Source organism: Lynx rufus, unplaced genomic scaffold (genome assembly GCF_022079265.1).
Source record: "Lynx rufus isolate CCGP_SWC_20201006 ecotype Redwood Valley unplaced genomic scaffold, mLynRuf1.p SCAF_5, whole genome shotgun sequence".
Lineage (NCBI taxonomy): Eukaryota > Metazoa > Chordata > Mammalia > Carnivora > Felidae > Lynx > Lynx rufus.
Genome location: NW_025814867.1, coordinates 119,098,482 through 119,242,660, shown reverse-complemented (window position 1 = coordinate 119,242,660; position 144,179 = coordinate 119,098,482). Strand labels below are relative to the sequence as shown.

Sequence of the window (144,179 nt, the reverse complement as noted above, 5' to 3'; positions counted from 1 at the left end):
ATGGACATGTGGCTTATCACTTGACTCATTAGCACACTTATGTGAACACAGCGAGCTTGTAATTTCCCAGAATTCCTTTCACTTCTCACTTGCTCTGGCAGAAAGTCACTGTGGTGACATCTGTTTCTTGTAGAGCCATCAAGAACGATAAGCAGCTTCTTGTGTTGCATAACTCATGGATTTTTCCCCCTATTCTCCAACAGCTAATATGCTCCTTTTCTGCCATATGGAAAAGATAAATACCAGAACCTAAAATATCAGAGTAGAAGAGAAATAAGAATGAAACTCTTTGAACACTGACCATGGAGGAAATACTTATGAAGTATGTTCAAAGGTGTTTGACTTTTTTGTTATTGTTATTAAATTAGTGATCACATCAAAAGTACGTTAGCTAGCAAAAAATTTCCTTTATGTTACTCTATTCAAAAATTCAAATGGGCACAAAGTGTTAAAACCATACCTTGTTTCCAGTTATTTATTGCTATGTAACAAAACACCCCAAAATTTGTTGGCTTGAAATTACGTTTTATTATTAAGCTAAGGACTCTAGCTCAACTGAGCCCAGCGGAGCGTTCTCAGCTGCAGTCCCTCACACAGTCGCACAATAGCTAGCGATAGAATCATCTGTAGACTGGACTTGACTAGATAATCATGATGGCTCACTCATGGCTAGCAGTTGATGAAAGTTGTTGGCTGGGAGCTCAGCTGGAACTGTAAACATTAGCACTTAGACCCAACCCACCTCTCCATGTGATTTGGGTTTCTCATGCCTGGTAGATTGGTTTTAAGATGGAATATCCAAAGAGCAGGGTCCCATGATACTCAGACAATAAGAGACAAAATTTCTTATGACCCAAAATCAGAAGTCATGTGGTATCACTTCTGTCATATTCTTCGGTTCAAAAAGTAAGCCACAATGTGAGCTTAAATTTGAGAGGAAGAAACCACACAATGGCCCAAATTGTAGGAGGCATGTCTCATTGGGGGGCCTTTGAAAATAAGTTACCAGACCTCAAATTAAAACTTTCTATGGAAATCCAGAGGGAAACTACATGTGAAAAATACTTAAATTTAAAGAATTTAGAGATTCGGGACCCAATTTGATAGTCAATGTCTAATTTCATTCAGTGTCTCTAAGATTATTATACACAATAATCAACTACATTGAGTTTCATCTTCATGATCATATGTTAATAAAAATATGTTTGTAAATCAGTTTTCACATTATTCCCATTACTGCAATATTTGAATTTTAGGTAAAAATTTTTCTCTTTTTTATTAATGATCACTTCAAATAATGATGGCTAGCATTTATTAAGCATTCACAATGTTCCAGAAATTGTCAATCCTAAACAAGTCTGTAAGATAAATAAAATTATTATTCCAACTTTGTAAACTTATCACTAGAGAAAGGATTCAGAGATTAAGAATTTGCTAAGAATCACATAGCTGGTGACTTGACCCTAGGGAATATGAATCCAAAGTTCATACTCTTAAATATAAAAGTTGCTCACAAAGTCCTGTACTTAGACACAGTATCTCAGTTACTAGTAATAAGGTCATGTTACCCTGCAAAGGAATTTAGGGCAGAATTTTAAGCAGTGTCAATTTCCTCCAGCCAAAAACCACCAGGAATATACCTATACTTGAAGAAGCTGAGTATGTTACACATTGCACTGTTAAAGAACACGTAACATGGAAACATGAGGTGTCTCTGTAAGAGAGTTTTAGAAATAGCCTTAGTGTTTGGGCTTTGGTGGGGTGACTTTGAGGATGGCTTAAGGAAGTGGGGATTTGTTCTAGATTAGATGCTGTCAGAAAGCAGGAGCAAATCGATGATTGGGTAAGTCAAAAAAGCCTATACATAAGAAGTGCAGATTAGAGTTATGATAAAGCTGTAATTGGCAAAGAAGTATCAGTCACTCAAGTTAGTCAGGAGAGAGAGACGCTTGGTATTTTGTGGTTTGCACAATGACCTCGTTTTTGTTGGCATTTAGACAAAATTATGAAATGGTCTTGTTTTTGTCTCAGTTTATCATGGTTTCAGAGTGAACTTGTCTCATGTTGGTGTACTGTGAGATTTGTTTATGTCCAAAAGGGGAACAACATGGCCCAGCTGTGCAGGCCAGATCAGCTTCTAAGAACACAGAGGACTTGCTATGAGTGTCAGACTGGTTCCTAGATGTCAGGGACTGCTTTTATTATTTCTTAGTAGGGTGACTTTTTTGCGCGAATATAGTGTGTCCTATTTATTTGACATTATTATTTTACTTTAACACTTAGGGTGCTGAATCAACTATCTAAACAAAAATACTGTATATGTATATGTATTTGTCTTGAATAACAGTCTGAGTATATCTGACTATATGTATCACTTATAATATTTAAGTGATATTACTAATACAAATATTTTATTAAAGATAATTTTACTTTTAACAATCAATATACAATATGCATCAGATTTTTAAATGTGGTATCATTATATTTTGGAGGAAAGCTTTCCTGCAAAAGAACAAATATCTGAATTTTTAATGAGATTAAGGAGATAACGTTTACTTTATTGACACACTGATTTTATATTAATTAGGCATATGTTTTAATATTTATATTAAGGTGTTACTTTCACATTAATTGCTTTTGGCATTATTTGCTATAACATTTACACTAAAAGAAAAGATCAGGGGTTTTGTACTCATATACTGAGAAGTCAACATGATACATAAGATTCATAGGAATTCTGTTTTAGGTTAATTGTTGGTAATATACTGGAACCAAATGAAGGCTTTTTATCCCACTTGGCCATCTTGGCTGACTGGGTTAAAAGCCATTAAACCTTAAGGCAGGGTTTAGAAAATCAGATGGGACACCATACAGCAGTTGCTAGAATTCAGTATTTGGGCTAAGGAGCATTACAAGGTACTTTGGTAGGAAAAAAAAAAGAAAGAAAGAAAAGAAAGGAAAGGAAAGGAAAGAAAAGAAAAGAAAAGAAAAGAAAAGAAAAGAAAAGAAAAGAAAAGAAAAGAAAAGAAAAGAAACCCATTTCTAGTTCCTAAAATATACTAAGTTTCATTTCTTGGACTATATCTTCCTTTTTATACTTCAAGATTCTGGCTCAGTTCTTAACTCCTTTGTTTGAAATAAATGCCCATTCTTAGAGAACCCTATGATCCTGTTCACAGCTCTATCTGTATTTTTATCTGTCTCCTTCGCTAGACTATGGACACTTCAAGTATGAGGTCATTCATCTCCTTACCTCGGTGCCTAACACAACGTTTGCCATTTAATGGGTGCTCAAAAAAAAAAGCCTATTGAATGAATAAAGGAATGAACAAATGGATATTTTTATTCTCAGTTCATTAATAAATTGGCTTAAAAATTTTTCTTTCTCATGATTAACAAAGTTGTTAAACTCTGATAAATGAAATTGAAACAATTCCATGAAACACTACAATAAACAGTTTACTTTAAAAATAAAGTGATATTCTAACTTATGTATGATCTCACTTACTAATCCTTGATGTGAAATTGCATCTTTTTTTTTTCTGCACACAGAAAACAAGATAGATGTTTTCTAAAGACAGTTTTATTGTTTTGTTTTTGGAATTTGTTTTAGAGAATGCAAAACAGGTGTGGATCATCTGTTGTCATTTAAAGAAACTTATAAATACATTTTTGAGTGTATATTTTAGAAAACACATGCAAAATGAACTTAATTTCCAATGTAAATAAAACAAATATTGGTATTTATAAATACTACATTAAAGTCTTTTAAATTAATATCATAACTTCAAAATAATAAACTCCAGTGGCTAGTGTATTAAGAGAAGAACAAATAAAGTAAACTTGTTAATTCAAAAATATTTATAGTCAGATATACTCAGACTGTTATTCAAGACAAATACATAATATTTCTTTTGAAATCAGATTTTGCAAAAAAACTTTTGTTCTATAAATTAGTAGATGACAATTATGGAATTTACTTTGTTTTGTTGATTCTTCCCATTGCTAAATTTAAAATTGTCAAACTAAAAAAAGACCACCACCACCAACAACAAATACTTCCAGGAATTCAAGTGCACCAATAAATAATAATTCCATAAAGTATAATACTAACTGGATTAATTTTTGCATCTCTTACAATCCCATGTGTAAAGAAGATCTTGTTGGTCCATAAATATTTTTAAAGAAATGTAAGAAGATATTCAAGAAGGAGTCATTTTTCTTTGTTAAAGAAGAAACTTAGAAATATTTTACTCCTGGGGCACCTGGGTAGCTCAGTCAGTTAAGCATCCGACTTCAGCTCAGGTCATGATCTCACAGTTGATGAGTTTGAGCCCCACGTAGGGCTCTGTGCTGACAGCTTGGGGCTTGGAGACTGCTTCAGAATCTGTGTCTCCCTCTCTCTCTGCCCCTCTCCCACTCACACTCTCTCTCGCTCAAGAATAAATAGGCATTAAAAAAAATTTTTTTTAAATAAATACTTTACTCATGCTTTCTGATAAGTGCATTGGAATTGTTTCCATCATTAATTAATTAGTTAATTAGTTAATTAAAAAAAACAAATGTAGCCAACTCCATAAAATATAGTTTAACCTATAATTTAATTTAGAAGCAGAGGAAATAGTTCAACAATTTTCTAAGTCATTTAAAATGAATGTATATAGGGGCGCCTGGGTGGCGCAGTCGGTTAAGCGTCCGACTTCAGCCAGGTCACGATCTCGCGGTCCGTGAGTTCGAGCCCCGTGTCGGGCTCTGGGCTGATGGCTCAGAGCCTGGAGCCTGTTTCCGATTCTGTGTCTCCCTCTCTCTCTGCCCCTCCCCAGTTCATGCTCTGTCTCTCTCTATCCCAAAAATAAATAAACGTTAAAAAAAATTAAAAAAAAAAATTAAAAAATATAAAATGAATGTATATAATTAATAACTTAAAGACTTTAATAATTTAATAATTAGCAAAGTTAACAGCCAATTACATAAGTAGTACTAAAATGAAATTCAAAAGTTATATAATGAACCATACAAATTTTTAAAACATAATTTAGATATTTTTATGGACCATATTTCTAAGGGGGAACAAAGTCCTAAAATAAAGATTATAAACATATATTCTTGACTTCATTCATGTTTTTCAGCTCTTTAGCATCTCAGAAAAACAGGTACTGTAATAAATTCCTTTTTTATTACAATATATGTGAGAAACATGGCAAGTCATTTGCAAATATTTTATGCCATTATAAAAGGGAAATACTTCACTGCTAATAGAGATCTCACAGAATAGCCACAGCACACTCAAACCTTGACAGTTGGAAATAATTTTTCTTAGATTAAAGGCCATCATTTGATCAGAAATTCCCATTGCTAAGCGCATGAATATTTGAAAATTTTTATCCTATTTGTAAGAAATACTCTATAGTAGAACACAGTTCATAACCAAATTTTAAGGGTAATTTACCAAATACTTGTAGTTGAGCATTTTTCGTCTAAGTTATGTTGCTGGTGATTATTTGAAGGATTAGAATGATTGTAACTGGACTCTAAGCCTGCAACATTAACAACTCACCTTTATTAAAGTACTTTCCTTATGGAAAATAGATATGTTAGCAACTTACATTTAGAGAGGTTAAGTAATTTGCACAAGGTCACAGGACTAGTAAGTTGTAGAATCAAGATTTAAATCCAGGCAGACTGTCTTTTGTACACACACGCTGAATCTCTACACTGTACTGTCCCCCTATAGAGCATTGGGTAGTTCTCCTTTTGTAGATAAGAGAGCCAAGGACCACTGGGTTAAAATAACTTGTACAAAGCCATAGAGTAAATCTTTGTCAAGGCAGAACAAAGCCCACATAGTTTACTCCAAGTCCCCAAATTTTCCACTATGACAAACAGTTCCCCACCTCTCCAGAAGCTCTAGTTTCTCTCAGCATCATAGATTTCCACTTCTCTTGTCCTATTCACCTCATTCTAAGTCCTGTGCCTTTTTCCAAGGGCCAACGTCCTTGTTTAATCCATGGCCAGCCTCATACAACATTCTAGATCCACCTGTACTTTGTTTAAGGCCATTTGACCAAAGTGAAAAGGCCCTGGACTAGGCCAGCTAGGCAAGAAAGTTGCATTTTTAGACTGGCAAAGGGATCTGATGAGAGACAGTAAGGAGAATGAGAAATCTCAGAAACATACAGTATAGGAGTGGGAGGAATAAATCTGCAAAACAGAGAATCCTTGGAAAAAGAGGAATTTTCTGGTTCTGAATATTTGAAGAGTGATGCACTAACTACCTTCTCATTGCCCTTCTGGTTCCATTCTCCACTTATATTCACCCTGTGTCCTGGATGCTTACCTGTATACATTGCACCAACAGGTTCTCTTTCCTCTGGCAATAAAAGTCACCAGAAGGAAGAAGGAGTGTGAGGTCAGATATTTGTTCCCTAGTTCCCTTCTTGCAGGGTCATTTGGCGTGGCTATGAAATTCTTCCAAAGATTCCCTCCAATCAAGCTATTTGCTCTTAGGCTATCCTCCCTGAGTTCCAGGAACTAACTTTTCTCCCTCTCCCTTCAAAACTAGCAGTGATGATGGTTCTGTTGCACTGTTACTCCCCTTGTATTATATGCTCTAAGCAGTTTCTCCAGTCCCTGGACTGATACAGGAGGTCTGAAAGATGGGTGAGAATTAATAAAATCTCAATGGCAGCAAGTAGAGAATACAGAGATGTATTTCAATGAAATATTAAGAAGGATTTTCTGAAGAATATCAATGTGTTGTGCAGTCTGAGAAAACACTCATCTTCATCATTTGAAGATAAAAATCAGGCAATGAGACCATTCAATACAGTTAAAAATTCTGAGGGAAGGCCCCGAACTCCCAAGAAATCAAATCAGAAGTCGATTTGTGCTTGTCAAAAGTATACTAAGTGCCGTAGAAAGCATTGCCATTTAAAAGCTACTCATTTAAAAAAACAGTTTTACTCTGGTTAGACCCAGTCTTTGTATATTATTTTTTAAAAGAAGGGTCAAATATAAAAGAAAACTAATTAATGTATATTTATATTTGTACTTATTATATACTAAGAATTTTGCTAAATATTCTCTTTTAACCTCAGTTTTAATTTGTATAGAGCATTAGTCAACCTGTTTGGGTATAAAGTTCTAAGTTTTGAGAAATATATATAGTCATGTTACCACCACTAAAATTAAGGTATGGAATATTTCCATCACACCAGAAAATTTCTTTGTGCCCATTTGTAATCAATTCCCTCCCCCAAACCATAGACCTAGACCCTGGCAAGCAGTGATCTGACTTTTGTACTTATTGGTTTTTATTTTTCTAGAATTTCATGCATATGTAACTTTTCTGCAATATATGTAGCCTTTCTGTCAGAATTCTTTGCTTTAATGCAACAGTTTTGATTGTCTTCCGTATCAGTGCATTTATCAATAGCTTGTTCCTTTCACTGACAAGAACTACTATAGTATGATTTCTCTATTTACCTGTCGATTCACTTTTGGGTTATTTCCAGTTTTAAATGATTACAAATAAGGCACTTATTGGGGTAAGGTTTTTGTGTTAAGCTATATTTTCATTTCTCTTGGGTAAATACATAAAATGAGATCATCGGGTCATATGGTAAGCGTATATTAGGAACTTTTCAAACTGTTTTTCCTGTGCTAAGTGGTTGTAAGTATTATTTAATCCTTAGAATCCTAAATCTTTATTATCTCTTTCAAATCTTAGAGAAGACTTGTGATTTCCTTCCATTTTATGGATAAGAAAACCGAAGTTAAAGAGATTAAGTGATTTGTGCAGGGCTGTGTGTATAATAAGCTGTAAGCTCAGGATTAGAACCCAGACACTGTAGCTCATGCATAGAAAACATGACTACTGTGAGTAGCTTTTTATAAGACAAATATTGTAGTATGCATTGATTATGCACCAGTCCTTGAAAATTTAAGAGTTAAAATAAAAGCAACAAAAATATATGCCCTCAGGGATATTACACAAAATCTTCATACTCAGTTCAGAGTTAGATGCCAAACTGCTTGACTAAAAGTATAACATCTTAGAAGTACAGAGAAAAATATAGATTTAAAATCTAGCCATAGATGATGACCTAGCCTGGAAGTAGGAATAGTACTTAGAACTCAGACTCTCTAGTTCTAAAATGTTTTTATTTTTTATTTAATTTTGAGAGATACAGAGAACAGGGGAAGCAGAGAGAGAGGGGGAGAGAATCCCAAGCAGGCTCTGCGCTGGCAGCAAAAGGGATGTAGAATGTGGGGGGCAAACTCGCAAACTGTGAGATCATGACAAATCAAGAGTCAGACATTTAACTGACTGAGCCACCCAGGTGCCCCAGACTCCCTAGTTCTAAACCCAAGCTCTGCTATTTTCTAGGAAGGCAAACTTAGGTTACATAATCTCTCAAGTCCATACTTTCTTCATTTATAAAATAGGGATAGGCATTTTTATTTGGATTAAATGAATTAACGTGATGCGGCATTTAGAACAGTGTCTGGCACATAGTAAGAGCTCAATAAATGTTAGTTATTAACATTATCAGGGACATATTGTCAATTCCAGTCCAATTCCCAAGTTGGCCTCTTGCCTGAAATTCATTTAAGTTCAGTAAGATCTCTATCTGTGAATGTGTTTATTTATTTTCTTCCTTGTTCCAGCAGAGTTTAAGATTGCATCTGTCAATATTAGTGAGCTGAAGCTTACCTAAAGATAACAAATGATGACATTTGGATTTTCTTCAACTTGGGAGTTTTAAGATTCAGCCTCATACCAGTAGAATAATCAATAGGCACTTCATACATAATAATATAGTGAGTAAAATATCCCATCTATATTTATCAACTTTTATGCCTATGTAAAATTACTAAGTCCCCTACAATAGCACTCCATTTCTTTAGTTCTGGTTTACAAAATAAGAACATAAGGCATTGACAGTTAAGGTATGTCAATAGCAAGCTTAGTGTTAAAGACAGAAATGGAATTAAATACTGATAAGACGTCTGTCTCCTTTTCACATGCCAAACCAAACTGACCTCACACACACACACACACACACACACACACACACACACATATAAATATATATACATTATATATATATATATGAGTATATGTTTATCTCTGTATATAATACATATACATAAAATAACATACTTTCATTAGTAAAAAGAGTTCTGCATTTGAATTAATTTTCCAACCTTAGAGTTTTGGAATCCTTATAATTTTCAATACATTATAAAACAACTATAGTGAACTTTCTTACCTTTCTGTTGTTATTAATATAGTATGAGAGATAGAAAGAAAAAATATGAAACCTCTAAATTTACTCTAGAAAGATAAAATTAAAGAGAAAAATTCACAAGTTGAAAATTTTATATTCTCTCAATACTTAACAATATATCTTTTAGAAATCATTTTTGTCAATTTGAGACAATTTTTGGTAGTTATCCAGAGTATTTATGTAGTGTAAGATAAATCCATTTTGTCAAGGCATGCACACACAAAAACCCTAAAATATTTAAAAGAAGAATTCAGTAAGCCACTTGAATGAAACCATCACAAATGTGAATTATGCATGTGAAATAGGCTCAGATTATTTTCAGTGAATTTCCCATCATTTGGATTCACCTGAAGTTTGAGCCTATAAGGTCTTGAAGGAAACTTAGCTTGGAGTGAAATTTAGTAAGGCAGAACTAAGCAGGCGAAGCCAAGTGATGAGAGCTGTCACTAGATCTGCCGTGGGATAAAATTGGCAGGTTTTGCTTGGCTATGGCCACAGGTGGAACGTAATTTTGATGGCTTCATCTACAATTCTCTTGAGCATTTTTTTTTCCACATCATGGAAATCTGCTTCAACTCAGTTTGACAGATGGATATCCGATTTGTTGAAATGTGGAAGCCCCACTTTCAGGAATGAAAGAGACATGGCCATCAGTCTTCCTGGAAACAGAAAAACAAAGTCAGTAAGTTATGACACAAGGATATCTGTTGCTTGGTTTCCTCTTCCTATCCCCAGGCATGCACTGTGCAAACCGTAATATATGCATTGCCCCTGCAGATAATCCCATTCAACTAGTTAGGTTTAAGAAGAATGGAAGAATCAGGTGAGTTGTAGAAATAAATTCTAGATTTACCGAATTGCATTTTACGTTGTTCTATACAACATGTACAGTGTGACTTTGCTCTGCATGTTCATTGTCACTGAAAGAAAATAGGGCCTTTGTTCTATTCCCCAGGATCAACTGAAAGAGTTGATGTTCATGAAGATAGTTGAAGATTACTTTTGAGATTATGTGATGTTGCTATTCGGAATTTCAATTTTATTCAGAATTTTAATTTTATTCAGAATTTGAAAATGGGAATGTTCAATCATGAATATCGCATGTACTAGTTCTCCTTTCCTACTGCTCCTATCTTTGTAAATTGTGTTATCACTTCATACATTTGGAAATGCAGGACCTAAAAAGGCTGATTGGAGAGATAAAATGGCATCTTAGATAAGATTGTCTTTCAAGAAATTTCATTTTTAAAACAAATTGGCTGGGGCACCTGGTTGGCTCAGTTGGTTAAGCATCCAACTCTTGATCTTGGTAGGTCATGATCTCACAGTTTGTGAGATCGAGCCCTGCACCAGGCTCTGTGCTGACAGTATGGAGCCTGCATAGGTTTCACTCTCTCCCTCTCTCTCTGCCCCTCCCCTGCTCATGAACACACACACACACACACACACACACACATACACACACACACACTCAAAATAAACAAATACACTTAAAAAAGATACAAAACAAATTGACTGTATTTTTTGATTGACAATCTATACAAATATGTATATGTGCAAGATTTCTCAGATTTTTGTTTTGCTTTGTTTTGTTTTGTCACCTGTATGACCATATATGATCCCACAGGAAAGAACAAACAAACAAAACCTCTGTGCTCAGTTTTTACTGAAGGATTGATAGTGCCCTGATAGTAACGTGCTCCCCACTTGAAACATTCTTGCTACCACATATCCCCAAGGTGTGATCCTTCTTTTGATTTCTTCTCAGAAGTTACTTGATTAGAGATTTTCTTGCCACACCCACTTTAACTGCCTCATTTTCTATCCACCTCTCTGCTTTGTTTTTCTTCATAACATTTATTTGTGTATTGTTTGTCTCCCCTTCTGGCATATAAGCAGCATCAGAGGAGATACTTAGTCTGTTTTTCTTTTTGTATACAAGTACCTACAACTGTGCCTGACATATAGTATTGGTTCAATAAATATTTGTTGAATTAATAAAGATGGATTGGCCCCAGGGAAAACAAATGAATAAATCTGGTACCATCCCAAACTTCCTTGTATATACACCTTCCCTTGTAATTTCTCTGTTCTTATTTTCTCTTATCCCAGTTTCAATCAAATCAAGAAGGGTTCTAACATCTGTCCTGGTTTTAGATTTGTCCTGTGACATCTCTGTCTGTATCCAGGCCAGGCCTGAATCCATCTGCTGTATATCTATTGCAGGACATAGCTTTTGGGAAGAGATGGCGGTTTTAATCCATGCTTTTTTCTTGGCCTCAAAATTAAACCTGAAAAAATCTCCAGAGGAGATTCCATCAGATTCCTGATAGTTTTTGAATTTGAAAAAAAAATAGCTTTGTCCAAGTTTTGAATAGTTTTGTACTTTCATTTCTTCATTATTCTTGGACACTCGTCGAAGGTGACATGGCTCAGATAAAGTTCCTTTTCCTCCTTTCCACAAAGATTGCCTCTCTTTCCGTGGATGTAAAAAAAAACCCAGATTTTCCAGTACTTTTGAATTTTGTTTTATTTGGTATTTAAAGATATTTTCAAATATGAAACTTAAATTCATGTCGAGCTTGCTGAATTCCTAAGTCAATCCCTGTTACTCCGGCATTTTTCTATCAGTGATTATGATTCCATATTAAAAATGGCCCTGCCTACACTTATCAGAGTATAAGTGTCAAGTTGCTTCCTTAGGCTTTCAACAAAAACTTACTTATCTAGCCCCCAACTACCTGGCTGTTAATGGCTAGATCAGAAAAGCCTCTCTGTTTCAGATGGCGCTGAAAGAAAACATGGGGGAGTAACTTGATTGAGAGACACAATAGACATCTGTTGATAAAGCCACTGGAAGTACTGTCCCAAATGTGAGTGTGTTTGCAGTTCAATCTTTTCTATCCTCCATGGTAGACAACAAAAGTATCCTCAAGGAACTGGAGAGGATTTTTCTTGTCAAGAGAAAACTACATGGACTTGAATCCATCAGGCACATTTTAATATTGAGGAAGTTGTATCTTGTCTTAGAAATAAAAGGGTAGAGTTTCAGTGGTAGGCCAGAACTGGAAACACATATGCACATGTTTTCTTAGTATCCTAAAAGTGTTCTGTAGGGTAAAATTGAACACATTGAAATTCTGTTTTTCTTTAAAAATACATACTTTAGCAACCTAGTTTTGTTTGGTTCTCAGAATAATTCTACCATTAAATCTATTACTGTTAAGTAAAACTTTCTTTTGCTGAACTATGTGTACCTAAACTCCATATTATTAATTTAATTTGCTGTGGACAACTTCACCCAGTAGATTTTATTGCTATATATAGATATATTTTTCCAGTTACCTATTCTATAAGCCCAGGAATCTTTGCTTTTTCCTCACTTAAGACATAAGTCAAATCCACATCTATTTAGGTAAATTTAAATGCTCAGGTTTGATCAATAAAAGAAAGCTTACTTCACATTGGTAGTATTTAAATATATTGTGAGGATGGGGGTAGAGAAGCATTCATTTTTTTTCATAACTCTTCCACAAACAAATGCCTATGAAATCAAGGGCCTCTCTAATCAAAACACACTTATATTTCACTTTAGAAAGAAGCACAATCTCCTAGTAACCAGAGAGCAGCAAAATTTGCTCTAAAAACAACTAGAATTCGTGTGGATCTGACCCTTTTGAGCTCCTAACCCTTACCTTCTGCTATACCAGGAAACCTTCAGGTAGGATGGTAGGCCCCATGTAGACTTTAATAAGCATTGGAAATACTGTTTTATTTCATTTCATTTCATTTCATTTCATTTCATTTCATTTCATTTCGTTTTGTTTTATTTTATCTTATTTTTTTTAGAGAGGGAGAGAGAAAGCTGTAGGGAAGAGGGGCACAGGGAGAGAGACAGAGACAGAGAGACAGAGAGAGAGAGAATCTTAAGTAGGCTCCACGCTGAGCATGAGCCTAAAGTGGAGCTTGATCACAAGACCATGAGTTCATGACCTCTACTGAAATCAAGAGTCCAATGCTCAACCTGACTGAGCCACCCAGGCATCCTGCATATTAAATACTTTTAAAAAAACATCTACCAATTCCTTTTATTGCCTACCTTACTTTCAAAGAAGAATTAGAGGTCCCCAACAATTTTATTTTTATTTTTATTATTTTTTTATTTTTTTTAACGTTTATTTATTTTTGAGACAGAGAGAGACAGAGCATGAACGGGGGCGGGGCAGAGAGAGAGGGAGACACAGAATGGGAAGCAGGCTCCAGGCTCTGAGTCATCACCCCAGAGCCCGACACGGGGCTCAAACTCACGGACCGCGAGATCGTGACCTGAGCTGAAGTCGGACGCTTAACCGACTGAGCCACCCAGGCGCCCCAAATTTTTTTTTTAATTAGAGGAAATTAGAAGAAAGAAAAAAATGAGGGCAGAAAAAAGTGAAACCAGAGATGAGGTTAGTATGTGAAATATGCACAGTAGGATTTGGGGAATTTGATCTAGATGAACCACAATTTTGCCTCTTAAATCTCTCTAGAAGCCGAGAAAAGGGAGGAACATAATAAATGATGAGATTTCATCGTCCACACGATAGAATTGAACAAGTTGCTCAGTACTTTTCCAGGTACTGAGAAAAATGTTTCCAATAAATAGAATGTGTATAATGTCATAAATAATATTCTCTCAAAAAACGGACTCTATAGTGAATATAATACATTTTGTAGGGACTTTTTTTGCAATATGCAAATGATGTGATGAATCATTAAAAGGAAACCTACAAATAATCCAAAGGTCTTCTGTAGCCAATTTAATACTGTGTGCTCAGTGTACTAGATGATTTTTTCCCCCACAGTTGTGGTAATATTGAGCAGCTCTACCTCAAAATACTTCCCCTCAGAAGTTTAAAAAATGCAGATATTTCATGCTGATTGATGCATGCAAACCCTAACACTTTAACATTTAGTCACACCATAGGCACATTTGACAACCACCAGGTCAAGCATACTAACGAAGAGACGAGGTGTATTAGACACACATTTTGTATAAAGTAGTTTATTTGACCTTTAAAACAAACGGGATTTGTTAAAAAGTGACAATTATATACTAAAGATAAACCATTGACTTACTTTACATAAGATTTAAATATAATTATAAGCCTATCCGGCAAGTATGAATTTAGCTTTGAACACTAAGGCTTTACAGAGAGAGCTTGTAAATATTTGTCTAGCCAGAGATGACGCCAATCAACATGTCATTCCTGCTTTTGAAACACTGTCTTCTACTCTCCTTCCCTATTGAATCTGTGCATGTGCCCCCACCCCGCCCCGCCCCAGAGAATTAAGAATCCACTGTATTTCCTCAAAATCCAGTGAGGATATCACCAGGGTCCTGCAGTTTTGGAGGTGAATCCAGAGAAGCTTCTTCCCTTGTTCTACACTTTCGTGTCTTGCTCTTCCCTTTGTTTTTATAGTTTCTGTTCTCTGCAGCTGCACATCTGGACAGTGTGATACATTTCTACTGCTTCTCTCTTTTGAGCTTCTCTTTCCACATACTTGGTCTCTGTCACACTGTCATCACTTTTTTTTGACCTCCTTGTGCCCTAACTCATGCCTCACTCTCTGTGGCCACGTGCCCCCCAGCAGGCAAACCTCCAGGTATTGTTCCCACTCGGTGACTTATGTGTCCCACACAGTTCAACTTCCTTGCTCAGACTTTCTCATACTGTGCGTTGCAGGAGGTTCTCAACCTTAGGAAACCGTGTTCATGGAAAGAAGTCTCTGAATTCTGAGAGCCACCAAGAATACAACTGCCCTCTCCCTGGGAATCCAAACAATTCTCTATACATGATACCTTCCTTCTGTGTTCATTGGAAATGCTCAGGTCACAGCTACAAGATGAAATCAAAGTGGCTCTCTATCCCTAAGGCTATGCAGACATCAGAAAAACTTTGATATTTAATATCAACTGGATTTGTGCTACACGTGAGTCTTTAAAAAGTTTCAGGAAGTGGATGCTCAAAAAACACAGGGGGAAAATCCTTCACAGGGAAATTTCCCAAGGCAGCATAGATTCTTTGTCCACTAGCATAGAGAATGGATGAACATCAGCAATAGTATACTCAGGAAAAATCACACTCCTGAGGTCACCTGAGGAGATTTTTTTTTCCCCCAAATGGCCATGGCAACAAATGTCATGATCCCATAAGCTTTTCTCCCCATCAATATGTGTATAGCAACTTTCATTGTAAGAAGAAGGCAATCTTTAAATTAAACACTTCTATTAAACAACATGAAAAAAAAAAGCGAGTTCATATGAAATTCTTATACATATGGGAAAATATTGCTCTATTTTTACTATTATCATTAATAGCATATGTTGGTGATCCATTGCACAAAACATTCTGCTATGTGCTGCCATCAAGAGAAAAATACAATTGCATCACTCTCCCATTACTTCAACTTTGAGCAAAGTTCTCATAAGGAATGCTACTTCCTGGAGCACCTGGCTGGTTGAGTTGGTAAAACGTGTGACTGTTGGTCTCACGTTGTGAGTTTGAGGCCCATATTGGGTGTGGAGATCACTTAAACATTAAAAAAAAAAAATCTTTAAAAGAAAGGAATGCTACTTCCTGAGAGCCAGTCAGGCATTTTGGATAGTGCCTTCACAGGTTCAGATCACATGGATACTAATTAGCTTACTGACAGCAAAGTAATTCTATGAATGGAGCTCCCTTAACTCAGATGATTAATTGCAATTCCCAAAAGTAACTGTCACCTAATGAGCAGTGCACATTCTCGTAGGAGCTGGATCCTATAATCAAGGCCTATTAACAACTCTAGAGAGATATGGTATCATCAACCCATCAAAAAGAGAAAACTTGCACAAAAATGCAATTCAATCCATTATTTTCTTTGATAAACAACATCCATAATTGATAGATATGGTAAAAAGAACAGAACAAAGAATGGACTTTTTAAAAAAGGAATTATGATTAACAATAATTAACACATACAGTGCTTTTTCTTGTAGTGCTTTATAAATATTGATTTAATCCTTACAGATTCCTATGCAGTTGGTGCATCACGATTGTGCACATTTTAAAGAAGAAGAGAGCAAGGCAGAGAGAGGTTAAGTGAATTCTAGTAAATCATCCAAGGATATATCGCTAGTGAACTTCAAAGCTAGATTTGAACTTGGTAGGCTGAATCCAGAATCTGTGTTAATTACTACACTGCAGTTTTTTACTTAAAAACAGAAAATCAGAAATGCAGCTTGATGGGCACACACTGCATGTGATCCTGACAAATTGTCATTCTAATGCTTTTGATATTTACAGAGTTAGAGAGTATCAATCATTGATAGTAATAATGGTTCAGTTTACTGACCACCTACTATGGGTTGAGCATTTTACCTACATCACTTCTAACAATATATTTCTAAGTTATTATGTGATCCATGTATGTACACATAAAGAACCTCAGAGAAGATAAGTCATTTGCTTAAGTTTTCATAGCCGGTCAATTGCATCACCTGGATTTAAAACCAGATCTCTCCAAATTTAAAGATTATATATACACTCTACCAGGATTCCTTTCAGTTAAGGCTATTTCATAAAAGAATAATTGGGGTCCACAGTCCATCTAAGTCTTTGCAGGCTGTCACCAATATAGGTTTGCCAGACAAATTTGGAAATAAACATGATGTAACAAGAAAAAGGAAGAGAAAGAAAAACAGGATAAAGATTTTAGTGTAGGTTGCATTAACCTTTAGTCGGCATGGACCAGTGAAATGGGTAAATAGAAATTGACCCGCCAGTCCAATTTTAGCTAGTACCATATTTCTTTAAGAATGACTTCCAGATGCTGGCTTTGGTGTCCATTTTGTTATTTCTGGCAAAGAAAATTCTTTTGCATTTTGTCAGCCTGAGAGAGCAGAATCTATTAATCAGTGCCAGCCATGATTTGTTCCTCCAGCATAAAAGTACAGGCCTTTTCCTTGGAATGCTTTTATTTATAACCATCTTTTTTCTCTGTTTCTGCCTACAAGGATGCACATTCATATTTTCACCATGAACTGTGTCAGAGTGTAATGCTAGTCTGTTAATTTAGTGAATTAATTAGCATGAATAAGTAAATGGCACACTCCTTGGGGAACACAAGTAGTCCTTCTAAGGCAGCGGCTCTCAAACTTTGGTATGTACCAGAAGGATCTAGAGTATTAAAGAGAAACACAAAGGCTAGGCTTATTAAAGTAACACAGGCCTGGGTCTTTGCATTTTTGTGAAGTTACCAAGTGATTGTGATACCAAACAAAGTTCGAGAACCACTGTTCTGTGGTTTATTTCAGCCCCGCTTTTTTCTAGTTCTCAGAGCTGAGCCCATGAAGTTTCCCAGATTCATGTCTCCTTTTTCACTCATCTCCTGAACTAAAGCAATGGAGTTTAACAAAGATTACCTTGCAGGAGCGCCTGGGTGGCTCAGTCGGTTGGGCTTCCGACTTCGGCTCAGGTCACGATCTCACAGTCTGTGAGTTCGAGCCCCGCGTCAGGCTCTGTGCTGACAGCTCAGAGCCTGAAGCCTGCTTCAGATTCTATGTCTCCCTCTCTCTCTGACCCTCGCCCATTCATGCTCTGTCTCTCTCTGTCTCCAAAATAAATAAACATTAAAAAAACAAAAAAACAAAAAACAAAGATTACCTTGCAGATCCAAATGGACTCTAAGCTGGCTTCTGGGTCACAGCTTCTCCTCTCTGTGCCTGGTTCTAGGCCTGGGCTTAGGTTTGTATTTTCTTTAGTGTTCGTCTAGTCATCCAGACACAGGAGCCTTTCTTCCCAATGCCCATTCAGTGACCAGTTACACCTGGTTTGGGCCAGTCCCCCTCCTGGGTCTTAACATATATCCAGTGAAATATACTTCCACATAAATATCTCCTTAGAGACTTACCTGCACTATTTGATTTTTGCACACCACCCAACAGTGCTCTCAAACTTTGGATGGTGTTTTAGCCAGGCCCCAATGATTCTTTTCTCCTAGAATTCACGCATTTGTATAATTCCTTCTTATTGACTGTTGGCTGGACTTGCTGCTTTACTTCTAATGAACAGAAAATGGCAGAAGTGATGGGATGTCACTTCTGAGATGAAGTTATGATAAGACCGTGGCTCCTACCTTGGAACGTTTCTCCCCACTTTCTCTTTGGGATTGCTTTACCTCAGAAGCACACATCTGCCATGATGTGAAGCAGCCTATGGAAAGGCCCGTGTGGCAAAGAACCAACTGCCATAAGACAAATGGTTGGGAGAAATGTGATAAGCCTCTTGTAAGCATAAAAATCTCACTGGACAGTTTAAGCCAGGAATCAGTGTTAACAAGCTCGGTGAGAACGGCTCGCCTCTAGTTCTTATTTTATGAAAGGAGATGTACAAATGAAAAAAAAAAACAACACATTAAATGTACAGCAAGTGCCCACAAAAAAATTGTTGGAAAAAATAAGATAAACCTTTGTGAGTGTGAAAATCTATTAGGGATCTGCTGAGATCTTTTCTGGCTTGTCCTGAAATATATATGGCCAGCTTCCTGATTTTATACAAAGGGTTGCGTTAGTTAAGAGCAAAGCACAGAGAATAAGAATGTAACAGTGTCTTCTTAGGAGTTCTGGAAGTTCATTTGGCACTCACATGCCTTGAAATGAGAGAGCAGTGTTAAGACCGTGACCACACAGAAAAGGCTGTAGAATAAAAATAAAGTAGAGAATATTGAGAATTATAATAATTGAGTCACAAATTCAACAGAGCAAGAAAAGAAGTTCCAACATTGTGATGATATTGCACAGTACCCAATTTGTGGTTATTTCTAAGAAAAATATCCTAACAGTTTTCACATGTCACCAACTTTTTACTCAAGTAAACTCCAAACCCTAAACCCTTTGCAATTTTTAAACTCACATATTTTAAATATAATTTTTTTCAACTTTGTTACAGATTCTATTTATTTCTAAAATACCTTTTTCACGCTTTCAAATATTTAGCAACTGAGCAATCTCTTTTTTTTTTTTTAATGCCAGCTGGAATTGTATTATTATATATATTTTTATGTGTAAAAACTAAACTGATAAAAATCCTATTTCTGATTTCCTGACTGAATTCCATGTGTCTTTTAGAGCACAGGAGAAAATAAAGAAAATAAAGTTTCCTTCTAGGTCCTCCACACTTCTGAGTATCAACATATTTCAAGTATTTATTCCAATGCTAAAAATATCTCCAACATTAAAATGGTGACAAGATCCATTTTGAGTCAGTGAACTACTTCAAGAAAGCAAATGATATACTTCTAAAAGTTGTTTTATTTTTTATTTGTATTTATTTTTAATTTTTTTAATGTTTATTATTTTTGAGAGACAGAGAGACAGAGCACATGCAGGGATAGGACAGAGAGAGAGGGAGACACAGAAACAGAAGTAGGCTCCAGGCTCTGAGCTATCAGCACAGATAGGGCTTGAACCCATATACTGTGAGATCATGATCTGAGCTGAAGTCGGTCACTTACCCAAATGGGCCACCCAAGTGCCCAGAAAGTTGTTTTAATTTATTTAATCCACAAGGGCACTGAGTAGGCCCTACAATATCACCACTCTTAATACTTGCTTGATGAGCTTATAGCCCTTTTGACCCTTGTAGGTGGGATTTACAGTTACAGAAATCTATTTGCTTCGTTCTCTCTTCAAATTGTATGCTTCACATCTCCCCATGTCATTGAGTACATAGTATTTTGTTATCTGGATGTCTTACTACTTATTTATCCTATCTCCTGCTGCTAAATATTTAGATCATAATTTTTCAATACAATTAACTCCAGTAGATAGTCTCATGCATAACTTTTTGCGAGTACCCAAGATTATTTCTGTAAAATAAATTCTTAGAAATGGAATTGATAAACTGAAGACAGGAATATTGCTAGAGCATCAACATGTATTGCCAAGTGACCTTCCATGAAGCTTTTTAGCACCTGACATTCTTCTCAGCAGCGTAAAGCCCATTTCCTCATTTACTCACCATGGTGCTTTGTTTTTGACAGTATGTGTTTGTTCGTTTTTTTTCTTTTATTTGGGGCTAATTTCATAGTAGAAAACATAACCTAATTGCTATTTGTTAGTGTTCCCCAACCTCTCTATGATTCTGAACATTTAAAAATGGTAAATATCATTTTTAGTGACTTTATAATATTAAATATTATAATATTTATTAATATTAAATATTAAATTGTGTCCACCCAAAAGATAGGCTGAAGTCCTCATTCGTGGGATCTATGAACATGAGCTTTTTTGGGATTAGGATCGTTTGATAATTCTCGCATGAGATTCTCTAAGAAATTATATCTAAATTATGTTTAAAAAGAACAATCTGTTGGGAGAAACAAGAGAATTAAGGGATTGCATTGGTAGTTTTATTCCTGTGAAGGGCAGGTTAGATTTGAGGATGCTTTCCCTCCCTGTAGACCATCACATTTATAGCAAGAATATTTATTACTTTCAAATAAGGTTAGATGGGGGCAAACTTCCATTAAACTTCCAGTAGAACAGGAAGCCGTGTGATTATAAACAAGGTCAATAATACTTAAGTTATTTTTAAGAAAGAAATAACAGTGATTTTTATTGCTTACAAGGAAGGAGAGAAGTATGAATGGGAGGGAGGGATGGAAAGAGAGTGAGAAAAAAAAAAAACTCTGGAGAAACAAAAGCAATCAGATTATTTTTTAGTTAATGAAACACTAGTGTCTTGTGATGAAGAGATGAAACTGAAGGTAAGTCATACAAAATCTCCAGGAGTTACGGTCCTGTCAGAATCCCCTCTCCACGGTAAAAGCAAGAGGCCATGATGATAATCACTGTGGGAACCTCTAAGATAAGGATTTATCTCCAAGAATAGCAATAAAGAGCTGACAAGTACAATTTAATTATGATGGAGTAGGTCTTGACTGACTGTAAATCTCCCTCTGGGGTGTGTATGAAAATTAAGATGCAGGAGTATATGTTTTAATTTATAGGATTCTTCTTCGGACTGCTTATAAATCAAAAGAATAGCAGAAATTTCAAGGACAAAACACATGCTCTGATCATTTTTTGAGTCCTTCTCGGGTGGGTTAGATTTTTTTTTTCCCTTTGATTCTATAAAGTCAGTGATCCCGACCTTTCATGCTTACCTTGTCCTATACCTTATCATGTTCACAGTCACAAGGCCTAATGAATAGACACTGTGAAATGATATGGTATAGACTCCTAAGATTCAATTGCAGTGTCTGTGAATAAGAAATCAGGTAGAATATTGCAAATGTACTTAATAAATATGTCCTAACGTGTAAAATAACATATAAACAATACATGAGCATGTTTAGTTACTTATAGATACCCATATGGTTATTTATTCTATGAAACATTCACAATTATTTACTTAGCCTTCACATTTATAAGAAGTAGTAGGCTTTATGAAGCTCCCCTTTTAAACCAATGAAAAATTTATTTTCCTTGATATAAAGAAAATAGAAAAGCAATGAATAATTTGTTCTTCCTCTTATCAAAGGAAAACATTAAAACATAAATCCAGTTATGGCTAATGATTTTTCTTATGTTACATTTGAAATAAATTGCTTGAATTTGCATGGTATTGTGTTTCAATTTGAGTAAATATTATGAAAATTGTTGCCTAGTCCTAGTTGTTAGTGTTCACTCCACCCAAATTTTTTAAAGCCACCCATGGTAATGAGATAACCAAGGGACAGCAAAGACTAGGGAATGTATTAGTACAGGAGCTCAGAGGAAGCTACATGATAAAAGCAGGGCAACGATGCTTGAGGTATACAAGAGACTCAAACTGGAGTGGCGCCTAGTTTACAATAAATCAAGGATTTGATATTCCCTTGCAACCCTACCTCACTGCTTTACTCTGATATAATGTGATCCTATATTTCTGACCACAGTGATTAAAGCAATGGTTCTCAATCTGGGGACACTTATATCTACCAGAGGGCATTTGGTGATATTAGAGACATTTTTGTTTGCACAGCCTATTTGGGGGACAGGGACAGGGGGTGCTATTGATACCTAGTTGGTAGACCTTCATAGAATACACAGGACAACTATCCACAATACACCATTTGCTGGCCCAGAACGTCAGCATGCCTAGGTCAAGGACAAATCAAGCAAATCAAGCAAGGTCAGTCAGAGCTCTTTCTTAAGAGTTTTGAATTTAACAGGGAGTTAAATGAAGCAAAGGAAAATCAACATACAAAAAAAAAAAAAGAGTTTTGAATTTGTCTTTTAGATTTTAAAGATGGGAGAATGATGTTCAGTTTCCCTGTGTGACAAAGCTTGGAAAATGGAATAAAGGAACTGCCTCATGGGAGAGAGTGAGGCTGAAGCCGTCGCACAGAAGCAGCAGAGCTGGAAGCAGAAAGGTCAGAGCCTCAGGGGCTTTCAATTCCATCTCTTGTTGCTCCTAAGTACAATCCAGCCTTTTCTAGTTACGTTAACTAAATGGATATAAATTCTCTAAGTTTGGTATGTAAAGCATCACACTCTTCTTTATAACCTGTTCCCAGTGTACAGAGGCCGGGGCAAAATGTTGGCCCTAAAAACACACCATCTAGGGGAACTTGCATGCTCCCTGTGTCTACTCTCTGTGGGGAGAGCTCTCCCACCCAGAGGCCAGGGTCCTCTAAGCCTTTTTATTCCACTGCTCACACTTGTGTGGTCTGAGCTACCTGAGGGGTAGGGGCAGACCCTTGTCAGGCTGCAGTAGTCATTAAAGAGGCTAACGTGTGTAAGTTATGTTAGGTCAAGCTGGCTCAAGACTCTTGAAGTCATGAATCACCTTTGTGTATGCAACTTTCTGAAAAGGAACACTTTTGGTACCAGCCCCTGCTACTTCTGGGATTCAGGCTGGTATCAGGAGGGTTCAGTCCATGCTTCTGTCTCTTCTGATTTGGTGCTAGGGCCAAGCCTCAAGTCTCATCTCCCTCAGCCTTCTTTGGGTGTTTATGGGGGGAGGGGCATGGAGATGGGGAAGAGGGAAGGAGGGAGGACCCATCTTCATGTTCCTCATATCAGCTGAGTGCCCTCGTCCCCAAGGCTCTGACTACCATAATTTCAGGCTGGTTTGCTAAGGCAAACAAAAGATCCTTTTACGAATTTACTCTAGGGCAAGTTTTCCTGTCTAGATGGGCATAATTAATAAGGGCCATAATAATCAGCTCAAAGGTAAAGTATTTGGGCTCATGCTGAGGGTGCTCTTTCCCTGAGGAAGAGAAAATCAATTGCTTTCCAACAGGACATCCCTTTGATAAGATACTCTCACAATAAAAGCCCCTATCTCAATAAAGTTTCGCACTGCACTCTTGAAGATAAATCATTAAACAACGCTCTCACCTGCTCTTTACTCGAAGTTGGCTTTTACTGATTTTGTGATGCAGAGAGAGTCTTTTCAGTAGTATGTTCAAAATAGTGTAAAATCACACTTCTAGTCCTGGAGATTTATGCCTGAGAGAAAACAATACTCCAGGGAAAGCTGTCACACTCACCTAGTCTCCTACTAGACATACCTCTCCTTCCCTCCTTTCTTCCCTCCCTTCAGTCCTTCCTTTCCAAATAATAACCCCAATGAACTGTTACACAAGTTCTTCTGAAAGAACTGCTCTTCTGAAATCATTTAGTTTTAGAATTCTCCCAACAAATGAAAAACCTTTTAATATTTCCAGATTAATTGGGTTTATGTGCAATTAGAATAAAAGTACCTATTAGCTGTCAGTGAATAAGGAGTTGCAATTTTTCTTTTCTCCTTTCTATCACTTTCCCTACCCCAAAAAGAAAAAAAAAGGTAGAAAATGACAGGGAAAGATTTAATTTCACCTCAGCCTACCCACTTCTCTGTGTGGCCTTTTTCTCCATAATTACCTTCATTTTGTATTTTCTAATTACCACTATAGATGTTAAGTTGACATTAAAGTTAAATTCTCACATCATCAATAAAATGCACTGTTCTTGCAAATTCTTTGTTATAGCTGAAGCCTTGAAGTTCAAGTCTATTTGTAGCAAGAAGCTTCTAGATACTATAAGCGTTTACTTAAAGAGATTTTTTTTTGAATCTTGTTCATTAAGGTAATAAGCCTTATATTTTCACTCAGCAGATATTAAAATGCTTATATGAGAGCATTGTTGACTAGTTTCTAAAGCAAGGTAAATTTTACAACATACAGTTGTTTCTGTCTTTGACAAATGGAAATTTTACAAGAAAAATCCTTGCTTCATATGCTTCCTTTCTCAATCCATGCCCAAGGGATTCACTGTCCGTGGGAGATAAATGTCAAACTATATGTAAAATATACTTGAGAACTGGAGGTCCTTAGTGGCCCTGAGCAACACAGTTCTGGGATTGATGGTGTCAATAACAGTCATGTTGTAGTTTCTGGCTTCAGTTTCCTTATGCACACAGTGATAGAATGTGCTGCATTTTTTAGAACTAGTAATTAAACATTCAATAACATCCATTCTGTTCGTCTCTCTGTATACAAATAAAGCTTTAGAGCTACCTACATATATGTGCACAGAGTTTTTTTTTTTTAATGTTATTGTGTAGTTCAATCCCAAATGTGTTTTACAGCATCCTCTTCATCGAAGTCCATTTTAACTTTCCTGACCTAAACTGTAAATCTCCTTTCTCTAAATCCACAGATAATCTGACACTCTAAAGCACAAGTGCAACATTAAATAAAATCCAAATGTAGATTCTAACAAATTTATGAAATTTTAGAATGAGGGAAACATAGTCACCCCATATCTGATTAGAAGATTACCCATGTTTGCCTTAGGTAATCCTTCCTTCTGCACTGTGTTCACACTTTCCTCTTGGACGTCTTTCATTTCTCTGAGTCTTTATACCTTTGTTCTGCTGCCTGGTTTCCTGGGACCGGAGGGGTCTCAGAAGGATTGGCCACCACTCAACAAAGGAGAGTAAAGGGCCCTGAGATCAGTCTACCCTACATGTTCTCATTTTCCAGGAAAAAATAAAATTAAAAATAAAGAAGTTGCAATAAGTTAATTATTCAATTTACAAGGGAAAAATTGGGGTTTGCAAACATGGTTTCATTTTTTGAAATGACATTCTGTATACATTTTTTAAATAACTCAAGAATTTTATTCTGGCTAGCTATATAGTATATTTTTAGTTAAGGGACTCAAATTCAGAGAGGTAGGGAAAGAAGACATGATGTATATATTTGTCCTAGCAGTAGATATATGAATGTTTTATATTTTAACTATAAGGTATATGTCCTAAATTTTAATTACTGTGCTGCTCTTACCCTCTACTGTTAAGATTAAAATAATCTACAATAGTCTATATCATCACACACACACACACACACACACACACACACACACACACAACTATAAGAAATTAGGAACCCTAGCCAACTAAAGATCAAAATAATTCATGAAACAAAGTATAGTTCTAGAAAACCAATAATTCCAAAGATCTGTGAGTATCTGTAATAGGCATTTTGCAAAATGGTTTGGTAACCCTACCTTCAAGACTAGCAATTATTCTGTTGAGTTGAACAGGTCTCCTTTAATTGTCCCTAAGAGTAACTATGTTGCCCTTAGTAGTGCAAACAAATACAATTCTATAGAGTTTCTCTCTATTGGCCTATCTGAATCAAATAAAAGATTTAAACTTTTTGAGCCGAGGAAAATATTTTAAGAATCAAAGATCTGAAGTCTTCACATTGGTTAATTCCACTTCTGCTTTATGGATGGTTTTTAGTTCCTTCTCTGAATCAAACTTACCTGTCCTATGAATCATTTCTCTAAGATTGTACTCTTTTTCTTATACAGAAGTATTCTTCTGAGAATACTTATTAATTGCTGGTTTATACTGGTTTATACCCTTCCCAGGTGACAGCTACTTAGGGGACAAGTAACATTTCTGAGAACATTATTTTCTTGGGGAGGACACAGTGCTACAGTTAACACTAATAAACTGAATGATAAAATTGTCAGAAGAGGTACAGGATGGTAGAGAGAGATTCTTTGTTGAAGAAACTTTTTCCTTATGTTACTTTATATTGACTATGAGTTACTCTATACTTATTTCTTGGCATGTTCACAACATCAATATGATAATGCGTAATAAATGTCTGATATCCGGGGCACCTGGGTGGCTCAGTTGGTTCAGCATCCGACTTCGGCTCAGGTCATGATCTCAGGGTTCGTGATTTTGAGTTCGAGCCCCACGTCGCACTCTGTGCTGACAGCTTAGAGTCTGGAGCCTGCTTTGGATTCTGTGTCTCTCTCTCTCTCTACCCCTTCTCCGCTCACACTCTGTCTCTCTCTCTCTCTTTCAAAAGTAAACATTAAAAATTTTTTAAAACAATAAATAAATAGTCTGATATCTTTGTAAAAGGAACTTAATATAGATATACTTTTTGGAGGCTGTTTGGAGGCTCTAGTGACAGCTGCTGATAAATGACCTTTCTATCCCCATCAGTGGCAATCCAATCTTCAGATCTGTAGGAACTCCAAACTGTCTATTAGCAGAGTCACCAGCTTTCTGATTGAGAAATGATGAGTAACAACACCCTCCCCTGTCATGATTCTGTCCAGGTCATAACTTCGGGAAGAGTATTTAGGTTTTCCATTCATCCATTTTTAAATATTTACAGGCTACGAATATTATGTTGTTATCTGCATTTCTGAGTTAAGTCTAAAAGCAAATGTGACCGCAAAACAGATGACTGAAATGAACCCATAGAAATGTAAGAAAGAAAATTCTTCTAACTCTGAATTCTGACCAGGAATTACAGCAAGTAACAAGGAGCAAAGGTATCAAGGTGAATTATAAAGATTCATTTGATTACTTATGGGAGAGATAAAAATGCATCTAAGTGTATTAATGATATTCTGAGTTTAAACTTAAGGTTAAACTGTAAATTATGATGACTAGACATGTGGTAGTTAAATGGTAGCTGTTAAATAGAAAATAGTTATGCATACATAAATGTTTATAATTTTAGAATGCTTGGGACACCTGGCTGGCTCAGTCGGAAGAGCAGGCGACTTGGTCTCAGGGTCGTGAGTTCAAGCCCCACGTTGGGTATAGAGACTACTTAAAAATCAAATCTTTAAAAGCAAAAAGAAGAATACTAAGCAAACTATAATTTTTTTCACATTTACCCTCTTACAGAACAATGAGGATCAAGGGATTTTTCTTTCACATCCTTTAACTGAAATTCCATAGAAAGATACTCAAATATAGTTCTGCCAAATAGTACCTAGAAGGTTTGTAAAAAGGAGTATTGAGCAGGCTTCGGCAGATACACATCATGTCAAAATTTACTAACCAAATAAATATTCTCAGCGACACTATAGATAGAAACATGTTGGATATCCTTGACATGTACAACTGCATGGCTTTAAAAATTGGATCTTGATGAAGATGGGTAAGATGATTTACTCTGGCTCATTTGCAAACATAAGTAATTTTCAAAACTCTGAGTTCTTTTTTTTAATTTAAATAAATGCATTTTTAGTGTAGCCAAAATATCCAGATGCGTAAAATAAAAAATTATGCATATTGGAAATGAGACAGTCACGGTCTCCTGGTTTTCCATTTGAATTAGGCAAATATGGATTTGGTAGGTAGCATGTCTCCTGAAAATAGGGTTACATTTTATAAGAGTGATTAAGTGGTCCAGTGCTCAAAAAGTGAGATAACATTTTGAAATCAGCCAAGAACGCAAGGAACCTAGAAAAAGTTGATGAGTGCTCTTAGAAGGATCTTATGAGCAAGTTAGCTTCAATTTTCTGATTACTGCAACAAGGAATAAAAGAGAGAGAGAGAGAGAGAGAGAGAGAGAGAGAGAGAGAGAGAGACCACTACTGCCATCTGTTGGTCAAATAAAACACCAGCAGCAAAATCTTCCCCCCAAACACTAAGGACTCTTGCTAACCCTCACTGGACTAGTTCCAGATAAACCTCGCATTCTGTTAGAATACCAAACAAGAGGCTATTGTTCAAATAAACTTCTCCTTTCTGTTCTGTGCATTGTTCCTTCCCGGTGTGTTCTAAGAAAGGGAGAATGTTTGCACCCTGACACAAATCAAGAGATCTACAAAAACAGTTCATCTTGTAACTAAAGTTAACAGTGGTTCACTGTGTTTTCACATGTATGAATATGTGTGTGTGTTTGTGTGTGTGTGTGTGTGTGTGTGTGTGAGAGAGAGAGAGAGAGAGAGAGAGAGAGAGAGAGAGAGAGCCAGGCAGACAGACAGACAGACAAAGAGAAATGAGTAGTGGAAAATGAGGAAAGTTTCTGGTATGGGGCACAAATAGTTTGGAAATACTTTTCTTAATCATTCTGATTGAAAACATTATCTTCAGAAAATGACCTTTAGCTAGGACGCCAGAATTTTACTTCTTTGTTGTTCAAGTGTGGACCCTAAACCAGTTTCGTCAGCATTACCTGGCCGCTTGTTAAAAGTGTAAAATCCCAGGCTCAATCAAAGAGTGAGAATCTAATTCAGAAATTCATTTCTCTGAATCATAATCTGCATTTTAAAAAGATTCTAAAATGATTCTTATGCATGCCAAAGTTTAAGAAAGGATATTTTACTTTGCTTCCATTAACGCATCAAAACATTGACATGTTTGCCTTAGATTTACTGATTCTAAAATGTACATTTTTAATTTATATTTTAACATCTTTAAAATTAGGTTATGTATTATAATCTATAATGTCTCATATTTCAGATAACGAAAGTGTTTTTCACTTCAGTAGTATATAATGTAATGATATATCTTGAAATTGGTGGAATCTTTGATTATGTGAAATATAGTAGGCATCATTTTGTGAAGCAGAGAACCGAGTAGGATAAAGCATAAAGCAGGTACAATAAAAATAGCTAATATTTTCTGAGCATTTATTATACACTACATATTTTGTTAAGTCATGCATTTTCTACTTAATCATGAAGCACTTTAACCAGCTCCATTTTATGGATAGAAATAAGACTTGAGTTAAATAAATTTCCACATCACCATATGGACTATGTTAGATTCAGATAACAATCAGGTCTCTCTGATTCCAGAGGTCATGCTCTTAACCATGAAGCTATTGCTTCTGACAGATTTTTCTGTTACTATAGAAGTAGCAGGAAAGGGTAGAAATGAGAAAAAGTCTAAAGTAGAACTTTTGTTTTGTTTTGTTTGTTTTTTGTTTTGCGGGGTGTAGGGAAGGGATATTAAGGTCCATGGCCTTAGAGCTGGCAATGTTGGAGGCTGGAAATGTAAGAAAAGCATATATAAAATAGAAGGTGATATTCAAAACTGCCAATGTATAAAAAAATTTCAGAACAGAAGAGAAGGGCAGGCTGAAGTGAGGCTCTAAGCTGAGCACCTGGGAGTGGGGGAAAAGATGTTAGTATTGGTGATGGTGAAGCATTGCCTTGTCTTGCTGTGTTATCAAGGGCCATCTCTCTACAGGTATTGGAAATACATCGATAGTAAGCCTGTGAAGAAAAGCAATGGGAATTTCCCAGTGTTTTATTTGCATCGATAGGGTTTTCTTCTTTTTAATTTCTCTAGTATTTTAATGTTACACAAAAATAAGAACATTTCCTATGGTAACACAATCCACATTTTACCTCCTACCTTTCTGCCAACTGCTATGACTGCAACCTTCATAAACTAGTTTGCTCAATGAGATCACCAACAGCTCCAAATTGAAGATGCTCAAGGTAAATGATGATAATAGTCTCTGTCATCAGTAGTACTTGCAATTTCCCAGGTACCCCAAGCAGACCTTTCTATATGACACCCACTGTGTTACTATGGCCACTTTAAAGATGAGGAAAGAGATGCTTAGAGGACTTGAGAGCTTAATGTTGCACAAACAGTAAGTGATAGAGATGAAAGTTCCTAATTTTTATTCACATGATCAACTGGTAGAGGAGGCAGTTAAGGAAATATAAATGAAGTTGCTTCACACATAACAAAAGTAACAAAAGACCTAGGGGCACCTGGGTGGCTCAGTCGGTTGAACGGACTACTCTTGATTTCAGTTCAGGTCATCATCCCAGGGTGGTGGGATCAAGCTCCAAGCTCAGCGTGGAGCCTGCCTAAGATTCTCTCTCTCTTTCCCTCTACTCCTCCCCACCTCTCATGCACTGTCTTTCTCTCTCAAATTAAAAAAAAAAAAAAAAGGATAAGGCCTAGTTTGCATGAAATAGTCTGACTTTTAGTTCTCCCAGGTTAATTCTGACTGAGGTCCCCAGGCATTCTCAACATTATCCTCAATTGGACAAAGAACCATATGGTTAATTTTCAGAGAGTGGTTAACTATGGTAATTCAGAAACAATCAGAATTAGCCCTCATTCTTATTGAGTTTGGGTAATTCAGAAAGAGTGGATTTCGTTCACTTCAGTCAAGTAATTGGCTACCAAATACTTAAAACCAGAAAGATAAGCAAAGAAGTATTTGCATGACTTGGCCCAAACCACATGCAAATGTGATCTCTAACGAATAACAGCATCCTACCTCTGAATCCTCAGCGCAGGGATTCTCTTTGCTCACATCAGTTTGGAAATAAGCATATTTATTACACTAAGTAATATTGTAAGTATTGCTAATAATGATGCTGGTAATCTCTTCCTGTAAAAGGCTGCACTCACTGTTGTTGTAAGCCCCTTCCTGCTGATAGATTGCCCACAGGTTAAGGCAAGTCTCTTATAAATACTGCAGTGTGCCAGCCCAGAAGAATAAAGTAAGCACAACTTCAAAATAATTATGGCAAAAAGCCATTTCCTATTGTCACTAAGTGTTTTAAAGGTTTTTATAATATAATAAAAACATGCCCTAGCAATTTGTCGTCTCATAATATATACTGTCTTTTACAATCGGAAAATTTATTAAATAAACAGTCCATCATCTTAATTGGTATGAGAGCATGCCTGAGTCCTGAGGAGAATGAATTCCCTCAGGCACCCTTAGAAGATGATCTGTTCAGCTTAAGAGGCGCTTTCGTGCTGGGTGGATACTGTTCCAATCCGTTTATCTCTGTAAGTCTAGGAACACTTTCCATTTTTTCATATATTTCTCCCCATGTTATTTGAACAAATAGAGAAGGAATATTGTTACCAAGTGACTTTTTCTCATGTGTGCCTCAATGGAATTCTATTTTCAAAACATAAAAGTAGAGAAATACTGGCACGATCTGGTGGAGAAAAGTGGGAGGGAAAAAAGGAAAGCAAGTCATCTTTTTCATCTTGAAAGAGAAGCCTGTATTTCTAATGTTTTGCTTGTGGGATTTTGGTTCTGAAACTGCAAATAAGGATCTCTTAGATTTCGTGGTTCTAAATTTATTTTGGTGAAGCATGTTGCAAACCCAAACCTCCCTAATCAACACAGATAGTCTAAACTGCTTCATCTTGGGGCGACTGGGTGGCTCAGTCGGTTGAGCAACCGACTTGGGCTCAGGTCATGATCTCAAGGTTTGTGACGCGGCCCCGCGTCGGGCTCTGCGCTGACAGCTCAGAGCCTGGAGCCTGCTTCAGATTCTGTGTCTCCCTCTCTCTGCCCCTCCCCCACGCATGCTGGGTCTCTCTGTGTCTCAGAAATAAATAAACATTAAAAAAAAATTGTTTTTTAAAATAAACTGCTTCATCTTTTCCTCCCAATGATGTAAAATTTGCTTCTTTTCTGAAAGGAATGTTTTCAAGCATTGCTTATATAATCATGATCCTAATCTCTGCCCCCCCCACCTTTGTTTTTCTTAAGAAATGAGGAGAGAATCTTAGACCAGTAGAAAAGTCAAGGAAGAAAAAAGTGGATCGCTTTTCTGCAATATTTCAATTGCATTATATAAAAACTGGGTTACTCCCTCCCTAGAATGCATTCTTAGCCTTAAACTTCATAATTGATTTCTTACTCTTTCTACTTTTGTCATTTAGCTTCCTTTCCCTTTTTGGATATTATTAATAAGATTATTTGCCAGGGAATTTGAACATAATCCTACTGAATTGCTACAATTAGCTTTGTATTCCAGGTGTTATTAATATCTTTCTGTTCTTGTTGTTGTAAAAACTGAAATTAGGGTTGTTATTTTACTAAGGTTACTTTGGTTAAAAGGCCATTATAAGAGTTAATAGTTATTTAGGACTACCATGTGCCAGGCACTTTACAAATCATCTCAACAAAACTACAAATTATCATCATTCTACAAATGACAAAATTAATGAAGTAATATTGATGCAAGCTGGGGAATCCCACAGGACCTGCCAAGAGGGTCCTTGGCTTCATGTAGGACAGAAATCAAACTCAAGCCAAGAGGAAGTGAGAGCAAGGTTTACTGAATGTACAGAGAGAATGAAGATACAGACAGAGCATCTAGGAGACATGGAAAGGTAAGAAGAATGAGTCTCATCTTTGCTTGGGGTCTGGGGTTTTTATTGAGGATTGTGGTCCTGTGCACACATCTTCTCAGGCATCCAGGAACAAAGATGAATGTTTAGATGTCCTCCATAAGTCACTTATTCCCTGGAGCTAGGGTTCTTGGTGAGTCAGTGGGCTTGGAAAACATTCAAGATGACCCCATCCGGTCACTCCCTAGATGTTATCTATTGTGCCCCTGGAAGACTCCAAAGAAATCATTAACTCCTTGACCTGTATAAGGAGGACATACATTATCTGAATTATAAGCCATGTGTAAGGTGGCGATGCAGGTTCCTAGCAAGAATAGAAGCAGGAAAAGGAGCAAAAAAGTGGTTTTTTTCCATGGGGTCCCTTTAGTTTCCCTGTCTCAATGTAAAGTGTATATTAGAAAGAAAATATAATGCAGCATAATGAAGTATAGCCAACAGGTACAGCATACGGTTTGAATTTGAACTCTTATCTGTTGTGGTGCAAAGCGTGTTCTTTTTTCACTATACCAATTTTGCGGTAAGTGATTAATCTGTTACATGAAAATACCAACATTAGCTGTGCTGTTTCAGGCCCTAGAAAAGATAAGGTGTGAAGACTAGTTACCACAAAAGAAACAGTGGTATCTCTTTAAGGTAGAAAAGATCTAAATACGAGGATTCATTTAGAAAAATAATAACCATGGACATATTATACATGATCCAAGTACTTACACATGTTGTAGGAAAAGGTAACTTTGTTTTAGAGAAATCACATATATAATTTGAATTTCTCCCTGCTGAAAAGGAATTTATTCACTCCCTCTGAGCAAAACAAACTCAAAAATACTGATATCCTTATCTTTAGTCTATTGGAAAACCATACTGAAGTAATACCTATGACTCATCCCTCAATTTATTCCATTTTTTATTCTTAGTTTCTCTTTTGGAAAAAAAAATAGTCGTGGTCATTTAAACAATAATAAGATTTAAAATTTTTGAAATCAGTTCCTACATGGAAACATTTGTTCTGTTAAAAAGAAAGCCACAAGCCCAAGATGGAGTCATTTGCCTCCAGGACAGCAAAACAAGACTTAATTGCAGTTCCAACTTCTCCAGGGTGGAATTTTAAGCCAATCAGTCTGGAATTTTCTGTTTAGCACCAATGAGGTAATCTGTCACTTGGGCCTTCTTCACTCCTCCCAAAGGAAGATGAAGTGCTCCACCCAGTAAGACTTCCTGTTTTTCTCCCTAAGGGAAGGTGACCTTACCTGAAACAATTCTTTTTCTTCTTTTGCTAATAACTTCTTGCCCCACCCTCCTTCCTATAAAAACCTCCCATTTACTGGACAGCTTCTCAGAGGAACTTTACTCTACTTGCTGCCCTATTTATAAATCGCTTCACAAAGACAATTCGATCTTCAAATTTATTTGGTTGAATTTTTGTTTTCTTAAATAGTTGTTTTTCTTGTTTTTCCTCTATTTAACATTTTTTTTTTTTACTTAAAACAATAAGAAAGCCTGGTGATTTGATTTTATAGAATAAAAATAAAGGAAAGTTCAAGTGATTATCCCCAATATACAAACTCCTTCAACATAAAAGTACAGGGCAGAAGAGAGAAGTTTGTTTTCTATAATGAGTTATCTTGATAGGCTTTATGTACCAATTCAAAGCACTGTATAATTGCTTATTTTTCCTGTCTTTGCCTATAGTTATAATGAGAAAGAGAGGAAAAGTTAATTTTCCTACTTAATACTCATGTTTTGCTTCATTCTGAATTGGGAAAAATTTAAAAGCTTTAGCACATGGTAGAAATCATGTTTATTTTAGTCCTAAGACCCTGACATATTTTTCTAGCACATGGTAGACAGAGACCCCTATTTATGCATTTCGCTCATGTTTTTATTTATGCCTTAGTGTTTTTAAAAATACCAGATCAAATTGTAAGCCAATCCATAATGTCTTCTGCATAACTGTGTGGGAGTTAAACCACAAATATTATCTATATTTATATTGGGCTGCCCCACCCCTTGGCTGTCTCCTCAGCCCTGGTTTACTAAGGCTGACACTGCTGGGTATGGTGGCGCCATTTCCATTTGGCATAGCTGTCTACACCGGCCTTTCCCTTCTGTTGTCTGTCTTTGGCACAAACCAGTGAATGAAGTCATGCAAAAATGTGTGGCTAGTCATTGGGGATGCCTGGGACTGTGATAATAGAGACAGCTAATCTGGCAGTGTGTCCTATGGTTTCTGAATTATCTCCTCTCTATACAGGTTTTTGGCTGGCCTGATAAATGTATGCTAAACTTTATATGCACAGAAGCAGTGCATTTAAGAGCAGAGTGCATGAAGTAGTGTACTAAAATGCATAGAAGTCACCCCAAGCTGCCATCTGGCCAGCAAATTCTCATTGAGCTATTCCCATAGTCCTTTAGCTTGGCTTTTTATGCACATATACTTTGTTGGAAGATAGAGACAATACTTTGTGGTTGTATATATACACTCCTGTTAAGTTCCAGGTATACTGATGATCCAGTTGTATAACAGCCTAACACTTCTATATAAGTCTACAGATCTGTGAATTGGAAAAAGCTTCAGGTGTTTTCAGAGGAGTTACTGGTCAATCATAAGTATTTATCATAAGAGCTTACTATGTGCCCAGAATCTTTAAAAGAAGAGGAGAGGGAGTGTGTGGGGAAGAAAGAGAAGATTGTTTATAAGTCTAATTTTGGTGATAGGAAAAGCAGAAACTGGCTAAAAGTATGAAAGAACTCTCAGAGATTGTAAAACTGACTTTGGCTTCATAGTCAGGTGAGGTTTGGTGCAGCAGGCAAATTGGAGCTGGGCACTGACTTGGAGTCCTGGGTAAAGGATCATTAACACCATCGACTAATATTCAGTGGGTGTCTGTAATATGCACAGTGCAATGTGATTGTACAAGATGTGGGGAAACAAAGTAATATAAGATACACACTTTTTACTCAGGGTTTCACAATCTAATAAGAAACACATCAATAGAAAAATAAATAGCAATCCATCCCAACAGATTATAATGCTAAATAAGAGATTCTGACAGCAAGTGTAACATAAAGTCAGAAGAGTGGGATTAGCTGGCCAAGAAGGAATGCATGCATGAGGTGGAATTTAAAATGGTCTTTAATTGGTGAGCTGATCTTGGATATGTACAAAATACACCCCCAAAGATTTGTTATCTCCAACATGCATAATTAAACAGACACAAGGTTTGTGTCAAGAATAGTGGGATTAAGTGAGAATTAAAGACAAAGAGTTGTGAATTATAGGGTCATAAATTTGGAAGAGACTAGACTATCACTTAACTCAAATGTGGCAATTGCTTTCACAACCATGAAGCTTCTATAAAACCACTTTATAGTGGTAGCAGGTGTGCTATTGGGTACATTATGCCTGGATTGGGTAGGACTATTCATGCCAGGCTTAAAGGTTTATGCATCATCCTCCAAGAGACAAAGAATCACTGAAAAAAATTAAGGAGGCAAAACGTGTATAAAATATATATATATATATATATATATATATATATATATATATATGCAGATACCATATATTAAAATCTCACAATCAATATACCAGTTATCAGATCCAATTAGAAGACATGAGCAGGCAGATCAATGAAGAAACTATTGAATTTGTCAAACTATAAGGCGTGTGCTTTAGACAAAGTGTGGTGGCAGCAGAAATATTGAAATGATGGGTCCATTGTTAAAGAGAGGCTGAAGAAAATACTACTTTAGTGGGGGGGGGGACGCCCATTAATTTCAGTTTTTGGCATGCTTTTTTTTTAATGTTTATCCATTTATTTTGAGAAAGAGAGAGAGAGAGAGGAAGCAAATATGCAGGGGAGGGGCAGAGAGAGAGAATTCCAAACAGGCTTCACGCTGTCAGCACAGGGCCCAACATGGGGCTCGATCTCATGAACCGAGAGATCATGCCTTGAGCTGAAATCAAGAATCAGATACCCAACCAAGTAGGCCACCCCGGTGCCCTTAAGCATGCTTATTTTGAGTTAACAGTGGGGCAAGACAGAAATTTAGCATAAAGGTTGGCATATAAGACTGACACATTCCAGTCTCCACCTACAGGTAGAGAGAGAATGGTATCTCCTGGGTGCCTTCAGCTTGATCATTGAGCATGGTGTGAGGTCTTCATCCTGCATCATAATGGAGGTTAAGACTGGGATTATAAAAAGAAGTCACAGTTATCACAAAATTGAAAAAAATTCTAGATCTTTCTGGTTTGTAAAACTGACAAGTTGAGCTTTAAATCTGCTTTTCTTCCCACATGCTCAGAAAGATTTCAGGTGTGTTTTACGTCTATCTGTGTGGCAAAATGCAAACCACAGTGGAACTTACTGGCAAGTCTCAGATCCTCACACCAGTGCTGTTACTTTGTTAAGTGGAGAGCAGCAGCAGAAAATTTACATATAAATATTTCTTTCTTGCAGAATGTAGCAGCCTTAAAATCTTTATTTCCCGTCCCCTCCAGCCTTCCAAAAAAAGGAAAAGAAGGAAGGATGGAAAGGGAAGGAAGGAAGGAAGGAAGGAAGGAAGGAAGGAAGGAAGGAAGGAAGGAAGGAAGGAAGGAGAAAGAAAGAAAGAAAGAAAGAAAGAAAGAAAGAAAGAAAGAAAGAAAGAAAGAAAAAGAAAGAAAGATAGATTTCCTTCTATATCTAATTTCTGCATCCAGATGAATACCGATCATAGATGAATATCACATCCAGATGATGTGATAGCAGGCTGAAGATGAACATAAAGCCAGTAAGTGGAGAGATCAATAAACAATATGGTCAGATCCATTCCACACAACACTTCTAATGCACCATATTGAATTAATACAAATGCCTTTGGTACAATAGCAAAATTATTTATGAAACAATAGAAAATCTGCTCTTAAGTAGAAAAAAAGCACTGCACACGATTTCAGTGAAAAAAAGAACCAGATGTTACACATACTTAAAAAAAACACAATCCCATATGCAGTTACCCATGAAATATTCAACACATACATAAGTTTAGGGCTTACTGGCATGATTTCTTTCCTCCCTCTCACCTTCATGCTAATCTTCCACATGTCAGCATTTCTTTGAAATCAGGGTGTATTACTAAAGTGGAGTATAGAGAGCCAACTGAGGATTGATTCCAGTTGAAATTTTTGTAGAATGCCAGGGATGTCCTCATCTGTGAAAGGAAGAGGGTGCAGTCACTACATGTCAGGAATGTAGGCGTGCAGGCAGTGCTGTGTACCATTTGCTATCTCCAGAACCAGAAATGGATTGATTTCTGCAAATAAAATTAATAACAGCAATGTGGTGCAAGGACAGGGGTTATTTATGTAGTCCGGATTCCTATACTAAGGATGAAAAAGTAGACATGAGATTATCAATTAAATTCCCACCAATGGGAGTGACCTAGAATGTCTCAACTACAAAATCAAACCCTTTAATTCTGTAGTCTGATTAAAATACATTTGTATATTAAAGTTTTTTTAAAGATAATATTGAATAAAAAGCAGCCAACTATACCAACCATATGTTTACCCACTTGTCTTTTCAACGGACACAGAAGCCCCAGGAACTTCTTGCATTTAGGATTTTTGTTAACTGTGCTTTACTAATGTTCTTAGACTTTTGACATGGATTTTATTTTATTTCATTTTTTCTCACAATTAGACCTGGTATATTCTAAAGCCTAGAGCCATTGTTAGGAAATACATGGATACTCTATCACCCACTCAAAAATGGAGACCTTTTGTTTTTATACGCTAGTTTATTTCTTTATAAATTTAACAACACTGGGACTGTCTCATGTGCCCACACTGCTGTCAGATTTCTCTCTGAAAATAAGAGTCAGTCGCTTTTCAAAGAATCGCAGGATCCTTGATCCTAGGGGGTTTAAAAAGCACTGAAGGTGGACAGCAGTGGGTTTTTCCTAGACTTATAGCTAAGCCCCTATAGGCAAACTTGGATCTCCAGGCTAGAGGAGATGTTCTAAACACAATTACTATTTCACTAAGGATACAAATATATCAATCAACATCTCCTTTTTTTTATATATATATATATTAGAACACTGATGGACAAGCTTTCCCAATACTTTACAAAACATATTTTAACAACATTCCTTCCTTCATTCAAAACAGTCCCTTATCTAGGTATTTGGGATTCATTAATCAGCAAAGACAGAAAGACTCCTTGGTCTCCATAAAGCACCTCCATAAAGCATCAAAGATGATATAAATTTAGAATTAGATATGAATATGGATATATAAATATATAAGGATATCTAAATAGAGAAATAGCATTTTTTCAACTTTTTAAATGTAAATTTTAGTTAATTCACAGTGCAATATTGGTTTCAGAAGTAGAATTCAGTGATTCATCACTTATATACAACACCCAGTACTCAACACAAGTGTCCTCCTTGGAGAACTAACATTTATATGACACACACACACACACACACACACACCAATTCAAAATAAACTCATTTACATATATGCATACATGCAGCTATCCTAACAGACATGTATGGCTTCTACATAGAATTTCTTACAAGACAAACAGACTTCAGGGTATTTTGTTTGAGAACAGAGTTTTGGCTTGTCAATTTAATCTGCTTTCCATAATAAGGAAAAAGCATGGTATAGGCATAGCAAATCTTCTCATAACATATGTAGAGGATTTTTCTAAAACTTACCCATAACCCTTATAACACATTTCAATACAAAAAATAATTTGAGCTAGGCCACAGAAATAAATGCCTCACAAAATGATGAAGAAAAATAAAAGTAGATGGAGAAGCGTACAAAAAATGTAAATCAGTACATCATTACCTACCATGAGTGGGGATAATGTATAAATTGTTCCCGTTGTCAGGACTGAGCGGAGCCCCCTGAGCTACTGTCGAAAGTACTGTAGCTGATGATGTGCCATTTAGTTATCAGATATTCACCACTGGACATACTCTAAATTTGCTCAGTTGGAAGAGCTCACCTATTTGGGATTAATTAAGATAAGCAGAGACTTTCTTTCAGCATTGTCTTCCCTTCCAAAAAAAAAAAAAATCTGCAAGATGAGCACTGATGAAAGGAATAATTAAAAACCATGTTGACAATTGAACATAGAGGGGAAAGAAAGAGAAGGAAACCAAGAAACAGACTCTTAACTATAAAGAACAAACTGATCATTACCAGAGGGGAGGTGGGTAAGGACGTGTGTTACATAGGTGATGGAGATTAAAGAGGGCACTTGTGATAAGCTCTGGGTATTGTATGGAAGTGCTGAATCATTGTGTTGTACACCTGAAACTAATACTATGCTGCATGTTGACTAACTGGAGTTTAAATAAAAACTTAAAAAAATTAAAAAACAACTCTTTTAAGTAGAAATTAGCAATTATGATTGTTGATATTAAAAACTGTGCTTTAATAAGTTTCTTCTCTTTTCCTCCTTCCTTCTCCTTCCTCTATCACTTCCAATATATCTTTCTTCCATACCCAGTCTTATATTTTTTCTTAAAAAATAAGCAATGAGAAGAAAATTCTATAACTCCTTAAATCTGTGCGTATTTGAGGAGACAGTGGGTCAAGTATAAAGTTGGGAAGAAGACAAGACTATGAATGACTGACTAATAGCCCGTGTGGAAATAGAAACCCAAGACTGGCACTTAAAATATTCCAGGGGCACCTGGATGGCTCAGTCAGTTAAGCATCTAACTCTTGAATTAGGCTTAGGTCATGAACTCACAATTTATGAGACCGAGCTCTCTGTCAGGCTTTGTGCTGACAAGCAAGGAGCCAGGCCAGCTTGGAATTCTCTCTCTTTCCTTTCTCTGCCTCTCTCTCTCTCTCTCTCTCTCTCTCTCTCTCTCAAAATACGTAAATAAATATTTAAAAAAATAAACAAAAATAAATTATCCCAGACAGCAGAATGGTTGTTATAAGTGGTTTTGGCTGTTACTAGCCATTCTGCAGGGTACATAGTCATAGAGTTACAAAGTGTGATGGTTTTTAGTAAAGACCTGGGTTTTAGGTTTGAAGCTTTAGAGATGAGGTGCACCAGTAAGACAGATAAGCATAAGCATGGACAATGTAGTTAGATGACCCATGGATGTCCACTTCAGCAGGAAGACACTGGCTTTGAGGAACTCAGTCTTTGGATATGGGACTCTAAGTCACCAACTGAATTCTGAGGTAGTCCCGGCTCCCACATAAGGGAGTAAATCAGAGCAAAGCAAGGTTCACTCATCCCAGGCACAACTAAGGGATTAGACAGGCAATGAGAACATGAATTAAAGTGGAAACCAAATCGGAAGCTGAGGCCAGTGAAAAGCACAGTTAGGACTTTGAGCACAGACATTCTGGTATCAAAAACATTTTCAAAGTGAGGACACCAGAGAGGGTTCAAAACTGTGAGGCTCAAGGGTCAACCACCTGTGACCCAAGGTCTCAGGTCAGATTTGCCACAAATATGACTAGTGGCACAGTACAGATCCCACATTGTGATCTGGATTAGTTTAGTGCTAATCAAGAGTCCAGAAAAAGATGCTACCATTTATCAGATTCCTTCTGTATGTCTGGCCCAGTATCAGATGCTTTGCATACCACTCTTTAAGGTAGGCAGCATTAATTCCATTATGGTGATAAAGGAATTAAAGGCAAAAAAGAGTCTGGCTTAAACTCTTAAGTCAAGATTGTTCTAGGAGTTAAGGCAGGGTTGATTACATGGAGAGGAATCTGAAAGAGCTGAGGAAAGCACAGTGAGCTTAATGGACAGAGGGTCATTCAGCTGACTTCCTGGCAGCATTCTCATCTATAAGTCTTGTAGTCACCTACCACATGGAGTAGTCATGGGGGTTTTGGTATCTACTCAAGATTGTAAGGTGAAATTCTATTACGTGCCAGAAAATATCTAGGCACTGGGAATGTCACGAACTAGTTGGTGTCTATTCTCATAGAGTCCATATACTAGTAGTTGATGCCCAAATGGGTTTCTAAACCAATTGTACAAATCTCATGTCCAATATAGACTTGTGAGATATGTCCTCAGCTGAGGACATGTGAAAAAGTTTTTCTTTCCAAAAAAATTATGATCCTTCCCTTTCATAATGCAAGCACAAAGCAACATAGCTCAGTGTGCAGTTGAGACCAAGGATGACAATGGTGTGGGAAGCATGGGTCCCTGATGACATTATTTAGCATCTGGTCAGACTATTCTACAACCTGCTCTGTTAACAGACTGCAGTTATGCGAAATCATTTCTTGACTCTTTAATGTGTAAGCTATTATAAATTTGGTTTGTTCTATAATTTGTAGTTAAAATTTGCCAACTCGTTACACAGACCAAGAGCTGAATCAAAGTATCTGTCGTGTAGGCTAATTTTAGTACATAGGACAGGCCTTTGAAGAGACATAGTCAAAGAGTATTGTCTAGGTTGGGATAGGGCAGGTGAAGAGAGAGATGGAATCCAAATTGTAACAGATAGAAGAGTAGCATTGAAAGGATACAAAGAAAATGGCCGATAAAAAAGCCCAGCATGAGATGTGAAAGTTCTCCTCTAAAAACAAAACAAAACAAAAGTATAAGGGAAAGAACTAGAGTCAGTCAGCAAGTTGCCTTCCCAAAATATTTTTGGGAATAAAATTTACTTTTCCCAGAATTTCCGGAGCAGATTTAGTGCCCACCATTTCTGTTTGTCTATATTGGTTTTAAAGGTAGGGGTCGTAGAGTATCCAGTCAGAGTCAAATAGCATTGATCTTGATAATTTTCATTACAATGAATTCATTATCTCCTGTGAACAGCCCTTGCACTGCTCTTCTGTTTCTACACTGGGCTTGTTTTATGCTCTGGGAGATATTAATACGAAGGTAGAGTTAGTGTAGGGCAGGAAAAAATGAATTTGGTATAGAAAAGTCTTGGATTTAAATCTCAATTTTAAAATAGACATTTTAGGATAGCCAGCTGTTATTATCATGGCTTATTCCTCCTGGATGGCAATATTTTTTCAATATTTAATTGAATTCTCAAACTTAAGGACAGGAGGCTTTTTAAAAAATAATAGAAAACTACTAGTATTATAAGGAATGTGTACATTTAAAATATCAAAATATCCTTTTCAAAAGACTGAACTTGAACAAAGGGACCTCAAGAATGTTGGTAAACACTAGCATCAACTATAGTAGCAATTAAGTATTTCTTATACTTTGAAAACTTTAAATACTGTTATTTTAGAAAGAGCACAGTTCTATATAGAATAATATAAAATTAAAACAATAGCTCATTGTTAAAGTTCCATGCTAAGGATACCAGACATAATTGAGTTACATTAACTCACACGAAATAGGACCCAGTGGTCACATCCTGATTACCATTCTCAATTAACACTGCTACATTTTTTAATGCCTATGTTTAATGTCAAAGCATTAAGAGGATTCCAGGATAAGAAATCTATTAGTGTTTCAAAAATATGTTCCAAACCAGAGAGACTAGAAACAGAATGAAACCATATGTCATTTGCACTAAAGTGATAATTTCAGCAATATGAATTAATCAAGTTTCTCAAGGGAAGGCTATAATTTAAAAAGTAGTAAAGAAATTCAGTGTTAAGCACAAGGCTGAATCAGCTTGTTTAAGACACAAAACAACAGACTGAAAAAACTATAGAAGTATTATACATGAGGGAGAGACCATTTCCACATCCCTAACTGCCAAGTGCACATATTCATATCAAATGATGACCTTTCCACTTGTTCTTGAGGACTAATGGTGACCCTCCCAGGGCCTGGAAAAAGTATGCCTTCAATATATTGTTTTTGAATGAATGAAAACTCAAAAGAAAACAATATCAGAGAAAGAGAAAACTTAAAATTTAGGATTATAATTGAAAGAAGCCTGGGCAGTGCAATCTGGATCTGGGTTCTAGTGCTGACTTTGCCATTAGTTATTTTTATAATAGCAAATTATTTGAAACCCAGTTATTACATCTCTAAGTTTGGATTACTAGGTCTCTAAAACCCTTTACAATTCTTCATTCTACCACAAAAACTATGGCTTAGCTTTAAAAAATTAGGCCATAAAATATCCCAGAAGTTGAGACAAAGGAAAGGAAATATGGAAAATGGCCAAAAATTAGTAACGGTAGATGATTTGAAAGATTGTGTTTGTTTTTAAGATTGGAACCATCTGAATAAAATTAGATGGAGACAATCCCTTAGGGTCTGAATATATTTAAATAGAAATAACCAATCTAAACTACAAAGAAGACATCCTTGAAGAAAATAGAAAGCAAAGCTTCCAAATAGGAGAGATAATATTTAGAAGTTGTTCGTTTATACATTCAGTCAACAAACACGTATTAAATGTGTTCTCCATGCCAGATATCCAGCTAGGCACAGAGGGTTTAAGGATAAGTGAGAGCCCCTGTCCTCCAGGAAGTATATCTGGCAATGAGTTCACAATCTAGTCTGGAATGCAAGTCTGAGGATTTAAAAGAAAAAGCCACAAAAAAGAAATTCAGATAATAATAGTGTAGTCTTCAAATTGAAATTTATGTATTTTTAAAACCAAAAAATGAATATTATTATCATTTTCATCTTCAATTTATTAGAAAAGCTAAATTAATTGACCTGAATATTAACTTGAAATAGTTACAAGTTAAATGAGTAAAACAGGCTGAAATAGAATGTTCTCTTGCCATTTGACCTACGCAAAATGCATAATTGCTCTAAGCATCTTTAATTAGAGTGCTTAATATATGTATATTGAAACTCATTTGTTTTTTCCTTCTCAAGAAATTTGTAAAGATTAAGAATATTGGATAAAAAGAGTAAAATTTCTTTAAAAAATTTAAACACAAAACTAAACTGCTTTGCCAAAAGTTTCTATTAATTTCAAATGCATTACAAAAATTCCAAACTATTCTCGTGAGCAAAGAGCATTTTAATTATTTTATATTTTTGTTGTATTACCAAAAATGTATTATTTTTAAAATTTTGTATTTTTTTTATTACTAGTTAGGGTCCACATATTTCCATATGTTTAGCAATTCATTTTCTCCTATGCAAATTGTCATGGCATTTACCACTTATTAGGACCTTGCTGTTCTATATTCTTCTAAGTTGTATGTACTTTTAAAATCAAATACATTAAATCTTCATCATATTTCCTATAAATATTATTCTGTATGTAGAAGTTGCCTCTTTAGTGTAGACTTCTCTAATTCGATTGTTATACATTTAAAGCTTAATGTATATAAAACAGTTTTAAAACCATATAACATGATATTTTACTTAATGCCATTTATAAAATATAACATTTTTAATGATAAATCCATTATTTTTAAAAATAATATAGTTCAATGATAAAATGTCAAGTTCTGGCATTATAACATAAGCAATACATAAATTATTAATAAAATATGTAGTTCAAACGTTACAGTCAAAAATAATTTGGAAGAAAAACCAAAACATTTTTTAATGTTTATTTTTTATTTTGAGAGAAAGAGAACAAACAGGGGAGGGGGAGAGAGAGAAAGAAAGAGAGAAAATCCAAGCAGGCTCTGCACTGACAGACGTCGGACTCGAACTCACAAAACATGAGAATATGACCTGAGCAGAAATCAAGAGTTGGATGCTTAACTGACTTGGCCACCCAGGTGCCTCTAAAAACAGGATTTATGAACAAAATTATTTTAAGCTGATGGTGCTATCAATAGGTTTATGGTAAGCTATACACAATAACACATGTAATAACAACAGCTAAGTTCTACTAAGTCCTTTCTGTGTGTCGGGGACTGTGCTAAGTACTTTGTAAAAAGTATCTAATCCTTTGAAAGGACAGTTTGACCTTTCTCTACAATAAACTCTATTATTTTGGGGATGAGCTCTTTTCAAAAATATCCTGGAAAAATTTGGAAATCTATAAGGCATTGTCAGTATCTGGAGCCTAAAGGAAATTTCGCTATTCTTCAGAACAGTAGTTCCCTGAAATGTTCATGGGTGCTATTTCCTTCCCTTCCCTTCCCTTCCCTTCCCTTCCCTTCCCTTCCCTTCCACTCCACTCCATTCCATCCCATCCCATCCCATCCCATCCCATCCCATCCCATCCCTTCCCATCCCTTCCCATCCCATCCTATCCTATCCTGCTTCATTTCATTTCTTTCTGAATTAGAAGGGAAATCCATGGTAAGTGATTTTGGGAAATCCTGAGTTAAAACTAAATGTTTCTTTCCTACAGGACTTCTTAACACTTTTTGCAAACTTCTATGCATTGTCATTCTCCAAAGAGACAACAGGATATTCAGTATATTGACTATACACATTGACCACAGAAGGTCTTCTTTTCTTTTCTTTTTTTTTCCCTGTGAACCTAGAGATTCGTGGACTATTTTAAGTAATACTAGGTTAACAATTTGTTTAACAGTCCAATGGAAATGGCAATCAGGAGATTAGGTTACTAAGGCCCTTCCCAAGCAGTACTGATATTTAAAGGAAGCTCCCTTGTTTAACCATAAAACCCCACTCTTGGTGCATTCTGAAAGAGATACCTGTGCAGAGGGAGAAATTCAGAAGAGAAATGAAGTTGAGAGAAGGGATATGTTTATGAAGGCAAAATATTTTATGAGAACCATCAAAGTACCAGATACTTTTCCAACTTCTGGGGATGAACAAGTTTAAATGTGCTGTAAGGGAGATTGCTAAATTAACAGTCACAATCCACAGGGAAAAATTTAGGTGTTCCCCAAGAGCATAGAAAAAGAACACCCAAAGTTCTTGTAGATGTCAGAGAAGGATTAATGGAAAGGAGAGTTTTTACCTAAATATTGGAAATTTAATATAATTGATTGAGTCATAGATGGTGATGTACATTCCAAGAGGGTTAATAATCAGTATAAAGGCATGGAAGTGTGAAAGAATATGGAGGTTGTTTGGAAAAGCAAATGATTTGGTAGGCTGCAGGTAGGATTGGTAAAACATGAAGCTGGAAAAGTAATCAGGGATCAGATTATGAGAGCCTTGTTTTTTATATAACAACATAATCTTTGTAAGATTTTAGGCAGGGAAGTGATCTGACTGGATCTTTTAGTTCCTTTTAGAAGGTTCTTTTAGAAGGGTCACCTGGGAAGTCTGTGGAGGGTGAGAAAGTGGTAAGGTGAGCAGTCAGGGGCAATACAACAGGTAAAGAAGTTTGAGGATTTAGATGTGTGATAAACAGGAGAAGATAGGGTAGGGAGGGAACCAAGTTGGGGCTCTATTTGAAGATATTTGTAGGTTATGACAGGACTTGGTGACATGTTGACTGTGGATGCCTAGGATCAAAGAGGGTCTGAAGACAACAGCTTTGTCATAGAAACTGGGACCCCAATAGTGTTTTTGTTTCAAAAGGATCTGAGATCATTGCATGGTCTTATTTTTAAAATCAGAAAAAGGAATAGTCTTCAGGATAAGTGGTATATTCATAGTATTTTCATTCTTATGCCTATTTATTCAGACTATAAAAATAAAAATACATTATATTTTATACAATTTATTTTCAGATATAATTGATGTGATATTTGAGAGTATTTCCTTTCATGCTCTTTTTCTGAGAATATGGGGAGGAGCAGTGAGTGAATGTGTATGTCTATGGCTGTATGGTGAAGACCCAACTTTCATACCATGCTGCAGCCTGAGTTTCCATTTAATATTATATCATGAACATTTTCCCATCTGTTTTCATCTGTTTGAGCTGCTATAACAAAAATGTCATAGACTGGGTAGCTTAAACAACAAACATTTATTTTTTACAGTTCGGCAGGCTAGAAAGTCCAAAGTCAGCAGTTTTAGCGTTTGGTGAAAGCTTGCTTCCTGGTTCATAGATAGCCATCTTCTCTTTCTGTCTGATAGAGTGAGGGAACTCTCTAGAGTCTCCCAGAGAATTAAAAGGGCACTAATCCCATTTCTGAGGGCTCTACCTTCATAACCTAATTACTTCCTAAAGTGCCTACTTCCTAACACCATCATATGCTGGGGATTAGGATTTCAACATATGAATTTGGGGGGACATGGCATTCAGTCCATAACACCATCATTAGAAATTGTTCCTCAGAGTCATTGAAGTTCATTTTTAATGGCTATATTAGATTCTATTTCCTAACTGTCTGACTTAATTTAACTTTTTCCCTCTCTTTTAATATTTAAGTTCTTTCCTTTTTCTTTCTTTTTCTTTCCTTTTTCTCTTTCTTTTTTTTCTATATAGAAGTCAGTGCCTTGGTAAATACCATTTCACCTAAGTTTTTTTCAGATTTTTCTGATAATTTATTTGTCATAGATTCCTAGAAATGGAATTACTTTATCAGAGGCGATAAACGTTCCTGATATTGTATGAGTATTGAATTTTTTTTCAGAAAGCTTAAAACATCTTGTTACTTATTAATTGACCATTAATTATTTGACCTTCATTTAATATATTTAACCTATCTTTAAATTCTGTTTGTTAGATATTGTACAATTATTTTAATTCCGCTGGTTTAAAAATTAGCTAGAGATTGGGTTATTGCTAATTATAGTTCCTTGGAAAATGTGTTTTCTTTTTTCTAAAATAAATCACATAATTTCTTTGCAAATTTAAATTTTTCTAAATTTAATAAAAGTGGAAAAATCCATCAAGCATAGAAATTGTTTACTTCTTCTGTGTTTAACATATGTTTCTAGTTTTTGCTAAAATTAATATGTTCATGATAGAAAATTTGGAAAAATATGATAATATCTACAGGAAGAAATTACTTACAACCCTACCATCCAAAGAGAACCATCTCTAATGTGTGTTCCACAATGGCATTTTGGGGTTTTTTTGTTTGTGTTTTTACCAATCTGACCCAAGTGCCTAGAACACTGCAGGGTATATGGTTGGTGTTTAGCAAACATTTGTTAAATAAATAAATATTTTAACGTGATTTTCAGTATTCTACATAGTTATTTTTAATAGCTAACATGTATTGATCAATATGCCAAGCTTCATGCTAAATGTTCCATACAACATCTCATTTAATACAACAACTGTGTTTGGAGGAACCACCATAGTGTTCAGTTGGCAAATCTGGAGTCTGAACTTGAAACAGACGATGTGGCCTGTAAAATTTCACATAATAGCCAACAGTTTAAGCTGTGGCAGGCTCCCAGGCACGTTGCCAATAGCGGGCATACTTCTAACCACCACACAATTCTGCCCCCTAAAAGGCAGATAGACCATCATTTTATTAGGATTTATTGTTTTACAAACCACTGTTGTTTGTAATCCATTTCTTAAATCTCTAAGTGTTTGATTTCCTGGATTTAGTAGCACTTACTAAAACATTTCCATTTTTTTGGGTGATTCTAATATGTTGTTAAATTAATTTGATTTTATCATTAGAAACAATATGTGGTCTGCATTCTGATGATTACTTGAGATTTGATTGCTATCAGTTGAAGTACTAGATCAAAGAAATTATTATTTATAAGGTTCCTGATTCAAACTAAGTAGTTTCTACCCTCTGAAAGATTGCTGATGGGCTCATTACAACTGCATAAGCAGCCCTCGATCTTTTTGGTCTTAGGACTCCTTTAATTTTTTTTTAATGTTTATTTATATTTGAGACAGAGCAGAAAGATATGAAGACAGAATTTGAAGCAGACTCCAGGCTCTGAGCTGTCAGCATAGAGCCCGATGCGGGCCTTGAACTCATGAGCCATGAGATCATGACCTGAGCTGAAGTCAGATGCTTAACCGACTTAGCCACCCAGACGCCCCTCTTGGGACCCCTTTAGATTCTGAAAACTTATTGAAGATCCCAAAGAGCTTTTGTTTATGTGATTCAGTGCTATCTGTACTTACCATATTGGATATCAAAATTAGAAAAAAATTGTAAACACATAAACATTTCATTAGCTATCAGAGTGATGACTCATCACACATTAAATAAGCTCTAGAAAACTCTACAGTACTCCTGTGAGGGACTGAGAGTGAAAAAGACAAATGATGTCATGGTGTTATGAAAATACTTTTGAGAATGTTGTTTCTGTGAAGAGTTCATGCTGATTCCCGGGGTGCTTAGATAATAACTCTTTGAGAACCACTGTACTACACCGTGCTTAGTATTTTAATTTATCATTTAAAAATCCTTTCATGTTGATGGACAGACAATAATACATCATTCTTGTTTTAATTCGCATTCATTTGGGGGAACCTGAGTGTCTCATTAAGTGTCTGACTTTTGATTTCAGCTCAGATCATGATCTCACAGTTCGTGAGATCAAGCCCCACATTGGGCTCTGTGCTGACAGCACGGGAGACCTGCTTGGGATTCTCTCTCTCCCTCTCTCTACCTCTCTTTCTCCCTCTCTCTCTCAAAAGTAAATAATACAAACTTTTTTAAAAACTTGCATTTATTTGGATCATTATTTGTATTTTCCCTCTTATGATCTTCTCATTTTAATTTTTTTGTCTTTCACTTTTCCTAATTGTCCAATTCAAAATCTCTTCACATTTTCACTTGAAATGTTGACAATAACACAACTTTGCTTTTCATTTTCTTTCCAGCATGCTGATGCAAATTTATGTTACTCGTTATCAACTGTTCTGGCAGACTTTAAGCTCATAAGCCCTCAGAATAAGTCTACCTGACTTCATATATGCCAGAGTTGATCCATGTGTGCCCTACAGACAGTTCCAGGAAAAGAAACCTGTCTTGAAACACTAATGATCTGTTTAACTTCTCTCTGAGAGTTTGTAATACATAACCTCCCTAATGTTTACCTCAAGGTAAGCTTCTTTTCACATTTTTTTCCTCATTCTTTTCTCAAAGGTGTAAGTCAGGAGAAAAGTCACAGGAAAAGACACAGGATAGACATGGATACCTTCACTCACTGTTATTGTGTCTCCCAAATTTGCTTCTTAGTGCTCTTTTAGCCATTTGGGTCTTCAAACACTTGTCAGGATACCTGCTATTTTATAAGACTCTTTTGCTATTTAATTGCATTCTCTTAGCTCTAAAAATTGTTTCTAAGTGATGCCTACACTTAAATTTCTAGTCATCATCCATTTACATTTTTCACTTTAACACATAAAATTTGGATGCATTCTTAATAGATTATTGCAGGTGTCATATTGTTTCAACTGACATTGTATTATCTAGTATTAGTCATATTTCCTTCTGTAGAACATAACCTCCCATGTTTAAAAAAGTTTATATAATTTTTCCACAATAAGGTTGAGTTTATCTCAAAAAAAAAATCCCTTGCAGCATTTAGGTTTACAGAAATTATGTTCTGTCAAAATATTTTATAATGGTAGCATTAAATATTGCCCTAAGGAATAATATAGCTAAAAGTTGACTGAGAAATAATATCTTGGTGTTATGCCACATTAGAATAATTTTTTATTTCCTGGAGATAATATTTTATGGCTGTACTGTTGAAAGAGCATCTATATTTGCCCACATAGTAGAATATTTAAATGGGAAAGTTAAGGATTCATGATGCATTACTAAATTATGAATTTGACTGCTACCTCCATACATTCCTACTCATAAAAGGCCCCTTTCCACTTTGGACTAAATGAAGTGGTTAATAGTTTGGGCAGAGTACTTAGCTTCTGAAAATAGCCTGCAGATAAAGGATGACATTGGTGATAAATATAACATACAACTGACAATTTACATACAGTTCTGGTGCCTACGGTAGTACATGATAATTAGCAATCACCCCTGGCAACTCTCTGTATCCTCCCCTCCATCTGTTGCTTCACTTTGGGTTTTAGGCAACTAAAATAGTGAGTATTTAGAATGTTTCTCGGTGCTATGAATTTTAGTTTTAAATATATACGTACAGGTAAGTGTAAAAGATTCTATAATACAATTAATAATATTAGTGACTCAAGGACTCAAGAACTTTTCTGTATCTAGCATTGGTTAGACTACATGTCAGATATTTGAAAAACATCTTCAACCTTCATCTAGGTATCTAGCATCACTTTAGATCTTGAAAAAGTGGTAAAATCAACTCTGAGCATTATGAGTGCAATATCATATAAAAGATTACATAGAATAGCGGAACATAGTCCGTACCAGGGAAATTTTCTCATGTTAAGAAAAGAAATATTGTGTTTTTTTGGGAACACAAGACCAACTATTTAATGATATGAATGTGATGAACTCAGGAAACAAACTTTATAGTATAGTCATTAAAACATGGATGCTAAGAATCAGACTCCCTGGGTTGAAATCCATAACCAGCTATTTATTAGCCATGTAACCTTGATCAAGTTTCTTTACCTCTCTTTGCCTCAATTTTTCTCTTTGTCTCAATTTTTCCATTAGTAAAATGAGCAAAATAATAGTATCTCTAGGGTTGTTATGAGGATTATTATGCTAATATTCATAAACACTTATAACAATGTCTGCCACAGAGTAAATTATATGTGGTTGTTTAATGGATAAAGAAAAAATAAACACTCTATGCTTATCTCATCTTTGTTCATTTTAATGTTGAAACTATGAACGAAGCTCAAAAATGTGCTTGTGGCTAATTAATCATAGAATTCTTATTGTTCTCATGTTATTCTTTTAAAGATAATCTTATTAAATATGAGTAATATCATGATAGAATGAATTCAGTTGACTTCTATCCACACTTATTATGAATAAAATATGTTTCCATTTGAAAAGTAGGGTATCTATTTTCATACTGACCATTGCTTGTTGGAAGTGTTCCAAATAAGACTAATGTCAATTAATATAATAGCTGACGGTGCTTACTAGTCAATGTACCAAAAATTCTTTTTAAAAGCTACAGAAAATCTTGTATTGCATGTGAGTATTTTTAGCTGAACAAGAGAACATAACTAAAACCCTGGAGGTATAGATGAGATAATTAGTCACAGTGTGCTCTTTGCAGATCCCAATAGAAATTAACTAAATCTAAACCACTAATGATGGACAGTATGACCTGAGAGTAAATAGTGGCCCTATTACTGTCTATTTGCTGACATCTTCCTTTTTTAAAATGTGTTTTTAAAATACATAAATGTTTTCCTGTATCTTGGTCAGAACATGTTTAATTCTAGGAGAGAAGATTTTATCCTAATGCTGTTAATTAGCAGTAAAATAATGATGGAGTAGGGACATAAAAGTACTTACCTCTCGTCTATTTTTGATATAAATTCTAAATAAAAGGCAAGAAATGAAGGAAACTAACTTGTTTCCTGTTTTAAAAATATTAATACCACTAATATTCCTTAATAGTAGAACAATCTGGAATTTGAAAGTTAGAAAATAACACCTCAATCAATGTTGTAGTTACATAGTGTATAATAAATATAAATAAAACACAAACGAAAAGCTATAGTTATCATCAAAATGTGGATATTTTGTTTATGTGAGTGACAACTGGTACTTTGTTCCTATTTTGGTAACTGGCTTGTCAGGCTGCCACTAAATACCTGCAGTCAGACTTTAGTAAACATCTCAGAAAGTAGGCGATTTGAGCAAATTGAGCTTGTCAATAATTTAAGAGTAGCTTCTCTATCAGTTAGATTTTCCTAGGTCACAAACAAACCCAAAATTCAGGAGCTCAAAACAACAACCATTTATGGGTCAGACTGAGCTGGGTCATACTGGGTTGATCTTAGGTGGGTTCATCCATATATCTGCACTCAGCTGGTGGGATAGGTGGGTACTGGCCATCTGGGACAGCCTGGCACTCATGTTTGGGTATTGGTCAACTGATGTCTGGGGACAACAAGGATAACTGCATCATTCTCTCGTCATGCAGCAGTTAAATCTAGGCTTCCTCACAAAGCAGTCAAGAGTGAGAAAGTGAGGAAATAACATAGTCCTCTTGATGCTTGGGCTCAGAATCAGTACATCACTTCTGCCAAATTCTATTGGCCGAAGCAAGTTATAAGACCAGCCCAGAATCAAGGAATGGAGGAACAGACTCCACTTCTTAACAAAGAGTAACTGAAAGGAATTATGGCCACATCTGTAATTTACCACAGTCACTGCGGCTGATTTAGAAATAAGTCATGTTTTTTAACTGAGCTGAGGCCTAATCTAAGTACAGGGTGCACGTCATGAGCCCTATAATTGACAAACTGACTTTGTTTTTGGGTTTTTAGTTCTTCTCTAAATACTGTTAGCAAGGAGGTGGAAGCATGAAAAGAGCAGCCAGTCCACTTGGCTTCAGAAAGCCCTGAGATATTTTATCCATCACTCAGCTAACTTATTTGATTGTCGATTCACAAGAAAACATTTCCAGGCTAAAGCTCCTTGATTCCATGTGAGCAAGTCAAATCCCTATTCTTTCCTTACTTTAAACTGGGGGAATGGGGGGCGCCTGGGTGGCGCAGTCGGTTAAGCGTCCGACTTCAGCCAGGTCACGATCTCGCGGTCCGTGAGTTCGAGCCCCGCGTCAGGCTCTGGGCTGATGGCTCAGAGCCTGGAGCCTGTTTCCGATTCTGTGTCTCCCTCTCTCTCTGCCCCTCCCCCGTTCATGCTCTGTCTCTCTCTGTCCCAAACATAAATAAACGTTGAAAAAAATTTAAACTGGGGGAATGGGAGTAGCCATTGCAGAAGTAAACAAAGTTTTTATTCATTGAAAAAAAAAAAAAAAAAAAAAACCAAAAACCTTACTGAATTGGCCTCCCAAACTCCAGCATAATAGTGTAGTGTAAAGTTAGTATTTCAGTTATGTGCCTATGATCTCTAGCTGAAAGTATGTATGTATAATCTAAAGGGCTCTAATCATGCCTGTGGAAACATAACAAATGATGCTTATTATTTGTTTTGCTGTCCCAAGCACCAGAATCTTGCCTGAAGCTTACAGTGGAGGTCACCTGAATCTTTCTGAGCCTTCCAACATGAATTTTTAAATAAAGGTGGCAAAAGGATTCATGGAGAAGAATGCACATGATATACATTAATGTTAGCACAGATAACATGCATATACGTGTGAAAACACACAGCTGCTATTACATAACTGACCCATTTCTTTCTGTTTTTTTTCTTTTTTAAGCCAGATACCTTGCTTGATGTCTCCTCTCATTCTCACTCCCTGTCTGTAATGAATAATCAAGTCATACAGATTCTATTTAAGTTTTATTTAGATTACTACAAATCTCCTTAAAATACGTTTCATTTCCTCGCATCTGTTGCCTATCCTGCTGCTGAAACGAACTCCCTACAATATAATTTATTTATTTCATTCCCCTAAAATTATATCATGACTCTGTGTGGCCTTCAGAATAAAATTCAAACTCACATCTACATAAAAAAGGATTTTAACTTATTCAATTAACTAATTAACCACAAGGTCAAGAACAGAACAATAGGTGCTGTATGTTGCCACATTCCCCAAATGAGGTAATGCATTTTGTAGGTAGAGTTACTAAGAGAGTGGCAAAACCTGATTTGCAACTCTTAACCTATTACCCACTTCCAGGCTGACGTTGTAGAGAAAATTCTGTAGTGCTTTAATATCCACCCTCCTCCTGCGCATGCACGTCCAAACATTGGCTGAAGGAAAGGTAATTTTCCCTCTCTTGATCTAAACCAAGTGTAAGGATCATGTAGAGAAACACTTGGCCCTTGAAATTTGTTAGTCATAGAAAGGGATACCAGAACTTTATCTTAAAATGTCCGTGGAGGCTAAGTGTTTGATCACTGTTGGGGTTTCCTCCTTTGCTGCCACTGATGACAACATGTTGAGTTAAGCTACTCTCGAAAACTATTTTTATGTAATTAATGTATGCTTTCTTGTTTATAAATATTTATCTACTCCGCTGTTTACCCGTTAGTCCTTCGGTGCCCTTCCCCCAAATGGATGACATTGTAAAATAAAGGACTTTGAGAATTGAAAAAAAAAAAAAATTACTGGTTAGCAGAGTAAAGAGGCCACAACAGAAGCAAATTTCACTGAAAGCAGAAGAAAGGTATGTGTTATATTCTGACTTGCGGGCAAGATGTGTACCACGTGCAGGCTGAAGCCCTTTTTAAATGTCACATAAATGACTGCCTGGTAGGTAGGTTGCTGTGACTTGGGCAGAAGGATGGACCTCTGGATGCCCCAGAGGGGTCTGAAAGAGGGATCATCAGTAGAATGGACTATTTGAGATCAGTATTGCCCACCTCAGAAGCACTTCAGTCAGAGGTCCCCAGCAAGGCCTGTACCTGAGAAACCCAGGAAACTATCCACCAGGGAGTATCCGTATTGGCAAAACGACCACATTCACAGAGCAAGGTCCCTGGAGTCCTACTGTGCCTATCAAAAAGCTCTTTTCCTATTTCTCACATCTCCCTGGTTCTAGTCAGTAACCCATAAAGGGAACAGAGCAGCCCAGGGATGAATTGGGGATAAAGGGAAAACAGCAAGGTGATCCTTGCCCTGGGTAAACATTCCTTGCCCCTGGCGAAGAAACCGGAATTAGTATTGTGAAAAATTAAAATGGGAAATAAAGGACGCTTGGGGATCACAAAAAGATAACACAACTTTTCTTTATGCAAACTTTCTTTCCCAGAAACTGATTGGAAAGCTTTCTAGAACACATTTTTATCTGCAGTGTTGAGAAATACATAAAAATCTGATAACCTAGCTTTGCAGTATTTGGTTCTTTCTAAAACTAACCTCCTCTTAGCCACAGATGGACTATGTATTTGAAGAGATAACATAAAACTCCTTCATGCTTCTCTCAGAGCAATAAAAATCAAAACCTGGGAAGTTTACTCAATGGTAACACATAAGTGTTTATAAAACACAATGAATTCTCTGGTTAAAGGAGTTTAGAACCTGGGAAATATTCACTGGTAACCCCTCTGGTAACATTTTAATTATAATGCAGTGCCACTCCCCAGGCAATGAGTCCAATCTATTATAATATGAATAACAATCTATTTACTACAACACATTAAGAAATCCAAATATCTGGAACAGGTCATATCTCATTTGCTATTGCTGATTAAAACAAATAATGGAGTAAGATGACTTTCAGTCTCTCTCTGTCTTTCTCTCTCTCTTTTTTTAATCACCACTGCACTTGTGTCCAAGATTGTTTTGGAAATAAAGCTAATACTTTAATCCTTGAATAGATATAATTTTCTAAATTGTATTCATCATTGGAACTTAGTGTGAGAACTGTCTTTGAGCATTTTTTTCTAGTGATGATTTAAGAACTCTCCTGTATTGGTTGTGTATTTTGTTGAATATTCCAAGGAGGTAATTTCTACACAGGTCATCATAATGCGCCAAAATACGACCTCTTGAGTTACGGAAAAATGCAAACCATCTTACATAATTTTCTAATCACTTGTATGAATGACTCCTTGTTCCCCCCTGTTCTTTCTCTGTGAATTACACAAACGGTATTTAAAGGATGGCCTAGAGCATGGAACTAGAGGCTCAGCTCAGGGGTACACAATGGGCAGAGCAGAACCCATCCCAGATGTGTCACCCTTCACCCAGTGTTAGAGGACAAGCTGCCTTTTTGCCACTCTCACATAGCAGTTGTCAGCTTTTGTGTGTGTGCATGTGAGTTTCAAGGAGATTTCTCAGACTCCTGTTGGTATATCATTAGTTCCACTTTTCATAGAGAACAAAATCTTGAAAAGACAGATTATCTATGCATATAGAAAATGATTTTCCCTGAAGGGCATTTTCTTTTCCTTTATCCAGTGTATTTTTAAATGTCTGAAGTGATGAGGCTGGCTGTTCAACCAAGTTCAAGAACACACTTTTTTTCAGCCCATTATCTATCATTGTGAATTCAAACCTGCTGTTTCTCTTTGCTGATAATCTATCATCTAACAAGAGCGAGGATGACTTTAAACCACAGGAGCAAAGAGCAGTCATGGACTTGGCTTACAAGGAGATTTATACCTAGAACACACACAAAAATACATTCAATTCAGTATTTTCTTCTCAAGTTTTACACAATGCTCCACTCCCTATCCCTTCTAGAGACTTTGATAGTTATGATAGAGAATTACCAAATATTAAAAAGAAGAAGAAAAATGAATGGATGAATCTAAACTGTATATCTAGTCTCTTAAAATTAATTTCCAGAATGTTATTTATAATGAGATATAAATCATTAGTTTATGCACATAAATGGAAACCAGAAGGGATGTCCTACTGAAGGACTCTTTCTCCTAAATGTCCTTATTCTTCCTTCATTATGCTATCTATGTTCCCAGGATAGCAACATTAATTTGACATGGCTGAATTATGCTACCTACTGTTTCCTGTATAGCACTTTCAGTGCCTGAGGCTAGGTTTCCTGCTTTGGGGATAGGGGGCAGAAAGACATTTCTAACTCTACTCTAGTATGAGAAGCAATTAAGCTACAAGTTGTTTAGCTGTAAGCAGTTACCCTCAAAAACCTAATAAATTATTTGATTATATGGAATGCTTAGCACTTTGACCCCTTTTGGTAAATATGCATGAAATTGCAAAACTTGTGTTGTTTTCTTGGTTTTTGTCACTTAATTATTTTAACACTGTCCCTCTTATTCCGTGCTTTGGGATGCACAAATGGCAGATAGGAAAGATGCGTATGTTTTCTTATTGCCAAATCAGTTGATTATATTGTCTCTGCTGCTACTACCCTCACGGTTTCAGTTGAAGATTTCATCACTTCTTTTCTGCATACGGGCAAAAGCAGCATTTGTTGTTTTTGTCCCTTTTAATCAATTAAAAACCAACAAACAGGCATAAAACACTTCATGGACACTAATGAACCCAAAATAGTCTGGAATTAATTTCAAATTCACTACTAGTTTCAAAAATTAGCTAACACTGCAAATTGCACTGACCATGATAAGACCCTTAATAACAAGGCCTATTGTGTGAAATGTGCAAGTCAGCAGAAACACAAATGGAAACCTTTCAGCTTCAAACACTTCTAGCAGCATGCAAAACAAAGCAAGATGAAATCTGCATTAAAAAAAAAGAAGAAGAAGAAGAAGAAGCTTTAAGCAACTATACCTCACACCAGACCTAAGAACAAATCCCTTCAAAGTACACTTCCTCTTCTGCACACTCAAACCCATAAGACACATGAGAGCAAAATTCTGTCTTTTTTCCCCTGGAACCTCAATACTGATGTATCAGGAAGTCATAGTAGGTAATCTAAAGTGCCTATAACAGATAAGTATATAAATGACCTTTATTTTTATTATGAAAATTAATTTTAAAATGTGTAAAATTAAAGAACTTTGCATTATTATTTAATCTAACACAAAGAGAGATGAAATGTTGAATTATTACTTTCCTGGTGAACAATTCTCTAATCCTGCTTTTATCTAAAATTCCTGAGATTCCTTTCTTTTAAGGAAGTACTCTGACAACTAAATCACAAATTTATTTTCATTCTCACTCTCCCTACGTACATTTACTATTTACAAATTTAAGGCAATGTAGACTCATAGTAATAATTCCACATTATTTTTATTTGTGTTGCTATTTGTTTGCTTTTAAAGCAATACAACTTTGAGTTATAATTTTTGAAATAGTACAAATGGTACAAATAGCATGCTGCATCACAGTGCATCCTCAAGCATCATACTCTCTGAGTTTAAATGCCAGTGTCGTCATTTGTCAACTTGGGAAGATTGTTAAATCTATTCAACACTTGAATTTACTAGTCATGTAGTAGGGATCACTACCCATTTCACAGAGACACAAATTACAGGGCAATCAATAGGACTGACTCAAAGAATAAAGGAAATATATTTTTCTTCTTCCTCTATAATTATTCTGTTGATGACCAATTTCCACTGAACTCATATCCTCACCCCCTCTAGGCCTCAGAAACAGCACTGTAACTCATGGCCAATCTGTTTCTTCTTCATCAGCTCTCATCATTTTCTGTTTCCAGTCCTCTTATGAGTGAGAGTGTGACTTTCTCTCTTGAAATTCTCTTTCTTGAATACCTTCTCAATGAAGAATTTATGCAGCACTTCCTCCTACCCTTTGAAAAGCACATTCCAAAGTCTTAATGACTTTCCCAACAAAAGAAAACCAGATGTAGCCCCCAAAACTCCAGATGCTGTACAACGTCTGACACCACACATAGCTAATCTTATATAAACTGAAGATTCATTTTTTCTCTCCCTTAATTTTTTTCTATAGCACATTGTTCTGCTTATGAATGTTATATATACAGTCAATTATCCAAGCTAATGGAGGCAAGCTGTGGGAGAGATAATTAAGAACAGTAGATAATCTACCCTGCTATTAGTGCAGGTGTCAGCAAAGAGTCTGGCCTGAGACATCATTGTAGGGGGTGTGTGGAGGGGAGAAGGGAGGCTTGTAGTCCCAAGATAGTTATAGAGTGGTAGGAAAAAGATACCGAGGAGGGGTGGGGGAACCAAACGTGGTGAGGGAGAAACGTTAAGACAGATGATTACTCATTAATGTGAATGTTGTGAATAATCCAGAGTTTACTGTTATATTTAAATGCCTGCTTAGAATATGATACTAATTTAATCTAAAGTCATATGTTTCAATTATACCATGAACAGTTAATTTTCCCTACCCCCATTGGTTATATTTTAAGGTGACAGCTCCTATCATCAGCCCTAGAAGTCAATATTACAAATGTGCCCTTGTGATCATTAGAGGAATTGGCATAACCCAACACCAGCACTGGGGCATCATTTAACAAATGTATTCTACTGACTATGGGTCATCACCATTAATTCTGTGCATATAAGTCAAAAAGTATATCCTAAAATTATGACCAATGGGTTTCTAATCAATTTCTTTTCCAGTACTGTTTCAATCAAGTGGTCTTTTAAATGTGTAAGAATATGTGAGCATAACATTACTAATTCAGTAACTATTATATGAAGGCCTATTATATGGGTTCCCAACCTAATGACGTTTAGGTAGTGGTGAAATTGCATATATTCAAGAAGGCAATGGACTCTTTCCATGTAGTAAAGACATAATAAACATTTCAATACTCCACATACAGAATAGAAGCAAAATCATCAACCAATGAAAGCTAAAGAAATATTAAAATCTATGTGGGGAAATAGCAAGAGAAGTCCAGAAATGCTTTATTTGGTGGCTGAAAAAAAGCTGATAGTAGTGGAAATTCCTTGGCAATCTATGAGATTCTGTCATTTTTACCACTGATGGCTTCAAAGGAGAAAAAGAGTAGTTGATGCAGACCTTTCAATGTGTAACCATCTCCCCCATAGCTCTATGCTGTAGTGTCCTTTGGGCAGAAATACTCAAAGTCTCCACTGGTGTGTTTTTCAATTACTGATACTACCCTGTCCTGATAGCCAGGAAGTGATAAAACAACAAGTAAGAAATCATTTTTCATAATCCTTCGGAGTCCAATTTAGCCTTCAAACCTGCTTCTCTTGCAGTCCTTCATGCTGTGGAGGCTGAGTTTTTAGTGGATTCCACAGGCTCAGAGTGGAATCACTTCACATATTTTTCAGCAGATTAGCCTCTGGAGTATTTCTTTCTTACTCTCAAAGTCTAGTAAAACAGTATAGCCTAGAAGCATTCTCACTGAGGAGACATAAATATCAAACAAAATATTAAAACAACCTTGATTTCCGGTATTTCAAACAATGTGTTTTCTTATATTCCTTATAACAAACAAAAAAATCCTATTTTTTTCCCCAGCTGGTTGGAGAAACTGGAATATTTAGATGAAGCATTCAGTACAGAGAGTTCCACTTGATTTGCCTACCAGGAATGATGAAAACTATGAAACGTCTTGGCTTAAAGTTGAATGTCTAAGGAAATTAAACTGCAAGTTGCCATAAAATAATCTCCTCTTTCAAAGAAGACAATGAATAATATATTGAATTATTAAAAATTAATATAAAGAGTCAATTTTAATTGGCTTCAATTTTGAGGTTAATAGGTATTAACTTTCATTTTTATAAAATATGTCCACGTTAATGACTCCAAGATCTATTGTTTGAGAGATTTTCCCGAGGCACATGAAGCTAAGGTTGAAAGCAGTTAAGGGTGCTTGAATTCCTTTACAAGCCTATTATAAGCCAATATTCAATCAAAATGATTATTGCTAGCCATTAAAAAATCTACCAAGTATCAAGGGTAATAACTCTTGCATGTTATTACTGGGAATTCCTACAAAGCAAAAGGCTTTTGTATTGCTGTTTGCAAAGACTGCTTAATTTATTTGATGTCCTTGGGAAAAAAAAAAAATCTGCTCACCCAGGAAAAAAAAAAAAAAAAAAGAGTAGTTTGTCCCCATTATCTCTGAACAAAAAGTGTCAGGAAGCTTCAGGCTAGAATTAACATGAGATAGGCTATTAGAGTTGTAAGAGCATTTAGCAGCCTTCCCTACTGACTTCCGGGTGATAATATATACAGCCCCCTGTAATCTGTCTCCTCTGCTGCTCTTTGCCTCTCTCCTCCTCTCCTTCTTTACTAATATACATGGCTTATTATAAAGCACGGTAAGTAAACAGCTGCATTTTTCTACTGAAGTGACACCATTAGTTGGAGTTTTACCTTCGGCAAAGTCATATAAAGAATCACTGCTTAAATGTAACCATTTTTAAAAAGCCAAACACAACATTCAAGCATAGAAATTTTCCATGACCCATGCTCTAGAAAGTCAACTGTATCTAGTATTTGCACTAGAAAAGTTTTCACATGTTGCTAATTTTCACAAATAAGGAATGTGAATTTAGTCAAGTTGAAGAAAATAATTGCTTAGAATTAGTATCGAATAATTCATGAAATAAAATGCAGTAGTGTTAACAAGAGTTGAAGAATGTATCTGGATGATTCAGAGTACCAGTAATTATTAATGTAAATAATAATGTCCCCCTGGAACTGAGTATGGTCCAAAGCACATTTAAACCAAGGCAGCCTTTTCTTTTCTTGAAACATGTAAGACAGAATGTACCAGAAGTGATATTCGAACATTTTTAGTACGTGTATTTCTCCTAGCATTTCTAGCTTAATTTCCCTTAAATTGATATTAATAATTTGGAAATTAAAAATGCAGAGCAAAACAAAAATGACACAAGCATGTAACTCAAAATTTATTAAAGCTTAGGCAGCAAATATCTAACGAATAACAAGAATCTATGGACATTTCTTTTAATTCAGTTGTTTTCAACCTTGGCATTATTGACAGAGGGATACAATGCTTCGTTGTAACAAACTGTTCAATGATCACAATCCCTCTTAAGTGGAAGACCTAGTCGAAATCCGGCAATGTTTTATTACAACATTAACATGGGAAAAGAAGCTATCATCAAATTCTCACTCGCAAAATTCAATTTGTTTTAAGAAGGTAATACACATACTAGCTGAAATAAGACACAGCTGGGCTTCACCTATATTTCCTATACACTTCCTGGGAAAATGAAATATTGTTACAAATAGATGAGAAGTTTGGGATCCAAATACCAAATACTAAAATTGATAAATACCACTGTCTTCGTCTGCTTGGGCTGCCGTAGCAAAATACCATAGACATGGTGGCTTAAACAACCGAAATGTATTTCTCATCGTTATAGAGGCTGTAAGTCTGAGCACAGCCTTACAGTTCTGATAAAAGCTCTTTCCCCAGCTTGTGGATGGCTGCTTTCTTGGTGTGTACTTACATGACTTCTTTGTGTGTTCAAGGTGAAAGAGAAAGCGAGTTTGCTGGTGTCTCTTCCTGTCAGGGCACTAATCCCATGTGAGAAATGAATCCTTAAGATCTCATCTAAACCTTACTACCTCCTGAAGGCCCCATCTCTAAATACCGTCACCCTGGAGGGTAGAACTTCAGTATATGAATTTTAGGAGAACATAAACATTCAGTCCATAACAACAATTAAATTCCTAGCTTAGAAATGACATGTTTGTTGAGATAAGAAGTAAAAAGTATCTGTTTCTCTTTTCCTGGAAAGTCAGAGAAATGATTACTGTCAGTTACTTTTTAGTATATTTGTACACACATGCACTATGTTCAAATTAGATGCACATTATCAATACTAGCTGACACTTTTATTGGTATAGTTAAATCTGAATTATTCTGGGTCTTGAACCTGTCATCAGTTTGTGTTTTATTCATGTGTACATAAAATAAAGAGATAAAAAGAAAAGGTACAAATTCATTTACCCAAAAATCACATGGCATCACAAAAACTATGTAAAACAGCTTCTTACTATTTATTATAAAACTAATCTATGACGTGAAATGACTGGATGTGGTTACTTTGGGACAAGGGGAAGGGATAGTGACTCTGAGGGGGTGTAGAAGGGTAGGTCTGAGAAGTCCCCCTGAGTGAGGAGTGACTGAGAGTGATTCTAGGGGGATCACTTATTTATTTATTTATTTATTTATTTATTTATTTATAATTTTCTTAAATGTTTATTTATTTTTGAAAGAGAGAGACAGAGTATGGGGAGGGGCAAAGAGACAGGGAGATGCTAAATCTGAAGCAGGCTGTCAGTACAGAGCCTGATGTGGGGCTCGAACTCATGAACCACAAGATCATGACCTGAGCCAAAGTCTGACGCTTAACCTACTGAGCCACCCAGGTGTCCCTGAGGGGATCATTTTATGACCAAAGTTGAATACACATTATGATTCATCAAGTTGTGCACTTAGGATTTGTATAACTTTCTTCGTATAGTTGATACTACAACAAAAACATTTAAAAATTTGTTTTGAATTACATAGAATTCAAATCACACATTTATTGCTTTTGTGGATTCAAAGATAAATAAGACAGCCCCAACCCTCAAATGGGTCAAAGTCTAAAGAAAGATTTATATGTGTAAGCAGATTGCACAATGCAATGCGATAAGTGATAAATGACATATATGAGCAGAGTTCCTGAGAACACGGATAAGGAAGTAATTAACTGTGCCTGGAGAAATCAGGAAAGATTTTATGACAAATGGCATTTGAACAAGATCAGGTAGCATGTAAGAGCCCATTTTGCCACATACTAATTACTGAAAAGTAAGTTAGCTTTAAAGAAAAGATGTAAATACAGGTTGGCTAATTGTGTATAGATTTCAGTTTCAGATAGCTTCTATATTCTTGAAAAAACAAGGTAATCATGGGTAAAATGCAACTCAGCAAGAAGTCCCTTGCCTAATTTACTATTAAAAATGATCTCTATAGTAAAATAATAAAATAGTAGGCATAGATATTTGTTTATGCTCCATCTTTGGATGCCTTTGTCATTAAAAGAATTTCTTCTTCTTCTTCTTCTTCTTCTTCTTCTTCTTCTTCTTCTTCTTCTTCTTAATCATATAACAGCTAAAGGCAAAGGGTAAAAAAGCAATAGAAAAGATGAAATAATAAAATGTCACATAAATGCTGATGGAGTACATTATGCAAATCGATACTATGCAAGTACTTGAGAACAGTCTTAGTGATAAAGAGATGTGAAAACATGAGTAAATTTCCTCAAAAAGGATTGCCAATCATCAGTGACTGATTACAAACACAAAAACTAACCCTTGAGGAAGAATAATGGTTCTGTTCTCACAGGTCCAAGTTTTAACCTTGAGGGAAATGCTGGCTTCTAGAAATAGAATAGCAGTAGTAGCCACATTTAACCAGGACTGAGGGTCAAAAAGGAACTGCCCTGTGTACTCACAGAGTGTCTGTTTCAGAGTGTGGTGAGGAAAAGGATCAGTTTTCACAAACTTAGCAGTTAGGCCTAGGAATTTCTATATTTTTGTTGGAATTGTATGCTTGAGAATTACTTTTTTCTGTCAAAACTACTGTTGAATAATAACGTTGAATCACTCAACCAGGAGTAAAATTTCAAATTATTTAAAACCCCTACTTACATTTATGTATGTATGTATGTATGTATGTATGTATGTATTTATGAGAAAGAGATAGAGACAGAGCAAGAGCATGAGCATGAGCATGAGCAGAGGAGAGAGACAGAAGGAAAGAGGGAGAGAGAGATTCCCAAGCAGGTTTCATCCTCAGTGTGGAGCCACACAGGGCTCAGTAACACACGCCTGGGACTATGATCTGAGCTGAAATTGAGAGTCAGAAGCTCAACAGACTAAGCCAACCAGGTGCCCCCAAACTCTTATTTACTTTTAAATTACATTTTCTGGACATGATTTTAATTGGGGGAATCTCTCATCCCTCCTTCTTTAGCAAAAGATGGAACATGTGAACTAGTCAACTCTCAGGAGTACTTCTGTAAGCTTAAATTCTGAAATTCTGGTGTTCTCAAACACCCATTGCTCACCTCCTCTCTCTGAGTCTCTTTCTCTGGGCCACATTTCTTCTTTGATCCCAACCAGCTGTTCTATAGTCAACCCCACCCTGCTTAGCAGTCTCATACTGGTATATTTCCCCATTATGATATTTTCACCACTTTCCTGAACACTCTCCCTTTCTCATCTCTCTAGTACATTCTCTGAACCAATCACTGTCCATGGATCAATACAAGCACCAGCTTCTATTCTCTTTTATCATCAATGCCTTACACACTGGGAAAGGTGAACCACATAGCGATGTTTATTGATATTCACACAAAGTTATGGTTTCTACTTTAAACTGAACCATTAACGTGCTTGCTATTATAATTCAACAAAATTATAATATTCAAAGAATTCAAAGAAATTCTTCTTTTCCAATTCTTTGAGACATTTATTATAAATATTTACTACACTCTTTAAATCCCCAACCATACTCCACAGTTAGAAAGCATGAATCTCAGTAAAAAACTCCATAACTTCACTACCATATTCAGTTATCTATATGTAATGCCACCCATTCCTTTTTCCTTCTCTTCTGTGTCTGAGATCAGATTTATCCTATTCTCAGAGAGTAAGCCTTTGACCCATGAACTAAAAAGTTTATTTTCTTTCCTTCTTTGGGCTCTCATTTCACTAATTATTCTCTTTCTCTTTTGCATTATTGAAATTCTGTTTCACTTATCTAATTCAAATAGTTTAAGTCTTCTTCAACCTAAAAACAACTCTGCCTCCTACCACCCCTCCAAAAAAACAAAAACAAAAACAAAAGAACAAAAACTCAACCCTCGCCGCCCCCATAATTTGCCTCAATATTACTCCCTCTTCCAGGAGGTACTGACTTATCTCCCTTCCTCCATTTGTGGTCAAATGTCTCGAAAGAATGCTTTATACTTACTTTTGTAAATATCCAAAGTTTCCATTTATTCCTTGTCGATGGTGTATATACTAGTGTAAACTCAGCATTAGTATTTGTAGAAAGCTATCTGTCTTTGGGCAAGTTATATAATTCTTCTAAGCCTATACAATTTTCATACCTACCATGAAAAAGTTGGTAGAGGAATTGAAAGGCATAATGTTATATAACATTTGTACAATGCCTGGCACTATATAAGTGTTATGTGTAAATGTTCCATAAATATTACCTATTATTATTCATATGCTTTTATATTTTTATTCCTATTATTTCTGTTATTGTTCTTCTGTCCACTTCTGCCCATAACCTCTTCCTGGCCAGAGGCATCAATGACCTCTCAATTGTCAAATCCAATGAACAATTTTAAAAGCTTTATTCTCGGGGCGCCTGGGTGGCGCAGTCGGTTAAGCGTCCGACTTCAGCCAGGTCACGATCTCGCGGTCCGTGAGTTCGAGCCCTGCATCAGGCTCTGGGCTGATGGCTCAGAGCCTGGAGCCTGCTTCCGATTCTGTGTCTCCTTCTCTCTCTGCCCCTCCCCCCTTCATGCTCTGCCTGTCTCTGTCTCAAAAATAAATAAACGTTAAAAAAAATTAAAAAAAAATAAATAAAAGCTTTATTCTCTTGGAATGTTAATATATGATGCTTGCTAGATGCCTTTGCCACTTGAAATACTTTCCTTATTTGAGGTTTACAATGTCTTTCTTAGTTCTTTTCTCTGCTATTCCCACACAGTGTCCCTTATTGACTCCTTATTCTTAGTGAGCTCTTAAAGGCTGAGTTTCATCAAGATTTCATCCTTGATTTTATTTCCTTCACTTTCATGCAGGTTCCTTAAGATAATTCATTTCAACAAGGCTAATGACTCTAGTTCCACATCTTCCCCGAGCTCTGAAACTTTACTTCCAATTGTATACTGAAGGGCTTCCCACAGATGTTTCATAGACATATCAAAATAAAATGTCTGCAATGGAACTCATTGGTATTCCCCTCAAATAATCCTCTTCCTGCAAACTTTGTTTTAATTGTCTCCCTCTTAACAGTAGTCTCCAATTCTAACTTTAATCCGATCATATCTCAATTGAAATGTTGAATTCATCTTTTATTTATTGGCTTTGAATTTCCAGTTCATCCACCACAAAATTATCTGAAACATCAAATGTCAGCACCATCATGTAAACATATGTAACAGTACTGAACTGTACACTTAAGAGTAGTTAAAATGAGGGGCGCCTGGGTGGCACAGTCGGTTAAGCATCCGACTTCAGCCAGGTCATGATCTCACGGTCGTGAGTTTGAGCCCCGCGTCAGGCTCTGGGCTGATGGCTCAGAGCCTGGAGCCTGTTTCCGATTCTGTGTCTCACTCTCTCTCTGCCCCTCCCCCGTTCATGCTCTGTCTCTCTCTGTCCCAAAAATAAATAAACGTTGAAAAAAAAAAAAAGAGTAGTTAAAATGCTATATATTTTGTCATGTATATTTTACCGCAATAAAAAAAAAATAAAAATAAAATGCTGGGAAAAATTCTTTAGTATTTCCCATTACTACAGAGGATATTTCAAAACCTGGTTCCAATTTACCCCTGTAAGTTGCTGCTAATGTTTCCATGAACATTACCTGTTGAACATCCTAGGACCCTTTACTACCACTGGGCCTTTGGCATATATTGTTCTCTCTGCTCAAAATAAGTTCCTTGTTTTTTTATTATTATTTGTGCAATGAACTCTTATTCATGATTTAATCTCTATTTTCTCTTCTGTTAAATTTTCTCAAAATCTCCCAGGCAGAGAGCCAGTGACTTCCTTATAAACACTCCAATAATAGCATTATTACATACACCTTATCACCTTATAGTTATTCATGCTAGACTGAGAACACATGCATCAAAAGACTATGCCTCATTAGCCTTTTTATCCTTAGTTTTTAGTGGAATTCCTAGAACAAAGTTGCTACTTATTATGGGTTGCACAGATCAATGAATGAGAGTACGTAGAAAAATGGCAAATAACAGGGGCGCCTGGGTGGCGCAGTCGGTTAAGCGTCCGACTTCAGCCAGGTCACGATCTCGCGGTCCGTGAGTTCGAGCCCCGCATCAGGCTCTGGGCTGATGGCTCAGAGCCTGGAGCCTGCTTCCGGTTCTGTGTCTCCCTCTCTCTCTGCCCCTCCCCCGTTCATGCTCTGTCTCTCTCTGTCCCAAAAATAAATAAATGTTGAAAAAAAAAAAATTTAAAAAAAAAAAAAGAAAAATGGCAAATAACATCACAAAAATTCCTGTTACACTACTTCATTTAAGATGCCATCAATTCTTAGAAGTGCCGTTGTTTTATTTGCAATTGAGAAGGAAGCAATTCAGCCAATGAAGCTGTGATATAATACCTTCTTGAAACTTTTATTTTCAAAAATTTTATAGTTATCGCATGAGCTATTTTAGGCCTATTTAGATGTGCAAAAGTTTTGAAATGTAATTTATAAGCAAACTGTATCATTTTGGGTAGGTTATATAACTTTTCTAAATCTCAATCCCAATTGCTTTTGGAATTTCTAAAATATATTCGCTTTCAGATTCCACTCTTTTGAATCTCTTTTTGACTTATTCATCAATGAGCATGTTTTCATACCAATTGTCATTCCCTGGGCTGCTAAGTATGTTGTGGATGAAGTTACTTCTTCCATCTTCACTATTTTCTTCAAAATTTTCATCTAGACTCTTGACTTCCTTTTGGCAGTTTTTCTACATTTTTTTAATGTTTATTCATATTTTGAAAGAGAGAGAGAGAGACAGAGTGCGAGCAGGAGAGGGGCAGAGAGAAAGGGAGACACAGAATCTGAAGCAGGCTGCAGGCTCAGAGCTATTAACACAGAGCCTGATGCAGGGCTCAAACTCAGAAAATGTAAGATCATGACCTGAGCCAAAGCTGGACGCTCAACCGACTGAGCCCCTCTGATGTTCCCCATTTGGCAGTTTTTGATATCTGACACTTTATAAGTCTTACTACAATGTGTTAATAGAGAGTTTTCTTTCAAAACAAGGACCTGCTTCAGATGGTGACTACATGGTTAGCTGATTGAAAATCATGAGGTTGCGGTTGTTCACTCACATTGGCAGGAATAATGACAAGTCATTATAGTTTCAGTAAGCTTATTTTTAAACTAGTCCAGTGGATGTACACTAACAAACTAAAATCAAGAAATAAAATATTGGGGCGCCTGGGTGGCTCAGTCGGTTAAACACCTGACTTCGGCTGAGGTCATGATCTCATGGTTTGTGAGTCCCAGCCCCGCGTTGGGCTTTGTTCTAGCAGCTCAGAGCCTGGAGCCTGCTTCGGATTCTGTGTCTCCCTCTCTGTCTGCCCCACCCCTGCTCATGCTCTGTCTCTCTCTCTCTCTCAAAAATAAACAAACATTAAAAAATATATAAATGAAGTAAAATATTAACACTTGTGAAGAAAGCTTCCTAGTTACCTCTTTCAGAAAGCATTTATCTCGTTTATCAGCTTAGCCATTCACCAGCCATCTGCATGTGTGCGTGCGTGTGCACAAGTGTGTACCCATGCATATGTATGCAAATACAGAGTAGCATTTTTGAGGAGATATTTTTCAGAAATAGCTTGAAGTTAAAATTCACCATGAAGGAAACATTTGGTCATTGGCAGTTATGCACAGCGTCATGGTGATACATTGCCTTTCTTTATCAATGCTCACGACCTTCATTTAGTGCTTTGGTATTGACACTATAATTTTACAGCATGTCAAAGAGCTCCAGTATTCATCAGCTTATCCTATTTGACTCAACATATATTTATTCAGTTTTCTTCAGTTGAATCACATGTTGCTGGAAGTGAACTGACTAGCAATTAGCTGGAAGTTTCTGACCAGCGGATGTGAAGGACCTTAAAGATAATCCTGGGCTACAATTGGATTGGTCACACCAATTTCTCATTGATGTAAAAGTGCATTCATCTGTTCTGAGGTGTATGCAATTTTCCTTTCCTTCAGTTGCGTTGCTTGGTGTGCGACAGCCAACCTTTTTATAAACAACTCGGTAATAAATATATGTGTCTTACATTCTTGGATCTCATTAGAGCTTTTGGTTGTTCTTTACAAGAAATTTATAGAGTTGTGTTCATCTTCCCCCCCCCATGAATATTTGCTTCATTAATATCTAATTCATGCTCCACTGCTCTGAGTACATGCCTTTCTGAGTACAAAATAACTTATTGTTTCAATACTGAATCACAAAGTAAGTAATCTTTTTGATGACATTTTCAGCAATGCACATAACTCAATTTAAGTGACAATATGAATAGCCATGATGGAGTTCCCATATGTGCTGGAAACAGCAGTTACATCAAGACTGAGCCAGCAGTGATGCTTAGTTGCCATCAGTTGTTAAAATGTTAGGGAAAAAATTTGTTCCTTATAAACAACAAAATATTGTTGATTCCAAGGGAACTCAGCACAGTGACCCTTCTAGAACTTCTCTGTTTTTTTTCTCCACTCACAATTCCATCCATTTACTTCTTTCTCAATAGATGACATCACTTCCTACCCTACTTTGAGAACTCTCAAAATTTTGAAGTGTATTTTATACCTGCTGACTTTGCTTTCTTTCTCACCATCACTTGCTCTTTACCTCAAAGTACTGTGACCTTCTGCACTACACTAATGAAATGGCAGGTGGGAAGGTCACTGATGGGAATCACAAAACAAAATGGCCCTTTTCTCTGACCCATGCTTTTCATTCACTATTCATGATTTTCACAATTTTGACTACCCATACTTGACATTATCTTTTCTTCCTACTTTCCTAACACTTAAAGCAAGGTTTTTCAACATATTTAATTGTGTTACTTATCTCATTTTTCTTTTAAGAAGCTCAAATTTCAGGGCACCTGGATGGCTCAGTTGGTTGTGTGTCTGACTCTTGATTTCGGCTCAGGTCAGGATCCCAGTGTTGTGGGATCAAGCCCCAGGTTGCTCCACACTGAACGTCAAGCCTGCTTAAGATTCTCTCCTTCTCAGGGACACCTGAGTGGCTTAGTCAGTTAAGTGTCCAGCTCTTCAGCTGAGGTCATAATCTCACAGTTCATGAAATCGAGCCCCACCTCAGGCTCTGTGCTGACAGTGAGGAGCCTGCTTGGGATTCTCTCTCTCTCCCTCTCTCTGTGCCTCCCCCGCTCATGTGCTCTATTTCACTCTCTCTCAAAAGAAATAATAATAAAAATGATAATAAAACAGGGGAGAGATGTGACACCCTCCTTAAAAAAGAAAAACAGATTCTCTCTTTCCCTGTACCTCTCTCTCTCTCTCCCTCTCTCTCACAAATTAAAAAATAAAATAAAGATAAAAAAGACAAGTTCAAATTTCACAAAAGGAAGAAGCCAAGGGAGGTTGGTAAAAGAAAGAGGTATATTGAGGGCAAAATCCTCCCAGAAAGCCATGTAAGGAAAGGGATTTGTAAACACAACTTTCATCTCTGCATGTCTTAACTCTGATTTTCTCCCATGGAGGGTAAAGGGGTTAAGGCAAAAATTGTTGGGCTACAGATGGTAGCAAATGTCCTCTCAAGTATGAAGAAAAGGAAGTGAGAGTGTTGTCTTTCTCCCATATACCAAAGGCTTACCAACATTCAGTAATATGCTTTTTTTTTAAAGGATTTTTAAGTTTATTTATTTATTTTGAGAGAGACAGAGACAGAGCAAGTAGGGGAGGGGCAGAGAGAGAGGGAGAGAGAGAATCCCAAACAGGAACCGTGCTGCTGGTACAGAGCCCGACTCAGGGCTTAAACTCATGAAATCTGAGATCATGACCTGAACCAAAACCAAGGATTGGTCGCTTAACCAACTGAGACACCCAGGCTCCCCTAAAGTTTTTATTTAAATTCTGGTTAGTGGGGCACCTGGGTGGCTCAGTCAGTTGAGTGTTCGACTTCGGCTCAGGTCATGATCTCCCAGTTTGTGGATTCGAGCCCCGTGTGGGGCTCTGTGATGACAGCTCAGAGCCTAGAGCCTGCCTCAGATTCTTTGTCTCCTTCTCTGTCTGCCATTCCCCACTCACACTCTGTCTCTTACTCTCTCTCTCAAAAATAAATACACATTAAAATTAAAAAAAAATAAATTCCAGTTAGTTAATATACAGTGTGATATTCATTTCAGGTGTACAGTACAATGATTCAACACTTCCATACAACACTCGGTGCTCATCACAAGTGCACTCCTTAATTCCCCTCACCTATTTAACTCATCCCCCCACCCACCTCACCTCTGCTTTTAAAATTTTTCTTTTTTTAACATTTATTTATGTTTTGAGAGACATAGAGAGACAGAGCACAAGTTGGGGAGGGGTGGAGAGAGAAGGAGACACAGAATCCGAAGCAGGCTCCAGGCTCCAAGCTGTCAGCACAGAGCCCGCCGCGGGGCTCAAACTCACAACCCATGAGATCATGACCTGAGCCGAAGTCCGACGCTTAACTGACTGAGCCACCCAGGCGCCCCTAACTTCCCCTCTGCTTTTTAAAAGTCACCACCTGGGGTGATTTCCTGGTTCACAATAATTTTTCCTATTTTGGGAATAGGCCATTAATAAGCAAAAGTGGGAGCTTAGAGAACATATGTGTACTCTGAATATCTGGGGTTAGCTGATCAAATTGGGCATGTAGATTTGGTATCCTTGGAATTCAAAATTTAGAAGAGAGAGACACAAAGGCTGTCTGGGCATTTTACCTGTGTGTTGTAATAAATGTCAACACCTGGAACGAAAATGTGTTCCTTCTACTCTTCTTCTTTTTATTTTGTTTTATTTATTTATTTTTTTTGATGTTATTTTTGAGAGACAGAGAGAGACAGAGCATGAGCAGGGGAGGGGCAGAGAGAGAGGGAGACACAGAATCCAAAGCAGGCTCCAGGCTCCGAGCTGTCACCACAGAGCTCAATGTGGGGCTTGAACCTGAACCCACAAACCATGAGATCATGACCTGAGCTGAAGTCAGATGCTTAATAGACTGAGTCACTCAGGCACCCTGTGTTCCTTCTACTCTTAATAGTTGCCCTGGTCCATGCTCTTCTGATAAAGTATACTGTTCAGTTTTTCAGTTAAAGATATAATTTCATATTAAATACTGCATAAACCTATAGTGAGAATCTACCATTAGCTGATCCCTCAACAGAGAGATTAAAAAAAAAAAAAAAAAAAAAAACTCTGTAGGTTCAGGATGTGTTTTCTCCTTTCCTGTCCCTTAAAGACTTTGGAATAAAATTTTATTCACAAAGTATACATGATTTGGATTTGGAATTTCACTTTATTTGGAATTTCATTCCAAAGTCCAAATCATATATATTTTGCAAATAAAGTTAAGTTATATGAGAATTTTGGTAGGTAAACATTGTTAGATAATTTTTTTTATATCAAGTTAAATGTGATTCTCAGAATTTTATTGTAAAGTTCAACCCATTTGTTTTGTATCTCTTAACCATTTGTTTTCCTTATTATGAGGGCTCTGAGAATGGTTGTATGTTCAGAGTTACTTTTTATTGTCTATATTTTACAACACACCTGTGAGTTAGCAAAATATGATTATTCATACTGTACAGATGGTGGGACTAAGGTATAATGCCATCTAAAAGCTGAATAGCAGAGTCGGAACCAGAATTTATGATTCCCTAAACCTTTATGTAGAGCAGTATTTCCAGTGCTATCCCTGCCCTCTCTTTAGTGTTTGTGAACAAAAGGCTGCATATAATTGCAGTCTCTAACAAAATGCCAACTACTTTTTCAGGATGGCTCTGGCTCTTTCACTTTAATGGAAATATATAGTTTATGGAAATGTAGATCATGGCTATCAGTAGTACTCAGGCATCTAATCTTGTATAAATGTTTCAGTTTTCCAAACTTGGTCACAAATATAACATCAATTCATCTTTACATCATCTTAGGTTTGTTTTTTGTTTTTTTTTTTAATTTATTTGTCTTTCTCTAAAGAGTGTGTCAAACATATGTTTGTTTAATTCTTACCTTATTTGATTTCTTCTTTAGGGTATGTTTATTAAAACAAGCAGTGATCTCTGGTAGAAAAAAAAAAAGAAGCTGAAAGAAAATAGCACACGGCTAAGTCTTTAACCCTATGTGCCAGTTTTGGAAGACTACCAGTTTAGTGACCCAGAGAAAATCATGTTTTATGACAAGAAATCTAAAAATTCAGATTAAACTTATTTTACTATAGGTAGAGAAGGAAAGGACAGAGGGAGAAAAATAATTTGGACTTACACTTTTGTTTTACTTCTAAAGAAGCTGTATGTCAATATTAATAAAAAAAGTTGTTTTCCTCTTGAAAAACTAAGTACAAAAAGAAGAGATATTGGGCTAACCTAGTACATGTTTTTCCCAGAGCCAGTTTTGGAGTAACTAGATTAACGAAACATATAGGATAATATTACAATTGATTTTCCATAATGCAGAAATAGAAATAAATCTTTGCTGTATGTATCACCTATATAATATCTAGCTTACGGTTTCTTAAAGGGTTTTCAAAGTTAAGTTTACCATCCATTCCATGTCATTCAGACTCTCTTTCTGTCGGTTAATGAAGCGCAGGGGCTAACCTAATTCATATGATTCCCATCTGTCATCGCCACAGCGGTGACGAAGCCCAAAATGAAATTCCATTCTTCATTTAATTCCTGTAGCTTGATATTAGTCAGGTAATCAAGCACAACTCCTGGGGTCTTGTGTTTTCAGATGAGGAAACTAAGGTCAAGTGACTTGCCCTGGGTCACACAGCAAGACATCATAAGAACGGGGAAAAGATCCAGTAGCCTTGGACTTTTTCAGACGTTACCAAGACCGCTGAACCATACTACCTTCTCAGGTAATTGCCTTCTTTGATATCAAGCGGGTTACATTACCTCTTTTTTTTTTTCTTTTTAAGCAGAATACTGTGTTTTGTTTTGTTTTGTTTTTTCTTTCTTTCTTTCTGTCTTCTTCTTTTAAACGGGCATTTAGAAATGCTGTTCTCCACTTAGCATTTCTGGTAATTATCTTCAAGGAAACCAGAATACAAATTTAAAGTACTCATTAACATGCTGATTAGAAATTTCTCTCAAAGACTCAAAAGGCTAGAAGAGACCCCCAGAGATCATCTGATCCAGCCCCTGACTTCAGGCATGTTTCACCTAAACAGTCTCCAGCAGATGGAAAACTATATTTATGACCCCCAAGGAGAGAGTCTCCAACCTCCTTTGGTAACACAATCCTGTGCTTAGATCTGCTTTACTATGTAATGGATTATGAGCGAAATGTAGAAAAAGAAACTGCCCTCTCTTGCAATGTCAGATATTACTAAATGACTAATATTAACCATAATTTATATTTGTTTTAATATAACTGATCAACATTTCTTATTCTATCTTGGAAAAGTCTAGTTTATCATTAGGCATTCTCTTGACATAAAACCTGTTGTAATTTATTTTTCCAGGGTAAAAACATACTCAGAATATACTGAATCTTTGTAATGTTGAGTTATAATGTCTACCCTTTTTATTTCTGTGCTTTTTGCTTCTGCAATGCAGAATATGTCCCATGGAAATACTAGTACTTTCGCTCAATCCTTACCCCAACTCCTCAACCAGGATAACCTTAGGCTGGGTTTGAGAAAAATGTGAGAATTAAGAACAGTCTCTGATGGCTTAGACATTAATGATGATCTGGGTACAAGTTTATATCCTGACTTGTCCATGGGAATTGTCTTCATCACTTTCTAATCTCCTTAGCAGATTGTGAATGGAGCTTCAAAAAATCCCATCTCCATAATCCCAATCCCATTTCTGCATCATTCCTTTTAGGGAATAATCTAATCTCTGCCCATTTATGCTTCTGACCTAGAATAATTTTGTCTTCATGAAAATTAGAGTGTCTCTATAAAAATATTAATGAGTACTCTACCGAATCTCCATATTGAATAGCAGAGATTATTCTTTGAAAGAAAAAAAAAATTCCTAGCTCAAAATATTTAAGAGAATGAGAAGTTTACCTTAAGGGCTGGCTCCTCATATCTACACAACCAGCTTCAATGAACATGAATTATATCCTGGGCACTGAAGGTGGTGGGAACATCCTGTCATTTCTTTATAAGTTAAGATATTTAAATGTATCAACAACTACTGCAGATTTCTCAGAGACTACCTTCCAGATCTTCTCTCTTCTTGTATATTCTTTGCTTCCTTATTAAGACAAATCTATGAGACAGGTCAAGTATTGGCTTCAGAGTTGGGTTATCTGAGTTTCTCACTGTAGACCTTTCACTGGCCAACAGTGAAGTTCAGCAATTCTTTGCTATGGGTCTTGATATATTTATTTGCAAAGTGAAGAGCTGATAATAGACCTATAAGATCTCTTTTGCCTCTAAAATTTTAGCATAGGGATGCCTGGGTGGCTCAGTCAGTTAGGTATCTGACTTCAGCTGAGGTCATGATCTCTCTTGGTTCATGAGTTTGAGCCCTGCATTGGGCTCTCTGCTGTCAGTGCAGATCCTGCTTCAGATCCTCTGTCTCCCCCTCTCTGTCTTCCCCCGACGCGTGCACGTGTACTCTCTCACTGTCTCAAAAATAAACACTTAATAAAAATAAAATTTGAGCATAAGTGAATGAACAAGTGAAGAAATGAATGACAGAATAAACTTCTTAAACATTTTGATCTAGTTCCACCTAGTTTATCTTTCTTACAATAAAATTGAGTGATTTATTTAAATATGCATTTTTAAAATGTATTTCATTGTAAGCTAACTTTTGATTGGATATTGTTGACTCAATATTGCAATATTTATTGGACCCATATGTGCTAGATATATGAAAGATAAAAGAAAACGCAATCTGTTACTTAAACATTTAAATATGTCAGTGGTTAATACTATGGATGCAGCTTGAGTCCAAAATTAAATATCAATTACATAAAACTTTGATTAAATACTAATGTGCTATATCCCTAGGGCAGAATTTAGAACAAAGTATTAAACCAGGTCTGTTTCAATGAGAAATTTCATGTCAGAATTTGTCCAGATATCTTTTACTGCCTCTCCTAGGAATCTGCCAGGGCTGATATGAGAAAGCATCAAAAATACTCCTGCCAGATGAAGGCTAGATAGATTAACATTTTGTACACATCTAACCATGACATAGTAATAACAAGGAAGAGCATAGCACATTCATGTCAGTAAGGTCAACAGTGCTCTTTATAATGTTAGAGGTGTTAGGGAGGTGCCATTGAAAAAACAGTCTCCAACTAGAATAGCCCAACAACGTTATGTGGAACCAATGATTCATACTTGATTTAAAAATTAGTCTCACCTTTGGTAAGTAAAATGCTGTCCCTTCAAGATGTCCACATCCTACTGCCTAGAACCTGTGACTATGTGTTGTTAAATGGCGAGGGGGAATTAAAGTTGCAGATGGAATTAAGTTTGCTAATTAACTGACTTTAAAATAAGGAGACTGGGGCAACTGGGTGGCTCAGTCGCTTGAACGTCCAACTTCAGCTCAGGTCATGATCTCGTGGTTCGTGAGTTCGAGCCCCGCGTCGGGCTCTGTGCTGACAGCTCAGAGCCTGGAGCCTGCTTCAGATTCTGTGTCTCACTCTCTCTCTCTCTCTCTCTGCCCCTCCCCTGCTCATGCTCGCTCTCTCTCTGTCTCAAAAATAAATAAAATATTAAAAATAAAATAAAATAAAATAAAATAAAATAAAATAAAATAAAATAAAATAAAATAAGGAGACAATTTGGGAATATCTGGGTGGGCCCAATGTAATCACAAGTGACCTTAAATGTGGAAGAAGGGCAGAAGAGTCAGAGTCAGAGACAGATTTAAAGATGCTACCCTGCTGGCTTTGAAGATGGAGGAAGGGGCAAGTAGCCAAAGAATTCAAGCAGCCTCTAAAAATTGGGAAGACAGGGGGCAGATTTGCCCCTTGAGCTTCCAGAAGGAACACAGCCCTGATAAAACTTTGATTTTAGTCCAGTGAGATCATTTCGGACTTCTTGCCTCCATAACTATACAATAATACATTTGAGCTGTTTTAAGCCACTAAATTTGTGATAATTCATGACAGCAACAAAGACAAACTCATAAGCATCCTTCTGATAGTAAAACCAAAGGTAAGCATTCAGTAGAGAGATGAGGAGAAAATAGCTTCTGAACAGGCTCCCTTATAAGACAATAGCTTGTGCCCACTAATCTCTGCATAGTACATGAGACTCTGCATCTCCAGAGGCAACAACTATTATCATAAAAACTGTTGTAACCTATAAAGTCTCTTCTGATGTGACAAACCAATGTGCCTTAACCCTCTTAGTACTAGTGACTTTGCTTGTGGGGTTAGTTGTCATCATCCAAAATAGATTATTCTTAATTAGGCAGAGACCCCATTTTAATACTTCTTTATATCTCTTTATGCTGTATATAGAGTAGGCCATCACTAAATATGATTATTGATTGTGTTATCATAAGAACCTCATAATAGTCTTAGGTAGAGAGTAATCCCCAAACTGGGTGTAGATACATATTAAGAAGATTTCAACAAACGATGTCCAGGTCTTTGTTTATGAATGGTTATTTTAAAATTCTACAATATAAACATAATATTAAAATTTTTATTTTTATTTCATGTTTTGAAAAAGTGGCTTGTAACCTAAATTGTAATTCTCACAATTACAGTAGAAGTAGAGAAGGCGAGGATTAGCAATTCTCCTATTAAACCATGTAAAAACAATATAGTATTCTCTAGGAGTCTGAACATTATGTACATTCGGGTACTGTGTATCATTTCTGTTGTGTCTATCAATAAGTTCAGACTCAGGTAGTTTGGACATTCTTGTATGTCTTTGCATCAGAAATGTCTAAAATTATTTTCAAAATTGTTTTAATATTTCATCTGCTTTTAGGCATCTTTGAACTTCCAAATTACCTCCTTGAACATAAGAGAAACAGATGTATAAGGAGATATGTATTTTAATATATATGTAACATATTTTTAAATGAAGATAAATTTCTTAAAAAAAATTTTTTTTACATTTATTTATTTTTGAGAGACAGAGAGAGACAAAGCACAAGTTGGGGAGGGGCAGAGAGAGAGGGAGACACAGAATCCAAAGCAGGCTCCAGGCTCTGAGCCATCAGCACAGAGCCCAATGTGGGGCTCGACCTCACGAACTGTGAGATCATGACCTGAGCTGAAGTCGGAAGCTCAACCGACTGAGCCACCCAGGTGCCCCAATGAAGATAAATTTCTAAATTCAATATATTAATTATATTCCAGCTTTCCGAAAGATTACCAAGCATAAATTTACAGTCATAAATTCAATTAATTACATAATTTTATTAGTGGCCCAAAGTTTTTCAGCCACACATTGTTCATTGTCATCTAATTCTTGATGTACCTCTAATATCTGTATTGGACTTATAACTTTGTTAGAACAAAATTCATGTCTACTTTATTTTCACATCCCTCAGAGTTACTCACCAGCATTACGTATTTTATATAGTAACTGCTCTAGAAGTGTTTGTTTCAAGACTGAATAAAACAATGAAGAGAAGGCCACTTAAATGTAGCTTGAAATAGGCCTTACAAAAAGGCCACCTTATTTGTATAGAAAACACAATGCCTTTGTTTTAGTAAATTATTTATACTTACTAATTTACCAAATTCTAACATCCAGAACCTCTCTTAATTTCTATCCATTTGAAATAGAAAGTGAAATAGCTATTAAGGTTTATTTTATTGAAGAACCAAACCCATTACCCCTATATTGAAGTTCATTTCTATTTTGCTTGGTAGTAGTTCTGCACTCTAGAGTCCTTATTGGATTGAAGAGCAAATATATACATATGTTCTGTTGTGCCAGGGGGCACAAATTCTGTCTTGATTTACTCATGTGCAACTACTATTAACATTGTGAGGAATTCAGGGCAAAGTTTATTTTATTTTTCAAAAAGGATCATGTTGTTACATATTCCAAATAACACATGAACTCTCTTAGACTATAAAACCAATGATGTGCAGCCACACACATTTAGGGTACTCATTTAGCTTTTTCATTGACTAAATGTCTGACTAGTCTGACTCATTCTTTATGGCATATATTTTTAAAAGCAAGATTTGACAAAGAGAGAAATGAGGTGAATTTCTGGAACTATAAAGCATGGGTTCAGAAATTATAGAAAAAATTCTACATTTTAACGTTAAAACATAGTGAACACTCTGAAACATAGGGAATTGTTGCACGCATTGTTTGGCTATAAATGTACAAAGCTTATCCATATGTTTTGAGATACCCTCATTTGAGTGTTGTTGTTTAGTCAAGTAGAAGAAGCTGCCTAACTGCTGTGAATTTGGAGAAGTTGATAGATGGGGATCCTTGTGGGGATGTTGAACACTGAAAAGAGATGGGAGCCAGGAAGGGAAGTACAACAGGAGATCCTTCTGTAGCTTACCCTTCTCTGATAAAACCTTATATTCCTCTGTGAGTAAATGTTGGAAGGAGCAACCTTAGACAGTCCACGCTCTTGGCTATCCTGCCCCCCGAGCTCATACAACCTGTCTAGTCACCGTCACAAGGGAATTGACAAGCAGACCCTACAGCATTGCCTATAAAGTTTAAGCACGCTAAAAGAGTCTGTCCTTATATATTCTGGCTCAATATCTTACTAACTAAAGGATTTTGAAAATCCATTTCATTTCTCTGTTGGTTATCTACCTTTTATATGAAATAGGAGAATTTTAGAATTTGCCAATGATTATTTCTGTCCTACACTAAGTTGGCATGTTACTTATAATTTTGTTTATAAGTAGTCATACTTTGTACTGTAGCATTATTGAATGTAAAACAAAATAAAGTGTAAGGTAGAGAATGAAATGGCAAAATATCATGCAGTATGCCCCAATTTAAACCAAAGTGTAACAGGAAACAAAAATGGGGATATCCACACAAAATCCTCACTTAGACCTAAGATACAATTATTTATTGGTTTTGAACCAGGCTCTTTAGATGTATGTTGTTTATGGAGATAGATAATGTTGGGTGCCCTTCACATATAGGGGGGCTTGAAATTGAGAATGTCAAGTCAGTACAAATATACTAAATACACATGTCACTTTGGCATTAAAAATATTAAAATATAGAATAATATAAAGATGTTATTGCATTGTCAAGTTTAAAAAATATATGTATCTTTCAATAGGGAAATGATTGAAGAGTATGACAACACATCCTTTCTGAACCCAAGGAGCTTAGGATCTGATGCCGAGGAGAAAAACAACAACACAAAGAAACTAGCAATGTATCTTCTTAGATAATAAAAACCAATGTTAGATACACATTCCTATAACAAGTCTATTATAAAAATAATGGAATCAAGGACAAGAAAAACAGATTTCTTTTTTAAATTAAGGAGAAAGAAATAGACTAAAGGTGGGAAGGTTGATAGAGTGAAGGTATCTAGGAGTGAGTGAATTTCAAAGTAAAGACATTACTCGAGAAAATGGAAAGGTTAGCTGGGAACAATAATATAGGTAAGCAATACCTTGTTACTGCTTATTATGTGCTTAGGCCTATTCTGGGTGTTTTATATGTATTAGCTCATTTAATTCTTTCCACAGCCAAATTAAGGTGATATTATCCTGATTCTATATGCATGAAATGGACATGGAGAGGTTCAGTGATTTGCCCCAGGTCTAATTAGCTGGAAAATGGCACAGTTGGTTACAGACCCAGGCAGTTTGTGTCCAGAGTCAGCACCCTCAACCTTGACATTGTACACCTCAAGAGCCAACAGGGTAGAAGAGGGCATCCATTCAAATTATAACCTAAGATACAAAAAGCCAGTAATGGCAAATATCCGGTTTTCAAAGAAGAGGAAACTATTTTATGAAATACTGTAAAAAAACAATATTAAACAGATTATTAAATTATGTTTTGTTAATATTTGGAAAAGAAATCATTGATTTGAGTATTTTATTCATTGAAGTGAGTATTTTAATCCTCGGGTATGAATTATGCCAAACTCATCTCTTTTACCTTTATGGTTACTGTAACTATAAAGCATGAATATAAATAAGACAGGTATAATGTACCTTGATTTTAGCAGAAATGTCTTTCTGTCTTATTAAAAATCACAAAAATCTTCAAAATCATCTTAAAACTGAAAGTTAAATAAAATCTTGATGGTTTCATATAAATGGATTCAGACATAACTACAATGCCTCAAAAGTGCTTATAAGTGAATAAATACAAAGATGAGTGGATGTCTTTAGTGACGCATGAAAAGTTTCATTTGGGGGTTTTTAGGTTAAAATTATCCATCAATCAAATACAGGATGGGGAGGACTAAGTAGGAATTTATATTTTTAAAAAAGTGCAAAAGCTTTACTTAACTAAAAGTTTGATATGATTCAAAGAATGGTAGTCAAAAATGCTAATGCACTTAAGGGGAGCGCTATCAGAAATATGGTATCAGAACAACAGAGGTAATGAATGGATGGTATAATTCTAAGATCACTTCTAAACAGTTATGTTCCACCTGAGTGACACATAATGAAGGGAAATAGGAGAGCAACCTGGATGGTAAAAATTTGGATGCTTAATGAATAAACAACGGAAGTTTAGTCTGTAGAACAGATGTGTGTGTGCATGTGTGTGCCCACATGCATGTGTGTTCCAGACTAAGTATTGGGAGTATGTTGATCTCTTTTTGAGAAACAGGCCAGCATGATCTGATCCACATTTTAACAGGACCACTCTGTCTGCTATGCTGTGACAAAAATGGAGTGACGTAAGGATAGATGCAAGGAAATAACATAGGCAGTAATGATCCAGATGAGAGATAAAGGTTACCTGAATCGGGATGATTCAAAATGATGAAATACTATGTCTTTTTGGCTTTAGCATAACTTTAAAGGTGAAGCCAATAGGATTTGGTAGTTTGGTAGTATTGTCTGCAGGGTGTGAAACATCATATGCCAAGGTACTTTGGCCCGAGCTATATGTTATTCAAATAAAATTCCAGATTTTAAAGAAACCTTAGAAACTTTCTAATCAAGACTTTGATTCTTTAAAGGAATCCTGTCTACAACATGCTCCTGCTCCTTGAACACTTCCTTGACAAGGAATTTACTAACTCACACAGCACCCATTTTGGAATAGCTCTGGTTTTAAGCACTCTTTTTCTTACAAGGAGCCAAAGCCTACTTCTCCATGATGAACAAATGTGATAGTATGTTTTATAATAAGAAATATATATATTTGATCTTCATCCTGTTTTTGGCATAGAGCTCCTAAAACCCTTGGATTTTTCTAAGGGATAAGAGTGAGATAAGGTATCTTGATATTCATGACAAAGCCTTTTCAAACCAACCTGACTTTATGTTAATGAGGTGACTTTTGGAAAGCACTTAAGGGTGGGGATGGTCACTAGGGAAACCAATATTGTAGTTTGGGTGTTGGAACTTTCAGTCCCATCCCTGCAACCTCTGGGGAGTAGAGAGGGGTTGGAGCTGGAGTTCAGTCACCACTGTCTGGTGATTTAATTAATCATGCAATGTAATGAAGCATCTGTGAAAACCCAAAAGGACAAGGTTGAGGGAGCTTCTGGGCTGGTGTATCAGAATGCCTCTATGTGCCGCTGTGCCCCGGGTTTCAAACTCCAAAGGGAACAGAAACTCCTGCATTCAGAGCCTTGCCCTGGTTATATCTTCTTCTGGCTGTTGATTTGTATCCTTTAATACATTTTGCAATAAACCAACAATCTAGTGAATAAACAGTGTTCCTGAGTTCTATGAGCCTATCTAGCAAATTAATCAAACCCAAGGAGGAGCGTGGGGAGGATGGGAATCTCTGATTTATAGCTGCTCAGTCAGGAGAACAAGTAACAACCTGGACTTATGGTTGCCATCTGAAGTGGGGGCAATCCACAAGACTGAACCTTTAACCTGTGGAATCTCCAAATAGTATCACTATCTCCAAATAGTATCAGAACTGAGTTGAATTATAGAACACCTAGGTGGTGTCTGAGAATTGCTTGGTGTGGGGGAAAAATACACACACATTGGAATTAGTGTCAGAATTGTAACAACTGAATGAAAAAAGATGAAAAACCTGGTAGGAAGGTGGATAAAGAAAAGTGGGGAGGAACTGTATTTGTTTCTTCACTTCAAGCATGGTATGTGGCATTAGGTTTGTAATAAATATTCTTTGCTATCTGGGCAATTTGGAAGAAGAGCATTGGGTCATAATGATATGACCATAGGGTATTAGTTCATCATTTCTTAATGAGATTTCAAAAGAATCAAATTAAAATGTTTCCTCTATCCACTATGCTTATATATGTGTCTTATTGATTCAGTGAGTTTGTTTATGACGATGGTGTGTTTTTTCATGATAGTGGTTTTAAATAAATGGAAAATACCTATGTATTCTAGTTTTTTAGCTCCTTGGTATCTCAGCTTCTCGGCTATATTTAAGTGTACGTTCCCTTTAAATAAGGAGCAAATACAAAACATACTGGTACAGTTTGGTCACCAACTAATCAGAATGGATGCCAGCCAGTCTGGTGTGTATCAGCTAAATATCTGCCTGCTCAAACTATGGGAGAATCAAGCTATTAGAGTGGTGAGTTTAAATACTACATATTTTTATTTTGTCTTTATTGTAATGAACAAGCCGTGTCTTTAGCTCCTGCTGTGCACTTTTGGAGGATCTTCCATATGGTTGCTGCTAAGTATTTTGGCATTTTCCCAACTGTTACAATTGGGTCAGTGGGGGGGATTGTATAGGAGTAATAAAACAAGGGTGACTGCAGCAGGGAGGAGTACGATTACTACACACATAACAGCTTATTGCCTCATGCATTCAAGCACAGCTCAATGCCATTCATTACAACAGGCAGCCAGGGTAAACTGCCTTTTGCCACAGAGTTTACACCAGAAAGGCCAGGCTTTGGGCGCAGGGACTAAGTGTTCTTGTTTACATTTTTTCCCCGTTTCCTTACTTCTCCATTTTCCTATAAAATCTAGAATAATTTGAAGGAGTAAGACAATTACAGTTTGCATATTACCATGCCATTCTGAGAAAGTTTCTTGAACAGTCTCTTAGCTAAATTTTAGCAACAACAGAAGGATTCTCAGTGGCACTGAGGATTTTGATATGAGAGAGAAAAAAATGGGGAGGTGAAGTCTGACTCCCACAAACACTTAAAAATCCTTGAGACGTGATTCATAAATCCAGAGATGACTAATAGTATTGACACTATTCCTGGAGTGTTTTCCCTGACAGAATTGACATGAAACAAAGGCTACTATCATTTTTATCCTATGGAAGGCAGTGTTGCTTAAAGCACTAACAGATTGGAAGGAAAAAAGTTCACAGCAAAATTAATATTCTAAACAGTAAAATAATACATTAAGTTGAAATATGCGCGCGCGCACACACACACACACACACACACGCTTAAGTAAAACAATGAATTTAAGGTCTTGATCCTAAGATTGTATTTTCCATATTTATGCTTATACACATAAGTATTCTTTGAATAATTTATTATGCTTTTCCTTTAGGGGCTCCTCCCCCCCCCCACATTAAGCACTAATATGCAGCTATATAGCATTCTAATAGGTTCACAGTACAGCCATGATTTTTTTTCACGCAATGGCAAGAAATCGAGATTTTAAGAAATAGAATTGGAGACGTTTAAACCGGTAGGCAAACGTGTGGATTTATTTTTTTTTTAATGTTTCCAGCCAAAAATTGTAAATACCAAGTGTTGCATTAAAAAAGTTGCTCCTTATTCCCTTCCTGCCCCGTCATCCTCAAGCTTAGGAACAGTGTACCCAGAGACACGCCGGGTGGTCAGATCCATGGGCCCAGGACTGCAGGTGAACGCCTCGAGACCCATGGGGGGCTGCGCCGGCCAGCGCCACGGAGATCGCCGGCCCCTCAGGGCGGGAAAGAACGTGAACTTCGGGGACAAACACCGCTGGGGCACGGACCACAGCAGTGCAACCAGCCCCTGCACTTAGGAGAGCACTGATACTGACAGCAACGGGATGGTCGTAAACCAACTGGTTCCGGGACGACCCACACTTGTCCTAAAACGCTGGGGAGCCCCACTTCCAGCTTCCCCCGAAGCAGGGAGGAAAGGGCTAATTAAGGCTCATCTCTCTCTGTATTCGGCAGGGAACCCAGGCACAGAAGCTTCCCGGCACCGCTCACGGTCTCCCGCGCTCTGATACCACCGCAACCCCCTCCTGACACGCCACACCGCGACCCCGCCGGCGGGAAAAGCGGGCAGCAGCTGAGGTGAGGGCAGAGGCAGCAGCTTCAGGCGCCCCAGTGCGCAAGCGCGCGCGCCTAATGCGCAGGCGCCGCCTAGAAGTGACTTCTCCAAAAAGTGTCTTAGTTCTCGGTCACCTGAGCTCGGGGGTGACTCGGCTGCGGTAGGCTTCGCAGCTTCCCGCCCTCCGCGGGTCCTGCCTGGTGACCCCTCCCTCTTCTCCTGCCCATCGCTCCACCACCCCAAACCCTCCAAGGGCCTGTCCTTTCCGTTCTGCCTTTTCCCAGTAGCGGGTCGGACCGGGCCGAGCCGGGCAGCCTGGGCGCGGTCTCCGACCATGGCGTCTCTCTTCAAGAAGAAAACCGTGGATGGTGAGTTCAGGCCGGGCCGAAGGGGCCCAGCTCGGCGTTTCCCTGGCGTGTTTTGGGGGCTTCCGGCCACGATTCTTTCTGCTGTCCCTAGGGGCGGGGCTGGATCAAGTGGCCCCACAGGTGACCGCCCTCGTGCGTCACTTCTCTGCTTCCTCATCTCTTCTGACTCGCCACACCTCAACCTCACCTGGGCAGTCTGGCTTCTCTCTGATAACACGACACACACCACCTTCACCACCCCCACCCCCGCCCGGTTTTTCCTTTAGCGAGGTGTTGAGCATTTTAAGGAGACAGGATTCAGCTGGCCTTAACTGTTAGACTTTGATTTGGTCAGTTCCTTGTTGGTTTGATCTGTTGGTTTGTTGCTCCTTCAGTTTGTAGCTGTACTATTTACAGACGTATGAACAGGAAACCTGTACTGAGCTGGAGGATGGTGTAACAGGCTCCAGTTCCAAAATGAACCTGGGTCTGGGTCGTTTGGCCCTAAGAATATCCCATCAAAGAGATGTGAAACAAATGCTTTACTGGCTCCAGTAAAAATATAAAAGGAACCTAAGGAATGTGCCTTAGGTTTAGTTTTCATAATGTGTTTTTCCTTCCCTTTCCTTGTCTTTTACTGTCTAAAGTAAGAGATGTGATATGTATTATCTGCATAGAAGTTTCCATTTTAAGATACTCGCATTGTTTTGGACATTTAGCTCCACGTCATCTTAAGAGGAAAAAAGTGAATGTAATAGAAATATACAAAATGGTGTTTATTAGCAATTACTGTAATGTATATTTATATAACACTGATTAGTTACTCTTGATATTTTCATTGACTGCCATCAGGAATCAAATTCATTCAAGCTATTTAAAAATCGTGTTTCCTATTACATGTTGAGTCTAGGTTGCTGCTGGTTCAACTAAAGAATCACTTCTTTGTAAGGGTCTAACTCTGCCACAAAAGGAGCAGTGGTAGCTAGACAGTGATTGGTACAAACAGGGTGCTGAGTCCAGACCTGGGGTAACTCCTTCTTTCCTTTGTATTGACTGTTCCAGTGCCAACAACATTATTTTGGTGAGGATAACAAAGACATCATTTTTACTTTGCCACTCTACCCATCACTTCAACACATAATGTCATTTTAGCCCTCATTTAGCACACAGCATAATACATTTTTGCTTAACCTGAGTGGGTAAAAAAAATTTTTTTTTTCTTCAATTTATGGACTTTTTAGTAACTAAGAAGTACCATTTACAGTACCTGGAACACATTCCAAGTAGGTATAGGATGTAGTACAATTATGAAGGATGGATTTTATTTGAGAATGCTGTCTAATCTTTAATGGGGTACTTCCCACCGCCCCCCCCCAACACACACTGTTTCAGCACCAATATTGTGGTTTCCAGTTATTATATAGTACTTCAGGGGAGAAAAGGTTTTTTGTTTCAGTTTTATACAGTGAGAATTGACTAAGCAGAGGAAAGGAGTTATACCTTTGTTACTGTGATGTTACCAATTATATTTTTAAAAAACATTTTAATGTTAAAGGCCAAACAGCTTTAATTGCCTAATACCTGTCAAATATTTTCAAAGACAAAAATATCAGTTCTGTATTCTCATTTCTGTGCTTCTTGGTGCTTTTGGCAGCCTAGTGACTATTGTGCTTGAAGTATATAGAGCAGAATAAAAAAAACACAGTGAGGATGTGCAGTGAGGGTATTTAACTGTATACTCATTTGCAGTTGGGTTAATTCATCCAACAAATAATGTTTTTTGCTAAAGAGACTTATTTGTGAAAATAAAGTCTTAAGGACTTTAGCCAGGAGCTATACTACTGATTTAAAGATTTATGTGAAATTCTGAATGTAAATTTGCCCACCATGCACATTTACTATAACTACTGCTACTACTTAATATAACTGCATATTTGTTTTTTTTTTACATTATCACGTCAATTCAAATCACTTAATGACTTTTTAATTATATATTTGTACTTTCATTACTTTAATATAGAGCTTTGTTGATATTTTTATTCCTTGTTTTATTAAAAAGGTGTTTTGTTTTGTTTAAAAGGTGACAGCATTCTTCTTAGCAGTAATGAGGCTATATATTATAAAATGTAATGTATTTTTATGCATGTCTCCCAGATCCTTGGACTCGTTGATTATTGATCATAAGATCTTTTGCTGTATGCTGCCTTTTTATCTGTTTCAGCAGTAATGAAATTCTGATATATAAGGGAAATATGTAACTGCTTATAGATCTGGAGAATAATTGAATCTTTTTGTCTCTTTGGATTGGCTGGAAGAGTTGCATACTATATCATTAAAGACTACTGCACTTGTAAATTAAAAAGGGAGACAACATTACAGCACTTATTACTATTCAGAGTTATGTTTAATTCATTTTTGACACAAAGATGAACAAGTCTCTGTAGTGTATACTTTGTTACAGAAATTAATGAGAATTGTACCTCAGTGCTATAGAAGAGAAAGATTCCTTTGAACTTGAAATTACAATTGAGTATTTGGTTTTCCTTTTACTGATTTTTAAGGTATATACATAGGGTAATGTGTGTACAGTGTTTTCCCCCCATGTGGACTAATAGTGACCTATTTATTGAAACTAATTATGAACCTGTAAATCAGGATGCATTGAGGATTTGTCATAAATGGACAACTAAGTGTGTCTTTTAAAAAGTGAAATTCTTTAAGCCATATGTGTGTGTGAGTGTGGTGTGTATAATTTTGTCTGTTACCTTCAATAAAGACAAATTTGAGGTCCTATTCTAAGCCAGCATTGTGTTGGCATTTCGTATACAGCATCTTATTTAATTCTCACAAAACTTTTAAGTATTATTATTATTCTCACATTATAGGTGAGGAAATTGAGATACAAAAGACTAAGTAATTTGCCCATGGTCACACAACTTAGTGGCAAAACCAGGACCTCATCCCTTGAGTATTATCATTGGTATTTTCTTATTAGAGATCCTATGGCACGATTTAATTTTGCTGTTCTTGCTAGTGTATGGAATTCTCAACTTTTAGTAGGCACCATGTAATGATAACCTTTTGTCTGGGAATCAGTCTCTTTTTCTCTTGGAATTACTGGTAGAACTCTATTTTTAACAGTGTTAGAACTAGAAACAACCTCCTTTTGCTGACGCTCCTTTGAGCCAGCATTTCTGAGGAAGTATTTTCCAATCTCTTTCTGCTCTACGCGTACACCTCTTGAAGGAGTAGTGTTGTCTTCTATCTCCACCCCTGTATTTCTCAGACACTTCCCCCCCCTCCCGCCTGTTCTATAGCAGTTTGCTTTACATCTTAAGTGATAAGATCTTGCTAAGATCATCAATGACTCCTAGACTGCCAAATGACCATTTTTTTGGTAATCATCTCTTGGGTCTACGTTTTGCATTTCTTTATTGAATAATTTCTTTATTGAATAATTTCTTTATTGAAATTCTCTTTTGGCTTCCATGAAACTCTTAATATTTTCCCCAAATTCCTCTGACCACTGTTTTTTCTTTTTTTTCTTACACATTTTTCTTTTCTTTTTTTCCTTCTTCCTCCCTCCCTCTCTTCTTTCCTTTCTTCATTTTTTTTTTTTAAACTTGGTCCTTAAATGTTAGTGTTCTTGTTGGTTCTATCTTGGGCTACCACTATGCTAATTGTACACTCTCTCCCTGCATGATATTATCCAAACTCCTATTATTTTAGTTATTACCTAAGTGCTGATGGATCACAAATTTGAATCTCTAGTTATATTTTTCTAAGTTTTAGACCAACGACTTACTATCTCCACCTAGATGTCTCAAAGTACCTGAAATTAAAGGGACTCCAAACAATTCATCACCATCTCCTTGAAGTCAGTTCCTTTCCTGAGTCTCCTCCTCCAGTGTTGCCAGGTCCTGATTTTGCCTCCTACCTTTAATTATTACTAAGTTTTGCTCCTTTTGCCTCTTAAATATTTGACACACATGATTTTTCACTGTGTGCCTGCAACTTCTGCTCTAATTCAGATCCCATTTACCTTATACTTTATTACATCACCTTTCTGCTTTTCTTCTCTATAACTTCATAGCTCTTTAATTGTTTATCTACAGAGTTGCCTTGTGATTTGATCCACCTGAAATCTGAATCAGACTATGCTACTCCCCAGTGTGAACTCCTTTTTTATATCACTGGTACCAATAGGATCAGTGAGAGCTCTTTGATAAGGCATATATGGTCCTCCTTGATTTGGCCCTTGTCTTTCTTGTCATAACTCTGAACATTTTACTGTCCAGCAGTATTGTTCTTATATTTGTCAGAACATACCATAAATACTCTTTCTCACTCTGACGTATTTTTGCTTATGATGTCCTTATGCATAGGATCCTCTTTTTCCTTTCTCTGGCTAACCTGCACTGTCTTGGGTGTTTTTCTTCCCCGAGAACTTTTCTCTGATGCCATCTCAGACTACGTTAAGTACCTCACTCCTGTATTCTCATTTTTTTAATCTCTGCTTCCTGACCTGCATTCATTGGAACTAGAGTAGATCCTTATGTCCTTCCAAAGTTGGATTATGCTTTTGCTGAGTTTTTCCTACTTTCCACATATGCAAGGTAGCAGAGACTTCAGAATACATGGAAGTATCTCTGTAGCAGATTAAATTTAGAGACACATTTTCAAAATAACAGTATTTACTAACCAAAAGTAGTGTTTCCAAAATCCAGAGCTTACTATAGTCTAGATCCATTTACCATTGTCACCCACCTACAAGTTCAGACGTAATTGAGGAACCCTACTGACAGAAGAGGAGGAAGCTTCTTGGTTTTTACCTTATTGGGATTGTATCCATGTACGCTGATAGTCCAGAGTTCAGAATCTGTGACATTTTGACTAACTTGGGATGAATCTCCTGTCAAAAGGTAGGTTGTGATGCCACATTTGTGATATCTTAAGAGAAAATAAAACCCACCGTCTATATAAACTGAATTCTATCCAGAACTTTTCTGCTTTCTACCAAATAAGGTAGATCCTTCTGGTGCTGTCTACAGTACCTAGATCTTTCCTAGTATGCTGTGTGTTCCCTTAGTGCTTGTTGTTCTGGATATTTAAAAACTCAAATTTTACTTTCTGTTTGGCCCCTATGTTCTTGGCACAACAAAGAAAAATAACTGAACATGGGATTCAGGAGCACAGTACTCTGTTCTGAGCATTTTTCTCAGTAAATGTTCTCCATACTTGTAGTATGGTTATTTCTGTAGGAACATGTCTTCCTCTTGTATTTCTCCATCCCTAGCATGACCCCAGAGACTAGTATTTCTTTTCATGCTACTGTTTTCTACCTTCCGAGTCCATTAAGTCTGTAAAACTTCCCTTTCATAGGAGCTTCCTGGTCATTCCCTCACTTACCTAAAGCAAGAAAATGCTCTTTCACAATTTTCTGAACTGAAGCTGTTATTGATAATGGTACCGCAGCCTGTGTCTTTGAGGACCAATTGAGACCTAAAGATCTACTGACACATAGCCCATCTGAAAACCTTCCTTCAGCCCTTGAAAAACACTGATATTTTACTAATAATAAATTAATATGAATGAATTTCTCAGGGCTGAGTGAGTTGAGAGTTTACTGGGGGCGGCGGGGGGGGAAGCATTCCTTTTATGCTACCACAGGGCTAGACTCTCCTGTTTTCTCTTTAAGTTTATTTGTTCATTTATAGAGAGAGAGCATGAGTAGGAGAGGGGGGCAGAGAGAGAGAGAGAGAGAGAGAGAGAGAGAGAGAGAGAATCCCAAGTGGGCTGTCAACCAGATGCAGGGCTCAATCCCAGGAACCTTGAAATCATGACCTGAGCCAAAATCAAGAGTTGATCATCCAACTGACTGAACCACCCAGGTACCCCTCCTATTTTCTCTTTAGTATTCCAACTCTTCCTTCCAAGAAAGACCTGCTGAGAGTTTCAACTTCAACCTAGTTTTTAAATAGATCCTTGGCTCCCTGGACCAAATGTAGAAGAAATCTGTTAGCACAATCCTCCACAGTCCTTTCTCTTTCCCATAGTTGTTTTCTGTTTTATTTTTTGTTCTTATTTTTTCTTTACTATGTATCAAAACTGGTTAATTAAACTGATACCATTCCTCCCTGATTTTTTTGGTTTACCATTTCCAAAGCCTAAGAAACAGATTTGCTTGCATGTCGAATTCTGATTCCTCCCTACCCAGTCCCTCATTGTCATTTTCCTTCTGCCTCCCAGTAAATTTGGTTCCCAGAGCCAGCATTTCCAGGAACTGACCTTTAACATTTCTTTCTTATCCCTTAACTTTTGAGTTTGTAGCATTTTTTTTTTAATTTTTTTTTTTCAACGTTTATTTATTTTTGGGACAGAGAGAGACAGAGCATGAACGGGGGAGGGGCAGAGAGAGAGGGAGACACAGAATCGGAAACAGGCTCCAGGCTCTGAGCCATCAGCCCAGAGCCTGACGCGGGGCTCGAACTCACGGACCGCGAGATCGTGACCTGGCTGAAGTCGGACGCTTAACCGACTGCGCCACCCAGGCGCCCCAGAGTTTGTAGCATTTTTGCAGTTATTTTCTCCTCATCAACCCAAGAAGGTGGTACATCCCTGCATAGCCAGGACTACTTTCCTCTTTATTGTTGGGTGCAATCCACCACACCTCCTTTACACTGGTGGTTCTTCTGTTCAGTCATGATCAGGGTGTATCTAATGCCCATTACCCTGCTATACCAGGGCCGCAGGCCCATCACCACTTCACTCACAGCTGCTGCAGAGATGGTAGATGAGATCTAAAGTGGACGTGCCCTCTCGTCTCAGCTCTTGATCTCCAGAGCAAGTTAGTAAAAATGGTAAAGCAGGATGTGGGAACATTTTGTGCTCCTATTTCAATCCATGTGATGGCTAAATTTAGGACGACTGATAGGCAATAAAATTGCTTAGATCAAAACTATTTTTTTTCTTTAAAGAAATACATTTAAAGCAGAAAATATGGTGTATTAGATTAAGATTTTGTTACGACCTTATAGTAAACATGACCTTGTAATAAAGCACAAATCCTGTATATGGTAGGGAGGATGCTGTCCAGTAGACCAACTTGAATCCCACTGAATGGAAACATCTGCATGTTGTGCCTCGGGGCTCCTAGGGCAATAATTCTCAACTACCCTGTAAACTTGAGATAGGCTCCCTCCTTCTCCCCAGAAGAAGGGCACTTTAAACATGTTTAAAATATAACTTACAAATTAATGAATGCCTGTATTTAAAGTTTGTTTTGTTTTTGTTTTTTTTTGTTTTTTTTTGTTTTGCTTTAATCCTGAAATGTATAAATTGTATATAAATAAGCAGGATCTGGAAGGACAGTCGTAATTCAAGTTGGGGCCTGGACTCAAATCCCAGTAGAGAATTCTAGTAAACTAGGCTGGACTACATTATGGAGACCCCTTTTGTTTTGTTTTTATTTTTGACTGTTTTTTTCTGTAAGCAGATATACCTTATTGACTCAGAACCGAGAAGAGCCGAATGACCTTTTCTGTCTGTATCTTGAGTCCAGAATTTAAGTCTGTGATCATTCTAGTCATACATGTATATTTCATTCAGTAAAAAGAGCCTGAAAGGCTTGAGATAAGCTTTTAATACCTACAGTGGAATTGACTTGGCTGGCCTTCTCTAAGTGTTGTGCTGGGTATGGGTGGGTAAAAAGGGTGATGGGTGGGGTGGCTCCAGACCCTTTTTATCTCTCAGAACATACCACAAAGAGAACATACCGTAGTCACAGCCATGTAGCATTGCCATTTTAACAATGTGGAAGTTTTTTATTACTACCTGTTAAGAAGTGCTTCACAACAACCCCACAAGGCAGATGAAGTGCTGGAATCTAAAAACTGGGACTGTTTGTTTTTGCCTGGAGAAGGAAGCACACTATGGACAGGAGTCCAGCGCTGCTCCATCTCCTAGATGTCAGCAACACCCAGTACATGTTACTATTATTGTCTTGACTCAGAATGAAAAGAGGCAGTAGGAAATTGTAAGGGAAATATCTGGTTATGTCAGTGCTCTATTTTTCCACCGTACAAAGAGATCTATCATAGTTTGGTAAAAGAGATCTATCATAGTTTTGTTATTGTTAAATTATCAACCATCTTTCTTGGTAACAAATAGAGTTTATTATACATCTTAAAGGAATGTGTTAACTATGCCTATGAGGCACATTCTTTTACATTTCAAATATCTTTGTACTCCCTTAGGTCACTGCTAACTATACTATATTGGGACAGTAGTTGGCATAAAGTGCAGTCAGGATACAAATAGATAAATAAATAAAATACTTGTGTTCCTTGCTCTGAAAGAGCTTGGGAGGAAATTAGACCTACCAAAAAATAAATAGAATGGGAAATAAACTTGGCCTAAAAAAACATTATAAGTTTCTCAGAACCATATTCAAATTATTCCTTCTGAATTATCTAGAAGACCAAATCATTAAGTGTGGGTTTAGGATAGGAGGTTTTTTTTTTTTTTTTTTTTTTTTTTTTTTTTTTTCTAAAAGGTAAAGGATAAGTTTTATAGGATATGCCTATCATCTCATATGAAGAAAACGTTTTACTATCTTTTTCTCATGATAATATGGTTTAAAGTGTTATGACTATATTTTAGTATGCAACATTAGATGTTCTCAGTTTATAGCTTAGAACTGTTTAAATATTAATAGGTGTATTAACTATGATATGAGGCTATGGAATATGCAGTAGTTAATTTTCTTTATTTTTCTTTCTCTAATATACAGTGACAGTTATGGTACACATAGATACATAAAATTGAAGTAAAACTGTTTTGATTAAGTTATATGTTTTGGTAAAATTTCCTGTCATAATAATGTGTTTTGCCAACAGAGATAGCTATATCTATTTTCTACTCTATGGTTCTCTGATGCCAATGGGGTGTCTCCAAAAAGTTGATCAGTCTTAACACTCGCTGGAGTTAGCACAGAGCCCACTGGTTCAAGGCTCAGTCCTACAAGACTGTCCTCATTTTAGATGCCAGTCACAAGTCCCAGGTTGCCACCAATACTTCTGACTAACCAGCTACAAATTCTAGAGTCCTCATAACTCTTTCCACAGTGTGATAATTTGCTAGAACAAGTCATAGAACTCAGAAAAGTGCTTTACCTAGGAACAGCCAAATGGAAGCAAAGTTTTGGGGACTGTAAGTGGCACAAGATCTTCCCTGCCCTTTTTTGGGCATGCTGCCCTCCCAGCATATCAGTGTGTTCACCAACCCAGCAGCTCTCCTAATCTCTTTGTTCAAGAGTTTTTTATAACCTAGTCTTCAGCCCCACTCCCTTCTCCTGAGGTCAGAGGGCTGGGGCTGAACTTCCCATTCTCTAATCAAGTATTTGGTCTTTCTGGTGACCAGTCCCCTCCAGGAGCTATCTAGGGGTCCCCTTTCTTGAGTTAAAAGATATTGCTATCACTAAGGAAGCTCACTAAGGGTTTTAGGAGCTCTGTGCCAGGAACTCCAGACAAAGATCAAATATATGCTTTTTATTATATCACCCTAATAATGAAAAAGTATATATTGATAGAATTCTAGATCTTCTCCATCAAGGCTTTCAGCAATTGCTTTGCATCTGTGTCAGTTATCCGGCCACAATTTAATTTGTCAATATGGTGGCTTCTCTTTCATCTCTGTACTCTTGTGGCTTTAGAAGACTCTCATCACTATCTCAGTATTACCATTTCATTTTATATTAGTTGAGTTTAGGGACTTTTCAGTACACAAAGATGTTATACTCCAAAAGTTTATTTGTAATTTCATAGTTTTAAATTTAGAACATATTTTCTGTTGAAACAGTAGGGTAAGTGGTGAATGTTTTTATACCAATTTGTTGGCTTTGGCAAGATAGGGTGCTAAGTTCAAAAGAAGAAAATTAGGAGTATTTGAGTGTTGAGGATGGAAAGACTCATGATCGCTTTTAAAGATAGGGAAATAAGAGCTTTGCCACTTAGTGTCTGTCTGCACCTGTCAGAGGAAAGATATTGTGTGCTGTGGACTGAATTGTATGCCCACAAAATTCATGTTTTTTTGTTTTTTGTTTTTAAGTTTATTCATTTTGAGAGGGAGAGAGAGAACACATGTGAGCTAGTAAGCTGGGGAAGGGTGGGGGGGAGGGTGAGGAGAGAGAAAAAGTGCAAGTAGGGGAGGGGCAGAGAAAGAAGGAGAGAGAGAATTCTAAGCAGGCTTCAAGCAGCACAGCATGGACTTGGGGCTTGATCCCATGAACCATGAGATCATGACCTGAGCTGAAATCAAGAGTTGGATGCTTAACTGACTGAGCCACCCAGGCACCCCTGCAAAATTCGTGCTAAGTCCTAACCCCTAATGTGACTGTATTTGGAGATAGGGTTGTAAAGAGGTAATTGAGGTTAAAAGGTTATGAAGATGTGGCCCTAATTCAGGGCGAGGGTGACCTTATATGAAGAGAAAGAGGTACCAGGGATGGGCACACACAGAGAAAAGGCCATATGAGAACACAGCAAAGAAGGCAGACATCTGCAGGCTAAAGAGAGAGACCTCAGGAAAAATCATACCTGCCAATACCTTGACCTTGGACTTTCAGCTTCCAGAACTGTGAGAAAATTAGTTTTCTGTTTTTTAAGCTACCCAGTCTGTGGTATTTGTTATAGCAGCTGTAGGAAACTAATAAATTGTGTTATTTTAGAACAGAATCCCAACCAGTGCTCCATGGAACATTAACATCTAGGAAATGTTAATAGAGATTCTTAAAAGGAATTCTTGACTTAACAAATGTAGGAAATAATCTATAATATGTTCTCCACTTAAGAATTGACTGCATATTCATATACTAAATAGTCTTAGAGGCCTTGGAGCAAAGAAACCTATTCAACTATTAGGGGCAGAGGGGCAGAGAGACGGGGAGAGAGAATCTCAAGCAAGCTGCACGCTATCAGCGCAGAGCCTGATGTGAGACTCAGCTCACAAACCATGAGATAATGACCTGAGCTGAGATCAAGAGCGGGCACTTAACCAACTGAGCCACCCAGGTGACCGTAGTTATTTTTATTATGAGTAAAGTTATACATTATACACAGAAATGTATAAGTTTGGTGTTCCATCAGTAAAAGGATAACGAGTGTTGGCTCTGTCGTTTTATTTGAGGTGAAATTCACATAACGTTAACCATTGTAAAGTGAACAGCAGTTCAGTGGCGTTAGTACTTTCACGATGGGGTGTGACCACCATCTCTAGTTCTAAAACATTTCATCACCTCACACTAAAATCCTGTACATGATAAGCAGTGACTCCACATTCTCTCTCTCCAACCCCTGGCAAATACCAGTCTGCTTTCTGTCTTTGTGATTTGTCTATTCTTTTTTCTTTTTTTTTTAATTTTTTTTTAACGTTTATTCATTTTTGAGGCACAGAGACAGAGCATGAGCAGGGGAGGGGCAGAGAGAGAGGGAGACACGAATCCAAAGCAGGCTCCAGGCTCTGAGCTGACAGCACAGAACCCGACACGGGGCTTGAACCCAGGAGCTGTGAGATCATGACCTGAACCGAAGTCGGACACTTAACCGACTGAGCCACCCAAGCGCCCCTATGATCAATCTATTCTGATATCTCATCTGAGTATAATCATAAAATGTTACCATTTGTATCTGGCATCTTTCACTTAGTATAATATATTAATGGTTTATTCATGTTGTAGTATGTATCAGGACTTCATTTCTTATTATACTCCAGCTCTCATACCTAGAAGTGGAGTTGGTAAGATCATATGGTAATTTTATGTTTAACTTGTTAAGGAACCACCAAATTTTTATCCACAGTGGCTGAAACAATTTACATTCTTACCACCAATATATAAGGGTACCAGTCTTCACATTCTCATAACACTTGTTATTTTCCTTTTTTGTTTTTGATTATAGCCATTCTGGTGGATGTGAAATGTCTCTCATTTCCCTTATGACTAATGATGTTGAGCATCTTCTTTTTGTGTTTATTGTCCATTTCTGTATCTCCTTTGTATAAGTGTCTATTCAGGTCCTTCACCCATTTTTAATTAGATTGTCTTGTTTTTGAGTTTTAAGAGTTATTTATATATTCTGGATACTAGACTCTTGACGTGTGTGTGTGTGTGTGTAGTCTTGTTTTGGGATTTTAAGAGTTATTTATATATTCTGAATACTAGACTCTATATATTAATAATTTGTGTGTATGTGTGTGTATATATATATATGTACATATATGTACATATATATATGTATATATAGTTTGTATGTATTTTTTCCTTTTCTGTGGGATGTCTTTGTGCACAGCCTTTAATTTTAACAAAGTCCAACTTATCTTTTTTTTTTCTTTTGTTCATGCTTTTAGTGTCATATCTAAGAATCTATTGCTAAGTCCTAGATCATGCAGATTTACTCCTATGTATTCTTCTAAGAATTATGTAATTTCAGTTCTTACATTTGGGTCATTAATCTTTTTTTAGTTAATTTTCATATACATTGTGAGGTAGGGGCCCAATTTCATTCTTTTTCATGTAGACATCCTATTGTCCCAATGCCATTTGATAAAGAGACTATTCTTTCTGTTACCATTATTTTTAAATCTACTTCTTGACTAGAAAGGTACTCTAGTGAAGTGATTAAGATTACTGATTCAGGAGACAGAACACTTGGATCCAAATCTGGCATTACTGCATGCTGTCTTGTGACCTTGGGCAAGTTATTGAAACTTCCCAACTCTCAGTTTTCTTTAAGTGTAAAATAAGGGGCCCCTAGGTGGCTCAGTCATTTAAGAGCCCGCCCGACTTCTGCTCAGGTCATGATCTGTCGGGTTCGTGAGTTCGAGCCCCGCATCGGGCTTTGTGCTAACAGCTTGGAGCCTGGAGCCTGCTTTGGATGCTGTGTCTCCCTCTCTCTCCTCTGTCTGCCCCTCCCCCACTCACACTCTTTCTCTGTCTCTCAAAAATGAATAAATGTTAAAAAAAAAACTTAAAATAATAGAAAAATCAACTCCATAGCATTATTGTCGATATTATATTGCATAATATATGTACAACACTTCGCAAGGTTCCTGGTAATGAAAGATCAGTTTTGGCAAGAATTACCATCAATATCTGTGATCTTTGAAGAAATTACTATTTAGTAACAGCTAACCCAAATTATAGTCCCTTGGACCTAGACTAGCCTTTAATTCTTCAAAAGATGGGACCTGATGGATCCAAATGAATAAATTAGAAAAACTTCAAGATTGAGTGGAACTTTAATAGTGTATCAGGACATTGTGTGTTATTTACTCCTTAACAATTATCCTTATTTTATGAATAAGCAACCTGAGGTTTAGAATATTAACTAACTTTCCCAAGATATCATCATACAATGATCAGGTGGCAGAGGGAGGATTCAAATCCAGGTTTGCCTCATTGGAAGGTCTACTATTTCACTCTGTTATGATGATATGATGACTTAGTGACCTGTCTTCCTTCCTGGAATTTCATATAATACTGGGGTAAGAAGAGATGAAGAATGTGTTTGTGACATATTTATGTGCTATATAAAACATTGTATAGTATCAGTTCTCTAAGGGAATCTTTTATTGTGATGTATATACACTTTTGGATACTATAGCATATCTGCAGTTATCTTTTGTAGTTCTTTAATTAATATTTATGATCCAAGTTTTAATATATTTGACTTTATATATATATGTACTATATTGAATAAAAAAATTAATATCTAGTAAAACATGGTTTCTTTTTTTTTAATAAAGTCTCCAAGTCCGATATTTTAAATGGTACTGAAGAAAATTACATTTAAGTTTCTTTTGTGATTCTCTTAGATGTAATAAAGGAACAGAATCGAGAATTACGAGGTACGCAGAGGGCTATAATCAGAGATCGAGCAGCTTTAGAGAAACAAGAAAAACAGCTGGTAAGTAGAACATTAAATTTCAGCTTAACTTTTCAAACAAATTTGGAAATTAGTGTTAGAATAATTAGCTAACTAAGAAAAAGACACATGGCAGGTGGTAAGTGATTTACTAAGAAATGGCATTTTATGTCTTCCTGAATTTTCTGCTTACCTTCGTTTATTGTGTCATTCTGCTGACTTTTATCAGGATTCTGTGTATTCTGCTGATTATAAAATCAAATTATTCTTCAGTTTGTAGAAGTCATGAATGCCCAGGAGGAAATATTTCTCAAAACACAGCTATTTTATTGTCAGTTAACAACAAAGATTAAATGGTCCTGAATAACAAAAAGTTACAGGAAATAATTATGTTAACTCACAGATATCTTACTTGATGTTTTAGTGATCATTATGTCTGTGATAATGAATGTCCTTTTTTTTAAATAGACTGTCTTGCTTGTCTTTAAATATTTTTATGTTATGTTTTTATATGTTGCTTTAAATCTTTTAAACAAACAGCATGATTGAGGTATTATTGACATGCAGTAAACTCCATTATTTAAAGCATATAATTTGATACATTTCAGCATATATATATATGATGAAACCTTTACTACAATCAAGATAATAATGAACATCCCCACCATCCTGAAAAGTTTCCTTATTCCCTTCGCAATTATTTTTACCTGTCCATCCCTCCCTGACACCCTCCTTTGCAGTAAATACTGATCTGTCACTGTAGGTTAGTTTACATTTTCTAGACTTTATGTAAATGAAATCATATAATATGAATACTTTAAATTTTTTTTTTTTTTAACATTTATTCACCTTTGAGAGACAGACAGAGCACAGTGGGGGAGGGGCAGAGAGAAAGGGAGACAGAATCTGAAGCAGGCTCCACGCCCTGAGCTGGCAGCACAGAGCCTGATGGCAGGGCTCGGACCCACAAACCGTGAGATCATGACCTGAGCCGAAGTTGGATGCTTAACCAACTGAGTCACCCAGGCACCCCTATGAATACTTTTTTTTTTAATGTGGCTTCCTTCAGTCAATTATTTTGAGATTAATCAATGTTATATAATCAGTATTAATTTTTTAATTGATGAATATTACTTTATTGTATGGGTGTTTTCATAGTTTATTTATCTGTTCAGCAGCCAGTGGATATTTGGGTTATTTCCAGGTTTGGGCTATTTTGAATGAAATTGCTATTAAGATACAATTGGAGTCTTTGTGTGAACATATATTTTCGTTTCTCTTGGGTATATCCCTAAGATTGGGATTGCTAGATTATGGGGTAAATGTATGTTTAACTGTGTAAGAAACTACTAGACAATTTTTCAAATCAGCTGTAATGTTTTCTGTTCCTACCAGGTAGATATGAAAGTAAAGTTGTTCCACAACCTGGCTAATAGTTGGAGTCAACAGTCTTTACATATTAGTCATTCTAGTGGTGTATAGTAGATGGTCATTTTAAATTGCATTTCACTTATTGCTAATGACGTTCAGCATCTTTTCATGTGCCTGTTTGCCATTTACATATCTTTTTGCCAAAAGTGTCTATTGAAATATTTTACCCATTTTTTTCATCATGTTGTTTCCTTTTGTTTATTTGTAAGAGCTTTTTATATATTTCAAATATAAGTACTTTATTAAATATATATTTGGTAAATATCTTCTCCAGTTATTGGCCTTGCCTCTTTTATTTTCTGAATAGTGTCTTTTGTGGAACAGAAGATTTTTATTTTAATCAAGTGAAATTTCTTCTTCTATGACTAGTACTTTTAGTGTCCTAAGAAATCTTTCTCTAACCCAAAGTCGCTAATATTTTCCCTTCTGTTTTCTCCTAGAAGAATTATAGTTTTAGTTGTTACATTTAGGACACTGAACCATATTGAATTAAGTTTTTCACTGTGTTATCAGGTGAACATGGAGGTTCACTTCTGCGTCTTTTGAGATGATGGTCATGTAGTTTTTCTTCTTTAGTCTGTTAACCTAGTGAATTGCATTTATTGATTTATTAAAGTTAAAATCAGGCTTTTGCTCCTGGGATAAGTTACATTGGTAATGACGTGTTTTTTTGAGATACTATTTTCAGTAAGCTGAAATTTGTTAAGAATACAATAAAACCTTGGTTTGCGAGCACTGTTCATTCCAGAAACATGCTTGTAATCCAAAGCACTTGTATATCAAAGCAAATTACCCCATAAGAAATAATGGAAACTCACACGATTCGTTCCACAACCCCAAAATATTAATATAAAAATGATTACAATCTTGTAATACAATACAAAATAATAAGGAAAATACAAAATATAAAGGAAAATAAGCAAATTAGCCTGCACTTACCTTTGAAAACCTTTGTGGCTGGTACGTGAGAGACCAGAGAGAGGAGGGTTATTGTGTTGGACAACTTTCACTGTCACTAACAATCAATACTATCTATTGGCTCAATGGAATCTTTTTCTTTTCATGCAGCTTTACAAAGAAGCTATCCAATGATACTTGCTTTTGCTTCCTTTTGAGGATTTCACGTTAAGTGTGACATTGCACTGTCGTTAAACAGATTTGTTGTTTGCACTGCCACAGCCTTATTCGGGTGGTGCTTTTCTACAAAATTTTGCGCTATATCTCACATTTTACACATCTCCCTAATCTCATTTGAAGTGAGGGATTCCTCTGCCTTTTCCTCCTCCTTCACTGCAGACAAGATGCAGACATAGACTTCTTATAAAATCTTGCAGTTTCAGCCACTTGCATACCTTGTTTGTACTTCTCGATAATTTCCTTAACTTTCACCATAATCATCTCCTTCATCTTACCGCCTTTCTTTTCAACCTTTTCCTGTGTGGGGGTACACTCACACAGATGTTGACTACAGTACAGTATTTATAAACTTTTGTCATATACTGTATTTAATGTAACTGACAATAAGGCAGCAGGGGAAAGGGTCTCTATATGAAGGCAGCTTGACTTGGAATGAAGCAGAACATTCCTAAGCTTATTCTTGTTTGGAAAAGCAAAAAACCATCCATTGGTGCTTTGAAGTGACAAAAAATACACTAGTGCCAGTTGTGGGCACCTTCCAACATTCTGAAAAATCACCAATTTCTGCCAAACATCTTGGTCTAAGATCGAGCATCTGAGCATGGGAGACGATCACTCACAATTCCACAGTGATATGGAGAGAGAGAGAGAGAGAACCATTGGCTCAGTTGTGATCATGTGACGTTCAGCATCACATACTACTCGTATTGCAAGACATCGCTTGTTTATCAAGTTAAAAACTATTAGAAATGTTTGCCTGTCTTGCAGAGCACTCGCAGTCCAAGGTTTTACTGTATTTGCATCTAGGGGTGCTGGGTGACTCAGTCAGTTAAGTGTTCAACTCTTCATTTTGACTCAGGTCGTGATATCATGGTTGTGGGATCAAACCTGTGTTGCATATGGAACCTGCTTGAGATTCTCTCTCTCCTACCCCTCTTCTGCCCCTCCTGTATGTGTTACCCCTCTGTCTCTCACAAAGAAAAAGTAAAGAATATTTGTATCTGTGTTTGTGAAAGATACTGATTTGTAGTTATCTTTTCATGCAGTGTCTTTATTTGGTTTTGACATCTGAGTGATGCTGACTTTAAAGCATGAGTTGGTTTCTCTTATTTCTTTACTGGAAGAATGTGTATTTCTTCCTTAAATATTTGAGAAGATTCATCAGTAAAGCTGTCTTTGTGGATAGGTTCTTAAACTACCAGTTCAGTTTTTAGAAAAAACAGCTACAGAATGGATCATCAGATAATCTTTTTATTTATTTTAATTTTTTTGTTTACATTTATTTATTTTTGAGAGACAGAGAGAGACAGAGCACAAGTGGGAGAGGGGCAGAGAGAGGAGACACAGAATCTGAAGCAGGCTCCAGGCTCCTAGCTGTCAGCACAGAGCCCGACGTGGGGCTCGAACTCACAAACCGTGAGATCATGACCTGAGCCGAAGTCGGACGCTCAACCGACTGAGCCACCCAGGTGCCCCAATAATCTGTCTTTTTAAATGAGCTTTGGTAGTTAGCATCTGTCAAGATCCATGTTTACTAAATGTTAAAACGTAATGACCTGTTATTCATAATGTTCCCATATTATCCTTTAACATCTTTAGGATATGAAGTGATGCCCCCCTTTGCATTCCTCATCTTTGTAATTTTTATGCTCTCTTTGTATCACTTTTTCCCCTCATCTATCTGGCTAATGGTCTATCAATGCCAATGGTCAATCTCTTATAAAAAATGGCTTTTGATTTCATTAATTTTCTATATTGTTTTTTCTTTCCTATTCTCTAGATTTCTTTTATTGTTTATATTTTTCCTTGTTTACTTAGTGTTTTACTTTTTTTTTTACTTTCTCTATTTTGAAGCTTATGAGATATTCATTTTTTTCTAATATAAGCTTTAATGCTATAAAGTTCCCTCTAAGAACTGTTTTAACTATAGCCCACACATTTTGATATGTTGCATTTTCCTTTTTGTTCCAAGTTCAAAATATTATCTTATTTCTCCTGAGATCTTTCCAACCCATGACTTATTTAGAACCATGTTGTTTAATTTCTGCTTATTTATGATATTCCTTCCAGTTTTCCAGATTTCCAGTTTTATTTCATGTGGTTAGAGAACACACTTTGTATGATTTCAGTCCTTGTAAATTTATTGAGCCTTGTTTTCTGATACAAAATGTGGTATATTTTGGTGATTTTTCTTTAGTGTACACTTGTAAAAAGAGTGTTCTGCTGTTGTTATTTTAAAAATAAAAATGTTGTTTAGGTCAAGTTGGTGATAGTGTTTTTGTAAATCTATAGCATTACATAGTCTCTGTTCACATGTTCTAACAATTATAGCAGTGTACTTAAGAGAGAAGTTGTTGATATTCCTCATACTAATTGTGTATTTGTTTCTCTTTTCAGTTCTTTCAGTTGTGCTTCACATATTTTTTCTTAATGTTTATTTATTTTTGAGAGAGAGAGAGAGAGACAGAGCGTGAGCAGGGGTGAGGCAGAAAGAGAGGGAGACACAGAATCCGAAGCAGGCTCCAGGCTCTGAGCTGTCAGCACAGGGCCCGATGCGGGGCTTGAACTCACTCATGAACTGTGAGATCATGACCTGAGCTGAAGTTGGACACTTAACCGACTAAGCCACGCAGGCGCCCCTGTGCTTCAAGGTTGAAGCACTGTTCTTAGATGCATGCACATATAGGATTGTTTTAGTATCTTTATATTATGAAATATATCTTTATCATTATGAAATGCCCCTTTTTATTTCCTATGATATTCCTTTCTCAAGTTTTTTTGAATCTGATATTAATGTAGCCATTCCAGATTTTCAGAATTTAATAAATAATTATAGAGTATATTTCCTATCCTTTTACTTAGTTTTGTTTTTTGTAATTAAAGTTGGTTTCTTGATATAGCATATATTTGGGTTTATATTCTTATCTAAAATGACAACTTGCCTTTTATTAAGGTGTTGGATGAACCTTCTTACTTAATGTAATTGTCTATATAATTAGCCTTAAATCTACCCTTGTGCTTTTTTCTCTGTCCCACCAACTCTTTGTTTTTTGTTTTTCTTTATCCTACTGACTTTTGGGTTGAGCTTTTTCCTTTTCTTCTGGGGCTTTTTGTGAATACTATTTTGTAGACTTGCTTTGTATTTGTGGATGAAGGTACTAGTTCTGTCTTTCCCATGTAAACATATGGAATAAATTGCCCTCTCCAATTACTCTTTTTCTCTGACCTTATGACCGCCTCTTCCTGTCTTCGTGATCAGGGAGAAAAGGGTATATGATGTGTGTTTGATTTTTCTTCTGAAATCATTGGGAACGACCTATCAATGATTTTTTTCCCCCTGTTTTTATTTCCTTTCTTAGGAATTAGAAATTAAGAAAATGGCTAAGATTGGTAATAAAGAAGCTTGCAGAGTTTTAGCGAAACAGCTTGTACATCTACGGAAACAGAAAACAAGAACTTTTGCTGTAAGTTCTAAAGTCACTTCTATGTCCACACAAACAAAAGTGATGAATTCCCAGATGAAGATGGCAGGAGCAATGTCTACTACAGCAAAAGTAAGTGGGGACCTTTATATCCATACATTTATAATTTTATCTAAGATATTTAAATGTCAGTATTCAAATCAGATTTAAAAGTACCTCCTGATGTATATGGGGTACAGAATCTGTGTAATATTTAGTAAAAGAAGTTATAAGACTAGATAATCTAAATAAATACTTCTAGATTTTTTTCATTGAAATATAGTTAACTTACAATATTATATTAGATTCAGGTGTACATAGATTCTTTACTGATTTGTTTTACTATAAAATTTCTTTGTTAGGACATGTTGATTGTCCCAGGGTCACATTTAGCTTCTAAATTTTTTAAATCGACTTAAAGTATTATTTGCTTTTTCCCTTAAATTGTCAGAAGACTTTTGGTCTTGTTATTTCATTAAGCTGTAAGTTTTGATTACTTCTGAGTAGTAATTTCCTCTTGATCCATTTTCATGTATATGTCAGAAGGACATGTGATTTCTGTCAGAAGGATTTACCAGTTAATTTTGTCAGAAAATTATGTTTAACTTACACCCTTTGTATAAAAAAATAAATGTTTTCACTATGGAGTTTAAGGGACTTTGAGCTTTTTGATTTTTTAATAAATAATGAGCCCCTTGATGTGTATGAAGTACTGTGAAGAATAAGAAGACTTTTAAGACAAAGGCGCTGCTCTCACAGATTTTATTGTTCAGTTGAGGATGGGGTGGGAGTAAGGAGCAGGGAGGTTAAACTATTTCTAATGGGGAAACTACCCACTATACATCAGTGTGTGCTAAATTTCAGTGAACTGTTCAGATCTTTGAATTGAGTGATCTGAAAGACTTTTAGAAGACCTAGGTGTGAAAAATATCACTAGTTGTTAAATATAAGGAAGGAGGAGTATTTGAATATGGAGACCAAAAGAAAAGAAAGCCACAGAGGAAGAGCAAGTATGAGGTTCATATTAGAAAAATGGTATGTACAGTGGATTCTTGTTACTTGAAGTAGTTAATGTTCTGTAGTTGGGAACACTGAGTTAGTGAATATCGAATCATTGCTCCTAGGGAAATACAAGGTTAGGTTCCTGTGAGCCTTTGGTGACAACATTTTTGTCAACCAACTTATACGCTAACATTGTTTAATGTGTGTTTCTGTTGAAGGACTCCGTATTTAATAAGTATTATTGATTCATTAACATTGAATTCATGCCTCATCAGAGCTAATATGTATTTTTCCACAAACACATTATAGCTTCCTACACTTAGGAGCACTACACAACACTTTAGTACTATGGTTGGGGCCATTTTAAATGGCAAAGTCATCAACAAAAGTTACAAAAATGTGGCACTCAATAGACCACAATAAGGACACTTGTGTACAGTATGAGAGTTGAGACAAGAAAGCAGAGGTCACCTTGTTTGACCTCAGCTGGAAACAACCATGTTGGATAACTCAATTTTTTTGCCGTTCCCTGTGTGTCCACAAAGAACAGAAAAGCACTGTGAGTATTGGTCTGCAGTTACAAATAAATTTAGTGAGTAGGCATATCCACACATATGGAATCCAGAAATAATGAGGAGCAACTATAATTGTTTTTTAGATTACAGAGCACACGAAAATAGAATTTGCCTTTGTCAGGTGCAGTAAGTATAGTGACACATTATGTTCTTAAAAAAAATGGAGGAAATTTCAATGTAAGTTTGTTCTGTTAATTTACTCTTGATGGATCTTTGTCATTTTACAGTAAAAAATTCACAGTTAAGAGCAAAAACTTTCGTTTTCCTTTTTTGTTTTCACAAGTGGACAGGACTAAACATCTAATTTGGGAAAAGATCATATGTGATGATCACACAGTTGAGCTGGGTAACCTTTCAGTAATAAGGGAAAAACCATCTACTTTGCAGTTTTTTCTTTTACAGGTAGTAGGTTAGGAGAAGGTACTGAATATGGTCCTGCCATGCAGAGATGGCTGAACTGGAATTTTCACTTAATTATCTTAGAAATGTCTTAATTCCGCAAATACTTGTTTAGACCCTAGAGTAGGAACTATAACAAATGATGGGGATGAAGTAGACAGCAAAACCAGGCAGGGGCTTAAAATGGACAGTCTGTTCCAAAAACAGCTCACTCGAAGAGGTGGTTCAGTGTAGTGATTAGGAGCATACATTTTGAACCAGATTACTTGAGTTCAAATCTCACTTCTATTCAGTAGCTTTAGGACTTGTGGCAAGTGAATTTGCCTTTCTGTGCCTTCATTCTCCATTTATAGTGTAGGGAAAATGGTGGTGCCTAGTACATAAACATTTGTTAGGTCTAAATGTCTTTTAACTTTAAATGTTACATATAAATAATTATGCTTTAGGTACAGGGCCTGGCACATAGTTAAGGCTATATAGGCATTTACTGCTTTATCATCATTATCATCATTGTTGTTAGTATTATTAAGTTGCAAGTAATATAATTTACATCAATAAATAGAGAATTTCATTTATAACAAGTGAGATCAGTGTGGCTAGAGGGCAGCGGTACAAAATAAGACTAGCTTGTTCAGCAGAGTTTGGTGGTGTTTGGTCTCAGAGAATTCTGGAATTTGGCTTTTACTACTAAGAGCAATGGAAAGCCACTTGAGAGGTATGCGCTGGAGGGGGATGGGGGAAATCCAGTGTTACTAGTTACTTTGGCTGCAGCATTACATACAGATTGAGAAAAGACTGCTTGGTATCTTTGAAACTGATGTGTTTTATATTGTATAGTATCTTTCAATACTGAACTAACTGTGTAATACATATGTAAATTTTGTATATAATATGTATAAAATATTTGCCCGTACTAGATAGCATTAATCTCTTTTAATGAAATAACTTGTGAATATAAAATGTAAGAATTCTTTTCACATTTTTTTGCAAAACTCATTCTGTTCGTTTCTCCAAACCGTGATTTAAAATGTTAACGGTTTAAGTATTCATGCTGTGTATCCTTTTTCATTTAGACATCAAAAGCTAAGTGACAAATTTTGTAAAATTTAAATTACAATTATTTTCAATTTAGACATTAACTGCTTGGCACATAATAGGCAAATGTAGTTTTCCCATTTGAATAGCATTGGATTTTTTGTTGTTGCTGACAATGTTTTTTAATTACTTTATTTATTTATTTATTTATTTATTTATTTATTTATTTATTTATTTATTTTGCCTACTGTTCATATGAGTTTTTCACCTGGTCTTTATTTTTTTTTAATTTTTTTTATTTTTTCCTTGTTTATACTTACTTTATTTTTTATTTTTTTTTTTAATATATGAAATTTATTGTCAAATTGGTTTCCATACAACACCCAGTGCTCATCCCAAACGGTGCCCTCCTCAGTACGCATCACCCACCCTCTCCTCCCTCCCACCCCCCATCAACCTTCAGTTTGTTCTCAGTTTTTAACAGTTTCTTATGCTTTGGCTCTCTTCCACTCTAACCTCTTTTTTTCTTTTTTCCTTCCCCTCCCCCATGGGTTTCTGTTAAGTTTCTCAGGATCCACATAAGAGTGAAACCATATGGTATCTGTCTTTCTCTGTATGGCTTATTTCACTTAGCATCACACTCTCCAGTTCCATCCACGTTGCTACAAAAGGCCATATTTCATTTTTTCTCATTGCCACGTAGTATTCCATTGTGTATATAAACCACAATTTCTTTATCCATTCATCAGTTGATGGACATCACCTGGTCTTTATTATATAACAGTTAAGCAGATGGTATCCAAATATTTCATTTTTTTCTAGAATACTTTGTACTCTTATATTTGATGATGACAGAATGTATATTTTTAGAAACCCTGTATCTAATTTGATGTGTTCCCTTTGAACTTATTTCATAGTAAAATTTTTCCAATTATGTAGCCAACATGAATCTTTTCATATATTTAAAGACAATGCAAGCAGTTAACAAGAAGATGGATCCACAAAAGACGTTACAAACAATGCAGAACTTCCAGAAGGAGAACATGAAAATGGAAATGACTGAAGAAATGAGTAAGTTTAATAACTTATAATGAAATTTGCAGTTTTTCATCTTTGAGTTAGCCAAGTTTATTTACTAGCAACCTTATATTCTAATCCATAAAAGGACAAATGTTGAAAAAAATGATATAGCACCCTTCTGAATAGATGTCTGTATTGTAACTCTAATAATTTTTATTTACTTAAAAAAATTTTTAAATGTTTGCTTTTAAGAGAGAGAGAGCAGGGGAGGAGCAAAAGAGTAAAACACAGAATCTGAAGCAGGCTCCAGGCTCTGAGCTGTCAGCACAAAGCTTGATGGGGGTTTGGGGGGCTCAAACTTAGCTCAAACTCACAAACCGTGAGATCATGACCTGAGCTGAAGTTGGACGCTTAACCGACTAAGCCACCCACGCACTCCTAATGCATTTTTTTTTTAATTTTTTTTTTCAACGTTTATTTACTTTTGGGACAGAGAGAGACAGAGCATGAACGGGGGAGGGGCAGAGAGAGAGGGAGACACAGAATCGGAAACAGGCTCCAGGCTCCGAGCCATCAGCCCAGAGCCTGACGCGGGGCTCGAACTCCCGGACCGCGAGATCGTGACCTGGCTGAAGTCGGACGCTTAACCAACTGTGCCACCCAGGCACCCCTCCTAATGCATTTTTTTTTTTTCAACGTTTATTTATTTTTGGGACAGCGAGAGACAGAGCATGAACGGGGGAGGGGCAGAGAGAGAGGGAGACACAGAATCGGAAACAGGCTCCAGGCTCTGAGCCATCAGCCCAGAGCCCGACGCGGGGCTCGAACTCACGGACCGCGAGATCGTGACCTGGCTGAAGTCGGACGCTTAACCGACTGCGCCACCCAGGCGCCCCTCCTAATGCATTTTTAAATTGGCAATGTATAAGGCTCAAAATTCTATCCAACTTTAGTGGAAGGAAAAATATAAAATATGATATGCCATATTTCTATGCCATATTGGCCACAGCAGTTTTACTTTATTGATTAGTGCAGCAAAACCAACTTGTGAATAAAATAACTCTTCCTGATATGAATTTGATAGTTTCAGAGTTGTGTTGATTCTTTCATACTGTAGAAGATGTGTGTTTTATTGGAGGTAGAGATAATGGAGCTCTTCTGTTATTTTTTTCTTTTCCTTCCCAGAGTTACTTAATACTTAGTTTTCTTCTTTTTGACTATAAGCTAATTGCATGTTGTAGTAGAAATATAGGGAATACAAAGGAATGAAATTTATGAAAAATCTGTTATCACATCTCACAGATATAGTTACTGTTAATATGGTATGTTTCTTTCCTATATTTTTCCATAACTTATAGTAGTTAATCCTATTATATGTGTAATTTTGAACCTTATTCTGCTTTTAAAAAACATACTAGTATGACATACGCATGTACTTATGACCTTAAGTCTTCTCTGAAGTCTTTTTTTTTTAATGGTGTTAATACTGCATAACATTGGAGCTTCTGGGTGCCTCAATGGGTTGAGTGTCCAACTTCGGCCCAGGTCATGATCTCACAGCTTGTGAGTTCGAGCCCCGCGTCAGACTCTGTGCTGACAGCTCAGAGCCTGGAGCCTGCTTCAGATTCTGTGTCTCCCTCTCTCTCTGCCCCTAACCCACTCGCATTCTGTCTCTGTATCTCTCAAAAATAAACACTAAAAAAAAAAAATACTGCATAACATCAATATTAAATAATATCCATCTTAATTTATTGAACCATTCTTACATTGGTCAATAAGACTGTTTTAAAATTTGTATTTGATAATCCTTTGATAAATGTTTCTATATTATTTTTGTCTACTTTTCTGAATCTCAGAGTATTAACGTTTATAGGGCTTTTGGTTTATACTACCAAATTCTTCCCAGAAAGACAATACCAATCTTTATTTTGCCAGTTACAGCATCTGGTCAACATTGAATAATTACCTGAAATGATATGTCAAACTGATATCATTATTTTGCAAAGATATTTCCTAATTGTTTTACAATTATGTACAGCTATGCCAGATTAGTTCTGCATAGTTACTAGCATTTTAATTTAATGGCATGTAGTGTATAAAATAGTGTCAGATTAAATTACTAAACTCACAACTGTTCAAGTATTCAATTTCAGAATATCTATTTTCCTTTTAGGAGATAATGAAATTGTATGTGTATCTTTGATAAGTTCAAAAATTTTTTTAGCTTTCACTTTTAATCTTTAAAAATATGACTTTTTTGAATCATTAGTGAATTTTTAATGACTGTGAGAATTGTCATTTATATAATGATTGCAGTATCATGTTTATGTGGCTTCCAGTGATGGTACAGGTGTGAGATCTTAGAGGAATTAACTTTTCCATTAAGCTATAATGAAGAGAATCAATAAGCTCATACTTACAACTCTTATCTATCATAGTTTTCATTTATGTTTTAGTACTTGGCAAATGAGTCTGAAAGAATAGTAATTGTTGGTGATTACTCAGTTCTTCTATAACCTACTAAATTACATTAACAGTGTTTCATTTAAAGGTAAAGTCAAGGATTCAAGGTTTAAATTGATCTTTTTCCAATTGATATTTATGTTGTGCACTGCTGCTCCAGATCTTGTTCACATTCAAGTTTTGGAAACAGGTTCTTTGAGAAGTCTGTATTTTATATATATATTTTATGTATATATACACACACACACACATATACACACATACACACATATGTATATATTACATAACCATATTTTATATGTATGTATACGTATATTTATAAATGGTTAATTACAGTTTTTCTGAAAGCATTCTTTTAATCCCGGATTATACCTTTCTGTTCTTTCTCATCTATTCCCTTCTTTCATTTTTTTTCTGCACTACTTCTTGAGGCACGTACAGACTTTGACCTGGATTCCCCACCTCCATCATTACTTCACTAGCATTGGATTATTACAGCTGCTAAATTATTTTTCCAGAAACTTATCTCTGAGCATGCCAGTGAGATTCCTTTAGTTGCTTCTTGCTGACATCAAAATAAAATTCTCAGATGTAAATCAAAAACAATTTTCAAGTCATGCCCCTTTATTTTGCCAGTGAGCAGAGGTAAAAGGACGGTCTCCACAAGTTGAATAGGTACTAAATGGAAGAAGTGAGACTCTAATTGAAGTCTTGACATTTGCTTTATTTCTTCAGAGATGATATTTCATTTTTTGTCCTTAAATTTAATATAACCTTTTCCAAATTTACTTTTTGAGCTAACCCAAAAAATCAAATTGTCAAATCATGCTCATACCAACCAGAGAGCTTTATTAATATTGTCAAGGATACAAGCAATTAAGATGCACATGTGAAACAGGGAGAGGGCTGGGACATCTCAAATTATTCCCCAGATCTTTTTTTCCCATATCAGACATAAGCTCTTTGACCCAGAATAATAGATGATGTGGCTAATGAGGTTTGCATATCATCTCTTGTTGAAGGAAACATTTAGGTTATGAAACATCTTAAATTTATCCCTCAGATGGTTATCTGTCTTAGCTGATATTTCCTAGGAAGTCATCGCACATAAACTCCTACATTGTAGGCTTGTTTACTATAGCAGTCCTAAACCAAGGACATTCTGCTAACAACATTCCATAGACAAGGACACTCTTACTGGCAAATATTAGTCTGTTTACCAGGAGTATAATTAGCAGCGTACTTACAAGGAGATAGACTTTGTTACCTGTCTTTTTTCCTTTGGGGGCATCCCCCAGTGATCAGGAGAATGATTATGGTCCATCTGCTTTAACTCTTTCCCTCCTAAGCATTTTCCACTCATGCACACAACAGAAGGACTTAATCTTCCTTGAATATATCCCTATTGTCTTCCACCAAGTCTTTGCTCATCCTATTCCACCTGTTTGATCAAATGCTTTGCAGCCTTCAAGGACCACCTCACATGTTACTTCCTCCCAGTTGGATGTAATCTCTTCCCTTTTTATAATCATTTTATCTTAGTTACCTCAATCTGATTTTTTCTTTTCTATTTTAAGTGTAAACTACTTAAGGTCTTCATTTTTCTCCGTCTATCCATTAATTGTATTTGTACTACATGCTAGGCCCTTTGATTCAGGGATAATAAACAAGGCATAATCCTAACATGATACCTTCTGTACAGAAGGCTTTCCATAAATAGTTTGGGAAGAGAAGGGAGGAAGAGAGGGATATAGCAGTAATAATCTTTGCAAGGTTAAATTGGACATCATTCTTTACACAAGTTTAATAAAATATCGAACCTTAGATTTTGTTAGAATATTCTACCTACATGTTGAATATAAATTTAAGTTGAAAAATAATTATAGGTATAAACAGAGCAAATTGTCTCCCAAATATTTATAAGATACTTGATTCCTAAATATTCTTCCATGGTCAGATTTAACAGCTACTAGCTCAATGAATACAATTTGTGGAATCATATTTTAAAACTTTAGGGGTGCCTGGGTGGCTAATTCGGTTGATCATCTGACTCTTGGCTTCGGCTCAGGTCATGATTTCATGGTTTGTGACATCAAGCCCCATTTTGGGCTCTTTGCTGACAGCATGGAGCCTGCTTGGAATTCTCTCTCCCCCTCTCTTTCTGCCCCTCCATAACTTTCTCTCACTCAAACTTAAAAAAAAACCAAAAACACTTTAAGCCTTTAGCTGTGAATTTCATATAGTTGTTGTTTATTAAATACACATTTAAAAAAATCAGGGTAGACTTGTTTTATTATAGGAAAATTTGTGTTGCAATGAAAATTACTCCAGATTTAGTAACTCAAAAATGTATAAGTGAACTTCACGAACATTTAAAAAGGACTTCTGTAGTTTGTTGATTAAGTTTGCCCTTGTGTAATATACAAATATGTGCACATAGTTGGACCACCTTCTAAAACTGTAAATCTAACTTGAAATCGGTTTGAAAGTAATTGCTTTGTTTCTCCCCTTCCCCCCAAGTCAATGACACACTTGATGACATCTTTGATGGCTCTGATGATGAAGAAGAAAGCCAAGATATTGTGAATCAAGTTCTTGATGAAATCGGAATTGAAATCTCTGGAAAGGTATGAATGTCTTCTTCTCTCAGTTAGAAATCGTTTCTACCACTTTTGTCACTGTAAGTTACCCTTTCCTGTTAGATGCGTGATTTTATATTTGAATGTAAAGTAAACATCTTTAAAGCACATCCTTTGTGTCCTTGCCCCACATTTGGTAATGCACATTTTTTCCCCTTTACCTTTAATATAGATGGCCAAAGCTCCATCAGCTGCTCGAAGCTTACCATCTGCCTCTACTTCAAAGGCTACGATCTCCGATGAAGAGATTGAACGGCAACTCAAAGCTTTAGGAGTAGATTAGTCAGAAAAACCATGATATTTTGCTTACTTACAATTATTTAGTATAAATCAGGCACAGTGCAGATTCCTTTTACAAAACACATTTATTTGCAAAAATGAAGACCACGAGCAAACAGTTGTTTCCTAACCTATGGCTATTTTGAATCTTTTACCAAAGAATGACAAGGATGCAAAAATGGGAACAGTTGGATTTTATTGAGAACTATTTAGGAGCGAGGATGTGTAAAAAGTTGACTTCTTTTTTGCATGGCATAGAGAAATTATATTCATTACGTAGTGTTTACGTTCTATGTGTTTTTACACGGAATACAAAAATCTTGTTAAATGCCACTAGGCACCAACTAAAGAGACTTGTAAAAAATATTAAAAATATATCATTAATTCTGTATCTGTTGCTTGTCCTTTGTGAGTGATATATGTTATGACCATAGGCGGTTCAGCTGCCAAATTATTTTTAAATGAGCCAAAAGAAGAGTGCTATATAAACATTTGTCTTAAAACTGTCATGGGTTTTTCCTTTTTCCTTTTTTTTCCTTTGGGAGAACATTCTAGTTGGTAAGTTTATTACCTTTCAAAATGTGCTTGGCACCTGCCTTAAACAGAATATATTGTGCACATCTTTAAATTATTTTAACTGACAGAAAAAATTACATTTTAAATTAATATTGAGGCGTCTTAGAAAAATTATCCTGGTTCTCTTTTGTAAAAGCTTATAAAAATGAAAATAATTAGCAAAAACAGACACTGAATTAATAACATTTTATAGTAATAAAACTACATTTTGGTCTTTCTTCCAAGAACTGAGAAAATTTTCCCCATGTGAGATACTATTTAATATGTTTAATTTTGATCTTTATTGTGTATATTGAACACTCTAAATGGAAGCCATCTTTAGTTTAAGACTACTGTGACAATACTTAACCTAAATTTTAAAATAAAAATTAGCATTTTTTCCTTGGTAAATAAACTACAACTTTGTCAGAAATTATTTCCTAAATGTGTATTAATGTATTAGCAGTATTTTTTAAGGTGAAGTTGCTATGGTATTTAATGTATATATAGAAAGTGAGGAAAAAGTAAAGTGGCAGATTAGAGAATTTAGGATTAGGTTAGTTTGAAAAAGTTCTGTTGTAATATATGGGTTCTAGCACATCCCACCATAAACGTTGGAGGAGAGATCAGTTGGGTGTGACCAGATCAACATCTGATGATGGACATTTTGGTCTAATGTTGACAAGGTAAATCCATTTTAGGGCTAGTATCCATATGGCATATGGATTGGTGGGATGAATGAAAAGTTAAACTATTTAATTTGTAATTCATGAAGCATTGTATGATGTTCATAGATAAGGTTGCATTGTTTACAGTATTAGTTTCCCTGAACATTGATGGGTCAAAACATTTTACTGGATTATGGAATGTTAACCCAGAATTTGTTTTGATTCTTGGATGTACATAATAATGCCAACTAACTTTATTTACTTTCTTGTTTACATGCGGGGGGCTTTTGTTTTTAAAAATTATTTTGTTAAAAAGATTCCAATAAAGATTTATTGCTATTATGCTTTTTTCCCCTTTTACTCTGTTTTTGGCTTCTGCTAAAGTTAACATTTTTATGCATATCTGGTAATTTTTCAAAAGAATGATTTTTATTATTTTTCTGGAAGGAAAATAGGTAACTCTGCTTCTTAAATTTTAACAAATGTCTTTCCTAAGAATTAGCAGTTGGTACAGGATTGATGTTTGTGAATGGAATAAGAATTGGTTTCACGTGTAATTCATCTGATGATTCCTTTTCTAGAACTTGTAGGGGGTAAACATTTTTAAATACTATTTTTAAGCAGATAAGTCTTAGTGATTTCCTTTATTTTCAGGCAAACCTGGATACTACGGAAGGCTTTGGGACTCAAAGTAGAGAGAAGAGCCATTCTGATTTGGTTATATTTATAAAATGCTCTTGTAGCAATTTTCACAATCGTTGTAAAATTATGTTACACTATCCTTGACTAAAAATGAAACTTATTCTCCACACTTAAGATTCGGAAACAAGGATTCTTATACATTGAGTTTACTGAAAATAGAGTTGATCTTTCAACAATGTGGGTATTGGGGCAGTGACCTCATGCAGTCACAAGTCTGCATATAACTTTTGACCTCCCCAAAACTTTACTAATAGCCAGTAGCCTTACCAATAACATATCAATTAACACACATTTTGTATGTTAACTGTATTATATATTGTATCCTATAGAGTAAGTTTAGGGACAATAAAATGTTAAGAAAATCATAAGAGAAAATACATTTATGGTACTGTACTGTATTGAAAAAAATCCACATATAAATATGTGGACCCTGCACAGGGTAAACCCATGTTGTTCAATGGTCAACTGAATTTTTTGTTTGTTTCCCTAATTTCTCTTTTTTCGGTGAAAGGATTACTTTAACAACTGTATTCAGACAAGAGGTTGCCAATAGAGAATGGAAAAGTATAGCAATACCTGTTTTACCAAGAAGGATGCAGTCCAATGTCACATTCTGTTGGGATGTAAAAGTCACGGGTGGAAGAGATCTCAGAATACCAGAGAAGTAGAATGTGGTTAGAAAATAAAATCATTTGTCAGGTGACTGCGTTGCATAGACTATATTCCATGCTCGGAGAGGAGTACCTGGCTAAGGCAGGGGCCAGTGGAAAGGGGTTCAAGATTGTGTCTCTGTAGACACAGGGAATCTGGCAGCCTTGGGCTTTATTCAACCTGCACAGTGATGTATATTTTATTATTTGCATCTGATTGCCTTTAGGAGAAAAGTGCATTTTCCCCTCAGCCACAAGTACATTCCTTACTACCCAGTGGCCACACTTCTAGCCTGATCCCTGTGGACCTAATTTAAATATGTGCACTCCTATTTTATTTTTTTTGTGCACTATTTTAGATACTCTTACATTAAAACTAGGTGTGTGTCCAGATCTGAAGAGAGACTAATAACTTTCTCCTTTGATTACCATTATTCTGCAGGAATAGGTTTTTTGCAGCTGTAGAAAAACAGATCAACTTTCCAATTTCCTCTCTGTAGAAATTGAGTCTCCCATAAAGGGACTTGACACCGTTCTTCTAAACTTAGTTCCTTTGAGTCAACTGGATTGAATTTACCTTAGAGCAAGCCTGAGGAATGTGACGGCTGATACAAGGGACTCTAATTGTTGGGACAACACACAACACACACTCCCCTTCCCCCACCCCCATCTCCCCCAGAAGTTGAGAGCGGGTGCACAAAGACACATTGCTCCCATCCCCAAAACACTGAAAATATTTTTTACTAGATCAATTTTTCCACCATTAGAGATGGAAGGGTCAATGGATGAATGTCAACCATCTGTGCAAGATAAAATTGAATGTACCAATTGGTATAAGTGACAGATCTTTCCATTTTAATGGACTGTTCTGAATTCCTAAAGATTTACCACTGAAGAGTTCACAAGAACTTTAGATGGAAAGACTTGCTAAAGTCAGGTTTTGCCATTTATTCCTGAAAGTATGAACACATAGATAACTGCATAGCAAATTACATTTGTCATTTATTTAATTGCAGTTTAGGATTCTAAATAGCATTAACCATTTTCTATTTTTATAAAAAGATCAATCTATATTAAAATATCTCTTTATATATATATATTTTTTAACGTTTATTTTTGAGACAGGGAGAGACAGAGCATGAACAGGGGAGGGTTAGAGAGAGAGGGAGACACAGAATCCGAAACAGGCTCCAGGCTCTGAGCTGTCAGCACAGAGCCCAACGCGGGGCTCGAACTCACGGAGTGCGAGATCATGACCTGAGCCAAAGTCAGATGCTTAACCGATTGACCCACCCAGGCGCCCCTAAAATATCTCAATGTAGTTAGAATAGTCTCAAAAACTTTCTAATACAAATAAATTAATTCTAAATACTAATGCATTTACAACTAATGTGAATAACTATAGATTTGTTATTTTGATATTAAGTATTGATTCAAAATAACTCCTTTTAGGGAGAAAAATTATTTCCCAATGCTAGCTGTATCTAAACCTGAATGACTTTATGGATGAATGTCTGATATTATCATATATATGTGAGGATGATATAAGCATTTATACATGCTTATTTTTGTTGTATAAAGTCAGATGAAACATTCTCAGATTTATATTTAAAGTGCAAAAAAGTCACTATTCTAGATTTATATTGCATTATTTTTTTTTCTATTTGCAACTTTCAGACATGCATATATGCATTTTTGTGTATGTATCTAGTATATATGTATGTATATACATCCTATTCCTGCCTTTTACAAACTCAAGAATCCCTTCCCAATTAACGTATGTGGTAAGCAGGTGAATTATACAAAGAACTTAAATATCTACATGGCTCAATAATATGGAATTTACTCTTGAAAAATAAAAGTCCTTGTATATATATTTTGTACAACACCTCCTGGGTGCTAGATGTGTACTTAAGCATAGATGATTAAGCCACTGAAAACAATCTCTTTTTGTTAATATGTCAAAGTTTCTAGCAATCCAATTAATGGTGATTATGTGTGCATAAACATATAATCTATAGAGATTATGAAATAATGTTTGATCTTTATTAGTATCACTAAAAGCAGACTGGACAGTGTAATTTATTAAGCATTCTAAATCATTAATAAAATTTGGTCTAATTGTTTCCATTTTTGTTATATAAAATAAACATTGCCAGCAGATTTATATTTTCAATGCAAAAAAAAAAATCACTTAGATTGCTATTATGTTACCATTTGCTTCTATTTGCAAGTTTCAAAGAAGTTCATTCTTATAAATTAAATATGTTCCTTAGATATAAATCGCTAAATTAAAATACTCGATTGTCAAACTTTTTCATCAATAACAAATCATATTCTAGCCAATTAAAACAAAGTGATAGTCTTTTTCATAGGATCCTGATGATTTTCTGGGTTGTGAGACTTAAATAGTGTTATTAAATTACGCACCCTTCAAGTTTGTAGCAATTGTTAACAGCACACTCCTTCATTGGTAATATCACAACAGCACATTTCTTCATTTAACGAAGCTCGCGTGCCCACTACAAGCACTTTCCTAGGCACTGGACAAACAACAGTAAACAAGCCAGACATCATTCCTGCACTGTTGCAGCTTACAAAATAGTTTGGGTTCAGAATCCATAAAGCCTATTTTCTATAAATAAACATCAAAAAAGCTAAATCTTTGGGAAGAATAAAAAGATCAAAAGTGTCGCTTCTAATTAAGATTTATTCCTAAAAGCACTAATAAAATTCTAACGCACCTCCAGCTCTTAAGTGCAAACAATTTAGTTCAAACAAACTATCAGTGCTGATGGTAAACAGGACATTGGTCACAATTTTCTAATTGTATTTTCTATGGTGATATTCTTTATTTAGCATTATGACTGAAATATTAAAAAGCTAATAAACAGCCTTGGGAAAAGGAATCTTGAAAGACCCATGTGCGCACTCCATGTGTGCGTGTGTAGATAAAGAGGGAGTGAGAAATACTTTGAAAGAATTATTGTTTTATTCCTATTGGTATCTTTGGCTTAAAAATATACAGTTTGGCTTCTGAGAATATTTTAAAGAAAATAAGTCACCAATATTTAAATTGTATTAATTTTTTAAAGTAGAAAAGTGTCTGCAAAAGTTGTTGATATAAAATTTTTGAAGCCAACCAAATAACTAATTTCTATTTTTGTTGGGGAAGAGAAAGGAAAGAAAAACAGAAAAATTGGATGTTACACAATAGTAAATTTTATCTGCATTCAAGGTGCTCCTTAGAAATAGTAAATAAACTCTGATTCAGACTTGTTTTCACCCGTTTTTCTCTCTGCCTTCTATTGCAAAACCAAACTCTTACTACTTCTTTCTCAAGATTCAGTTCTTCAGCCATTCGCATGATCTCTTGAGAGGAAGGTTTATTCTGTTCTCCAAAGTGTCTCTCCAGAGCATCTTTAGCAGCGATACTGAGTAGGGAGGGGTATAGAGAAGGGTGAGATTAAGGTGTTTTAATGATGTTTTGGCAGATCAAAATTCAATAATGTTGAATTTCATAAATATCAACATGAAAATATTTAAAGACTCTGAAAACATTTCCAAAGCTTCAACAAAGATAAGTGGGTAGCCTGTAGAACATTTAGATGCTTGTGTTACACAGGGTACCATAAGCAGAGTCACAGGAAGAAATAAGGGAATTTAGACTTTCTATGTTTATCCACCTTTGTGCCACTAGAGGGCACTGACTTCCTGAAAAGGAAATGAACACTTCTGTGGGCATTTCTAAATGTCCCTCAGAAATCATTTAAGTTATTTATAATAGGTGAGATGTTTAGTGAATAACTCATCGACCAAAACAAAATGTATATTTTAGCATTTCCTCTGTAATTTTCACACAAATTACCAAAAGATGAGCCAACAGTCTTTCTAGCTTGAAATGCAAGGAATCATGTTGGACTTTAAGAGACTGAAATACTGATTGCTACTTTTGCTATTTTTAGTAACATAGATACCATATTGCCAGAGCAAGACATATCTGAAAGGACAGCAGAAATGAACACTTTGTATAAGTAATTAATTCTTGTTTTAGCCAAAAACTTGTGGAGTGAGTGTTCTTGAATCAAATAACATACTTTTCCATCAAATGTTAAAAAATTACTAGCTCTAGGTTATTAAATTATACTTTTCCACCAATCTTGTTTTTTCAATGGACTGTATTCACCATGCATTTGTGTTATGTTGCACCTATATTATCCTCAAATACTCTTCCATATATATATATATATACACACACACACACACACACTATATATATATCTATCTATATGAACATATACATAGATATACTATATATATGTATATATTCCATTTCCTCTATACCTTTTAATGTCTCAAAAGAATACCTTATAGTTGTTCTTCGCTTCCTTTTCCTTTCATTTGCTCCCACTTTTTCATTATATAAAGCTGTAATGGGGAAAAGAGAAACAATTGCAAAAACAAAGTAGGTTTTAAAAAACTGTCAGATTTGAGTTTCAAGTTTTCTTTATAAAACAATGCAAAATAAAGTCTATACATTTTTGTTTTACAGTTTTGCATTCTGTGTTATTTTATAGTACAAGACCCAACACAAAAATGTTAAGGCAGAAATACTAACTCTGCAAAGACAAACGTCTATAAATGATGACCCTACCATAGTTTCCTTAGAACATTTTATTGAAATGCTCTCAAACTTTGGTCTTTATCCAGCTTTGATGGTAGTATGAGTAGGTAATTTTATTACATTAGCAATTGCTTACGTACTTATTTGGAAGACTGGTGTGTACAAATTCTCTGCCTACGGTAATATTAGGTTATAAAAATTCCTGTACGATCACTATGGTATAGCACAGAGGCAAAAAATTTGGATGTGTTTAAAAAAAAAAAAAAAGTCATGTCACCACCTCATGCCTGTGCCACGTTATCTAGAACCCTGTTCTTCTACAGCTTATCTTCTCACTCAGTTTACCCTTCTCAGTAAACTTATTCCTATGCTTTCATTATCCTTCCTTTTTTTAGTATTATGAAACATTTTTTGTAATATGAAATTTATTGTCAAATTGGCTTCCATACAACACCCAGTGCTCATCCCAATAGGTGCCCTCCTCAATGCCCACCACCCACCCACCTCCCCTCCCTCCCACCCCCCATCAACCCTCAGCTCATTCTCCTTTTTAAGAGTCTCTTATGCTTTGGCTCCCTCCCTCTCTAACCTTTTTTTTTTTTCCTTCCCCTCCCCCATGGTCTTAAGTTTCTCAAGATCCACATAAGAGTGAAAACATATGGTATCTGTCTTTCCCTACCATTGTTTCTAGGTTAAAACATCACACAGCCCTCAGAGATCTAACTTCAGTACCTCCAACTTGCTCTGCTTCCTCCAGCCATTTTGATAATATTGCTTTTAGTTTGCATGCATTTTTAAAGCTGAGCTGCAGGTTTTCAAATCGGCAGATAGTCGTTTGACTGAATTCTGAGCCATGCACAGCTGCCAGGGCTTCCCCAACATTGGTTTGGGTGTATCCTGTGAGAGGGCAATAAAGACCCATTAGCTCCAGCTGTTCAAGAAAGATTCACTTTGGTCTTTCTTTTGGTCTTTAACTATGAAGTATTTCTTTTAAGTATATGCATTGGCAATTTAGAACTGTTTAGTAAGTTCCATGTAGAATTGTCAAGTACTTCAAAAAATACTCTTAATTTTTTCTAGAAGGCAAAACAATTCAGACAGGAATGTCTGCCATTCACAGTACTTAGTGACATTGGATAGAGGTGTCAAACATAAGACACTAAAACATTTTTGCTGTCTTTATTAAATGTCTGATGATATATGCTAAAATATACAGTGTATTAAATATGATGCATAAAATGTATGATATATCACAAATATTTTTATCTCAACTATAAAATTTTCAACTATATTGCTAAAGGGTACCAAGTAAAACTAAGAATTATGTTTACTTTCCCTAAAAACATGTTTATTACAAGACCGTGATCACCCAGTATTTTACATGTATCTTCGAGGACATTTATTATATCATTTGGTAATGCTTCAGGCCAAAGATCCTCATCGATTGTCCCAAAACATTTTTAGAGTACAAGTTGATATCAACCATCAGCATTGAATTTGAAATATTAACAGCAATATAAATAGCTCATTGAAAATGGTTGTTGTAAAGATGCCTATTGCTGTGTTTATCATATATAGTCATTGCATATTAATTCAGGGCCTATAGCTATATATCTGTATGCATAAAATGGTTACATACAATGCCCATCAATAAATATTACAAAATTACCTGTGGTTCATTCCACAGGTGCGGAGGGTGGAACGATCATTTTCAATCCATTTAAAAGATACACTACTTCATGAATTTAAATCAAGGTTAATTTTTATAGTTATTTTATGTTAAAAAACACTATTGAATAGAAAGCGTGCAAAGGCTATCTACAGTTCACAGAGAAAGAATTCCAAATGACTATAAAACACATGAAGTACCGCTTTTCAATCTTCACTCAAATTTAAAATGAAAGTACCGTGAGGTACCACTTTGACCTATCTGATTTACCTGATTTGCAAAGACCCAAAAGATTAAACCACATTTTTCTTCAACAATTTTATTCTGTGTGCTGTCGGTCACTGTTCTAAGTGCCAAGGATATGCTTTTAAGGAAAAATAAAAATAAAAAATTCCTGCCTTCATAAAGATTATATTCTGAGCAGTTTGCCAAGAGACACCCGTGGTGGTAAAATTTGGTACAACCTCTATACAGACCAATTTGACAACATCTATCAAAATTACAAATACACACACTTTAATTAAGAAATTGTGTTTTTAACACTTGTCCTACATATAAATTTATGTAGGTACAAAATGGCATTTATGATGTGAATCATCATAGGATTTTTTAAAAATGAGTTTGAGAGAGAGACATAGTGTGAAAGCAGGGGAGGGGCAGAGAGAGAGAGAGAGAGAGAGAGAGAGAATCCCAAGTGGGCTCTGCACTGTCAGCATGGAGCCCAAAGTGGGGCTCAAACTCATGCACCGTGAGATGGTGACTGGAGTCAAAATCAAGAGTCGGATGCTCAACCGAATGAGCCACCCAGATGCCCCTGTAGGAGGACTGTTTAACAATGTAAGATTGGAGACGACCTGAATTTACCATCAATAGGGACTGATTAAATAATAAATTCATGTGACGGAATTTGATAGACCCATTAAAAAAAACTATTAGGAAAGCTCTCTAAAATAAACAGTTAAATAAAAAATATCTGGGGGCACCTGAGTGGTTCAGTTGGTTGAGCATCTGACTCTTGATTTTGGTTTAGATCATGATCTCATGGTTTATAGGTTCGAGTTCCATGTCAGGCTCTGCTGATCGTGGAGCCTGCTCGGGATTCTCTGTCTCCCTCTTTGTCCAGCCCTCTTCTAAATAAATAAACATAGAAAATATTTTGAAAAAATCTATATTGAAAGGTCTGTATAGTTGCTTATATGTACATAAGGTATCTCTGGAAGGATGCAAAGAAACCTGATAAACAGGAAAGACAAACAGAAAGGATATATTTCACTTACGCCCTTTATGCCTTCGAATCATATGAATGACTTATCTATTCCTAAGTTCAAATAAAATAGAAAAACAAGTACTTCAAGACAAATTTTGAGGTAGGTAAGTGGGAAAAATAGCATTAATTTAAAAACCTATGTATTTAGGATATTAAGAATTAACAAGGAGATAAAGGTTTTTGTAGGATTTCCATAATTGGAGTAACTTATATCCACAGCAGAGATGTAGAATGAGAACTGTCTTAGACTTCTGAGTAGAGTATAAGAGACTGAACAGTAATATAGTAAGGATTTGCAGACTAAGGTGTATGCCTGTTACTCTTAAAAAGTGCATACCTAACTTAATTCTTCTCACTTTAAATTCATTGGCAAACTTCTCAAGTTCTCGGATTTCCGGAGAATCCATGTCTATCGGCTCTTCAATCAATTTACTTTTCCGCCTGAGTTCCTGCTTGAAATCAGTGACGGTGGGGTCTTCTGACAGAAGAGGCTGGTGCATGGGAGGAAAGCCATGACTCAAGGTGTGGTCAGGAAACTTGTAAAGACAAGGGGTTAAGCTACCTGTGAATAAACAAAGAGAGGAAAGGAAAGGGATTTGTAATTGTCCGCCATTTCTATACAAGCAAAAGTTTTGCACCTTTGAAACCATTATTTCCCTACAGCTGTCAAAATTAAAAAAAGATTTTTTTTTCATATTTATTTGAGAAAGAGAGAGAGGGGGAGGAGCAGAGAGAGAGAGAGGGAGACAGGGAATCCCAACCACCTCCATGCTGTCAGCCCAGAGGCCAACATAGGGCTTGATCTCAGAAACTGTGAGATCATGACCTGAGCCGAAATCGAGGTGGATGCTTAACTGACTGAGCCAACCAGGCGCCCCTAGCTATCACAGTTCTAAAAGGTTAAGTGACATTCAGCCTTCTAAAATAGCAGTCAGAGTAGCTTAGTAAAAACGATGTTTCTTTTCCACCTTCCCCAGAGCAGCAAAAACAAAAATAATGCCAAAGGAAAAAAGCAGGGAATTGCAAATAATTAAAATAGAAATAAGCAAATACTCTCAGAAGTATGTTTCCCATTATTTCATTTTTCTCTTAAAAGACACCTGTTCCTGTGAATCTGAGGTTCAACTAAAACTGGAATGTAGATTTCAATCTCTGTTATTTTAATTCATTATGCAAATAATCTGTGATGTTTATTATAAACAAGGCATATGCTTAAAGTGCTGTGCTGGGAAGTTTTCTTAGTATTAGAAAATTAATTTTACAATATTAAGAAGCTCCCCTGTTTTATCAGTCAATGCTTAATTTCAAGGGAAAATAATCGTGTCTTTTTTTTTAATTTAACAAAGGCAGGTGAAAAGAAAATAATGAGAACATGAAATACATTAATATGGTTAAATAGATTCAAGGAGTGAAAGGAAAAAAGGTAATTTTTAAAGTTCTATTAAAAGGCAGCATCAAGATTTCTTGAAAAGTATACAATATAATGGAATCATTTCTTGATTATTATTGAAGGAGCAAAACTAATGACAAGGAAGGGTGCAATTCTAGATATGATAGGCAATCGCCCATAAATGATGAAGCATTAGATCAACTGATTGAGCTAAATAATAAATCACAAAAACACTAAAAGATGTGATTTTTTAAAAACTTCTTCCAGATCTCATTCTGTACTAGGAAAGGAGAGTCACTCTCAGTTGGGGAGCATGGGTGGATGACAGGACAACATCAGCCAAATTTCAACACATTTTATTTCTGTTTTCCTCATCAATACATTGTTTTTATTGGTAGAGATTTCACTTCAATTTATAGTTAATGACACTTGTATAAGCAAGACATTTTATACAAATAAAATACTTGGTAATTTATCATTTTTCTTATGAGTATAAATAAATATTTAAGCTAAAAATAAATTACTATAGAATGTATGCAATAATCATTCTTGGAAACACTGAAAAAATATATCAAGTTTATGCTACCTATTATTTTTCTATAAATACATTCACAAATCAAAGACATGAGTAATAATGTAATTTTCTAGAATATATAAATCTTATATTAATATATCAATATGTAATAACCAAAGAATAGTCTAAGTCAGCAAATGATCGACTTGCATTATTTATATGACAATAAGTAATTATAAAGTGTGCCCCTTTCCATAGACTATGTCCTTTTTGGGAGCAAAGTAATATACAAGTGAGGAGTTAAACAAAAATAGCATAAAATAAATTTAGCTGCTGTGAAATATATTTGAAAGAAACTATTCCTGTCTAAAAAAATTCATGCTTCTTTTACAAACCCAAATTACCCAGTTTTACTTTTTAAAGTCAGTTAATTGTCCACTCTATGCTTTAGTGGGTGGTATATTGATCAGACAAGATAAAATTTTCAAAAGCAGTTCTATCAATTTTTAAAATGTTTATTAATTTCTTTTTTTTTTAATGTTTATTTTTGAGAGAGAGAAAGAGACAGAGAGTGAGTGGTGGAGGGGCAGAGAGCTAGGGAGACACAGAATCTGAAGCAGCCTCCAGGCTCTGAGCGGTCAGAGGTCGATGTGGGGCTTTAACTCATGAACCATGAGATTATGACCTGAGCCGAAGTCGGACACGCAACTGACTGAGCCACCCAAGTGTCCCAATGTTTACTAATTTCTATTAGCTTTGCATTCTGCTAGTTGAAGTAAAAGAAATTACATAAAAGGAAACCGATCACGTTTATTTTAGGATTTGCTTAATATTTATCTCAAGACTTTGCTTCCACTTAGGCTTTAAGAGTTGGTACTCAGATATATGAAAACAATCTTCACTTCTTGTATCATTCAGAAACACCAAATGTCACTCAAGACACTTAATGATGAAGTACTATGAGAAAGAGTAAAAGCAGCGAGAAAAAAATAAGCTGCTGAGGTTTTTTCTCTACCTTACTATTTTATTATTTTTTGTATTGAAGTATATTTGACATGCAATGTTACGTTGGTTCAGGTATACGCCATAGTGATTGGACGACTCTGTGTTTGCTGTGCTTGCTCTAAGTATAGCTACTGCCATCTGTCACCAGATGATGCTGTTACAATATCATTGACCACAGGGGCACCTGGGTGGCTCAGTCGGTTGAGCGTCCGACTTCGGCTCAGGTCATGATCTCACGGTCCGTGAGTTCGAGCCCCACGTCAGGCTCTGTACTGACAGCTCAGAGCCTGGAGCCTGCTTCGGATTCTGTGTCTCCCTCTCTCTCTGACCCTCCCCTGTTCATGCTGTCTCAAAAATAAACATTAAAAAAAATTTTAAGCAATATCATTGACCACATTCCTTGTGCTCTACCTTTCATCCCTGTGGCTTACTCATTCCATACCTGGAAGCCTGTATCTCCTACTCCCCCTCACCCATTTTGCCCATGTCTCTCCCTTTTTTCCTTTGGCAACCATCAGTTTTTTCTTTGTATTTATGGGTCTGTTTCTGCTTTGTTTGTTCATTTGTTTTTTTAGATTCCACATATAAGTAAACTCATTTGGTATTTCACTGACTTTCTCTGACTTATTTCACTTAGCATAATACTCTCTAGCTCCATCCGTGACAAATGGACATCCCATTCTTTAAGGCAGAGTAATATCCCACTGTGTATGTATATGTGCTGTCTGCTGTGTGATTTTACACATTTAATGTATTTTAAAGCACTTCAGGTAACTCATTTTACCTAAGTCAAATTTTTATTTTCCATAAATAATTTGTTACATATCTTTTATATGCTATGCCATAAGGTCTGAATTTATTAGCCTTTGTGGTCATCGTTTTTGATTTTTCTTGCTGACCATAGTCACACACTGCTACAAATCTACGTGATACTTTGTGCTGTGTCCATTTCACACTTGTCATCTTGTCTTTATATAAGTGAAATAGAAACAAATTTTATTCACAATTTAAAACTTAGAAAATTTAAGTAAAAGGAAGTTAAACAACCTCCATTGGATGCTACAATGAATCAACTATACAGCTAAAACCAGATCTAAAGTCCAATGAGCACTGTAATAAACCACACTGAAATAATCACCTCATTCAATTTTTAGGCAATCTGTACTCAGGTAAGCCAAATGTACTTTCCTTTAAAGACATCTGCAGTTTAAATATATTTGGCTACATTAAACATATACTTTCAGACGAAAATATTATAGTTTATTAAAATATTAGAAGAGAGCCACCTCTATTTCTGGAAAATTATAGAGGTAGTTTATACATTATAAATACCCTGGAAAGGGGTGCCTGGGTGGCTGAGTCCCTTAAGCATCTGACTCTTGATTTCGGCTCACGTCATGATCTCACAGTCCATGAGTTTGAGCACTGCATCTGACAGTTCAGACCCTGCTTGGGATTCTCTCTCTGCCTCTCCCCTGCGTTGTCTCTCACCCTCTCAAAATAAATAAATAAGCTTAAAAAAATACTCTGGGGAGGGGCGCCTGGGTGGCGCAGTCGGTTAAGCGTCCGACTTCAGCCAGGTCACGATCTTGCGGTCTGTGAGTTCGAGCCCCGCGTCGGGCTCTGGGCTGATGGCTCAGAGCCTGGAGCCTGTTTCCGATTCTGTGTCTCCCTCTCTCTCTGCCCCTCCCCCGTTCATACTCTGTCTCTCTCTGTCCCAAAAATAAATAAACGTTGAAAAAAATAAATAAAAAAAAATACTCTGGGGAAATCAACATTTAAAATATAAATTTGAACGTGAGTCCATGAAAAGTACACAGGAGATACTATGTTCAAAGGTTTGGCATCCAGAGCAAAGGAAAACACAATGTGTGATATGTTTGCATTTTTCATTAAGTGAATATATCCACAGTTATCTGCACAGACACATTTCTCCTGGAATTAACTTTAAACAGAAATTCATGACAGTCATAAGCAAAGGCAAAGTGCTGTGTGTCTCATATGATCCTACATTTGGGGGAGAGTGGACAGTGACTGGTAGGGTATGCATGGAAAGATATTAAATCTTTCTGAAGCACTGATTAAAAACAAAAACAAAAACGGGGCACCTGGGTAGCTCAGTTGGTTAAGCGTCCGACTTTGGCTCAGGTCATGATCTCACGGTTCGTGGTTTCGGGCCCGTGTGAGGCTCTGTCCTGACAGCTCAGAGCCTGGAGCCTGCTTCGGATTTTGTCTCCTCTCTCTCTGCCCCTCCCCTGCTCATGCTCTGTCTCTCTCAAAAGTAAATAAATGTTAAAAAAGAGATGTCATAAAAAAATTTTAAAAAATGGGAAGAAGATAAAAGAAGCAATGAATCCTCTGTAGCCAGAGTCTCATAAACAATTTCCAAAACACGGATAAAGCAGTGTGAGCCTAGAAAAGCACACAGCTAAACCTCTTGGAAGTGTTTGCACCTTCTTTACAGTCTGAAGTATATTTTCATGTTGTAGATTAATCCACCCAAAACCTTTCTTTTATTTGTGTTGAGAGAGGGAGAGAGCACGAGCAGGGAAGGGGAGGAGAGGGAAGGAGAGAGAGAATCTTGTACCATCAGTGCTCAGTCAGATGTGGGGCTTGAACTCACAAACTGTGAGATCAAGACCTGAGCAGAATGCTTAATGGACAGAGCCACCCAGGTGCCCCTCACAAAAGCTTTCCTAAATTGCTGGGTCATATATTTCCATGTGGCGGACGTGGGAGAAGAAAAGAGGTAAATCTTTTAAAGCTAGCAATGGGGAGGCCGAGGTGGCTGGTTCAACACACTATGGTTTGGGGCGAATTGCTCTTCCGGAGCAATTGCTCTGGATGCTGACAATGTCTCTGAGGGTCCGGACTTGAAGCCTTACAAGAACACACAGGGGAACCAGAGGGACACAGTAAAATTCACCATTTTGCTGGAGACATGCAAAGGAATGTGTATTTCAATGTGTATTTATTTATTTGTTTGTTTTTCTTCACACCTGACCAAGTGAGGCAAACCAGAAGTGTGAATTGTGATCTTTTCTATGCACGGGGAAAATCTTATCCATATACAGCAGGGATCCTCTGCATGGTTTTGTAATTTATTTGGAACACAGCCATGCCCATTTGTTTCCGCGTGGCCTGGGAATGCTTTCCTGCTACAGTGATCAAATTGAGTAGTTGAGAGACTAAGAAAACTTAGGGAAAATGCCTCATGTTACTGCTACGAAACAGTTTTTTCTGATTCAGAGGTTAAAAAACAAACAAACAAACAAAAACCCCAAACCTTCAGAATTACTTCCTCCCTCAGAGTCAACACCACCAGAACAAGTTAGGGAGAAATAAAATAAAAAAGGAGAAGTAGAAAAAAGGAGGAGAAAGAAGGAAGAGAAAAGAAGAGGAAGGAAGGAGTGGGGGAGGAACGAGGAACTGCAGAGGGGGAGACAAAGGAGGAGAAGAGGAAAGAAAACAACTTCAGAATGAGAGCTGGGCTCCAAAGTTGACTATTTCTCTATGTCAACCATCAAACTGATTTCTGTTGTCTATTGCATACGAGCAGTTAGAGAGGGCATTTTCGGTCATAATTATCTTTTCTTATTCACTTATTATTAAAAAGAAACAAAACAAAACAATGAGGGTGCCTGGATGGTTCAGTCAGTTACGCTTCCAACTTCAGCTCAGGTCATAATCTCACAGTTCGTGGGTTCTAGCCCCGTGTCAGGCTTTGTGCTGACAGCTCAGAGCCTGGAGCCTGCTTTGGATTCTGCATCTCCCTCTCTCTCTGCCCCTCCCCCATTTTCTTTCTTTCTCAAAAATAAACTTAAAAAAAAATTCATCTTTCCAAACCTCAGCTATTTTACTTTTCTCTTGAAATTAATTTTTTTAAATGTTTTATTTATTTTTGAGACAGGGAGAGACAGAGCATGAATAGGGGAGGGTCAGAGAGAGGGAGACACAGAATCTGAAACAGGCTCCAGGCTCCGAGCTGTCAGCACAGAGCCCGACGTGGGGCTCGAACTCACGAACTGTGAGATCATGACCTGAGCCGAAGTCAGACGCCCAACCGACTGAGCCACCCAGGAGCCCCCCTCTTGAAATTAATTTTTAAATGAGGACTCTCATACCTCATTTTGGCTTGGCCGTTATATAATATGACCTTGCTGTGTTTAACACACATTACTGTGCTGCTGATTTGCTCAGTTTCCCCAGGATGGTGGGCAGAGCGGACAGCCCACTGAGCGTGTTGCCTAGTTTTCACCCCCCCTTCAGAAACTGGAGAAGAGAAACAATCTCAAATACTCAAGAATTAGCATTTGAGGTCTTTTTGTTGTTCTTTTGTGTTGTGTTGTGTTCATCTAGAAGAGACTTTGAAGAGCTTTTTTTAAATTTTTTAAATTGACATTGAAAATTTTTTTAATTTTAAATAAAGAGAGTAGGGGAGAGGGGCAGAGGAAGAGAGAGAGAATCTTAAGCAGGCTCCTTGCTCATGCGGAATCCCACATAGGGCTCAATCCCTTGATTCTGGGATCATGACCGGAGCCAAAGTCAAGAGTTGGACGCTCAACCTACTGAGCCACCAGCCTCCCCTTAAAGAGCAATTTTAATTCACTGTTTCCTGTTATCCATGTTGTAGGCTGTTGAATAATCTAAATTCTCAGGGATGAAGGGACAGAAGAAGGCATTTAGCTGCAACAGTATCTAAAGAGAAGATCATGGGAAAGCCAGGTCAAGTTGGTACAAATCTGCCACAATTCAACCTCAATAAAGTTGTAGCTCTCACCACAACTCAGATAGGAAGAGATTGAAACTCAGAGAGGCTAAGTGACTTGAACAGGTTTGTAATTAGTTCATGGTGTGGCTAATTCATCGTTCCCAATGAATCTTTCTCTTTGGTGTGCCCACATATGGATAAGGCATGGTGGATTCATTTCATAATTTAAAAAATCCTCCCTACTAACCTTAACAAATATTAGCTATAGCTCTTCCCTTCCAGTGGGTTATTAATTTAACAAAACATTCAAACTAAATGTAAGCATCAGAGTACGGGTATAAGAGTACCACAGTAAAATAAAGCAATTTCACATCCTTTGAAATATATGTCTTTCTCTAGATTCCTTTCATATCGCATACATGACAATAAAACTGTCTTTATTGTAGATAATAAGACGCTTCTGCAGAGTGTGGGCAAGTGGCTGATTTGATGAATGCTCTGAGGCTTCTCAGAAAATTCCAATGACATAGCCAGGTTTCTCTGGTGTATTTTATATCTCTGCGCTCTTATTTTTGAATTCCTGTGTTTTATAACTCAATTTGTGTAGCTTCTCTGGGGATAAAGACAGAAGAGTTCGGATTCTCTGGGGTTTAATCTATGATGCAAAAACCAATACTAAATATATGTCAAAATAATGACATTCCAATAATAAAGCATATCACTCTCAAAAGATATTCAAATATAATCTCGATGCTTGCCACGGTGAGTTTTTCTTTCGGTGACTAAATATAAATAACTTTTAAGACTCTAGCGATACATTCAAGTCTTAGCATGACCATGTTGCTGTTCATGTCACTAACACAGGCTTTGGATAATTTTAAAGGGCTTTTCTGGAAGCTCTCCTTTTCAACTGCAGTGAGGAAGAGGGTTTGCTGAGTGCCTGCTGAGGGGGCTTGTCAGTACAGCCCCTGCTGCCTGTGGACTCTCATTGTGAGCCTGGGCCTGGAAACTAGAAACGGGTTAGAATTCTCAGGCCAGCTGCAAACCCACTAGGGCAGTAGCCTCAAGGGGTAGGGAGGTGGTAGCAAAAACCATCTCGGTGTTTGGTCTGTGGTGAACCTCTATCCTCTGCCACCTGTTGCTAGTTTTGAAGGCACCTCAAGTTGGACCTGGCTTTGTGGTCAGCAAGGCTGCTCCTCCAAGAGACAGTCGCATACAGCCATGTGCTGGTCACATCTGGTCTTCAAGATCCCAATGTGGTGTGGGCCATGCAGAGCATTCTGCCTACACCTCTAGTGGCTCAATGCACATTCTACTATGTTTATAATGAGAGTAGCTTATCATCAACAAGGGCTGTTCTCATTAACCACGAATACTGACTAACTACTAAATATATGAATCATAAATAATCAGTCTTCCAAGGGGAAAAATATGGCCGTCCCCATTTTATAATTACTAAAAAAAGATACTAGGACTTACAGGTCTTCATTAGTCTTCATCTTACCATAAAGGTGAGGATACTAGTTTATGTAGAATGCTCATTGATGGAATGTAAGTGGAGAACATTGTTTCTGAAATAGCTTTAAGTTTTAATGTTTTATTTAGTCTCAACATGAAAAAAATTGGAGAAATTAAGTGTTGAACTAAAATACTTGTTAAATTTTATTTCAAATTTATAGTTGTAAATTCATGGGTTCCCCCCACCCCATCACTTATTAGGGCTGATAACAAGACACAGCAGTTAGAAAAGATTTCCTCAAGAGTGCTTGGGTGGCTCGGTCAGTTAAGTGTCTGACTCTTGATTTCTGCTTAGATCATGATCTCACATTTCCTGAGATCAAGCTCCACATGGGGCTCGAGCTGACAGCATGGATCCTGCTTGGGATTCTCTCTCTTCCTATCAAAATAAACAAACTTAAAAAAAAGAAAAGATTTCCTTAATATAGGATTCATTTATCTAAAGCTTCTCCCTCAGTATCACACATACTCTCTCTCTTATTTTCTCACATAGAACCTCAGTAGTTTGTTGTCACCCATGAGGTTTCTCTCCCTGTAGTAACCAATATAAAAGGTCAAAGAATATCCAAAAAATATGTCTACAAAATTGTGTACTTTATTAAACCCTTAAAATCTTTTGTCTGGCCATATCTTAAAATTAAGTCATAAGGTTTGTTATGAATAGATTAGGTCAGATTTTCCTCTTAGGAAATGTGTTATCAGTGCTTTCATACAAGCATCAATAAATAATTAACCTTGATCTAGTGATGCTTTTTTGTCCAGAGGAAAAACAAAAGTAACTTCAACTATTTCAATCTCATTTAAGACTAACAACAACTCAGAGCTGCCACAGCTTTAAACAACTATCACTAAAGCCGCTACGATTCACTCTTAGCTTTCAATGTCTTATTTACCTTCACGGGCCAAATGTCCAGAAGAAATACAGCAATGAGGGAGATGTTGTAGAAGTCTGTGCTGTCTGCTTTGGTAGCCACATGAGTTTATTAACACTTGAAATGTGGCTACTGCAACCGAAGAACTAAATTTTAAATTTGACCTTATTTTAGCTAGTTTATGTTTAAACTTAAATAAGCACGAGAGGCTAGTCACAACCATATTATAACTGGTGACATAAGTAACATCAATAACATCAAGTGACAATCTGCAGTTTGGCAGTAATGAATTAGAGTAAAATTCATACAAAGCAAACAAAAGAGTTAAGCACAGAAGTTCAGGGTTATGTAGAATAAGGGCAATCAGGTGTAACCATTATGATCTCTGAAGGTATCACATATTAGGGAACATTTCAGTAAGTAGTGGTTTACCAGCAATTTCCAAGGTTAAGCGATAAGAATTTCATGACACATTCTGCTAAAGGTTCCCTCAGACCCTCCTGAAGCCAAGACTATGCTGTATGTTAACTAAGTTGAGAATAAAAATTAATAAATAAGATTCTCTCAGACCCAAGAAATCCATCTTAGTGTCCCCAGACTCAACCTCACATATGCAGACAATTTTTCTTACCTGCCATCACTCCATAGGTCGATGGCTGGTTTCCATAATGACAGGAAGGAACAGAATAATGAAGTCCTGTTGCTGTGTTTCCCAACGATGTCACCAGGAAATATGCACACAAACATTTAGGAGTTTGGATCAAAGACAAAATAGACGGGACTGGTAAGAAAATGTATGAGGATTCAAGACACAGTCATTTCATTGCAAAAAGACACATTTATGGGATTCTTAAAGTTATATGGCAATAATTTGTTTTCACTTGGGGGAAATTCTCTGCTGAGGAGGCTAAAAGCAGGAATCAAATTTTGTCTTAGGTAACCAGATCATAAATTATCAATGTGGATAACAATCTTTAATTATGTTGTGCTCTATGAGGGGTGACTGACTGGTTTGGACATTGGCCAATTGGGAGTTGCAGAATTCTTGTAGGTTCCATCTCATATACACATTACAATAAACTGGAGGAATAATCTCGTAAAATTCTTGTATAATATGGTTGTATATAGTGGTCTTTCTCTAGAAGAATGGATACATAAACCAACTCTGGAACAGTCATTATCTCTATTCTCCTAACAATTTCTTCCATCAAAGAGAAAATGGCCAAGCAACTGGTCTCTATTTGGATACAATCATAAAAACCCCACTAAATGCAGATGTTGATGAAAAATCCATGACAGTGGATGATGTCTTTATGTTGATGTTGAAATCAAGAAGTTTTCTGGATGCCCACAATCAATGCAAAAATTCTACTAATAAAGCTGGTCAAAAAAAATTGTTGAGTGACTTGAGATCTATAAAGTTTGAAAGCAGTATATAAATATTACCTCATTCATAGTTTTACTTGTCTTGTGGAATCAATGTGTATTATGAAAATAAATTTGAATTGCTAAACTTTAATCAAGCTTTAAGCATGAATCACCAAGTTGACTAAAAGTATGGGTATTGACAATAAAACCACTCCTTATGTATTTCCTCATTTTTCCTTCATATCCTGAACACAGTGATAGGTTTGCATAAATATGATTATAAATTCTTGAATAAATGTAAGATATTATTAAGTATAGAATTAGAATCCTTTGAAAATTCTGAGATACAATCTAGTGATTAGAGATATGAGGTCACTTCAGAAAGCAACATTTTCTCTTACTATTGATAAATCTTCAAATTTTCATTTTAAAATTGACATGCAGAAAGAACTGAAGTAATTTTACATTATAATATTTTATATTATAATGATCAAATATAAAAATCTCACTATGCAATCCAAAATTAAACAAACATGAAACCCATGTTATATCCAATGCTCTTTTCATTATAGGCATTATTTCTACTTTCTTACCTAGTATATTATAATTTGATCTGATGGAAAAATTATAAAATCAAATGCTATAATCATGTATTTAAATATTATTTAAATATATACTCAGAATAGATCTATTATTTAAAATATACAATTAACTGTGATAACTGCTTACATTTAATTATAGCACATATTTTTGGTTAAAATACTTTATTATATTTTCCAAAAAATATGTTTGGGAGACTTCCATTATTGCCTTTTTATTTAAATTACGAGAATCTTTGGTAGATGAAAAAAAAAACCCCTCTATATTAATAATTTTACCACAATCCAGATACATACTCTCTAGATTTAAAAAAAAATTCAGCTGCAGATTAATCCCAAACTTACTTATGAAAGAAATTTACTTAATTCAAAACTTTGTCCGCTTATAAATCTACTTTAAAAACTTTGTTACTGCATAAAGAAAGGGTGCATTAGCAACACATACCTATTTGTATTTGAGACAATATATTCAAATTTTCAAGTTTAATTTTTACATAAGAAAGTTCTGTAAGAAAATATTAAAATTTCGTTAGAGATTGAAGTCTCTTCAGAACTCAGTTTTGAGAGATTTTAACTCAGTTTTATGGGTTCTAAATGTTACATGTGTCTTCTAGTTTTGATTTTTGAATTTTGAATCATGCTAAAAATATGTTTGTTAAAATCATTTAATTATTTTATTCTTTGAAATCCATAGTTTTTGGTATTGGGAATCATTCAGTTGTGTTTACTGTGAGGTATATGGCTGTTTTTGGACATGGTAAAACCAAATACATCTTTAAGATAAAGAAGTAACACCTTTTAAACACTATTTAGGCTATTGCTTTAGTTTGTTCTTGATCCATAAATGCTTACATAAAAATGCTTTTTGGATTAAAAACACCCAGACTCACTGTTATGTAGAAAATCCTCTTTATAATAAAACCAGCAATTGAAATTACAACGCTTACTAATAGTTCTTTAACAATTTCTTAGGTACTTTGGCTTTTTAAATGTACTTAATATTTAACTTAAATTAAAGGAGAAAATAAAAGAAGCGAGGAGATTCTAAGCTAACAAGATCCAAAGGATCCATCCTGAAATCTTTAGGCCCAGCCACACGGAGACCCGGATGGGAGTCAGTACCTGTAGACATCACATTGGTGGCGTGGTTGGAGACCGGGAGGCACTCGGCAGCGCTGTGATGCATTATCAGAGGCAGAGTTGCAGAAGACTCGGAATTCAGAGGTATAAAGGTATCAGCCGAAGTAAAAGGTTGGCAACTCATTCCCACAAGAGAGTAGAAAAAGGAGGAGAACTGCTGCTCCCCAAATCAGAGTTTGATTATATTACTGTTTCAAAGGGCCGTTTCAAATCTCACTACCTGCATATATACATCAGGAAGGCTCTGAAGCAACCAGGAGGGCGCGTGCTGGTATTTATACTGCAGGGAAATCCCTTTCTACATGTTAATCGTCTTTTTCCCAGGGGTATTGCTTTATCAATCTGAACCATCTTCCTCCTCACCCACACATAATCCGTGCCCAAGAGGGAACCTGGTTCTGGGGTATAGATGGACGGAAAGGGAGAAATCTGAAACTTTGACAACTTCAGTAATTCAGACATTTTAGAAAAGAATCAAGAACTTCAAAAATAAGTGTCCCTCAAAGAAATAATCCTAAAGTGAATTGAAAAATACTAGGTGTCTTTTTGCTACTAATACAGTAACAAATGTTTATATGTGAGAGGTTTTTTTTTTTGATGACTTCTCACTAGATCTTGAAAATAAAACATACTACAAAATTTTAAGAAACTATAAATATTAAAAGTTTAAATCAAAAGGTCTAGAGAAAACTAATGAACAAATATATTGCCAACTACTGATTCAGACTCAACAATGCAATTTTGAAAAACTATGAAAACCATGCTGGGGATACTGTAGCAAACATAAGTAACCTGAGAGCCATAGATATTACTGACATAAGCGATGGCCATACTTCATAAGAATTTTTTTGAAATTTTGTATTATGGAATGTTTCAAGGTAACTTGAAATTGGTTGTTTTGTGCTAAACTTAACATTGACAAGATACTTTTTCAAAAACCTTGCAACTTGGACACTTTGGTACTAACCAACTGATATTTTATAGGAAAATATAAGGTTACTCAAATCATTAGATACTGACTGAAAAATATTTATTGTGTGACATTTTTTCATTCTGAATTCTGCATCTTTGAAGCTCTCTTAGTTTTCTCCAAGGAGAGAAAGTCAGAAGTAATCAAAAGTATTTATTACACTCTTGCAGAGTTTAGTTTTTAATTTTTCAAACCACATAAACAAAAAAAATGGTTTTCAATGTGTTTATGAAGAGAATTTACTAGAAAAATTAAAATTATAGAGAAATTTAAATAAAAATAAGTTCCTTGGACAAAGAATATTTTAAAAAATAAGCTAAACAAAAGAGTCATTGGAATATGCTGGTAAGTATATTAACCCAGTGGTAGATAGTGAGGAGCACTGGAAAACCTCCCTGGACAACAAGAAAAAGCTTTCTCAGCAGTTTGCCATGCTATCTAAAATTCTACAGTTGCAATCTTAGACAGCATTTCTTCAATGAAGTTTAAAAATTTTTAACTGCGGTGTGAAATGCAAACCAGAATGCCCCCGTTAAAATTGTATAAAACCAGGGGCACCTGGGTGGCTCAGTGGATTAAGTGTCCAACATCAGCTTAGGTCATGATCTCAGAGTCCGTGAGTTTGAGCCCTGTGTCGGGATCTGTGCTGACAGCTCAAAGCCTGGAGCCTGCTTCATATTCTGGGTCTCCCTCTGTCTCTCTGCCCCTTCCTGGCTTGTGCTCTCTCTCAAAAATAAAACAAAACCAAAAAATAGATGTTTGGTTTGTATAAAACCAAAAACTGGATGTTTTAGTTTGTATAAAACCAAAAAATAGATGTTTCCAACTGTAAATTTATCAGTTTTGTAAGTGGTTTTAATATTGTATTATATTGAGTTGTATAGATCTATTACAATTTGACCATTTCTTTATTGTTGGGTATTTATAATCACTTTCTGCTTTTTACTTTTATAAATAACAATGCAATAAATGTTTTTATTCTAAACTTTTTTTTACACAAAGCATTTTCACAATATAATCTGTATTTTACAGTATTATCTAAATATCCTCCCATAGGACAGGTTTTCAGAAGTGGGATTATTGGGCTTATCTTATTTTTAAAGGGCTTATTTGAAGGGGCACATGCACCACAATGTTTATAGCAGCACTATCAATAATAGCCAAATTATGGAAAGAGCTAAAATGTCCATAGACTGATGAATGGATAAAGAATGTGTGGCATGCACATACATATATATATATATATATATATATAATATATATCATATACATATATCATATATATATGATACATATATATGATGCATATATATGATGCATTATATTATATGCAATATAATGGAATATTGCTTGGTGATCAAAAAGAATGAAATCTTGCCTTTTGCAACTACGTGGTTGGAACTAGAATATATTAAGTGAAATAAGTCAGTCAGAGACAAATATCATAGGATATCACTCCTATGTGGAATTTAAGAAACAAAACAGATGACATAGGGGAAGGGAAGGAAAAATAAGATAAAAACAGAGACGGAGGAAAACCATAAGAGACTGTAGAGAACTGTAGAGAACAAACAGGGTTGCTGGAGGGGTATTGAGTGGTGGGATAGCTAAATGAGTGATGGGCATTAAGGAGGGCATTTGTTGGGATGAGCACTGGGTGTTAGATGTAAGTGATGAATCACTAAATTCTACTCCACAAACCATTATTACACTATATATTAACTTGGATTTAAATAAAAAAGAAATACATTAAAAAAATAAAAGCTCTGAAAACAAAAGATTTTTAAAGTTCTTAAAAAACATTCCCAAATTGCTTAAAAAAAAACAAAACTTTAGAGTAGTTTTAGGTTCACAGCATAATTGAGCAGAAAGTATGAGAGTTCCCATACACTCCCTGCCCTCAAATGTGCACAGTCCTCTCCACTATCAAAACCACCCACCAGAATGGTGTATTTGTTACAATTGAATCCACATTGACACAGCATTATCACCCTAAGTCAATTATTTCAAAGTTCACTGTTGTTGAATATTCTATGGGTTTTGACAAATGTATAATGACTTGTGTCTACCATTATAGTATCAAGAAAATACAGAATAGTTTCACTGCCCAACACATCCTCTGTTCTCTATTCATTTCTCCCGTCTAACCTCTGGTACCACTTACCCTTTTTATTGTCTACGACGTTTTGCCTTTTCCAGAATGTCATAGTTTGAATTTCGTAGAATGTAGCCTTTTCAGATTGACATCTTTTGCTTAGTAATATGCATTTAAGATTCCTCCTGGTCTTTCATGGCTTGATAGCTCATTTCTTTTTAGCACTGAAAAATATCCCATTGTCTGGATGCACCAGTTGATTTATCCATTCACTTACTGAAGAATATTTTGTTGCTTCCAAGTCTTATTCATTATGGATAAGGATGCTAAAAACATTTGTCTGCAGATTTTCGTGTAGACATAAGTTTCCAACCCCTTTGGATAAATACGAAGGAACATGACTGTTGGATTGTATGGTTAATGTATGTTCAGTTTTGTAAGAAACTATCAAAATGCCATCCAAAGTGGTTGTACCATTTTGTATTCCCACTAGGAACATATGAAAGAGAGAGTTTCTGTTGCTCCATATCCTTGTCAACATTTACTGTTGTCACTATTTTGGGTCTTAGCCATTCAGGTAGGTGTGCAGTGGTATCTCACTGTGTTAATTTTTTAATTCCATGATAGCATATGTCATTGAGCATCTTTTAATATGCTTATTTACTATCTATATATCTTCTTTAGTGAGGTGCTTATTCAGGTCATTTAATCATTTTTAATTGGGTGTTAGTATCCTTGTTGAGTTTTATGTGCTCTTTTTATATTTTGGGTAACAATCCATTATCAGATATGTCTTTTTCAAATATTTTCTTCCAGTCTTTGGCTTACATTCTGAATTAATTTTTCAAGCAATTTATTCTATTATTATTTGGTTTCAAATATCAAGAACAAGTTGAACGAAAAATAGTTGTTTGTTATTAGGAGACATGG

The 144,179-nt window shown here is 36.2% G+C and overlaps 2 protein-coding genes across 3 annotated transcripts; one reads left to right on the top strand and one right to left on the bottom strand.

Annotated features, from left to right (window-relative positions):
- The first annotated feature begins 87,346 nt into the window (after positions 1–87,346).
- On the top strand, positions 87,347–117,882 carry CHMP2B (charged multivesicular body protein 2B). Its single transcript, XM_047099735.1, has 6 exons — positions 87,347–87,593; positions 101,442–101,533; positions 107,419–107,613; positions 111,500–111,602; positions 116,535–116,641; positions 116,826–117,882. The coding sequence occupies exons 1-6, from the start codon at positions 87,560–87,562 to the stop codon at positions 116,934–116,936; spliced, it is 642 nt and encodes a 213-aa protein (XP_046955691.1). The 5' UTR covers positions 87,347–87,559; the 3' UTR covers positions 116,937–117,882.
- A 4,805-nt stretch (positions 117,883–122,687) lies between these two features.
- On the bottom strand, positions 122,688–140,308 carry POU1F1 (POU class 1 homeobox 1). 2 transcript variants are annotated; one of them, XM_047100340.1, is made up of 6 exons: positions 140,167–140,308; positions 137,709–137,858; positions 127,405–127,629; positions 124,864–125,028; positions 123,875–123,935; positions 122,688–122,941 (listed from the first exon to the last, which is right to left on the bottom strand). In XM_047100340.1, exons 1-6 carry the CDS (start codon positions 140,306–140,308, stop codon positions 122,731–122,733), a joined length of 954 nt encoding a protein of 317 aa, XP_046956296.1. In that variant the 3' UTR covers positions 122,688–122,730. The 2 variants fall into 2 exon arrangements, with proteins under 2 accessions (XP_046956296.1, XP_046956297.1); XM_047100341.1 differs by having other exon boundaries at positions 137,709–137,780.
- Positions 140,309–144,179: the final 3,871 nt, after the last annotated feature.

Excerpts from the sequence above, each read along its gene's own strand:
- POU1F1 (XM_047100340.1), bottom strand. The coding sequence starts at position 140,308 with ATGAGTTGCCAACCTTTTACTTCGGCTGATACCTTTATACCTCTGAAT. Across the intron at positions 137,859-140,166 it reads CACCAATGTGATGTCTACAG|TCCCGTCTATTTTGTCTTTG; the intron begins GTACTGACTCCC and ends TTTTCTTACCAG. Across the intron at positions 125,029-127,404 it reads AGTGAGAAGAATTAAGTTAG|GATACACCCAAACCAATGTT; the intron begins GTATGCACTTTT and ends GCCCTCTCACAG.
- CHMP2B (XM_047099735.1), top strand. The coding sequence starts at position 87,560 with ATGGCGTCTCTCTTCAAGAAGAAAACCGTGGATG. Across the intron at positions 87,594-101,441 it reads CAAGAAGAAAACCGTGGATG|ATGTAATAAAGGAACAGAAT; the intron begins GTGAGTTCAGGC and ends TGATTCTCTTAG. Across the intron at positions 101,534-107,418 it reads AGAAACAAGAAAAACAGCTG|GAATTAGAAATTAAGAAAAT; the intron begins GTAAGTAGAACA and ends TTCCTTTCTTAG.